The sequence below is a fragment of the Xyrauchen texanus genome, chromosome 8, assembly GCF_025860055.1.
Source record: "Xyrauchen texanus isolate HMW12.3.18 chromosome 8, RBS_HiC_50CHRs, whole genome shotgun sequence".
Lineage (NCBI taxonomy): Eukaryota > Metazoa > Chordata > Actinopteri > Cypriniformes > Catostomidae > Xyrauchen > Xyrauchen texanus.
This window is the reverse complement of record NC_068283.1, coordinates 38,463,232-38,565,820: the sequence shown is the minus strand read 5'-3', so window position 1 is coordinate 38,565,820 and position 102,589 is coordinate 38,463,232. Positions and strand designations below refer to the sequence as shown.

At 37.5% G+C, this 102,589-nt stretch overlaps 6 protein-coding genes, 1 long non-coding RNA gene and 1 pseudogene across 10 annotated transcripts; 2 read left to right on the top strand and 6 right to left on the bottom strand.

Annotated features, from left to right (window-relative positions):
• Positions 1 to 5,287: 5,287 nt before the first annotated feature.
• On the bottom strand, positions 5,288 to 12,041 carry LOC127647303 (GTPase IMAP family member 6-like). The gene is made up of 4 exons (XM_052131471.1): positions 11,914 to 12,041; positions 11,455 to 11,557; positions 8,600 to 8,760; positions 5,288 to 6,607 (listed from the first exon to the last, which is right to left on the bottom strand). Exons 2-4 carry the CDS (start codon positions 11,546 to 11,548, stop codon positions 5,816 to 5,818), a joined length of 1,047 nt encoding a protein of 348 aa, XP_051987431.1. The 5' UTR covers positions 11,549 to 11,557; positions 11,914 to 12,041; the 3' UTR covers positions 5,288 to 5,815.
• A 1,187-nt stretch (positions 12,042 to 13,228) lies between these two features.
• LOC127647298 (HMG domain-containing protein 4-like) lies at positions 13,229 to 30,961 on the bottom strand. 4 transcript variants are annotated; one of them, XM_052131461.1, is made up of 14 exons: positions 30,912 to 30,961; positions 25,900 to 26,180; positions 24,165 to 24,245; positions 23,931 to 24,070; positions 22,562 to 22,640; positions 20,056 to 20,694; positions 18,889 to 19,122; positions 18,581 to 18,756; positions 17,366 to 17,447; positions 17,174 to 17,238; positions 16,897 to 16,996; positions 16,600 to 16,775; positions 15,479 to 15,601; positions 13,229 to 15,190 (listed from the first exon to the last, which is right to left on the bottom strand). In XM_052131461.1, exons 3-14 carry the CDS (start codon positions 24,199 to 24,201, stop codon positions 15,146 to 15,148), a joined length of 1,896 nt encoding a protein of 631 aa, XP_051987421.1. In that variant the 5' UTR covers positions 24,202 to 24,245; positions 25,900 to 26,180; positions 30,912 to 30,961; the 3' UTR covers positions 13,229 to 15,145. The 4 variants fall into 4 exon arrangements, with proteins under 4 accessions (XP_051987421.1, XP_051987425.1, XP_051987422.1 ...); XM_052131465.1 differs by having other exon boundaries at positions 23,961 to 24,070; XM_052131462.1 differs by lacking the exon at positions 30,912 to 30,961 and adding an exon at positions 30,631 to 30,643.
• A 220-nt stretch (positions 30,962 to 31,181) lies between these two features.
• On the bottom strand, positions 31,182 to 39,364 carry LOC127647307 (ankyrin repeat domain-containing protein 54). Its single transcript, XM_052131474.1, has 8 exons — positions 38,686 to 39,364; positions 38,437 to 38,484; positions 38,260 to 38,358; positions 35,916 to 35,987; positions 34,928 to 34,975; positions 34,670 to 34,794; positions 32,675 to 32,782; positions 31,182 to 31,587 (listed from the first exon to the last, which is right to left on the bottom strand). Exons 1-8 carry the CDS (start codon positions 39,050 to 39,052, stop codon positions 31,513 to 31,515), a joined length of 942 nt encoding a protein of 313 aa, XP_051987434.1. The 5' UTR covers positions 39,053 to 39,364; the 3' UTR covers positions 31,182 to 31,512.
• Positions 39,365 to 40,796: 1,432 nt separating this feature from the next.
• On the bottom strand, positions 40,797 to 50,508 carry LOC127647297 (FAD-dependent oxidoreductase domain-containing protein 2). The gene is made up of 10 exons (XM_052131460.1): positions 50,380 to 50,508; positions 49,820 to 50,030; positions 47,694 to 47,999; positions 47,356 to 47,607; positions 45,869 to 46,201; positions 45,593 to 45,759; positions 45,337 to 45,502; positions 41,864 to 42,090; positions 41,467 to 41,637; positions 40,797 to 41,369 (listed from the first exon to the last, which is right to left on the bottom strand). The coding sequence occupies exons 2-10, from the start codon at positions 50,023 to 50,025 to the stop codon at positions 41,143 to 41,145; spliced, it is 2,055 nt and encodes a 684-aa protein (XP_051987420.1). The 5' UTR covers positions 50,026 to 50,030; positions 50,380 to 50,508; the 3' UTR covers positions 40,797 to 41,142.
• A 1,788-nt stretch (positions 50,509 to 52,296) lies between these two features.
• LOC127647308 (heme oxygenase-like) lies at positions 52,297 to 58,668 on the top strand. The gene is made up of 7 exons (XM_052131475.1): positions 52,297 to 52,421; positions 52,497 to 52,539; positions 53,419 to 53,530; positions 55,461 to 55,676; positions 56,685 to 56,957; positions 58,151 to 58,199; positions 58,282 to 58,668. Exons 2-7 carry the CDS (start codon positions 52,499 to 52,501, stop codon positions 58,404 to 58,406), a joined length of 816 nt encoding a protein of 271 aa, XP_051987435.1. The 5' UTR covers positions 52,297 to 52,421; positions 52,497 to 52,498; the 3' UTR covers positions 58,407 to 58,668.
• A 42-nt stretch (positions 58,669 to 58,710) lies between these two features.
• Positions 58,711 to 70,108, bottom strand: LOC127647295 (DNA replication licensing factor mcm5). Its single transcript, XM_052131459.1, has 16 exons — positions 69,663 to 70,108; positions 68,782 to 68,908; positions 68,478 to 68,606; positions 68,105 to 68,277; positions 65,767 to 65,922; positions 65,516 to 65,685; positions 65,265 to 65,436; positions 65,047 to 65,158; positions 62,653 to 62,796; positions 62,446 to 62,511; positions 62,126 to 62,302; positions 61,336 to 61,448; positions 60,640 to 60,768; positions 59,683 to 59,825; positions 59,441 to 59,568; positions 58,711 to 59,250 (listed from the first exon to the last, which is right to left on the bottom strand). Exons 1-16 carry the CDS (start codon positions 69,830 to 69,832, stop codon positions 59,149 to 59,151), a joined length of 2,211 nt encoding a protein of 736 aa, XP_051987419.1. The 5' UTR covers positions 69,833 to 70,108; the 3' UTR covers positions 58,711 to 59,148.
• Positions 70,109 to 70,681: 573 nt separating this feature from the next.
• Positions 70,682 to 77,447, bottom strand: LOC127647313 (2-amino-3-ketobutyrate coenzyme A ligase, mitochondrial-like; annotated as a pseudogene).
• Positions 77,448 to 80,238: 2,791 nt separating this feature from the next.
• Positions 80,239 to 85,135, top strand: LOC127647316 (uncharacterized). The gene is made up of 4 exons (XR_007971042.1): positions 80,239 to 80,418; positions 83,090 to 83,179; positions 83,256 to 83,364; positions 83,531 to 85,135. It is a non-coding gene; the product is annotated as an uncharacterized LOC127647316 (long non-coding RNA).
• The last annotated feature ends 17,454 nt before the right edge of the window (positions 85,136 to 102,589 follow it).

Below are 102,589 nucleotides of genomic sequence, written 5' to 3'. Positions count from 1 at the left end.
ATATATATATATATATATATATATATATATGATTTTTTTTAAGATCAATTCTTAAACATAAATAAAATATTCCAATCAGTAAGCGTGTGTCTCTAATGGGTAAAGATTAGATGATTCCAGATATCAGCTAGCATCCCCACATTAATTTATTCAAGGTTTTTAATTTCTCTTTTTATTTGTATTTATTAGACTTTTGTTTTCCTGGCTTTTTCATAAGTCATAAGTCTAACCTGAAGTTTCTTATTTGAGACTGATGTCACTACTGAATGTAGACTGTCAAATTTAGGGTTATTATTCTAAATAACCCCTCACCTGTTAGCACCACAAGACTGTCCTGTTTAATATATATATATATAAATCATCTGAAAATGAATGCCTTAGCATTAATAATGTAGTGTAATTTGCAATTTATGTTTTTGTTTGACTTCGTAAAATACTTTTTATTTAAAAAAAAAATAAAGTCTCTTTTTAAACAGATTCAAATTTTTAAATAGATTTAAATTTTTAAATAGAGTTCCATTCCACTGTGCTTTGCCCCAGTCCTTTGCATATATTCAGGGGTGTTGATTCCAGGGGGGATGGGGGGAATTAACCCCCCAATAATCAAAACAAGCACCCCCCCACCAAAGTTATACCATGATCAATGGAAACATGTAACCCCCCCCCTTTGATTTTGTGAAGTGTGTGCGAAGGCAAAATGCTGTGCATGCTTTGGGGAAAGAGTTGGTCATCCTGTTTATTTCCCGTTGGTTTTCTGTGTTTCTCAGCCCACAGGCAGCGATGATAACAGAGAAATTTTGAGGCATCAGCAGTTTTCTTCTGCTCTTCATTGAGTGTTCCACAAGGCCCTTAAAACAACATCTCCACTGAGGGCCAAACCGGCATAACTCATCGTTTCTGTATTAATGATGGGCCACTTGTGGCTCTGCGAGACTTTGGCCAGTGTTACAAATCATCTTCGTGTCGGTTCTCAAGGGCATTAGGTCCTTTGAGATCAAACCATTTCGCCACAACATTCTTGAAAGTTGTGGATGTGTGTTAAGCAGCTTTTGTGTTTAATGTGTGTTTGTTCATCTATAGGCACTTTTGGACCGGTGGACTCCCTTAAAAGGTATTTTTTACTTTATTTAATGTGTCTAATAATAATGGATATGAATGCATCATTGGAAAATTCAAGTACAGTAACTGAAATGGTTTATGTTTATTTCTTTGTACAGACGATCAGTTTTAAAAATGTAATACTATGTGATTTTATATATTTTAAGATTGAGAGTCTGGGTCTGGAACAAGGGTAAAAAAGTAAAACCTTTACTGTAAATAAAGGCATTTAAAAAGTAGTAAAAATAAATGATGAAGGCTTGGTAAAAAGTTTCCAAAACAGTTCTACTGTGACCTTAATATCCCAAAAGAAAAAGATGAAATATGTTAGTTTTAGTAAAAATCAACCCCTGGGACATAAACCAAAAAGTTCCAGTAGAAACACTCCAATGCGTGTTTGATACGGTGAGAGACCCGTTGCTGTTTTTTTGTTATTTTGACTTTTTCTTCCATACTTCTGGTGGGTTTTTTTTGCAGATTAATCCATAGTCTCCTCATAATTCTTTCCATTGCTCCTTTAGCACTTCTCCAACATTTCTTCCTTATATTCTCATCCCTCTCTCTCTCTCTCTCTCTCTCTCTCTCTCTGTCCTCTTCCAGACACATGTCCAATAGGACAGAATAATATTTGGACAGGTGTTCCTTTTTAAACACGTTATCCGCAAGTCCTAGTACGCAGGGGGCCGAACTACATCATTCCTGCACCGTTTCTTAAGAAGATGGATCAGAGGTTAAAATATACAGTCCTGGTTGAGTCATACATACTGTAATCTATACGGCACTACATCCGTAATCCCTGACAATAAAAATCTGTTTAGCACCAATTTTCCTTTATTTTTTAAACTTTCTTTTTTCCTGTTTCAAACAACTGCGAAAGCCACATCTGGAAGACAGATGTATGTCCTACAGCAAGCGCTTTCCCCCTCACTCCACGTTCTCATTCTTTGCTTTCTCTCTCTCTCTCTCTCTCTCTCTCTCTCTCTCTCTCTCTCTCTCTCTCTCTGTCCTTAGAAACATGAGAGCAGTCTCTCTCTCTCTCTCTCTCTCTCTCTCTCTCTCTCTCTCCCTGGGCGGACCACCCACATTAGGAAACGCCTTGGTGTACTGAAGGCAGAAATACAGGGATGGGTTTTTTGATGGATGGCTTTAGCAGACTATCACTTATGTCAATGTCAAAACCATAAACCTGCTCTTGCAAAAGAGAATGAGAGAGAGACATCTCTGCATCTGTCTGTCTGCTGTCTTTCTGCAGTGGCATAAAAGCGTTTTTAAAAATGTGGATTTGCACACTGCTGATGTCTCCTGCCGCTGTTTAAAGACTTTATGCTTAGGTTCTTTGTAGAGCTTTGTTTTTTAACTGATTAATAACTCATGCTTTCTATTTAAACTGATGTATATATATATATATCCTATACAGAAATCTGATATATACAGGGATATATGCCAGAAATACATATAAAATACATATAGAGACATACAGTATATAATGGCGCATACATTTCCAATAACTTTTTTTTTGTCAACATCAAGATTTTAACTATAAATTAGTGTCTATTTGACTTCAGGCACTTTCATGTCACAGATTTAAAAAAAAAATAAAATCATGTTTTTTTATGAGTCTCATTAAAACCGAATGGGAAACTTTATAACAGCCCTCCATTATTTATTTTTGGTACTTTTTCAATTGACTATATTTATATATATAAATATCTATTTTGATTTGACTATATTAGCTTTGTCCCAAACTTTCCATATTAAACTATGAAAATCCATTATAAAAATACAAATGATTACATTTTTTAAATCTATGCTCCTCTAAACAAGGCATGAAATAAACAGGAACCATTTCAATATATTGTGTGAAAATTATTTATTTAAAATTTCTAAAAAATTACGACTGTCCAACAGTTGTGGCACTTTATTTTCAAAAGTTAGTATACTAGTTTACCAAGTCAACAAAAGTGTAATTGAAGAGCATGCTTCAGATGAAATATGACAAAAGTGATGTTTGAAGAAAATATAAGAATCAAGATGTAATTTTGAAAACTTATGCCAAATTATTATTTTTAAAAGTACCAATAATCCATGAATTATCTCAATTAATACGAGGCCATAAAACCACATGCATAATAATTACAGAATACTTAACACAATACTGTACTAGTTTCAGATTGAGTGCATCATGTGACTGGACATCCCAACTACTCATATATTAAAATCACATGTTTGTGTATATATGCCAGATTTCAAAATAATACAAATATGACTATTTTATGTCTCAAACAAATATTGCTGTTTAATTTATGCACATTCTGTATATTTTCATGTGTTTATGAGAATTCATATTTAATTCATTCTTTCTTATTTAACTTTCATTACACAAAACATCGTAAAGCACTGCATGCCAGTTACTCACACCATCAGCGATTATTTCCAGTAAAATGATTTATTGTCATGCTCCAATTTCACACAGCAGCGGAAACATTTGAACAGCAGGCCGGTTAACTGACAAAGGTGCACATGTTGAAGAAAACAGAGTACATCAGAGTTATTAGTAACGTATGATCACTTTAAATGATGTGCTTCAGAATGTGCAGCGTGCATTTGTCCACAGCAATGACCTCATTATAATGCACTTACACGTTGAATAGTTTAGACAGTGTAAACAAAAACTAATTTTACAGAGTTCATTTTTAGAGCAGAAACCACTTCAAAGAAAAATAGGTGCTTCACTATTAGTATTGATCCTGATTTTAGTAGTGATTTATCTTGCGTAAGAAATAAGCACTTTTATGACAGTGTTAAGATGGTAATCTTCAATCAATGCCTTTAAAGTGCTCTGGAAACACATAATTAAATAAAACATACTTTTGAAGACAAAAAAAACCTCTAGTCTGAAAAACTAGAGGTGCACACAGACTAAGAAATTAAACTAAGATAATTAATCTCAAAGACACGTCTAACCTCTTTTCTGTGCTCACATTCCAAAAATTGTCTTTTGGTGTTAAGCTTTAAAACTCCTTAAGCACTTTGTGAATTTCTGGTAACACTTTATACACTTTTTCGTGAATAACATTAACAAACATTGCATATATTATGCTTAACAGATCATTTGTCATATAAATAGTTAGAAATCTCCTAAAACTTTGGTACATACATTAGGGTCCAAAAGTCTGAGACCATTAGTGAAAATGCTTCTTGTACTCAATTGTCACAAACATTGTAATTACAAATTATATTATGAGCACAATAAATGGTAAAAGCTAAGTTGAAAAATTAACATGAATTTCAGAATGTCTTAGTATTTGGAATAGGGCTGCACGATTACATGCAGATTATTTCCCTTGTTATTGAAATCACAATTTATTTAAATTACCATGAATTTATTTTATGAATGCAACACCTACAAAAACAAGCTTAGAACTTTGTGACTTAATAATCGCTGTTGTTTCGATATATTATAATGTGAGTGTTCTAGTTTTGTTGCACTATTACTGATAGGCTTATGTATGGAAGCCCTGAACTGCAAGCTGAAAAAAATTAAATAAAAACTGTGATCAGTTCCTTCCTGAGCCTAAGTCTTACATTTTTTTTCTCTCTTCAAAATGTATTTTTTCCTCTCTTAAAAAAACAATATTATTAGAATTATATTTCACCATGAAAGTCTGCACATGACATAAAGCAACAGAGAACGCATTAGAGCATATGATTAGGTGTTTACTGATAGTGGCACCTAGTGGCCAAGGTTGGTACTGCATTCCTTTTTTTTTTAAGAGTGAAAAAAAAACATTTGAAGAGAGAAAAAAAATTAAGACTTAGGCACAGGAAGGAACTGAGACACATTTTATTATTTTATTTTTGTCCAAAAAAAATGTTGCACGTTGCGGTTCAGGGCTTCTGTACTAATGTACTCATCGAACATGTCTGCGATTGGTTGCAATGCTCAACCACTGAAAACATTTTAAATACAACATTTTAATTGAACGGGAGTAGATCTAAATGGAACGATATAATTGACCCTTTTCAAGATTAGTTCATTGCAGCAGCCGTAATTATAACCTCGATGAATTGTGCAGACCTCATTTGAAATTTGTAATGATAAATGAGTTTGTTTCAATGTAAACAAGGATGTTTGACGGGTTAATTTGCTTACATTTTATTTCTGACCAATGTAAAATATTAAGGGGGGTTCAGGAAAAAAATGCCACTGAAAGTGACAAAAATGCAGCCAAAATTCAAAATGCAGGGGTAAAATATGTCCCCCGTAATATGTTCCTCTATTTTTATTTGTTACATCTAATAGTGTAAGCTTAAACATTATCGCATAGACTGTAATTTGATATGATTAGATTTTTTGGGTATTGGGGTAATACATTCTCACTCTAATTATTAAAATTGAAAACTTCTGTGAGTGAATTCTGTCAAGGATCCGTAGAGAAAAAATACCCTCATCAACATAAATAACACCCCTGAAAATCAAGCCCAAAGGAAATAATCGCCTCTTGAGGTCATTTCTGACTCTGTCTGTGACCTAGAAATAGTGCAGAATCTTAAATATCTCTCCTCATCCTAAAGGTTTCTGTTTATTACCAGGTTCAAATGAATAAAATCTAAGATTTTCAATGTGGACTTTTTGACCCCACCATATTTTTTCCACATATCTGATTGTACAAGAACTGTCTGATCTGTTAAGCATGGCATAATGATTGTTAATAACTTATTTTGTTTTTTGTTTCCGTCTACCCATTTCCGTCGCCACAGATCCCACTGTTGCTCCCATGGCGCCTCCTAAAGGCCCCCCGACAAACAACCCGACAAAGGACCCCAGTAAAGCACTGCCCCGAATCATATTCGGGAACCAAAGGAGCCACCCGACCACACTGTCCCACAGCCAGCGTAAGATCGAAGGGTTCGGAATGGAGAGACAAAGATCAGCGATCCCCTCCACCACCAGATCGTCCACGCTCCTCTCCGCTTCCTCCCTTATTCTCTCCACATCTGTCACATCCGAATCACTCTCTCCTCCTCCTCTTCTGCTCCTCAAGATCTCCTGCTCTTTCTCTCCCACTCTCCTCTCTGCCTCCTGTAACAGAGGACATGTGTAGAATCCTGTCCCGCTTTCTTTCAACATCTGCTCCACCTTTTCCAACAGCTCCTCCATGTTTGCTTCCGGCCACAGGGGGTGATGTCTGCCCCCACACTTGAGTACGAGCTCTAGTAGGTCTGCTCGATGTGTATTGAGATACTCGTCCAACGACACGTCCTCAGGCAGCCGCTCCATGTGTGTGAAGAGCACCATTGCATGTCTACTAACAGCTTCAGGGCCAAACACCTTCTCCAAGGTCTCCAGAATTTGGAGCTCCAGGTTACTGGGGCGGTGGACCGGGACACAGAGCAGGAAAGCATGGGGCCCTGGGGCCGATAAAGCCGCGCAGAGAGAGAACTGACGGCGGACTTCCTCAGAGGGGCGCTCTACACAAAGGCAGTCAGGTGTGTCTACGACAGCCACCTGTAGACAAGGAGAAAGAAGAGTTTTAGGAAAGGGCCCTTGCAATTAAATGGACCTTTTCAATTCACTATTAATTAAGAGGGGATTAATAGTGAATTAATGAATAATTATTAAAATGTGCAATGAATCAATAAGCAATGAGAGACTGTGTTTCAGTGTTGGGTACATGGAATTGGTGACAATGCGAAGTGGAGTAATGTCATTTTTTTGGCTGAACTGGAGGTGATATTGTAAACATACAGTGGCCCCAAATGATTTGAACACTTAAGCTACACTTAAAAAAACAACTTCATATTAAATCAAGATGCTTTTTTTAAAGCGGACAAACTCTGAAAATCACCATGGGTTCAGTTTTGGACCAAGTAATTATAAAAATGACTCTGAGAAGTCAATTTTGCTTTAAGAAAAGGTCAGACAATTTTAAGTGCACGAAAAAGGTAACCATAATGTGGTCAGTTCTAAATGAACTGTATGATTCAAGTCAAAAACATTACTTAATATCACCGAATCAACCTGAATATATTAAGTTACACCAACAAAACTCATTTTTGGTGATATAACAGGTGGAAATAGGTCCTTAAGTGTGTGGCTTAAGTGTCCAAATGCTTTCTGGGAAAACTTCACATTAACCCTTTAATGCATACCTCGGGTCCTTATTGACCCGGGTCCTCATTCCACCCTCAGTACCTCATCCATTGTTTTGTAGTTATGCCCACACCTCTTTAGTATTCCTCAACAGTTCTCTTCTAAATAGCATTACAAAAAATATATATATTTTTTTTTTATAAAAAAATTTCATTTATCATTAATGCATTTGGCAGACGCTTTTATCCAAAGCGACTTACAGTGCACTTATTACAGGGACAATCCCCCCCGGAGCAACCTGGAGTTAAGTGCCTTGCTCAAGGACACAATAGTGGTGGCTGTGGGGATCGAACCAGCGACCTTCTGCTTACCAGTTCTGCGCTTTAGCCCACTACACCACCACCACTCTATAACTACTTAATTATCAAAAATATACAGGGTCATTAAAGACCTGAGATATGTAATAGTGTCACTTTTTTGTGCTTCCATACATCATATTTGTATGATTATTTCATTTCTATATAAGTGTACTATCACAGGATATCTATATCTTTGTTCCTGTGACACAATGGTGAATCATCAATGTCCCTAATGCGTGTACACATACATGCTATTTCTTACTCAAGGTGGTACTGATGTTTCAGTGGTTGAATTGGTTTACATTTGACATTGCTATTCGACAAAGAAGCAACGTGGAAGTAAACTATAGCAAGTGTAACACATGAACGGTATTTGGCTATTGTTATTTGGGTGTACTGCTGAAATTATGTCAGTTGTGCGTCTATTTAGACTCAAAAGTGCATGAGAAAATACATATGTGTAGCTTATGTGTAGTTTATGTGTTATGTGTATAATATAACTCAATATGTGTTTGACGGACAGTTGCGTCTTGTGAAATTTCAGTAATTAAGTAATTAATCCTGTTCTTTATTTGTTGCATCTTCTCTTTGATATATGAAAAATAAAACATCAAAATATGTCAGAACATATTCTATTCTGTTATTTATAATCGTCTAGAAAATGTTTTGAAAAGTGGACACTATCTGGGCATTTGTGACAGATATACTGTAAGTGCCGGGTCGCTAAATAGGCGAGGTATGTTATAATGTTTGTCGAAAACACCCATGCATTCATCCATTTAGATTTCAGAGTCTGGACTCTCCGTTTTATAATTTCACTAAACTTTGGCATGCAAGAACAGTGAGTTTAAGATACATTCAAGTGCACGCAGCTTGTGGTTATGGCTTATGACATGCTGTGTCTATAAATGTGACACATTTGATCTGAAATGCTTTTAATATGTCATTGACAATTTTATAAATATAACAAATGAGTATCAATACTGAATGACCAGACGTGCACAAAAACTTCATCGTTTTCAGAGTTGTAAGCGAGATGTGAACTGACCTGTCGTCCTGCCACATTCACACGTCTCTTCTGACAGTCAGCAGCGGCGGGTGTCTCAGGGCCTGAGCTGCAGTCAGATTCAGATTTCGGGCCGCCCAGGATGGCATCAACCGCAGTGCTTTTCGCAGAACCCGCTGAGCCGAGCAGCACCAATCTCAAGTCTAGAACCACACACAGAAGCTAATTAAACACAGACATGAGCTACAAAGAAACCACTTTTTTTTTTTTGTCGTTTCTCCAAATAACTCATGATAATATTATAATTGGTTTCAGTTATTTAGAGTTTCACCTTAGTATTGAAAAAAATGAACATCACTGTGATCCACTGTTTTAATGTAAATCTTACCGCAGCAATCAGCATATCAGAATATTAAAACCTGGGATTTATCTGCACTGCAAATTTAGAAATGGCTTGAACACATCTCATTATTTAATATTTGAATATTATCCTCAAGTATACCTTGTTCACTTACAGTGCACATAGTTCAACATTATTACTAGCCAATAATACAAGCTGCTATGTTGTGACTTTGCTGTAATTAAGATTTCCCAGTTTTAAAACAAACAGTGCAGGCAAATGAACAATGTAATAATATCTAAAATGTAAAACATTTTTTAACTTAATGTGCCTTTAATTTTCCACACACACACACACACACACACAAAGAAGACAATCATGCCTGTTTATGTCCGTATTGTTTTATGGATCTGCAACAGATTCATACAAAATTTATTTTAAAGCAAGAATTGTTTCCTCATATTTAGAAATAAAAAGCCCTGTTTTACATGTTATATAGATTAAATGATTGTCTCTTGGTTTCCACACAACTAATGCAGCATGCAATACTATGCATGGATTATACTTCTTAAATACCACGATAAATAAACCGGTTCCAGGTTATGAGACCAAACTGAAGCAATGCAACTAACACAAAGGAAAGGTTACAACTATGATAAGAATGTATAACAAAGCAGAACTTGCACATTTTAAGAATGTAATTATCAGACCAAAATATTGCATGCAACCTTATTTTTTATGCACTTTTGTAAACATGCACAACAAGTTAAAGGAAATGCAGTTTTCTCACATGAGCCTGAACACAACAGAATCAAAACAGTTTGTAAATAACGTCCTTTAAATTGTAATATCTATAATGGACACAGAAGGGGAAAGGTGCTTTTACTCTGCTTTCAACTATAATGTCTTACACAAATGGATTAGCTGGATTTAAAAGTGAAAGGTTAAGTTTTGCATCATACAATCTTGAAGCAATATCGCCACCTTCAGTATAAGCAATATCGCCACTTTCATGATGTGTGACTTATTACCACTAATTTAACTGACAAATACATTTAATCAAAACATTTTAAATGGGTTTTGCTAAAAGTTTTAATCAAAAACTTTTTCAGTCTTTAATATTAAACATGAGTGAAAACTACATTTATTTTTATTTACATTTTTGGATGGAGCTACATCATTTGTGTGAAAAGAAATAATAACAGAAGATTATTTTGATTAAAAATAAAAGTAATGAGGGAGACTTTTACCCCACACTTGAGGGATATTTGGGGTAAAACATTTTTCTTTAAAACCCTGTAGTATAATGTATAAAGTAACAAATTAGCATATTGTTTATTCAAAATGGTTTTAATTTCAAGCATAACATGGAAATATTCCAATCCATTAAAAAAGATACAGAAAATATTTAAAGGAACAGTACACCAAAAAACTATAATCCTCTCATCATTTTCTCACCCTGATGTTGTCTCAATCTCATGACTTTCTGTCTTCTGTGGAGCACATACGAAGATACTCTTATGGAGAGATGATGTCTATTTTACCACATAATAAAAGTGAATGGTGACCGAAATGTCAAGCTTCAAAAAGCACATAAAGGCAGCATAAAAGTAATCCATACAACTCCAGTGGTTTAATCCATGTCTTTATAAGCGAACCTATCAGTTTTGGGTGAGAACAGACCAAATGTTACTCCTTTTTTACTATAAAAGTTTGACATCAGCAGTCTACTAGGCGATCATCAAGCTTGATTACACTTCCTACATTTACATTTACGCATTTATGCATTTGGCAGATGCTTTTATCCAAAGCAACTTACAGAGCCCTTATTACAGGGACAATCTCCCTGGAGCAACCTGGAGTTAAGTGCCTTGCTCAAGGACACAATAGTGGTGGTTGTGGGGATTGAACCAGCAACCTTCTGCTTACCATTTCAGTGCTTAAGCCCACTACGCCACCACCACTAGTGCCATCTAGCACTCTGCGCATGCAAGGAAGTGTAATCAAGCTTGAAATCATGATCGTGCTTAGAGACTGCAATGGAAAGTTGATCAGTGAAAAAACATTGTATTTTGGTCTGTTTTCACGCAAAGCAGATTCGATTGTCAGAAGACACGGATAATTAATATGCTGCCTTTATGTGCTTTTTGGAGCTTGGTCACCATTCACTTGCATTGAATGGACCAATAGACCTCATATATCCAATTAAACATCCTTGTGTTCTGCAGAAGATAGTCATACATGTCTGAGATGACATAAGGGTGAGTAAATGATGAAAGAGTCATCATATTTGGGTGAACTATTTCTTTAAGATAGTTATATAATCTAATAATCTTTTTATGATTATTATTTAAGGCACATTAGCTGTAAATAACCTTCTTGTTATTATATTAGAAATATGGAAATGTACTGTTCAAGAAACATGTTCTTTGACACAAAGCTTTTGTCTTCCCGTTGTATTTTCATGGTCCTAAACACAGTCTTGTTAGCTTAAATGTGATAAAACCATAATTTTTGAAGGTAAATGAAAACTTTTTAACTGAAAGTAAATTTAAACCTCTTTCTTTTGGGTCTGTCTGTTCTCCTTCACTGCTTCCTGCTCTTTCTTTCTCTTCCTGGTGAATTTCATTCTGTGTCGTACATCCCTCCATAGTTTTCACCTAAAGGAACAACAGAATAGAACTGTCACTTTTGGGTGAACTGTTCCTTTAAAATGAGCGTGCTGCAGTTCTGATTTAAAGGGACAATGATTGTTAGAGGAGCAATGGAGGACACCATTCCTTTCAGATGACTCAGCAGAGAGGCACTAGTATATAAACCCACACTGTGCATACTTCAGCTACAGTAAACCCTTTCCAAACTCCCTCATTGTCAGTTTAGAAAACAGCCTAAAACACAAGCAGCACCTGCTTCGCCCAGCAGTGCAGCACTATATAACAGCTGGCATACCAAACAATTGTTGTCTGCTTTTGTTTTTGTGGAAGCTAATAAAAAACACAGGCTTTCGAAAGCTTACCTTAGACTGAGAGACTGATCTCTCTTGTGTAACATGTGCTTGTGAGCTGGCCTGCCCTGTGTTCCTCTGCACTTCCTGTTTCTGCTTCTTGTCTGTTCTGTGGTTCCACTAAAACACTGCCGGCAATGTGGCCCTGCCCAAACATGTGATGCTGCTGGGTCACCCTCCTCCTCTTTCTCTGAAACACCTCATTTAGAGAGGTTTCTTTTAAGGTTGTGCTCTGCAAATATTTTCTTTGATGAAAGGGTGGAGAAAGGGGTATTGTAACAGTGTTGTTAACATTATTGGGGGGGGGGGGGGTGAACCACATATAGGAAGTTTAGCACTCTCCCATGGTCAAACTCAACCAGTTAACCAATACTTCAAATATTTGCATCAGATTTAAAAAAGCTTTAGCTTTTGTTGTGGCATTTCACAAGGTAGTTAAAGGGACAGTTCACCCAAAAATGAAAATTCTCTCATCATTTACTCACCCTCATGCCATCCCAGATGTGTATGACTTTCTTTCTTATCTAGAACACAAACGAAGATCTTTAGAAGATTGGATCGCTTCAGAAGACATTGATTTAACCACTGGAGTCTTATCGTTTACTGTTAAGCTACATTTATGTGCTTTGTGGAGCTTCAAAATTCTGGTCACCATTCACTTACATTGTATAGAGTTATTAATAGAGCTGAGATATTCTTCTAAAAATCTTCATTTGGGTTCTGGTGAAGAAAGAAAGTCATACACATCTGGGATGCCATGAGGGGGGAGTTCATGATGGGAAATGGCTTTACATTAGTTTAACCCAGCATAGGTGAGCACAATGCACGAAAAGGAAAATATAAAACTCAAGACCTAAACAATATCCTATCTGTATAATATTAGTATGTGCAACACATATGCATAAATACAATAATAAAATCCTTACGGGTTATTTCATGTCAAATCAACCAAATTTCAGAAACCTCTCCAGCTGAATTTGTTTTATTTTGTTAATTTTTTGGAAGAAAGATCAACATAAATGATGATGAAATCCAAATATTAAATGCCGTGGATCCATATTTACATACTAATCCACTATTTTGTATGGTGTGGGGGTCAGAGGTTTTACCAGTATGATACTAGAGCAAAACTAAAGGTCAAATATATATATATATTTTATAAAAACCCTAATATTTTAAAAACCCTTTATATATATATATATATATATATATATATATATATATATATATATATATATATATATATATATATATAAGGGGTTTTTAATCATTTTTAACCTTGTTTATCATAGGCAAAAAATTTCATTTTGACCCCTCTACAAATTACTGGATTAAAAATCATCAGCATTTAATATTTCAGTTTTCATCCTCATTTGTTTATTTTTTTACCAATATAAAAATCATCAAATACAACATTTGGAGCCAGGGACCAGAATTGACACAGAATGGCCATGTTTTCATTGTAATAAACTGTCAAATAACTAAGAACTGTTCATGCAAACTAACAGAATAAAAGTAAAATGGCCATTTGCTTTAAATACAGAAAGTATTTGGACATGTAAGCCGAACATAATATTACATAAATGTCATTGCATTAGATAGAAAATATCAAAACAAAGAGCAAGAAAAGAGCACAAGCCAACTTTTCAAGCAAAACATTGAACAAAAAGAAGCATGCAATTTTGTATTTATAAAACAAATATACTGTTAGAAATGAAGTCAAATTATTGGTACACTTAATAGTTGTCAAATGTCCTCTGCTAGGTCACGTGTGTGAACTTGATGGGAACTCATTTCATGCATCCACTAAAATGATTTGGTTAAAAAAATCACTGTAAAAAATTACTAAAAAAGTGATGTTTGTTCAGAGAAAATGTCTAGCATCATTTGTTTGCAGATGCCACTTGGTTTAATATTTTGTTATCAAATGCAATGACATCTTTAAAGGAATATTCCGGGTTCAATACAAGTTGTTCAATCGACAGCATTTGTGCTATAGTTTTGATTACCACAAGAAAACAAAATCAGACTCGTCCCTCGTTTAAAAAAAAACCCAGCAAAAATCAGTTACAGTAAGGCACCTGCACTGGAAGTGAATCGGGCCAGTTCATAACCGTTAAAATACAGTAAAAAATAAATAAAATTAACTAATATTAGTCAAAAACAAACTCAACATCATTTGCTAAAATGACTGTATAAAACAAACCCATTTAACAAGATATTTGTGATTTAATGAAAATACTTTTTTCCCCAAAGTCAATGCAAAACATGTATCAATGCAAATATACTGTACATTTTATCCCCTAAAACTACTTACAATCACTTGTCTAAAATGGTCACACATTTGTGCCATAAGATATTTGTTTATAAGTTTGGCTGGCTGATTTTGACAGCCAGAATAAGAATAATAATGACACATTTGCATGGAAGAAGCTCCATGGAAAAGCAATCGTTTTCAGTAATCAATTCTACTGAAGAAGTACCCTATTCACCAAAAGTGCTTGAATAATAGGAGCTTCCCAAGATACAGTGAGGAGTATTCAGCAGGTCATGTGATCTCAATATGACAGGGGAGACTCATAGAGTCTGATCTGAAAATAAATAATGTTTTAAACATTTGGGTAAAGTACCGGTAATCATTTCTTTAGGTGTAAAACTCTTTAAGAGGAGAACATTACTTAAATTAAAATTAGTTTATACATGCTTTTCCTGTAAGATTGCTAAAACATTAAAACTACAATATTACAACATTTACATAAAAAATACAATATGTGAAATGATGAGTGCAGATGAACTGCTGTTGGTGTAAATTAACTCAACATTAAATTAGGGAAGAAAAAAAAACATTTGGCCCCTAAATGAAACAGCACACATTTGTATAAAACATAAAATGCTATTGACATTTTGTTCACAAATTTGTAAACAAACACACACATACACATACACAAACACACATTCACACACACTTTTTATGATAGACGGTAACACTGAAACTTTGAGACCATAAACACAAACAAAATAGTTGTGTCAAACATGTTCTCTAAAATAGGGTATTTTTTGAACAATAAAAAATGACTTTAAATAGTATTTCTTTAAATACAAATACAAATCACAGACTGAGAATGTCCACTGTTTTGTACAACACATGATCAAGAAAGATACAAAAGAATATCTGGTCCTCGTTTTGGGGCCTCAGTACATTTGTAATCCGTATGTAATCCAGTCTATTGTAGGTAACAGAGATTCAGAGTCCAGGCATAATATAGGCGACGTTGTCCAAAGTATTTGACTGCAAAAAAAACAGGGGTAGGGCGAAGAGTTAAAAATCATTATATAAACAACAGTGTTTGAAATATGAAAAAAAACAACAACAAAAAAAACAATCTATCATTTTAATTTATAATAATTTATACTAATGTCATAAAATATTTTTATATTTAATACAGTTTTAATATATTTAATTTATATATCATATTTTATATTGCAATATATTAACAATAAAATTAAAACATCCTAGTGTGATTGAGGATACTGCTATTTAAAACCCCTTGAATAAAAAAACAGCAGTGTGCCTCACCAGGACGCTGCGTGGACAGCCGTTGAGCTGGGGGACTTGAGCTGTCAAACAGGTCAATGGACCAAGAGCACATAAAATAGAGTCCAAGAGAACAGATAGACTGCCAGAAACTGCAACCATACCCTACAGAGACAAGAAAGACAATTGCTGAGATAAACACCTGCTGTGGTTTGTACGATGCTTAGTTTTAACCCCGATGGCTTATATATTTTTTAAATAGAACAATCTGAGTTCTATACAGTTCCCCAAAAATACAAATTCTCTCATCATCATTTACTCCCCCTCATGCCATCCCAGATGTGTATGACTTTCTTTCTGTCAAACACAAATGAAGATTTTTAGCAGAATATCTCAGCTCTGTTGGTCCATGCAATGCAAGTGAATGATGATCAGAACTTTGAAGCTCCAAAAAGCACATAAAGGCAGCATAAAAGTAATCCATATCAATCCAGTGGTTAAATCCATGTCTTCTGAAGTGATCCAATCGGTTTTGGGTGAGAACAGACCAAAATATAACTCCTTTTTCACTGTAAATCTTGCCATTACAGTCTCTTGGCAATCATGATTTCAAGCTTGATTACACTTCCTAGTGCTTGATTCCTGCGCAGAGCGCTAGATGCCATTAGGAAGTGTAATCGAGCTTGAAATCATGATCACCAAGAGACTGTAATGGCAAGATTTACAGTGAGAAAGGACTTATGTTTTGGTCTGTTTTCATCTAAAACCTATTAGATCGCTTCAGAAGACAACAAGAGGCTTATGGATTACTTTTATGCTGCCTTTATGTGCTTTTTGAAATTCAAAGTTCTGGCCAACATTTACTTGCATTGTATGGACCTACAGAGCTCGAATATTCTTCAAAAATCTTTGTTTCTGTTTTGCAGAATGAAGTCTTACACATCTGGGATGGCATGATGGTAAGTAAATGATGAGAGAATTTCCATTTTTGGGTGAACTATTCTTTAAAGTAATATTTCTGAAGTAATATGATGATTATATATAATATATAGGTCATTTTGTCATTATGGAATGTCTTTTATTAACTGTATCTTTTTGAGGGACAACTGAGCCCCTATTTGGATGGAATAGTCCCTAAAAAGGGACATTTTTATGACACAAACCTCTGTCTCCTGAAGTCGATGTCCAATCAGAGACAGGGATTCACCGAGCAGCTGCAAATGAGCAGCTGCATCAATGGGGTCAATGTCAGGTACCCGTGCCGGAGACAACGACATACCCAGAGCCGAGCGACCCTGAGGAGTCAATCCGGCCCCTAAACCAACAGCTTTACTGGAGCCTGAGACACGGGGATACACAGGAATATCGAAGCACAGAAGCGATAAAAGACAAGAAAGCAGTAAACTGCAAATAACTACATCACAGAAAACACAAGAACATTAAACAAGCATTGGTCTTACCTTTGATTTTGCTCTCTGATGTTGTTGGCTTTCGTTTGACTGTCATAGCTTCAGCTTTATTCTGTTTGTGCAGGAAATATTGAGCTTTCTGTCTCCAAACCTTCAGTGCAAGAACAACCAGAAGGATATGCAAATCCGTCACACATGTGACTGAAATCAAAAAACGTTGCCATCACGTTCAAGCTTGTAATGCGTGCTGCTCCAGGGTGGCCGGGCACATTTAATAACCAAATCATTTTTTTTAAGTACAATTAAAGTACAAATGAGAGATGCTGACCAGTTTGTCTTTTTCAGGCAGCTGTTTCCACATCTCTCCGAGTTTCTTACTCAGCTCCCCAAAGACTGTACAAGAAAAATGACAAGATTTCAAACTATGTTGAATAAAATTGGCCAACAATTGCAATCCAACCAATCACAGAACAGATGATTGACACGGTGTTTGTGTGGGTGACACAGATTGAAAACTCACCTAACCCAGGCTGCTCTGCGTTGATGTTGACCCTGTACTCTTTACAAAACACATGATATGCTGTCATGTTCTTCTTCTTCGGCTGATAGCGTGCAATAGAAAACACTCAAATGAATGCTATTAAAAAACTCACACATCAGGTCTGCTGTTTGTGATTTATACTCATGGCTCAAATACATGAAAGGTTCATTGGCAAACAGATATTGTAAAATGGTTCGTTCCGAGTCTAAATTCAGTTTGGATGAGCCGCATTCGAAGCCATTGTAAAATCCAGATAAACGTACATTAATATTAAAGGTATATTCTGGGTTCAATATAAGTTAAGCTCGATCGACAGCATTTGGAGCACTACAGGAAATTAATTCGACTTGTCCCTCATTTTCTTTAAAAAAAGCAAAAATCGAGGTTACAGTGAGGCACTTACAATGGAAGTGAATGGGGCCAATTTTTGGAGGGTTTAAAAGGCAGAAATGTGAAGCTTATAATTGTATAAAATTCACTTCCACTGTAAGTGTCTCACTGTAACCTCGATTTGAGATTTTTTAGAAAATGAGGGACGGGTGGTCTGGGTAGCTCAGCGAGTAAAGACGCTGACTACCACACCTGGAGTCGCAAGTTCGAATCCAGGGCATGCTGAGTGACTCCAGTCAGGCTTCCGATGCAACCAGTTGGCCCGGTTGCTAGGGAGGGTAGAGTCACATGGGGTAACCTCCTCGTAGGTTCTCGCTCTCGGTGGGGCGCATGGTGAGTTGTGTGTGGATGCCGTGGAGAATAGCGTAAAGCCTCCACACATGCTATGTCTCCACGGTAACGCGCTCAACAAGCCACGTGATAAGATGCGCGGATTGACGGTCTCAGACACGGAGGAAACTGAGATTCGTCCTCCGCCACCCGGATTGAGTCGAGTCACTAAGCCACCACGAGGACCTAGAGTGCACTGGGAATTGCGCATTGCAAATTGGGGAGACAAAATCCATTCAAAAAAAGAAAAGGAGGGACGAGGTGAATTTATTTTGGTGGTAATCAGCATTATGCCACAAATGCTGTCGATTGAGCTTAATTTATATTGAACCCAGAATATTCCTTTAAGGCACCATATTAAGATGATACGTTGCTAGGCAACCATAAAAGGACTGCAGTTAGGCACTGAAGTTTTTACCTCTCAAAAAATAAAACACAAAATTAGTCCTAAAGGAAATCCTATGGGAAACTTACCTTGTCCTTGTCATTTTTCTCTCTATCCTTTTCTTCTTTCTTTTTCTTCTTTTCACTCATCAGTTCAACGTTTTGATGGTGATGGGAAGAGGTGGGTGGAGTCATAACGTACATCCCACTAGAGTTACTATGATTGGATGAGCTGTGAGTATGGGTGTGGCTTCTAGACGGATCCCCTGGTTAACAGACATAGATTCAATTTGCAGCCCAACTGAAATATGACGAATTAAAGGGATAGCGCACCCACAAATGAAAATTCTGTCATCATTTGCTCATCTTCACCCATATAGTATTTCTTGCTCTCTCACCTGGACTGCTTTTCTTCCCACTGCTTCCACTTTTACTGTGTTTCTTCTCTCTTGATCCTTTCTCTCGGTCTCTCTCTCTGTCTTTATCTTTTTTCTTTTTACTCTTCTTGCTCTTTTTCTTCTTTTTTGAGAGGTGAGTGTAGGAGTCATCAATCACCAGCTCACCGGCCTCTAGTTCTCCACCTGACGATGAGCTGTCTGCTCCCATGCCTCCAAAACTGGCACCGTAATGACCTGACACATGCAAACACGCATTTAATGTCACAATAGAGAGCTGTTCAAAACAACTCACATGTACAATATTCGTGCACCAGAAATATTCAGCGAGTACGTTTGCATTGGCAGTTATAATTGAACTACTGTGGGTTTTAGCATTGTCAAGCTACAGTCTTTATCGCTCTGTCCAAGTATACACGACACCATACGCAAACGAGTAGCTGAAGTGTATTGAAGTGTACACATGCTAGACGGAACCGATCTACAGCCGCATTATCTAGGTCTGTTAGTTCAATTTTGCAAAAAACGGACTGATTTCAGTCGGATTAGCACGTTAACATGACATCTTACAAGACAAATCATTGCTTTAGTCCGACTGCAATCAGACTTATAAAGTGCATGCAAATGCACTTATTGAGTCTCATATTCAGGGCTGGACTGGTAATCTGGCAAACCGGGCATTTTCCCGGTGGGCCGACGCACTTAGGGGCGGACTGGCCATCGGGCCACAAAACGTGCCGAATGGGCCACGTTAAGCTAAAATGAGCCGCCGTGGTATGCAGGACGGACCACAAAATGGCGCCGCGATATGCAGAAAAGGACAGCAAACCAGTTTGGGGCCAGTTGCCATGTAAAATCCCCGGTTGATTTCTCTTCCCATTCCAGCCCTGTTCACAGAGTTCTCTGAAAACAGTTCCTACAATTATTAAAGTATTTAATATGGTGTGCAGTGGAAATAGCAAACAAAACAAGCAAATTAGAGCACCGTTTTGCACATTATTGTTCGTTTGTTTGGTTACACTGGTTCATTTTTAATTTCTTTGATTTTACAAACTGTATGGACAAATAGTTCAAGGTAGAAATGTTGAAATATTTACACAAATCAGGTCTGGTTCTGGCATCATACAGATATCAATCACACAGAGCATAATAGTAAAAGTTCTCACTCACCCACAACCTCCACTTCCTTCCCGACTACAGGCAACGGCTCTCGGCTGTGCTGCTTTTTCTTTGGTGGCTTAGACATTGTTTTGTCTTTCTCTTTTTCAATCTTCATTTCTCCTTTCATCGAGCTGGACGATGAATGATGATGCCCCACAACACCCGAGGAAGAAGAAGAATGGAGAGGAAAAGAAAATCCCTCATTCCTCTCAACGCCTTCGTTCTTCTCTTTTGAAGACAGAACGAGCTTCATCTTCAATCCTTCAGCATCACAGAGTGTCAGCGGCTCCCCTTTCCCTGCTCCTCCGTGGAACAGTAGCGACTTTGAGGAAGAGGTATGTTTCTTAGATGAAGAAGAACCGGGTGGGCGTGAGTGAGATAAGGAATGGCTGTTCTTGGATCCACCCTCCCGCTTGAGGTCTTTGGAGGAGGAGTGTGAGGAGGGGTGGGGAGGGTAGGAGGGTTTTTTGTGGAGGTGAGGCCCAGGGTCGCAGCCCGTGGCCAGCGGGGAGGTGATAGCCTCCAGGAGGCCCATGGCCGTGTCGGTGGGGTGGGACGCATGAGATGAGCATGAGGAGGACAGGGAGGCCGAGCGATCTGAAGATTTGTGCTTCTTCTTGTGGGGCGGCTGACCAGAGCTGTGATGATCTGTCAGAGAATGAGAGTTAGAAACTACTGTAAATACAAAGTAAACTCTGAATCAGTAAAGCTGGTCTTTTTAAGTTTTCAGAGTGGATAAAGGGGCATTTTTAGACACAAAAGTTCTGATCCAAAGTTCAAGCGCACCAGGGTCAGTACTAGTATTATGAGCTTCTTTTGACCTTTATGGTGGGTAATAGTTTCACTCTTTGTCTGACCGAGGGAGTCCACCTTGGTCGTTTAACTGTCTGTCTAGGGGGGATGCAAGGAAAATCTAGGGGGGCAACAGCCCCCCCAGCCCCCGCCATAAGACCTGATCGTGCTTCCCACCCTTTTAGACCAAAGAATGTCCAAGACTTTTCCAGCCATTTATGCTTATTGGATCATTTTGATTCAGACCGATTTGCAAATGAATCATTTAATTTATTGAAAAGAAATTACTCAAAAGAACAAATCGCTGACAAATAGACACATTAAGAGCAATATCTAGCTTGTGAATAGTTTAGAGCAGAGCATTTATATATATATATATATATATATATATATATATATATATACTAGACATTTACATTCAATTTTCAAGACTTCTGAGATTTTTCATTTACCATGACTTTCGGGTATGTAAAACTCATTTTTAAAATACACTTAATATTTCCAGATTTTCCATGACCGAGGGAACCTTGTAGTGAACTTTCCACCTTTTTTGCAACAATTTTAGGCCTCTAAAGTATGTCCGATGCAAAGATTGTTCCAAACACAAGGTAACAAAATTATGACCCCTAAAAAATTGAGTATTTTTCCCAATACTTGTGTTTGCAAATATTGGGTGAGTATCGAGTTGTTAACTTAGCAACAAGCTAACGTATAGCAATTAAAATGTGAGTCTCTCATGTGGTTGTCTTGAAGAGCTCTGTTTGTGTGGCACACATAAGTGAACGCTAATGGAGTTGCTGCCCATGAAGAATTTTTCAATTCAAGTCACATCCATACAAATACATTTTTGGTTTTCCGTTTCCAAATGTGTGATAATGGAGAGCGTCTAAATTCTCAATTTTCAGTGGACTAAAAGTTGGAAAATACAGATAACCAATTAATCATCTGATAGTTTTAAAAGTCCATTTTTAAAATGTAAAATAAAGGTATTTCCTTACAGGGACAGATATAGAAGCTAAAAGAGCTAAGCTCTTTATAGAAGTACAAAATTAAGCTTGTCATGACCTATATATTTCACTAGATGAGCTTTAATGAGGAATAACATTTATTATTATTCACAAGATATGAAGTTGGAGATACAGTGTTTGTGCTGGTGTTTCCATCTAGTCGTATCTAGTTTCCTCGCTTTAATTTAGAACACTTGATTAATACATCAAAATAACAAAATATGCATTGAAGTGAGGATAAAAATATGGATAAATGTCAATAATGAAATATTTAGACACAACAAATCCCCACATGATTGTTTTTATTTCACCTCTATTGGCCGCTGTTTTACTGTAGATCTGAGCCGTTCTAACTATATAATCCTCCGTTTTTCCTCTTTTTTTTTTGCTGATCACCTAGTTTCAAAAAGTAACTATCGGCGCCAATTAATCTGTAAAACCGATATATCGGTCTTCTTCTAAATGTTGCATCAACGCCGTTGATTTTGCTACGTTTAGAATGATGCTCTCTATTACCTCCTCTGAAAATGCTCTCTATTACCACATACTTTGGAAAACACTGACATCAGAGAAACTGATACTAGAGTTTTAAACGAAAATGGATAAGTGTGGATGTGGCCTCGGTCACCTATTATATTAATATTCCTTAAGGCAGCTTCACTTCGTTTGGAACAGCGATACCGCTACCTCTAAAACAAGGCAAAACTCTTCCTCACCTCTGTGGTAGTAGTCATCACTCAAATACTTCTTTTTTTTCTTGTGAGAATCTTCCCCTAACAGGAAAAGGTCAGAGTCCTACAAACGACAACAGTGCACAATGAAACAGGTGTAATATTTCCCTCAAAGATAACGTCAGTGAGCCATCAATCCACATACGTCTACTGAACTAAAACTACATTAGCAAGAGCTAATGACCTCTGGACTGAAGTAAAGATAAAGGTTCAAATCCTTCTCAGACCAGATGTCATATCTACCTAGGTAACAAAACATCAAGTTGCATGTGTTTTATTATCATTAATGTGTAATAACAGATATTAGGGTTATTGCCGTTAATGAATAACAGCTATTTTGGAAGCAGATATTTTATCAGGACTCAATAGCATTGGTGACTTCAGAAGTGTGGGTAACACTTCAATATTTGAATATTAAAAAAGTCTTTGGCGACTCACATTCTCTGTGAATGTCGCCACCTACTGGGCGGGGAGGAGAACTTATATTTATATATAAAAGACTTAACTATTGATCTGTTTCTAGCCACTGTTTACTTGCTTTGTATGGACCTACAGAGCCAAGATATTCTTCCAAAAATCTTTATTGTTGATTAACAGAAAGTCACAAATCTGGGATGGCATGAGGGTGAGTAAATTGTGAGGGAAGTTTCATTTTTAGGTGAACTATCCCTTTAAATTCTATGTTTAAATTGTTTACAACAGTTTAAATGCTGTGTGGAGGAACGACCCGCCCCTCCTTCTTGTCATCGTCGCCCCATCTCTGAGGGTCATCCTTCAGCCAGACTCAAACGATGGGAGTGGGCAAGAGAGAGAAGAGGCACATAGTTAATAAGCCTCGTTTTGGCAGCGGGGTGGAACGAGCCACACCTGATGTGTGTTTGGCCTCGTCACTGCTGCCAAATAAACGTAGAGTGCACCTTATCTCGGGGAGCCGGCTTCTATTTCCTTCTGTGCACACACTGGCATCCTCGCAGATCCAGGAGCAGAGTGGGGAGGTCTGGTCGAGTTAGATGTGATGCCAGGGGATTGGAGCACATGTAGTGCGGACAGGCATGGATGCTGGACCACCAAACGCGTCCGCTACCCCTCGCATCACGGACCATGGAGGCTAGCGCGTGTGGCTGCCGGACCCCACCCACGTCCTGGATCCTCCTCTGGACACTCCCTATCCTACATGACACCCCTTTTCACCATGCCAGACTCCCTATTTATTCCCTCTTCTGGACTTTTTTGTTTATTATTATTTTTAATAAATGCCTCTCTGAGGTTTGATGCCACGCGCACGGTGTCTGTCTCTTGCTCACCCTGCCACATATGCAACTTGATGTTTCCGTATCTACCTCCCTGCTGTTACCTTGTGTTGTTTCTTGGAGGTTTTGCGCACCTGCGCTGCGATTTCTTCTTCCTCTCTTAACAGATCTTTATACGAGCGCCTCTTCTCTCTCTGGCTGCGACCCGCAACAAGCCCAACCTCTCCATCCATTCCTGACATCTCTATGAGGACAGAACACCATCCTTCAGACTAGTATGTTATCAATGGACATGTCTGTTTAAATTAAATAATGTGCTTTTATGTGACAATCATTACCCATCATTGCTTTCTTCTTTATCTCCTCAAATGCCATGATCAGCCCTGGTTTATCAGGTGGGATTGGTCAGTCTGGTTATCCTAGTATGCAAGAACAGATTCAAGAAGACATCAGTGAGTTCAGTCAAACACCATCGATCTTGAATAAAATACCAAAACAAATGATCTGCAATGACCATTCCTGCTCAAATAACCAACATCCCTCTTTCTGCACAACCTGCACTTCAGTGTGTACTAGTTATCTGTGTGACTTTATTGCAACCAAGATGACAGATTACAGATTTTTTTGCATGGAATACGATTTCTTATATAGTATCTAGAGTTTGTTTGCTTTTGTTGTTGCCACTTCAGTTTACTTGCTTTGTGCTTATGTAACATTTGTGGTCACCATATCATTTTCATATTTCCATTTGCGCTATTTCATAGTTTTGATGACTTTGCTATTATTCTAAAACATAAAACATTGCAATAATAAAGAATGACAATGGTGTCCAAACTGGCCACCTTTGTTTGTATATATTTGTTTCCATGCCACTGTCGTCTTTGGGGATAAGGCACTATTATCTGTAAAGCTTGGGTAGCTCAGAGAGTAAAGACGCTGACTACACCCCTGGAGTCGCAAGTTTGAATCCAGGGTGTGCCGAGTGACTCCAGCCAGGTCTCCTAAGCTACCACATAGGCCCGGTTGCTAGGGAGGATCGAGTCACATGGGGTAACCTCCTCGTGGTCGCTATAATGTGGTTAGCTCTCGGTGGGGTACGTAGTGAGTTGTGCATGGATGATGCGGAGGCAGCTGAGATTCGTCCTCTGCCACCCGGACTGAGGCGAGTCACTACAGCACCACGAGGACTTAGAGCGCATTGGGAATTGGGTATTCCAAATTGGGGAGAAAAATCACTATATATATATATATATATATATATATATATATATATCTATATATCTATATATATATATATATAATGAATGTATGTATGTATATATAATATGTATATGGGTCAATGACATGACAGAAGTTTTTTGGTGTCCATATGGTTTAGTTAAATTTAAAAGGGTTAAAATTGTATTACATTTGAAATACATTTCTTTTATTGAGGACCTAGTTTAAAAGTTAATAATATTTGGGGGATGATGGCAAAAATGTAAATGTGGTGTAACCGTAAAACTTATAATTAAACTTGCTTAAAATAGATGAAATTCTCAATAAAACAGTTTATCAACTGTTTAACAATCAACTAGTTTGGCATAATCTTACATTAGAAATAGTTGATAGTAAATAAAAGCAATGGAACACCATTGAATAGCAAGTTTACTTCAAATAATGTAATTATTTTGATGAGTGCACTTACATACACTCTAGGTGGATAAAATGTGCAATATTTCTCATTCTTTTGTGGTTACGTAACTTGACATTTCCAGGCGCATTCAGTGTTACATTTGTCAAATTACATGAAACCAACACAAATACAAAATGTACGTTTGAACAAACCTTATGCATGCTTTTAAAAGATTTTTGAATTGCTCATCTTACCAACCCTTATTTGTAATTAACCCGATATATATATATATATATATATATATATATATATATATATATATATATAAAATATACAAATTACATTTTAATTAAATTTTATTTCAATATAATCAGAATCTTAAAGGAATATTTCACCCAAAAATGAAAATGCATCATCATTTACTCACTCTTATGCCACCCCAGATGTGTATGACTTACTTTCTTCTGCAGAACCAAAATAATTTTAGAAGAATATCTCAGCTCTGTAGGTCCACAAAATGCAAGTGAACGGTGGCCAGAACTTTGAAGCTCCAAAAGGCACAAAGGCAGCATAAAAGTAATCCATAAAAATCCAGAGATTTAAACCATGTCTTCAGAAGCGATATGGTAGATGTGAGTGAGAAACAGACAATTTCAGGTCCGTTTTTACTGTAAATGTCCACTTTCACGTTCTTCTTCTTTTGTTTTTGGCGATTCCCATTCTTCGTGCATACCACCACCTAATGGGTAGGGAGGAGAATTTGTATTAAAAAAGGACATAAATATTGATCTTTCTCAGCCACACCTAAAATGTTGCTTCTGAAGACATGGATTTAACCACTGGAGTCATATGGGTAATTTTACGCTGCCTTTAAGTGCTTTTTGGAGCATTCACTTGCATTTTATGGACCTACAGAGCTGAGATATTCTTCTAAAATCTTAGTTTGTGTTCTGCAGAAGAAGGCAAGTCATACACATCTGGGATGCATGAGGGTGAGTAAATGAAGAGAGAATTTTTATTTTTAGGTGAACTATTCCTTAAACATGCAAAAGGTACAAAACAAATGGAACCAAAATTATTAGAAAATGTCTCATTTGGCATTTTTTTTGCGATTATTAATGCACTATTATTTTTAAAGCTGTTTTTCAAACACAGTGTATTGTGAAAATGCTATACAAATAAAATAGAATTTTATTTTATTGCGGTATAATCAGAATCTTAATATGTAAAAGGTACAACCAACAAAACCAAAATTATTAGATAATGCACATGTCTATCTGTTTTATCAATCCAACGGACTACTTGCACAGCTGCTTCCACATATCTACATAGTGTGGCTCAGGCAGTGTTCACCGCGCATGCGTACGTGCATAGATTAATTCATGGAAAAGGAAAATTATTTATTTTCTTTTTTTACGTCTGTCAGTTGATTAAAACAATAAATTATATTTTTGATTTAACACGATGTCTCAGATTTATAATTTGCTGAAATTTGCAGCAAAACATATTTTTTTTCTTTCCAAATATAGCTACATTCAGCTCCAGAATAATCCATCAAACATGTATAACCTGCAGCAGTCTAGCAGTCTCGTTCACGCATGTTTAATTCGTTGATGATATTTCATACATGTTGAGCTTCAACGTTAAATTCCACCATTCAATGATTGCAAATTACTTTACTCTTGTTAAATGTCCCAGATGGTTTGAATTATATATAAATCAGCCCTTCACTTACTCTGCAGGCTTTAAAAATGACTAATAACAGAATGAAGCAGTTTTATTATCTAATTAATTAAAAGAAATGTGCTAAAATATATATACGGCACTATAGTGGATATTTAATTATTTTAAATGATATCATATTTGGCAGCACTTCTACTTATGCACTTACATTTCAACATACATGCACTGTATATCGCTAAATATGAAGGTAAAATAGTGCCTAAATGATTTTCATGTGCTGTGTAAGATTTGTAAAAATGTAAATGAAGTTATAAGCATGACAGAAAACTGTGCATGCGCAAAGTAAGATTTGTGAAAGCGTAAATCAAACTGAAAGTGTAAAAGTAAAACATGCATGTTTTATGCATGCAAATAGAACATTTTTTAAAGGTGTAAATCAAGTTGCAAGCGTAAGACAAAATGATTAGCAATACTTGAATGCTTTGCATAAGTGTAATTCATGTGAACATACACGCTCTTTTAGTGTGAGAGTAAAGTTGAGCTGACACCATTTATTGATATAAATATGATTCACTATGTGGCGTTCAAATGTTTCTTATTGTTGCTGTATCATAGAACTCGTGGTTGAAAACTATATAATAAATTAACCATTTAAAACGAAATCTCTGAACAGATCACTCATATCATTTTCATTTATAGAATGAGTTCTATGATAACAGCAAGTTCCATCCATCCATCCATCCACCTGTTTGCCATGCCAAGGATAATTGAAAGTAATTAAAATATAATTAAAATAATGAACAGCAACAATAAGGAACATTCGAACACCATATTGAGAATCATACATCAATAAATGGTGTCTGCTCAACTTTACTCTCACAATAAAATAACGTGTTCTTTCGGACAAAACACGATTCACCAGTTAATTTACGCCATTGCGTAATGAATGATGTCGATATGCATAATGGTAATACGTTGGTGTCATTGAATACACACACAAACACATTCAATAAAGCCATATGTAAGTACAACTTCAGATATAATCTGCATTCACAATACTCAATAGTAAAATTCGTTTACATCTCTTGATTGAAACGTTTCGCTCTCCTTAGTTCAGTGTACTGGTGACTTGCAAACTGCTGTGATCAAATCAATGTACTGTTGAAGCGAGAGCTTCTGTCGCAGGATCAGTGTACTGTTGACTCAAAAACTGCTGCGATCGACACAATGTACTGTTGACGTGAGAGCTTCTGCCCCAGGATCAGTGTACTGTTGACTCGAGAGCTGTTGTCCCATGGACCGTGTACTGCTGACTCGAGAGCTGTTGTCCCAGGATCAGTGTACTGTTGACTCGAGAGCTGCTGTCGCGGGATCAGTGTACTGTTGACTCGAGAGCTTCTGCCCCAGGATCAGTGTACTGTTGACACGAGAGCTGCTGTGATCGACTCAATATACTGTTGACTCGAGAGCTGCTGTCGTGGGATCAGTGTACTGTTGACTCCAGATCTGCTGTGATCGACTCAATATACTGTTGACTTGAGAGCTGCAGTCATCGGATCAGTGTACTGTTGACTCCAGATCTGCTGTGATCGACTCAATATACTGTTGACTCGAGAGCTGCTGTCTCGGGATCAGTGTACTGTTGACCCAAGAACTGCTGTGATCGACTCAATATACTGTTGACACGAGAGCTTCTGCCCCGTGACCGGTGTACTGTTGACTCGAGAGCTGCTGTCGCGGGATCAGTGTACTGTTGACTCGAGAGCTTCTGCCCCAGGATCAGTGTACTGTTGACTCGAGAGCTTCTGCCCCAGGATCAGTGTACTGTTGACACGAGAGCTGCTGTCGCGGGATCAGTGTACTGTTGACTCGAGAGCTGCTGTCACGGGATCAATGTACTGTTGACTCGAGAACTGCTATGAACGACTCATTGTACTGTTGACGCGAGAGCTGCTGTCCTCGGATCAGTGTACTGTTGAATCAAGAGCTTCTGTCCCGGGATCAGTGTACTGTTGACATGAGAACTGCCGAAAACGACACAATGTACTGTTGACACGAGAGCTGCTGTCCCGAGATCAGTGTACTGTTGACTCAAGAGCTGCAGTCCCGGGATCAGCGTACTGTTGACTTGACAGCTGCAGTCCCGGGATCAGTGTACTGTTCATTCGAGAACTACTGTCCCGGGATCAATGTACTGTAGGTCACTGGTTCGATCCCCACAGCCACCACCATTGTGTCCTTGAGCAAGGCACTTAACTCCAGATTGCTCTGGGGGGGATTGTCCCTGTAATTAGTGAGTCACTTTGGATAAAAGTGTCTACCAAATGCATAAATGTAAATTGTAACTCTGAAAAAATTAAAGACTCAATGTACTGTTGACTCATGAGCTGCAGTCCCCAGATGAGTGTGTGTACTGTTGACACGAGAGCTGTTGCGACCGGATCATCATCATACATTGATAAAATGGTAATACAAAAAGTCATAAGCATATATCCATTGTTTTATTTGTTACAGTTTCTGCTGTTCAGCAAAATACACCTGAAACATACATTTCGCCATTAATAACACACATGCTCAATGACAGCAGCTCACCGGTTCTCAGTTCAGTGTACTGTTGACTCAATAACTGTTGCACCTCTAGCCTTCAGTCCAATTTGTGAACTAGTTGGAGAGGTTCAGTTCAAAGAAGAGTTGGCAAAAGCAGATTTCACCAGTTTTAGGATCATATTTCTCCCGATTATCGGCTAATTTCTATTCGGTGTGTCTGGCACATCTGTGAGACAGATTAAGATAGAGTAACTTCAGTGTTGACTCGAGAATCAAACGATTCAGTCCAATTTGGTGAACTGATTCAACTCGTTCACTAAAAAGAACCGGTTCAAAGGAACGATTCGTTCACGAGCTGAACATCACTACTTGCCAGTGAGAAATTCGTGCCAAAAGTGTGAGCGCAACTTATTATATAACTTATTATTATAACTTAAATGATTTCTGGAAAACATTTATGCCACAAATACAAGTCATTTAAATGTTTGCGGTAGTTTATTTTACACATAAAGACTAATATTACGCGGTCAATCCGTTTTGCTGTTCATTACACCTTTTATTTGCTTGCATATCGCTGTTTTTGGCTATGTTAAGCGCATAAACAGTGCCAAAAGTGTAATCGCAGAAAAAAAAAAGCAAGTCAGAAGAATACACACCAAATTAACTTTGTGTTAATATGAAATTGCTGATTCGCAATACAGATTACACTTATACAAAGCATTGCTGATATTTTTTTCCTACTCTTGCAACTTAGAGATATGCATGCATCTGGATACACACACACATTAGTGACAGATCAATAGGGTAGAAGCTGTAGAAAGACATTGCAACTTTATCCACGACTCCAATTGCTGCCTGACATTTCCTGGAATCTCAACACAATTAATGAGGAGATCTGCCCAAAACTCATTATCGCCCATTTACCGCCTACTTTCGAAAAGATGCACACACTCACACACCCCCTTCTCTTCGCTTCATCTGGATCCAGCGCTCTTCCTTGTTTGAACTAGAGTGGGATTCGAGGAGCTGCGGACGTTCCGCGCGCCATTAGCGGATAGCCGAGCGCGCGCAGACCCGCGGCTTCTGTGCAAACAGGCCGGTATAGGGTTACATCTCAATAAACACTGCATTCCTACCGTGCAATTTTCTAGATTTCTACAGTACTGCAGGATTGGCACGAAATGCATGTATAGTATGTGCAGATAATGCTAGCGATATGCTAAAATCAGTTCAATATTACCTTGAGTTGTATGTGGGTTTAGTTGGCAAGCGACGCCATCTTTATTCGGAGTCAACAAAAGCAGCCAGAGAAGGGGAGGAGCGAATTTGAATCCAGAGTGCATCACAGTGAAAGACCCAATTTCTGCTCCCCAAAAATGACTATTAAAGTACACATAATTGATATTTACCCTATATAAGTGGTATGCAAATGCACAATTTATATTTAGTGTTTAGTTTTATCAGCAATGTTGCAAAAGTGCAGCACAAATAAACAAGGGGGGGCCTCATACAATCTTGGCATTATGTAATTTATTTGGTCATCTTTTATTCAATTCCAAAAATGAACTTACAGTAAAACATTGACATAGTAGGCTACAATAAAGGCATAAAAATGAATAAGCATTGTTTCAGGAACAAAAATAAAATGTGAAGGCAATTAATTTTTTTGTCAGTGGCAAAAATGGATTTAACCAAAATTATATCACAGAATGTGTACTTATGCAAGCATTATGTTTATATATATATATTTATAATTTATATAATTTTTCCTGTTTTCCAAACAAAACCCTCATCTTCCTAAAAGTTCTCCCAGAATGGCACGTCTTTGCTTCCATTTGTCTCTACCGGTCTCCCATATTCTGCATCTGAATACTAAGCGATGTGAAACTGGCCAGTAAGTCTGTCACCTCATCCACCTGCAAAACACATGAATGGCAAAGTGTTTCAAAGCCACAGTGACAATAAAGTTTTAGAACCATACTTATAAAATGTAGACTATGGATCAATGGATTTCCCAACCAAGATTTATAAAACAACAAAAAGTGCATTAGCTCTGTAGACTGAGCCTTACATGCGTTACGTCCAAGGCCATTTTTAGGTGAACTTCATTAACTGGTGGCTCATTGTTTGAGCATAAACCTGACAAGACATACTCAAAATAAAATTTACTTTTTTTTAATAGTCTCTTAGGAGATACTGTACAAAATTCTTAAAATTATAGACAAAGAAATTATTTAGAAAATCTTAAATTGATTGTAAATACCCAATATGTCCTTGCCACCAAGTAAATAATCTCAAATTAAGGCTTACCATGTTCAAGTTCTGATCTGGGAGCTCTACTTTGTGCATTATAGATCATTTTCTTAAATAATGTCAAGTGAATTTATAAAAGCTACTTCAAACGCCAGCTAACAACATCATTAAATTAATTACTTTACATAATACACACATTTGCTTTGTCTTAATCACAATATGCTGAAAACTGCTCCGTTAATGTTTTCACATTCACAATTATGAATGACAGACGAATCACGTAACTGTACAACATGACATATTAAATTAAAAATGGCAAATTTCGCCAAATGGTGAACCGTTTGCACCCTTGGAAATTAATGTCAGTCAGCACAACATTTAAATCATAAAACAGTGTTCAAATATTGCACATTTAGTTGGATACATCTCACATGACAAACACTCTTAACCTGAACTGCTTGATGATGCGCGGCACTGGAATAATCCATGAGATTCCCGCTTAGCATCTTAAACTTGAGTCCCGCCATCATTGATTTGATCTCAAATGACATTGACAAGCGGTGTTAGACTACGGAATACGTGATGGTTTTTTTTAACCCTTTATATTATTCCTGCAACAACTTTATGACAATTAGACAGCGGTGCATAATGAACTGCAGCAGAACAGCAACAAGGATATACAATCTGGCCATATCTGAATTTATATTGTGGTTACCTCTACTGTCGGTTTTGGAAACATGTGTGTTTTACCTGTTCTCTGGTGCGGGTGTTCTGTAGTTGGGTTGAGATGTGCTCCAGTTTCTCTCTCTCTTCACTCTGTCCCATTATATTCAGATATTCCCGCAGCATCTGAATAATCTACAAACATATCCATAGGTTGTCATATCAACATAGTGTGTTTATTTTAGGCTACACCTGAAGGTGAAGTGTGTAGTTTTTTTCCATATAAAAATTTAGGGCTGGGAATTGATAATAATTTTCCTGATTTGATTGATAAACAAGCTCTCGATTCGAATTGATTCAGTTTCGATTTTGGTTATATTTTATAAAATCTTCCATTTAAAATTCTTCCATTTTGCTTCCATTTGAAATTCTCTCTCAGCTAATGCTGTTAATTATACAGGGGGTCTTCTAACTTGGTACATTATGAAAATCTAAATAAAAAAAAATGTATTAATTTCTTATTCATTACATTATAATCATTTTGTTCACATTTTAGCTTTTTAAAAATGTACAAATTCTTTGTATCCATCAAATGAAAAACTGCAAACATATTTGTTATATGGTTATTGTTTATGTGCATAATTTGTACTAAAAAGTATTAACATTGGTTTTTAGAACAAGTGCTAAAACGGTACTGTATCTTAAGAAAAGCGGCAGTTCAGTGTGCATCACAAATTAATGAGAGTTGAATGGCTTCTTTACTGCATACAATAAAATATGTACTTTTTGTTGATTTTGATACACAAATAATTGTAAAAAACTGAACGTATATAAAAAGGCATTACTCAATGATAATTGGGTGGCGTGGATCTTGTCTTTGAACACAAGTTAAAGGGAATGAGTCAAACTCGCTCTAGTTGGTTGGGTAAAAATGTATCTTGGGATTTAAGAATCAATATCATTGTTCAAATGAAGATTGTGATTTATCGGAAAATCTATATTTTTCTCCTATACCACAGACATCTTGCAGTGGGACATTTGTTGGTTGATTCCCTTGAAAATGTAAAAAATGTGGCTCAAAATATTGCTCTGATTGGGCAGTCTGACATGTCAACTTCAAGCTCAAACATTGGTGTGAGTTTGGGGCAGGACTAACTGTTCAGTAGACTTGTTTGAAAACAATAATTTTTGCAATTCCATTAAGCGGTGCCAAAATTACACATTTTACCTTTAAAGACACACAGTTCAAATACTAATATATATATATATATATATATATATATATATATATATATATATTTTTTTTCCAAGGCACTATATATACTATAGTGCATGCTATATATATATATATATATATATATATATATATGACTATGAACATGTTGAAATGTAAAGGTTCAACCAAAATAGAAAATCCTCTCATTACGCACACACAAAAAGATTTTTATAAGAATATCTCAGTTCTGTAGGTCCATACAATGCAAGTCAACAAGGTCCAAAACTTTGAAGCTCAAAAAAAAAAAAAACACACATAAAGGCAGCAAAAGTAATCCATATAACTTAGTTGTTCAATCCTTGTCATCAGAAGCAGTATGAAAAGTGAGAAACAGATCAATATTTAAATCCTTTTTTACTATAAATTCTCCTCCCTGCCCAGTAGGTGGCGATATGCACAAAGAATGCCATTCATCAAGAACAAAAGAAGAATGATCAAGTGGAGATTTATAGTAAAATAAAGGACATATTTAAATATTGATCTGTTTCTCACCCGCACCTATCATATCACTTCTGAAGACATGAATTTAAATACTGGAGTCGAATGGATTACTTTTATGCTGCATTTATGTTCTTTTTTTTCCAAAGTTCTGGCCACCATTCACTTGCATGGATCTACAGAGCTGAAACTTTCTTCTAAAAATCTTTGTGTTCTGCTAAAGAAAGAAATTCATACACATCTAGGATGGCTTGAGGGTGAGTAAATTAGAGAATTTTTGGGTGCACTATTCCTTTGTGTATGCATAAGTGTTGAGGCCAACTGGGCAAACTCTACCCCTTCAGCACATTAAGGCATTTGATAATCACCTGTGTGACCTCTCCTCTGAGGGTTTCCAGGCTACGCGAGTCTCCCTCTTGTAAAATGTTGAGCTTTGAGCGGGCAAGGTGCAGAGCGGTTCTACCCGCACGGTCCAATGCATCAACTCGAGCACCTAACAGGACGACATACAACATTTGAAATGAATAAAGGGGTAGACAGAGATCCAAATTTCAAAAGGAAAACAAAAATCACATAACCATAATTCAGTTATGGTTTTAAAATCTATTCATATTTTTTTATCTTACCTCCTCGCAGTAAGGTTGTGATGACAGGCACATGGTTGGTGCAGGCAGCTGCAGAACATAAGTTAGTTAGTAGTCATTTAGCACTGTACTTTGTACTGTAGGATACTATTTAATCTGGATGTGTATGACTTTTTCCTTCTTCTGAACACACATTTTTAGAAGAATATTTCAGCTCTATAGGTCCATAATAGGATGCAAGACAACAGGGTCCAAAACTTTGAAGCTCAAATGCACATAAAGGCAGCATAAAAGTAATCCATTTACATTTGGCAGATGCTTTTATCCAAAGTGACTTACAGTGCACTTATTACAGGGACAATCCCCCTCGGAGCAACCTGGAGTTAAGTGCCTTGCTCAAGGACACAATGGTGGTGACTGTGGGGATCGAACCAGCAACCTTCTGATTAACAGCCCTGTGCTTTAGCCACTACGCCACCACCACTCTCACTCTCAATCCATCAGTCTCCAGTTGTTAAATTCATGTCTTTAGAAGTGATATGATAGGTGTGGGAGAAAATCCTTTCAAATGGCTGTCCGAAGCGCTCTTCTCTCCTAAGAGTTCATCTTTTGTTTTTGGAGATTTACATTCTTCGTGCATATCGCCACCTACTGGGCAGGGTGTAGATTTATAGTAAAAAAAAGGACTTAAATATTGATCTGTTTCACACCCACACCCATCATATCACTTCTGAAGACATGGATGTAACCACTGGAGTCATATTGATTACTTTTATGCTGCCTTGGTGTTTTTTGGAGCTTCAAAAGTTCTGATCACCATTTACTTGCATTGTATTTACCTACATGAGGGTGAGTAAATGATAAGAGAATTTTTGGGAACTTATCCCCATTCCTTTACTATCCATTTAAGGATGATAACATTCCTATAATCAGTTCATATGGATGACTGATTATTCAAAACCTCTTGGCTCAGCATGACATGGATTGTTCAACATGACATGTGGCAAATTTGATAAATGCACATTTTTACCCAGATGCAGTGGCGTGTTTCCAAGGCTGTCTCTCTGGTTTGGGTCAGCACCATAACTCAGCAACAACTGAACTATATTGTTAAAAGTTCAGAGAGGAGAAACACAAATTGATTGTTTAAACAAATAATCCACTAAAACATTTGAATGAGTTACACTTTTTACATTTTATGCATTTGGCAGACGCTTTCATCCAAAGTGACTTACAGTGCACTTATTACAGGGACAATCCCCCCGGAGCAACCTGGAGTTAAGTGTCTTGCTCAAGGACACAATGGTGGTGGCTGTGGGGATCGAACCAGTGACCTTCTGATTAACAGTTATGTGCTTTAGCCCACTACGCCACCACCACTCCACTAGTGAGTTAAACTACAATGGAAAGATTGCTGCAGCAATATAAGCTATATGACATGAAACAGTACTCACAACCCTAATTGGTTAAGTAATGTGATATAAATCTGAGCGAAGTGGCATTTTTAACATGAAAAAAATGTGGGGCAAAAAAAATGTGATACTGGAATTGTTTGGATTGTGAAAAGGCGAGGGGTTAAAATGAGAGGGATTCGTGATGTCAGCCGAAAAGCTAAGTCATTTCAGAGGCGGAGCAAGTAATTACATTTTGCTGAAATATACCAAGACAAACATTATTTTTCTTTGGAATAACGTGCAATGATGAATCAACCTGGAACCAGGACCAGGAGCAGGTACAGTTAAAGTCAGAAGTTTACATACACCATAGCCAAATACATTTAAACTCAGTTTTTCACAATTCCTGACATTTAGTCATAGAAATCATGAGCTTTAAAGTAATGTCCTATGATTATTAATAATTAACATATACTGTAGGTGCACGACAGTGCAGCCAGACAGCTCCTGTCTGTACCTATAACTCAACTGGTTTTGCTTCAGGACAGATACACTGGAAATCGAGTGACGAACCGCCATTGTAAAAACGTAACGTATGTATTTAATGTATCCTGGGTCATGTTTCCTTTTTATGTTGCATAGTTTTGTTCATGGTTTTCAAGTACAAGGACATGCATCAAGTGACATATTTTTGTTGTTGATATCAACATCAAAACAACAGGAAGTTTTCTCTCCCCCTTTTAACATTTGAAGAGCATATTTACTTATATGAGCCCATTATTATCCTGTTTATTTCCTAATTACAAACAGAACACACATATTACACAGAGGAAAGGCTCCTCGTTACGATGGTTAGGTCAGTGTGCTAGTCTTAAATGATAGTAATCATAATAAAAAATTATAGTATTTATGAAAAATAAATACTAGCTGAAACGCATCTCGAAACTTTAAATACAAATGCCGCTGTTGATATAAAATGAGGGCTAATAGATTCTACCTTTAGATTATTTCATATGAAACTACCATTGTCAAAATATAACAGTTACTTTTACTCATGTAAAATCCTGAAACAATTTTGTAAAGGTGATGATGTATAATGAAAAAATAAATTGCTCTTTTCCTCCTCAATTCTGTCTGTATCACATGGCTTTTTTATGGAGGTTTTGGAGCAGTGGCTTCTTCCTTGCTGAGCAGCCTTTCAGGTTATGTTGATATAGGACTTGTTTTGCTGTGGATATAGATACTTGTCTGCCTGTTTCCTCCAGCATCTTTACAAGGTCCTTTGCTGTTGCTCTGGGATTGATTTGCACTTTTCGCACCAAACCACGTTCATCTCTTGGAGACGGATTGTGTCTCCTTCCTGAGCGGTATGATGGCTGTGTGGTCACATGGTGTTCATACTTGTGTACTATTGTTTGTGCAGATAAACGTGGTACCTTCAGGCATTTGGAAATTGCTCCCAATGATGAACCAGACTTGTGGAGATCCATAAATTGTTTTCTGTGGTCTTTGCGGATTTCTTTTGATGTTCCCATGATGTCAAAGCAAAGAGGCACTGCGTTTGAAGGTAGGCCTTAAACCACATCCACAGATAAACCTCCAATTCAGTACACCTCATATCAGAAGCTAATTGGCTAAAGGCTTCACATCATTTTGGGGAATTTTAGAAGCTGCTTAAAGGCACCGTTAACTTAGTGTATGTAAACTTCTGGCCCACTGGAATTGTGATATAGTCAATTCAAATTAAAAGTGACAATTGTCGGAACAACTACTCGTGTTGTGCACAAAGTAGATGTCCTAAACGACTTGAAAAAAATGATAGTTTGCTAATATAAATCTATGGACCGGTTAAAAATGTGTTTTAATGACTTCAACTTAAGTGTATATAAACTTCTGACTTAAACTGTAATAAAGTATAGAGTGTGCATTGAATTTCATGTTGACTTTAAATGTTAAATGATTGCATTTGTCCCAGCTTACCAATGCTGTTATTGCCATTGCATGAAGAGAAGTGTAAGGCCGTCCTGCCCTTGTCATCAGCAGCACAAGGATCGGTATCATCTTCCAGTAACCTACGAACTAGAAGGAAAATAGTGAACATATTATAACTTCACTGTAGATCAGACTGCATCCCATTTGAATAGTGATCATTCTCACCAGTGTCAATATCATTGCAGTTTGCTGCTTCTCTGAGCCTCTTCACAGCTTATAATAGAAAGAAGAAAAAACACAATTGGTTAACAGGGCAATTATTGTAATATCTTTTTATTATTATTATTCTAATTTAATTATTTTAATAAATAGTTAAACCATTATTTAATTAAGTAACTCCTTTGGCTAGATTTAGTTTACATGTTGCATTAAAATGTGAGATTTTAAAATATTTATGGCATTGCATGAACCCACCATACAGGTCTTTTCCAATGGGCCCCATGTTCCTCCGGGCTCTTCCCAGCCGCCTCACCTTGCTCGCTGTGATCTTGCCCGGCGAGCTGCGTCCCGCCTGCAGCAGCTCACCGGGCTGCCATAACAAGTGCAGGTACCGGAGATCCGTATCCGCTGTCGGTCGGTTTCGGTTCAGTCTCAGTGTGCTCAACGTATCAAGACGAGAGATACTGAACCCGACCGCACCTGCAGCAGCCTCCATCGGCGTCTCATCCTCCCGTTTCTCGGTGTCTCCCACAGGCCCGCTCGTCACCGTGTACTCGCTCTCCGAACTGGACGGCTCGCCTTCCGAAGCAGCTGCTGCAACAAGCGTGCTCGACCCATCCATGTGTATAAGGCGTTAACGGATAAATGTCAGCATGTAAATGTCAGTTTCACCCGCAGGGTTACGATGTAAAATGTAAATATCCTAACGCAGCATTTCCACACAAGTCAAGACTGCATTTTTGGCCACGGTTTGACATAAATAAACGGAGTTCCTTTGTCGTCCATTGCGATTTGATATTATACTGTTAATGATTCGTTCCGTATTCTAATAAGCCGTGAACTTTGCTCCTATTTGAGCCACAATGTCGCTGTTTCCATGTTTTGCGCTTGTTTTCAGTAAAACAAGTCAGCATTTATCAGGCGGAATACAGGGTGGCCATGGCAGCCAATCAAAATCGATGTTGTTGAAGCTCATCCGTCCAATCAGAGGACGTATATGTACGTATGTGTGTATGTAGTATGATGCGTTATTCCCCACCCGTATTCCGGCAACTCCTACTGTTTGGGATGTCAAATGATTGGACGAACGTTGTAGAACGTCACCAGCTTGACGACGTCTTCTGATTGGCTGATTATCGATTACTTCTGACGCTTTATCGTTCCGACAGAAGAAAAACTGGCTGAATAAATGTACTGGAAATATAAAATGTCAAGGTAACCACGATTTCCCATGAGAGAATATGTATTTTTGTAATTAACTATTTCAGACTTTCTGAGAATGCTGTGGAAAAGAAATACATTATTGGGTAGCGATGGAATGTGAAAAAATTCAGTTTTGGATATAAAGAAGACCGAGTTTGAAAATGTATATAAATCTTCCGGTCTTTAATATAAAAAAATAAAATATATTTTTTCTATAGAAATATAAAGGTGATTTTTTATTTTTTTTGTAGCTAAAAATATATATTTTATTATTATTATTTTGTGAAAATACGTTTTAAAAGTTTTTATTATTTTATTAATTATGTTTTATATTTATTTTAGAAATGAACAATCTTGAATTTGCTGTCAACCTCTTTATTTTTGTAAGCTAAATTTTACTAGTAAAAATGGTCCACTTTCCTTTTAGAGTTATTATTTCATTGTATTGTATTATTTAATTAAATGTTTTGAAAATAATGAATGGTCTTGAATTTGTTGTCAAACTCAAGCAAGAATTATAAGCAAGAATTCCCCACTTTTGTTCATAGAGTTTGAAAACTTTTATCAATCTTCAGTCTTTAATATATATATAACAAAAAACTAATTTCTTTCTCTATAGAAAAAGGTTTCTCTATAGGAATTAAGGTTTAATATGTATGTTTTTTTATTGAAAGGTATTTTAAAGGTCCAGCAATTGTTTGTGAATTTATTGTTAACCTCTTTATTTTATGAGCAAACTTTATTAGCAAAAATTTCCTAGTTTCCTTTACAGTTTGAAAACTTTATTATATTTATTTCATGAAAGAATGGTCTTGTATTTGCGGTCAACCTCTTTTATACATTTTAAATAAAAATAGTCATTTATCAATCTTTCTGTTTATATAACATAAAATACAATATTTTTCAAGGTACTACAATAATATGTTTACAAATCCCCCATTCACTCGAACATATAATGCAGTTTATTTAATTCTGTACAAGAATGCACTATTCATGTTCTTTTGGGAAATATTTATAAATAAAAGGAAAAGGTGATTTAATATAAAATACCTTTGTTTATTGTTTAAAAATAAATAATAATAATAATAATAATAATATATTAGGAAAATATTAAATTATTAGAAACAAAAACTATCTGAAATTAATTATTCAGAAATTGGACATCTTTATTGTAGTTATAAATGAAAATACATGCATATCACCCCATTAAAATACATATCTGATAAACCTAAACAGTATAAAAAATAAGTTATGCATTGTATTGCACACCAAACCCAACACCATACAACAATATACCAATTTATACTTTGGCTAATAAAATACAGAATGGTAATACTCTTATTATCTTTATTAATTTAACCTGGTATGGTACAATCATAATCTCAACATGCAGAATGTAAGAAATGCTCTTTATAAAAGGCTCCATGAGAACTGGGAGGTAGACCACACAATTTCACAAGCACATCTGATTCAGTCTTTGATTTAGTTCGTGTTGATGCCCCTCAAAGGTCAAAAGTTAATTGCTGAGACGACAGCAGCGCCAGCATGTGTCAGGTATTCGGGGACTGATGTGTCATCGCTAGGGGCAACATCTCCCTGGTAATCTGGCATTAGCCCTGCCTCACGGGCATGTTGCCATAGGTGACTGTTGCCTACAATACCCTGTTTTCTCAAGTAACCTTGGCGACAGAAGAGGGGTGGGTTACGACTGGTGAGGGACATAAGGAAACAGGTTTCTGTGAAAAAAGGACACAGAAAGACACATAATTAATTATTAAGCCATAGCAATGCAGTCATTACTCAAAGTGACTAACGCGAGTTGAATATACGGACCAGCATAAAAGGCCCTGAGGTCAGTTTGAAGGCAGTGCTCGAGGAAGCGTCTGAGAGGTTGGCTGTGTGATATGGGCTGATCCCACTCTGTCAGAAAGTCCTCCACCATGTGATGCACCGCCTCAGGTCGTGGGAGGGGCCAGCCAACTGGACGCTGTCTCATATCTTTCTCTATAAAAACCATATAGGTTACAGTGTGATTCTGACATGAGAAGTCATGCATCGAGATCTCTCCTTCGTTTATGGACTCTCTCTGTGCTTACCTATCAATGGTTATACTGACAATCTATAATCCACAAAACAACTTAAGATTGTGTGAAAACATACGTACATACTTAGCAAATTGATCATGACTTGTACCCAACGTAATGGCTTTAAAAACAGCAGATATGTTCACCTGTAGGTAGTGTTTTGTAGTAGTACAGGACTGGATGGAGGAAGTTTGACCTCCAGGCTTTGGTCCATTCTGATTCGGCCCGACCTGCCCCTAGTGTATCAGTGTGGTTCAGTCCATACTGCATGACCAACACCAGAAGACCACGTTCTGAGACATGCCGTCCCGACAGAGCTGGCAGCTGAGGTAGGGCCTGCAGAGGAAACTCCTCCAGATATTCACAGTGAGACCTGTGGAAAGACAGAGAATCATGTAAACAATCAGATCATATTTGTTTTTAATGTATTATGTCTGTATGAGTCACACACACTTCTGATTGACCGGGCAGTTCTTGAGTTAGGGTTAGATGCTTCACACACAAACACCCACTTGTCCTGCCTGTTTACCTAATCAGGCTGTCAGACAGATCACACCAAGAAACCTTGAAATTCTGGTGCGGTGTTTTTTTAAAAATACCAAAAGAAAATCTGCCCAAAAGATAAGAGCAAACGAGACGAATGGATTGAACATTCCTTCATCTGCTAAATATGAAATCTAAGAAACTAGATAGGTCAAATTTGTCAAGACAAAATTTGATGTTTGCTTGAAAGAGCCAGGACTGAAATTTGGCAGGATGTATGCCAAAAAACTTTTAAATGGAAAGATAGAGAGAGAGAGAGAGAGAGAGAGAGACTTATTTAACTTCAATTAAAAGAATATTCCAGGTTCAACACAAGTCAAGCTCAATCTACAACAATTGTGGCATAATGTTGATTACCACAAAAATACATTTTTTACTTGTTTCTCATTTTCTTTAAAAAAAGCAAAAATCTTGGTTCCAGTGAGGCACATACGATGGAAGTCCATGGGGCCTTTTTTTGAACATTGAAATACTTTATCAAACATATGGCCACAAGATATAAAGATCATAAATGTTAACATGATTTTAGTGTGATAAAATCACTTACTAACCTTTTCATTTATCAACATTGTTGCCATGATGACGTAACGCCATAAACCCTAAAATGATTGTTAAAAACTAAATTTTATACAACTTTAAAGCTAAAATAATACACGTTTAAACAGAAGAATTAATGCAAGTGCTTTTATAAAATTATAAGCTTCACATTTCTGCCTTTAAACCCTCCAGAAATTGGCCCCATTCACTTCCACTGTAAGTGCTTCACTATAATTTTTTTTTGGTTATCAACATTATTCCACAAATGCTGTTGATTGAGCTTAACCAGAGATTATTTAGCAGAGACAGGCTGCTTCTATTAAAAGTAATGGGAGAAATTGGAATGCTCCAGGGCCGTATCAAGACAGTGTGGTGCCCCTGGGCTATACCTCAAAAGCCCCCCAATCAGACAAGACATAATCAAGGTGATTTCTCAAATGTAATTTCCTAACTTGTCCAACTACATACATGTAGGCATATGAGCAGTGAGCACTATATTCAAATGTCTCAATTTATTAATACTACCATTAAAACACATTTGATTTTTAATCAATGTAGAATGTGTAACTTAAAAATAAACAGATTTGTGTGTGTGTGTTTTGTTGGGTGACAGTTGTAGGTTACAGTTTGACAAGAGTTTAGAGTGTGACAAAAGCACTTTGTTGTGTTTTATTGCAAGTGTACACGAATATAAGTAAACACTTTGCAGTTTGAATGATGTCCTGTATGAACAAAATGACGGAGTATGTTTATGTTTGATCGCGCCCACGGCTCTCTCTCTCTCTCACACACGCACACACACAGTTCGATCGCGCCCGCGCCTCTCTCTCTCGCTCTCTCTCTCCACTGATCTATATAATGACATTCTATAATAGATCAGTGTCTCTCTCACACACACACACAGTTCGATCGCGCGCGCGCACACACACACACACACACACACACACACACACACACACACACACACACACACACTCCAGCATTGCAATCTTGATCAGACTGTTCATTTTGCGAAATAGAGCGATATGCATCGCTATTTAGTTTTATTTATTTTTATACCGTGTATTCTCCGTGTAAATTCGTGCACCGAGACGTGACGCCCGTACCGTTTCGGTTCAATGTGAATGACTTACATGTACCGTCCCACCCCTAATATTTACCTTCATTAATGTCCTCTTCCTCGCTCCTGTCTCCCCCAAGGACAAGGAGAATATCCTCATTCGCCTGGCGGTCATCGCCGACGCCCTGACTAACATTAGCAGCTGCTGCATCTCCCCCGCTAGCAGAGCCGGCGGTGTCAGACTTAGCGCTGCTGGTGTCTGCAATTCCAGTGTTCTCCCAAAAAACTAGTGATCTAACAAAAAACTTGTCGATCCCTGGAACATTTTTTATTGTAGCTAAACGTCTAGCATCCTTCTCTTTCTTTAATCTTCTTTTTGCGAAACCACTCAATTGCCCTCTGTCCATTTTGAATTTTGAAAAAAATGACACATTTGCGCGTACTTGTTGTGGACCAACTCAACTCTGACAGATTGGGGAGGGGGAGAGTGATATTGGTCATGTAATCTTCATTTATTTATAATTTATTATTATTATTATTGTTAAATTAGTGTTCATAAACAAGTTATGTATGGTCTTTCAAGAATTTCAAGTTAATAATATAACAATTTACGAGCTTGTGTCATGTGGTGCCCCCCTAGTGGTTGTGAATGGTTGGTGCCCCTGGGCACTGGCCCAAGTGCCCTTATGGATAATCCGGCTCTGGAATGCTCAACCGAGCTCCGAGCACCCAACGGTCAACGGATGTAAAACAATTCCCGCCTTACAGGTAAAAGAGCCAATCACCTTTTAGATACAGACATCACCTGTCAATCAACTCATTGACGTGCATGCATTAGATATACAAGCCAGGTAAATTGCACGTTTTAATGTAATATGAGGTAAAGAAGCACAATTTATGATACAAATATAATAAAATGTTATTGCTGATTTGAAATCTATTCTTTGATCGTAATCTTTACCAACCTTTTTTAAGATTTCAGCATTCAAGTAGATAGGAGCTGCACTGGCATGACTGGAAATAGCCTTCCGAGAGTTCCAAAGATGGCCACTAAACCCAAAATACTCCTTTAAAAGGCCTTGTGCAAGATTGTTTACTTTTGAATTTTTTTTAACAGTTGGGAGTTTGAATAGTCTTGGTCCGTTTGAACATTCCTTCAAAGTAAGTCTATGAGATTTTCAGGATATTTGATTACCTGCTATGGGAAAACTTTTCAGTTAGAAAAGACAAAACACACCAAGTCAGAACAGTCTGAAGGTCTGTGCCAAGTCTGGTGGATGTGTCTTGAAAGCTGTCGTATGAGTCACATTTAAGTATTTTGGTCTTTTATTTAGGGATTTTAGAAAAACCCTAACAAGCCTAAAGCATAGAACAGTATGTTGGCTTTTTCAGGCCAATATAATAATAAAGCCCAAATTTAGGATAGTTGGTGAGTTAAAAAAACCCTGAAGGAAACAAACGGACACATGCATTTCTTACCCTTGGAGAAGAATAATGTCTCCAAGAACTCCAAACATTTGGTAGGGTCCAGAGGCTTCATTCACCCTCCTGAGAATCCAGGACTGCAGTTGAATGAGGGGTAATTTCGTTGCAGGCCAAGCAATGTTATGGTAACGCTGCTCCAGGATTTTATGAACAGAACGCACTAAAGTAGCAAGACAAAAGTACTTTAATATGACCTATTATGTTCTCAAGAAAAAACATTACAATCTTTCAAGTGAGATGTCGTGCTCACCCGTGTAGCGGAACCCATGAACAAACCCACCAGCAGACATGCGATAGTCTCTGGAGTGGGCTGCCGTACCCAGAACAAACAGGTTGGGTGTTCCTCTACCTTCATACCAGGCTGTTACCCCTGGCAACCGGCCCCGGGCACCACTGCTTTGTGGCGGCCGTGCAGATCTGAATAAATAATACAAATATTATATCAATGCAATAAGTTACAGGGCATCTCGAAATTCTGTGGGGCCTTTTTTGTGTTAATATTCATTATTCTAACTTTTAATTTTACCCATCAAAGATGGAGAAGTTGAAACGGAAGCCCAGGCAACGGATCACTCGGTCATATGGCTGCCTGAGTGAGAAGTTATCAGTGTGGTAACCAGGCAGATTTTGGGCCGTGACCATTGACGTTTTGTTGCCATTCCGATCATCAAGAAGTACAGACAGAGTTAAATACAGCTGATCTTTTCCCTCCACCGATCTTCCACTTCTTTTCTTTTGAGTTTTCTTTTTTCCTCCATCTCTTCCTCGACGAACAATGGCAATTTCCTCCAGTCTGCCCTCTACTAGGCCATCCAGAGATTTCAGCTGGTACGTGTCCAATAACTCATTATTGACCGCCCTACAAACAGAGAAAATGAGTTCTACTTTAAATCGAAACAGTGAATTTAAATATTTATAAATGGAATGTTCTGATTCAGGCAGGTTCTATGGCAAGATTCTAAAGGTCATTAGAAAAATGAATAATTCTGATCCTGGATGCTGATTGGCCAATACAGCATTCCAGTCATGAATATTCTCTTGAAATCAAGGTAGTGCTAATGCGATTTACACACATAGGACATGTGCCTAGATATAAAAATGTTGTTGGCCCTTGAACAATATTCTAATCAAACATTAAATGCTCTCTGATTTCAAGGGTTGGGTTACTTAAATGGCTGTGATTGGTTGATAGGAATAATGATAAAGGAACATCTACTTGGGTAAATCACATTGACCCTGCTTACACCTGGTATTAATTATCGTCTCGGGCGATCCGATCACATATGGTCAGGTGAGACATATCGCTGTTTACACCTGGTCACTTGTTCGGATTTCAAGTGGAGAGTCCAGTTTCATGACGACATACATCAATCACTCTGTCAGTGTGCTACTGCATGATAATAAACTGCACAAAAGTCATAAAAGAATAAGAATGCGCAAATAAAAATGGCTTGCTGTTTCTCCCAGTTGCAGCTGAAATTCACAACATTTCGAGTAGAATGATCCGTTGTTTTAGAGGAGTACCTCCACTTTCACTTTCAGTTCTGGCCACCATTCACTTGCATTGTGTGGACCTACAGAGCTACCAAAAATATTTATTTGTGTTTAGCAGAAAAAAGAAAGTCATACACATCTGCGATGGCATGAGGGTGAGTAAATGATGAGAGAATTTTCATTTTTGGGTGAACTATCCCTTTAAACTCTTGTTTTAGGGTTGCAGAGGTTGATTGACAGGTGAGGGTTGGCACTTTGCTGCTGTCTGGGATGCATCAGGACAAATTAGCACATACACCTCAAATACGATGTGATCACATGCGTTTTTGACTACCTCTTATGTGGTTCCTGTGATCCGATCACAGAACGTTTTAGACACAGTTTACACCAGTATTTAACACTGGCCACTTGTGATCGGATAACCTGAAACACATCTTCATACTAGGTGTAAAGGGGGTCATTATGGTTGCAGCTATAACAAGATTAAGAAACCTTAATTCTATGTTTTGTCTCTAATACCTGAGGTCCCCAACGTAGTGTGTCTGCCATGCTAGTCGTACTGGGCTGGGACTGTACAGGTGAATCCGACTCGCTCTACCCAAAATACTCTGTGCCGTCTCAAAGGCGGCGTTTCCTTTGCCAAGGATTAACACAGCCTGGTCTGTGAACTCCTCAGGATCAGTGGGAATCGACTCATAACCTTCCATCAGGTCAGAGCCAAGAAAATCTACCTTCTGAGGAACCCAAAGGCCAGTGGACACCAACAGGACACTACAGAGAGGGATGGAAGCATGGGGAATAATAGTGAAGCAGCAGCTGAAAATGTAAATAAATAAAACTGAAACTTGTCACCATACCTGCACTGATAATTGACACCTTTCTGATCGGTCAGGATGTAGCCTTGGTTTCCATTCAAATCTACTGCTTTAATGCTCCCGATATCAACTCCATATTTAACTTTCAGTCCAAGCTCCTGTTCAAACATTGAGAGATAACGAGGGAAGTCATCTGCACTGGGGTAAAGCTCTCGGCTGATTCGCTGAAACAGGAGGTCGGGCCTGTCACTCAACAAGGAGTTCCAATCATGACGCAAGTTGAATTCTTTGTTCCGCCTTCCAGTGTATATTTTGTTTATGCTAATGAGTTTTCTGTGGCGAGGATATCTGAAAAGAAAACAGTAACTAAATAAAGACACTTCCTATTGCCATATAAATTATCCTTTATTGTTCAGTCCTTATACTTCTGCTCTAGCTTTGCACTATTCAGAGTTCCCCTTGAAATTTAGTAATGCAGCGTGGATAATATTGTTCAATTAATCCGATTTGTTCATTGCTTTGGATAAAAACGCCTGCTACATGAATACATTTAAATATAGATAGCGTCTTTAGCCATGTCTTTACATTTTACATTTAACTTTTAAATCTAAACTATGTAACTTTTGGCCCTCTAGCGGTTTAAGCATAGAACTGCAAGTTACATGCAGAGGAACATAGTTTGGTAATTATGTCTGGCTTCGGCTCTGGTCATCCTGCTCAGATGAATCTGATGGTTTGAGAGTACCAGTGTAACCATGGATACAGATGATCATCTTATCAGAGCGAATGTCACTAACAACAATAAATCTCGCCTCAAAAAATTTAATAAATAAATAACGAAAGGAAGAAAAAGACGGATAGTCAAAAAACATGTCTTATTAGCAGGAAAGTAGCGGATATTCCTCTGTTGTTTTGACTCACTGAAAACAACTGTTTCAAAATAAATAACTGTACAGAAGTTAGACATAACGATCACTTGTCTTATATTAGATAAAGTCAAATGGTGGAAACTAGTATAACTTAGCTAGCAGGCAAATAGTCCAATGCAGTAACTGGTTTAGAGATTGGCATTGTTACCAGCATTAAGTTTGTCCTTCCTCAAATTAAATCAAGCACTGCAGTGTTACAATACATAATAAAATGCCACATTAGAGTGGCTAACACTATATAACTAACTACCACTCTGAGAGAGGTACCTGGCTAACTATCGGTCCAATAAAATGTCTCACCTGTCGAGCAAGACAGACGCCATCTCTGAGTCAGTTTTTAATGCTTTCAGATAGCTACCTCTGAAAAGCCAAGCCGATGTTTTATTATGGGCTCGGTCACTTTCCCTTTTTGCTTGGTTCAAAGTTTCTTTATTTTGCATACGGGTGATTGCCCATAGGGTTGCCTTTTGGAATAATCTATGGTTAATGTGGCTTATTTGATGTGGCTACAAGCTGTCGGGTTCAAACTGCCACCACCTATCACCGCACATATACACACGCTGTAGTAGCCGGACCTTCTTTTCTTTGTTTACGGACATGACGTAAACACACACCGACGACTGACTGAAGTATGCCATTTCCTGCCAAATCTGTCCCGACAGCTCTAAAATAGAAATCACCATTATAGGCTTAACATAGCGAATCGGGGTAAGACAAAAACATGGTTTGGAAGACTAACTGTTGGTGTACTTGATCATTAATTACATTTTGTTAATTTCTAACAACAAATCTTACATAGTGTCGCTTTAAATAGTGATAGATTAATATATCTGGCCGGTCAATTAATCAGGCATATTCAGCTATTTTCAGATATTTTCAGTCGTGTCTGCTTGGATGGTTTTTAGTAAATATTGTGTAAAATTAGAGTTCATTTAATTTTGGAAATTGTGTGTGCATAATACATTGTATTATTTTGTATATAAAATGTATAACTTGTATGCCGTTTGTCACCCAGCTGTCTATTGCGGCAAAGAATATTTAGCACTGAAATACAAAGACAACCTAAACAATCTAATCAGTTTCTGTAATGTCTTTGTTATTTTTAGTTATTTCTAACAAGCATTGCTGCATGAAGTCAAGTTACATTGATTTGATGATGCTCTGTTGCCCTTTCTATTTCAGAGCAACAGTTTAGGTTCAGTTTGAGTAAACCTCCTCTATCATTAAGCGATCACACACTTGTTGAAGAAGCTCCCTGGTCCTGCGTTTCGCTCTAGAATGACGTAATCTCTCTGACTTCTGGAGAGGAAAAAGCCCATCTGGAGCCCTGCAGGTCCAGCTCCCAGCACACAGTACTCATGCCTCAGAGTGTTATTAGGACCAGAACCGGCCAAGACCAGGACCAGGACAGACAGGAGCCAGAAGAGAGGCTGAAGGAGACCCATGAGGCCTAGGGTTAGAATTAAACAGAATATTTGAGCATTATTATTAGAAAACAAATTGATTGTAGAAAGTATATACATTTTTGAAACCAAAACAACTATTTATAAAGATGTTCACATTAAGGAAAGCAACCTTTTAAACTAAGAAATATTTCTTTAAATTCCCAATTAAGCATAAAGGTATGAATCACGTGCATTTTCTAATATATATACCAAATACAAACGTAATAAACATTAGATTATTTGGTTTAAACTGATACAGACAAGTATGGCTCCAAGAGATGCGGCAACATCCAACACCTACACATTGCGAAAAACACTGTAACGTGTCAATATTTTGGCATTAAATAGATATACCGTCGACTACAGCTGCTCCAAAGATACTTCAATAGCTGAAAACGGGGAGATAAATCTGAGGATTTTTGAACACAACATCTTTGCAACGACGCGGCTTTCGTAACATCGTCCACGGAGAAGAGCTTAGCGTAGCTTTGACGTCATGAATGGATGGACGTCGTATCGAGCCAATGAGAGACGAGTGGGCGTGCCCAAGAAGAGCACAGTTCACGCCCACTTGACTGGCTCTCGTGACTTGACACTCAAATGATTCCAGGAAACAGTTATGAAAGAAAATCTGTAGATTAGATTTATTTAAATATGCTTAACTTCTTTTCTTTTTTTTATAAGGCATAAATGTCTTTATAGAATAGTTTCTTTGCCCTTTACCAAAGTGTATATTTTTAAAACTAAATTTATTGGAATGAAATGCTTCCTGTTTAATCTGATAATGATTAAACAGGAACAGAAATGTGTAAATCTTATATATATATATTATATATATTAGTGTGTTTATATGTACTTTTTATGGTTAGGGCCTGTAATACCTTATATTAATTTGCAGTATTAACAAATAAAATATCTTAATTAGGATTTATGGCATATTGATGCACATAATTAATTCAAATCTTTCAGTGGTTGTTTGTCTTGCATATTTAATAATGATTTGGTAAGTTCTATTCGTTAACATTAGTAAATGCTTACCATGAAATAACAATGAACAATATATATATATATATATATTACAGCATTTAGTACTTTTTATAAATGTCAATGAATACTTTGTATTTACTTTAAATCTCCAAAAAGCACAGCAGCATAAAAGTAATCCAACAAACTCCAGTGGTTTAATCCATGTCTTATGAAGCGATCCAATTGATTTTGGGTGAGAACAGACCAAAAATGTCACTCCTTTTTCCACTATAAACCTCGACATCAGAGGTCTACTTGGCAATCATGATTTCAAGCTTGACTGCACATCCTGTAGCGTCATTGAGCTTGAAATCACAATCGTGCCTAGAAACTGCAATTTCAAGATATTCAGTGAAAATTGAGTTATATTTTGGTCTGTTCTCACCCAAAACCGTTTGAATCGCTTCAGAAGACACATTTTAAACCACTGGATTCATATGGATTACTTTTATGCTGCCTTTATGTGCTTTTTGTAGCTTCAAAGTTTTGGTCAACATTCATTTGCATTGTATGAACTGACAAAGCAGAAATATTCTTCTATAAATCTTCATTTGTGTTCAGTCGAAGAATGAAAGTCATACACATTTGGGATGGCATGAGGGTGAATAAATGATCCGAAAAGTTACATTTTTGGGTGAACTGTTCCTTTAAACTCTTGTTAATCAACTACACCTTTAACCAAGAAGATTAAGAAGTGTTGTAGTCATTGTTTTTTCATGTTACCTAATGTGGTTAACTAGTGAATATAACATACAACCTTATTGTAAAGTGCTACCATTATTTATGTATCTTTTTTAAGTAAAAGGTGTATTTTAATCACCTGAAAAAAAGTATTTGTCTGTAGTAATGGATCTGAAAAACCTTGCTTTATTAAATCAGCAAATAAGTATATGCATTAAACGTCGCAGTCATAGTTTTGAGGTTTACCCCACTCTCTGCTGTGTCATGTTTAGAAAGAGAGCCATGGAGAAACAGCATAGTCATGAAATCAGACTGAAAACAAGAGCAAAACAGCAACATTTTAAACTCTGTTACTTCATTCAATTTAAAGTGTAATATACTGTAGCTTAAAATGTTACCCTTATTGGATCAAATACTTCAATGCACAAATTTTTGTGCTGTTCTCATATGTCTCTCATTACTGAGTCATGAAAAACTATTGCATATTTCTCTGTACAAAAACATGTCCAGTCATGGTTAGCATGTGCATGCAGGATCTACATCAACATTTTCACTTCCCATTTCACCAAATCTACCCTCTCAGTTGGGAAGGAGGGTGTATAAAAAGAAGTGAGCTGTCAGGGAGACCACATCATCGCAAAGCCCTGGACGGTATCTTCTGCAAGGAAGCACAAGGACATACTCTACAAGTAAGAAAAGATCAAATCTTCATTTAACTCTCTTACATAGACACAGTATGTGATAACAAATATCTATTGTTTTAGGGATGGACTCAATGAAAACTAAACCAAGGGACGGCACTGACAGGTAAAAATGGCTTTTTATGTTCTTTCAGTCACACTGCAAAAAATATATTTTTGTCTCGTCTGGTTTTCCAGTAAAATATCTAAACATTCTTAAAACAACATCAATTTACGTGACAAAGGAACAGGATATTTTGTCTTCTTTTCTGAGAAATCTAACTAGTGACGTTTATGCTCTTAACAAGAACAACGATTTGCCAACAGGGCAAGAAAGATAAACTTATTTCAAAGGGAAAACAAGTTTATATTCTTACACCAATGGCCATTTTACCCCCTTCTTTTTCATGTTTTAAGCATAACGTTTGCATAATTTTGTCAGATTTCTCTGAAAACAATCATTCATATCTTAGGCCATTTTGCTTGTCATGTAAATATATATTGTTTTAAAAAATACTTATTAAGAAAATTATTTATTTGCAATGCAAATAGGGCCTACAACTGCAAAATTTAGGTCTGAACAGGGACGGATTATGGCTTGCAAAAGCCTGTGGCCAATTATTCTAAGGGTCCCACTCCAAAAGTTGTTGATTTGGGGGTTGTTGCCCTGATGTTGTTGAGCGGGGGTTGTTCATTTTCATTGTTGAAGGGTTTTTGAGCAGGGGATCAAGCAACCTTGAAGCCCAGGGCACCCCCGGCAGTCAAGGGCCCCTGGTAGTCAAGGGCCCGGTCGGTAATCCATCTGTGGGTCTGAAGTATAAAAAATAACACAACAATTGTCAGTGTAGTGAGATACTGTCACATTGTTTAAGATCAATCAAGATGAGTCGAGTCAATGATTCTTATAAGCAGTGCTGACAAATTGCTGATAGGTAAACAGTTAAAAAAACAATGATTGTTTAAAAAAAAAATGCTACTGACTCATTGTCCTGTATTTTCTCCATAGTGACTTGTCTGAACAGATAAAAGCAGCCACCAAAGACAGTCACATCAGAGCTGAAAACACACAACTGATGCTCAACTACCAGAAAGGACAGATCACACAAACACAGTACAAGGTACAACTACAAAACGACAATCAGGATAAGAACAGATAATTGTTACAGTAACATGCAAAACAATTAGATTAAGACAATAGAGGGGGATAAATATGTTGATGAGCAATGGCATTTTAAAACAAAGTTACGTATAAAGAGGAACCAAAAATGACCATGGTTGTCCAAGGTTTTTGAACATGTAACATGGCAATATTAAGTATTTATGTACATTTGGAGTACGTGTAAATATCATGGCACATGAATATGACAGTCATTCAACACAACGATACATGTCATCTCGTTATTAGCCTTCATTTAACCAAGAAGTCCCTTGAGATTAAATCTCTTTTTGGAGGGAGACCTGGCCAAGAAAGCTCACCATACAAGGTCAAAAAGATATAAGTTTAACACAACAAAAACAGACATAAGACAAAAACAAGACACATTAATGAAAACAATAGACTACAATTACAGAATCCAGCTTATGGATAGCAATTGCAATCTTCAGTCATACAATTTTGATCAAAGATCTGAATTCACACAAGGTCACAAAGTGATTATTAAGGTGTAATGGGTTCTGGAGGGAAGGCACAAAATCAGAAAAGCTGTGTAACCAAGATCAGAACAAATCCTGGGTACCTTGTAGAGTAGAGGAGCGAGAATCATAACCGCTATTGATGAGTGACAGAAGATTGCACAAATAAGGAGGAAGTTTTCCCTGTATGGCTTTATAAATAAAGAAAATACCAGTGATGCTGTCTCCTTAAGCTTAATGAAGGCCAAGAGACCAAATTATAAATGCACAATGATGTATACTAGACAATGAATTGCTAATAAAATGAAGAGAGTCTAGACAGCAAAGTATAGAGGAAGCAGCATGCATGTATTTAATATCTCCATAATCTAGTACACTCAAGAATGAAGCCTGTACAAGCTTTTTCCGAGCTGCTAATTTACGGCAGGCCCCATTTCGATAATAAAAACCCAGCTTAACCTTCAGCTTCTTCACTAGGTGTTCAATTTGCACTCTGAAAGAGAGTCTATCATCCACCCAGATAACAAAGTACTTATAAGTTGATACTTTTTCAACTGAGTCCCCTCCTGAAGTATAAATGCCAACCATACACTCTTAAAAATAAAGGTTCCAATTAGAACCAATCAGGGTTTTTCAGAGCGATGCCATAGGAGAACCCTTTTAAGATCTACAAAGAACCCTTTGTTGTCAAGTTCTTTAGAGAACCATCTATATACTGGTGCTTTAAAGAACCCAGAAATGGTTCTTCACAGTGGTGCCACAAGGAACCCCTTTTCAGTTCCACAAAGAACCCTTTTAAGTTCCACAAGGAACCATGATATTGCAAGTTCTCTAAAGAACCCTTAGTCCTATGGTGCTTTAAGGAACCATAGTAAGGTTCTTAAGAGTGATGCCATAGGAGAACCTTTTCCAGTTCCACAAAGAACCTAATATACATTAGATCTCTGAAGAACCAAGGGTTTTATACAGCACTGTTAAGATACTTAACAAAAGGATGTGATCAATTAAAATAAATAAAAATCCAAAGCCTTTGAAAATTATAACATTTTATTAAAAATTAACCATCCATAGCTTTTACATTTTATTTTTTTGCAAGTACTGAGGTCTGGGCTCTAGAAAAGATCATGCATTTGGGTTTCTTAGCATTAAGTACCATCTTAAGATCGTACAATGAGACTGATAAGGGATGCAACTAACAACTGTTTTGATAATTTATTAATTTGTTGAGTTTTTCTTTGGTTAATCGGATAAAACACTCTAAATTGTATTTTCTGTATGCCGTTCCAAGTCTTGTCCAGTGCTCTCCTTCGAACAATGTGCAGATAGAGGGCAATAAAACACGTTTATAACATAACATTTCTTTCAACTGTACTTACACTCTCAACCACATGTGCAATTATATCCATGTTTTTCCAGGTTCTACTGTGTTCCCTGTATGAGATCTATCAAGCCCTTGAGGACGAGCTGGACAGGAACTGTGATCACCCTGCAGTTCAGCCCATCTACTTCCCTCAAGAGCTGGCAAGACTGGAGTCTCTGGAGCAGGACCTCGAGCACTTCTTCGGACGTCACTGGAGGAAGAGAGTAACAGTGCCTGCGGCCACGCACAGATACACCCAGAGACTGAGAGAGGTGAGTCTATACGGATGAGCATTATACTGTAACTCAATTGGTCAAGTACCACTATAATGCTTACCTAATAATTTTATCCAAAGTGTCCACAGATTGGCAAGATCAAAAAGGTACAAACAAAAAAGTACCATAAAAGTAGTCCATATGACTTGTGTGCTATATTCAAACTCTGAAGTCAAACAAATGCTTTGTGTGAAGAACGGACCGAAAATTAAGTTGTTATTGCCTGAAAATGCCCCCCCTTGATGCAGCTTATACTCAAAATGAACAACAAGCATGTTTACTTGCATGATCTTACACTGGTTATACTTGATAAGCCAAAAGGTCATAGACAGTTTAAGCAAAAACCGATCGGGACACATAGATGTTTGTCGAATGGCTTCAGAAGTCTTGGAATATAGCAAAAGATTCATACAGACTTCTTTTATGAAGTGGCGTAGCCAAAAATTAGACACAGGCCCACCCAGAATATTAGAGATTATTCTTTGACTTCAAATACATTTGTATAAAACATGCATATATTCTCATTTCTGAATGGCATGCTTCTCTGTTGTTAAGAATAATTTGGTTAAACAAATTTGGGCAAAACCTTGGCTCATCCATTTTTAATGAGGTCCACCCAAAATGTAATTTCCTGGCTATGTCCTTGCTTTTATGCTGCCTTTTTGGGGCTTGACAGACCCTGGTTACTTTATGCATTTGTAACCGGTCCTGCTCGACCCGCTCCGGGCGAATTCGAACCAGCATGGGAGGCAGGCACACTGTCGAGGAGGCTAAAGGCTACAGCCCCCTACCATCAGTTGCTAGTGCACCTCTTAAGGCCAGGAGAGTGAGGTTTACACATCCCGCACAGCTATAAACTTCTCCTTTCGTGTTCCACGGAGGAAAGAAAGTCATATGGGTTTAGAACAACATGAGAATTGGTTAAAAGCCCTGAGGTGTCTCTGAAATTTTAAAACATAAAGTTTTGACCATCTCATCATAACTCAGCCCCCTTTTCCCCCTTAGATTGGTAAGAACAGCCCGAATCTTCTTGTGGCACATGCTTATACTCGCTATCTTGGTGACCTATCAGGAGGGCAGGTATTGGGCAAAATTACTCAGAAATCTTTGGGATTGAGTGGCAACAAGGGAACTGCGTTTTTCTTGTTTCCTGGAGTGACGAGCCCCAACAGATTCAAGCAGCTGTACCGAAGCAGAATGAACAGCATTGAGTTAACGGAGACAGAAAGACAGGACGTGCTGGAGGAGGCCACCAAAGCTTTTGAGTTCAACATTGAGGTGAGGACTGAGAATATGAGGCGGAAAGTTGTAGAGTAAGACCGTGAGTGTGTGGTGCGATGTGTCCTAGAAGTTATAATTTAGAGCTTTTTCTTCTGACTCAGGACAAAAAAATCAAATCTCAATTTTTTATTTAGTCTTACACATGAATTGTCATTACTATAATGTATTAGGATGTTCAACTTAAAGGTGCACTCAGTTAACACTGACACCTAGTGGTGCGGATGCAGCATTCTTCAAAATCAATAGTTTTCAGTTAAACATGGTAGAAAACAGAAATTCACTATTTAGTCAGACATGAATATTTCAATCCATGAGTGAAATGTGCCCTTCAAGTGGAGTCGGAAAGTCGAAATTCTAGATGATACTCGAGATGGGACGTTAGAAGGGGTGTGTCGGCATGAATGACGATGGGAAGCAATTTTGATTTCAGTGCTTTATTTTAATATTAGTAATATGTGCCAGTCAACTAATGACCTCACGGTTTGTTTTAAGAAAATCTATAATTTGTTAGATAACATGCATTAATACATCATATAGGTTGTCCAAAAGTGATTCTTATCCACTGGTACAACAGAAAAAGTGCTTTTGTTGTCGTTGTGTATTTACTTTAGCCTGGTGGTTTGTTTCTGACTAAAATGTGCGATGTACAAGCTTCCCAGGTGCACTTGAAGGCAGTAAATAACGTCCAATAACAGGGCGGTTACTGAGGTTCAGTGAGTAGTGTTCGGCTGGTCATGTGATCCAAACATGGCAGCCCCCATGAGGGGACCCTCTCCATGTAGAATAAAACAGCTTTTATAAGATTACTTATGTGAGTCTTGTTCACATTTGAGCGCTCATGATTTTTTTTCTATTACACATTTTGAAAATTTCAGGTAATTTCTTGAGTTCAACTTTTATTAATGAACCTTAAGGTTCAATGTAATTCTCTTAAGGTTGATGTTGATGCAGATACTCAAATACAGTAATAAAGCATTTAAAATCTCGGTGTCCAGATGTTTATGAACATACTTTTGAGTGCTAATTTAAAAAAGTGTATAAATAAAAACACAGTACAACAGCTACTATCACGGTGTATACTTTACAATTTATATATTCTCTCATTTAATGCATATATTAGCATTTCAGAAATGAGAATTAGATTTTATGAGATTGACCCTAATGCTTGTATTCGTGTTCTTTCCAAACAGGTTTTTGATGACCTGCAGAAAATGCTGAGCATTACAGAAGAAGCTTTTAGTGAGTATGGAATACATATAGCAAGAAAATACTGGACATAGTGGTAACCATATGGTGAACGTTAATGGCGCTCTTTGTTTAGGTGAGAAAGGAAAAGACGTAGCATCCAGCACTCACTCAAACTTCTCCAGGTCTCCAGTGCTTCAGTTTGCATTAGGTGTCGGCATTGCTTTGGGAACTGTTGGAATGGGAGTTTATGTTTCTTGATCATTTTTAACTTAATGAACACTCCAATACCATAATAAATTAAAAGCTTAAGGTTAAATCTACAGACTGATCCTCAGTAAACACTAGTCATTGCGGCTAAAAATATGCACACCGTTTTAAATCAAGCAGATTGATTTTTTTCCCCGTTTTACAACATACTTTACTTATAGATCATGTTTAAAATGTCCTTAAATATGTGATTGTTTTCCATGTATTCTTGTGAAATGTAATAAATATATTGAGCACTTAAAATCCAAAACAAGACTTGTGCCTTTTAATCTAGAAGAGGAAGACAGACATGAGAATTTCCTAAATGCTTTTATTATGTTTCCATATAAAATATGCCAATATCTTTAATTTGAGAATTAATTGACATTTATTTCATAGATTTTCAGTTCCATTCAAAGTTCATTTTTACTCGTTTTTTTTTTTTATGTGTTTAAGGAATTGAAAACCTACATTTGACAAGAGCAAAATTCAGTAATGAATTATGGCAGTGATAACATACGCTACAGGAAGTAGAGTCATACTTGACCAAAGACTTCATAAGAATGATAAACAGGACATATAAAGAAAAACAAAACAAAAAAAGAAGTCCAGCAAACTATGTACAATAAATCTGAAATGTATATTAATTATACATTGTTGACCATCAAGATCAGCCTTCATGTCTGCATTTAGTTGTTCATCAGATCTCACGTTCCTTTTTTAACAGTGCGAGTTAAAAACACACACAACCCCTTTACTTGATTCTGTAAAGCACCTTCCTCTGCATGCGGTGCTGCAGTTCACCCCGTCTCATCATCAGATGAAGAACCTTATGAATGGCATGTTCTGGGTACTTCTGCTCAGAGAGAGAAAAGAAGAGACGTTTTAATTCAAAGGGATGATACATGCCAGAAAAACCCCCCAGTGTGGATGTTTAAACTCCGCTTCCAGTACATATCGCTAAATAGCTCAATTGAAAAGGTGGGGAAGCTTGTGAAGTTCAAGATTGGTAATTGTGATTCAGCTGCTGAAAATCGGTGACGCACCTGTTTGGTGAAGTCCTGTATGATACTGTGCTCAGACACCTGGGAGCCAATAGCAAATCGTCTCTTCAACTGTTTCTCTATGCGAGAGATCATCTCTTGATCTTCCTGAGATGTGAATCCTTCAACACCTACAAACACACAGCATTACTACATTAAGATTATCCACAGGTTTAGTTTTAAATGTCAAACGATAAAGGGATCTTTTATGGTTTTGCACTATTGCACATATTTCTTCCGAGTACCTGAAAGACTGCCGGAGAGGGCTGCATCTAGTGTGGACACCTGGAAGAGTCTCAGGGCTTCGTCCACCTCTTCCTCTCCAGCGACTGGCTGCAGCTTCATCTTAGCGAGTGACTCCGAAATGCGCACAACGGCCTCAAGCTGCCTGTGGAGGACAAAATAAAAATCATTAAATGTCTATCCATTAGACCTAGGCCAATATATCGGTATTACCGATTAAACGGTGCCGATAGTTGCATTTTGGAACATTTGTTATCTGCAAAAATGTTGCCAATAATTTATTTTTAAATAAAAAAAAAAAAATATTAAACATGAATCTTTATTCTAGACCGATGTATCAGTTTTACCGATTAATCTGTGCCGATAGACACTTTTTGGAACCATCGGTTATCGTCAAATCTATGCAGAGTTTATTTCTTAAATAAAAATGGTTAAACATCAATCTATCTATTTGTGGTAGACTGATATATTGATTTTACAGATTAATCAGTGCAGATAGTTGCTTTTTGGATCCATCGATTATGGTTCACTATGTCGAAAGTGTATTTTTTCACCAAATGTTTCTTATTCCTCATCAGTAAACCTCATGTGGTGAAATACATCCATATAAACTGGTTTATATAGCCTATAAAAGCTTAATAGGTTAAATACTTGGATATAGAGCATCGTAAAGCTGCTCAGTCTGTCATTTACAGAGTCCCTGGATTAATTCTGAATTGTTTATAGTTGAAAGTCCCGGGTAATGCACATAAACTGCTTTTGGGATTTTTTGAAATTGTAGCCTCAATGTCTTCCCGTCATAGTGAGGAATGACTAAAATATTTTTGAATCATATAAAAACAACTATCGGCTGTTTAATTGGTTATCCACCACCTTTCTTATGGTATCGGCAAAATCCACTATCGGTCAACCTCTACATCAAATAACAATCTATAAAATTCTATGAAGTCAGTGGTTACCGGACAGTGATGGGGATGGACGCACGTCTTTCACTCTCTCGCTCATGCTCCTTCGCTCCGCTCCTCATAAGCACGTATCTGTTCTTCAGTTTCTCTGCAGCAGCCGCAGACAGACGGGGCCCACATTTCCTGTTTGTATTAAACTTGATGTCACTTGATGCATTTAATTTTGATTGTCAACACTGACAAATAACAAACTATTATTTTGTGGATTTTCTCCCTTTCCTCTCCCAATTTGGAATGCCCAATTCCCACTGTGCTTTCAAAGTCCTCGTGGTCGTGTAGTGATTTGCCTCAATCCGGGTGGCGAAGGATGAATTCCAGCTGCCTCCGCGTCAGAGACAGTCAACCCATGCATCTTATCACGTGGCTTGTTGAGCGTGTTGCCACGGAGATAAGATGTGCGTGTGGAGTCTTCACGCCATCCACCGCGGCATCCGCGCTCAACTCACCACGTGACCCACCGAGTACTAACCACATTATAGCGACCAAGAGGAGGTTACCCCGTGTGACTCTACCCTCCCTAGCAACCGGGCCAATTTGGTTGCATAGGAGACCTGGTTGTAGTCACTAGCATGCCCTGGGATTCGAACTAGCGAAATCCAGGGGTGGTAGCAAGCGTCTTTACCGCTGAGCTACCCAAGCCTCCAATGACAGATTTTTTTTAATGGTTTATCAAGTGAGTTCCAGACTTACACTCTGGCATAGGCAACATATTTCTTCAGCATGGCCAGAGGAATCTCTCCCTCTACACCCTCCGTCTGGGTATGGGCACTGAGGTGAACGTTCATAACGTGTCGAGCCAACGTCTAAAAAAAAAACAAACAAAAAAAAACACGGGAATTAGCTCATATAATGCAACTTTCAAACTATTTGCATTCAAGAAATTCGCAACATAAGGAATAATGAAAGAAAGGTTAGAAGTAAATTTCCCATTTTTTAAAATATTGCAGTCACGGCTCATTAGCCAGATTTGTAGTAGCTAACCTAGCAGATTGGTTTATAGTGGTAATATTGACAATTTCAAACATCATTCAATAGTGTGACATGCTACAACACAGATAATTTTAAACATTTACTGATTCTTTAATTGTTAAAAATGTGGTTTTATGACCCGTTTTAACGTAAGAGGCTACATGGAATATTTGTACTTTTAAAAATACATTTTTCAAACTATAGGACCATTTGAATTGAACTAGAGGGCAAAAAAGGGGACTGTCCTGGGCCACTAGACTGTGTCGATGACGGAATTTGCATCACGCATACTGTGCGCGGTCCAATCAGCAACGCGAACAACTGAAGCACGCTTTGGCCTTCAGAAATTTTATTTCCCTCATTCATACATGTAAACTTTATCTTTAAATCTTCATATTGAATAAAAAGTTGACATGGACAGATTATATACATCAACAACCCCTTTACAATAAGTTCTTCCTAAGTTCAGTTTTACAGAAATCTAAGAGCTGTGATGGTCTCATTCACCCACCATGTCTCGCTGTTGGTCGTGCTGGTCTTTGATAATGAAGATCATGTCGAATCGAGACAGGATAGTGGGCATGAAGTCAATGTTATCCTCTCCCTTTGTGTCATCCCAACGTCCAAACACAGAGTTGGCGGCAGCCAGCACAGAGCAGCGAGAGTTCAAGGTGGTGGTGATGCCAGCCTTCGAGAAAACACAATGAAGTTTGTTACTAAAAACCATAAACACTGAAACCATAAGGACAAGAAACAATTATGTAAATGTAAGATTAGTTGGCAAACTTCTATTGATCGGCGCAACAATTAGATGAAACATTTTATTGGTACCTTTGCAATAGAGATGGTCTGCTGCTCCATGGCCTCATGGATGGCGACTCGGTCATCCTCTCTCATCTTTCGAAGAAAAATATATTCATTAAAATACTTCACAGAACAAAGTGTAAAGCATTTCTGACTCACCAACCACATTACTGGAAGGAGTCGATTTCATGTACAGTACATAACTAAACTCTGGAAGACTCTCTGAAGCCCAACCTTGTCAAACTCATCGATGCACACCACTCCACCATCAGCAAGCACCATGGCACCTCCCTCCATAATGAAACCACGAGTGTGGGGGTCTCGCAGCACTGAGGCTGTCAAACCGGCAGCACTGCTGCCTTTACCAGAGGTGTACACCTAACAGAGAGAACAAGAGATGTTAATTGTAATGCAGATTCTCCATTATAGGAAACACAGCAACGAATACATCAACATGCCGGCGCGTCCTGCTGGATATTTTCGTAATTACAGCAGAAACACCTTAAAATACTCCGTCATTTTTGGGGATACAGATAAGTGTAAGACATCATTAGAGACTATAAAGGGTCTACTTTTATTTGTGTACACTCACAATAACAACAAAATCTTGTGCTTTTGTAAAATAAAGAAAATAAAAAGGGTGAGCTTTCAGCCGTCTCTGTGTTCACGAGCATATTTCAGAAACACGTCACTAAAATGAACTAACTCCACGAATACTTTTCACACAAACATGAAACACATGTCTAAAGAAGGCTTAAAATGTCTCCTTTTAAATAAAACAATTCAAATTTAAAACAAATATTCTCCTGCAAAGCAATCTGTTTGAAACAAAGCAATGTACAGTTTTTACTAGGCTATCTAATTATCTGTAATGTGATCCCTCCCACTAGCAGAGCGCGCCAAGGGAAATGCCTCTGACGGTGAGGTTTGATGTAAACACAACACAACTTTTCTGCGTGTTTGTAATGATACACAGGCGATCAAACTCCAGGATATCAAGGAAGAGTTAACATTTTCCTCAGAAGAAGAGCGGGACTCTGATGAACGTTTGTATTTTGAAGAGAGACTTGATCCAGCCGAGGATACAATTTCGGATGATTAAGTCATTTAGTTTTCATTAGTTGACATGCTATTTTATATAAACATGTACATATTTTACTGGTGGGACTGTTTCCAGACTTGCCAGCCAGGATTCAGAGTATTGACATTTGAAATATGACTCCTAAAAAGCAAGTTTTTGTTACATATAAATGCTGTTTCGGCTAAAGCAGGTATTTAAATTTTATGCCGTATGATATAAATATGATATGTAATATGATATAAAAATAATATGAATATTTTATCTAGTGTTTATGCTGCCTCATTATCAACAACAAAGCTTGTGCTTGCAAATATGTGTTCAGGTGTAAATGAGTAAAACGCACTTTAAATAAGCCAATATTAGAAAATCAGCAGCTTATAATGATTTCTGAAGGATCATGTGACACTGAAGACTGCAGTAATGATGCTGAAAATTCAGCTTTGATCATAAATTGCATTTTACAATATATTTAAATAGAAAACTGTTCTTTTAAATTGTAAAAAGAGTTCAGAATATCAATGTTGTTTCTGTATTTTGGATCAAATAAATCCAGTCATGGTGAGCAGAAGAGACTTTTAACGGTAGTGTAGGTCTAAAATTAAGTAAAGTCTTTATGTAAAGAATATATATAGTCAGATTTCTTCTTTTAACTTAAAACTTGATTTTGATCATTAAGTCTCCTCACATTCATTCTCTATCCCTCATTGATGGGCCCACGGGAGGGGTCTTTTTTATCCTCTGGTGTGAATCACATAAATATTCGTGATAGTTCACGCCTCCTCGCATATGACCTTTCAACACTAAAATTGTCTTACAAAAGTTAAATTACTATATTGTTTTGTATGAATGAGTGATCAGGAGGGTTTTCACATAATATTGCAGCAAAAACTCTAGGCTACAAGATCCAGTTCTCAAAAGTCTTGAGGACAAATGTTTAGTATGTGTTATATGACCTTATTTAAGTGACTTACTTTTTTCAAAAACCATGCAGAAACGTTATTTTCTCAAAAATACAAACCTGTACACGCATGTTGCTCACATATTATTGTAGCCCAGTTTGTGCTGAATACAGTGTTATCAGACTTTAGCCATTAATATGTTTTTAAGCAACTGAAAAAAGCACAAATGTCAAGGCATGTCAAAACTTCTCCAGGGCCCAAAATACCATCAGACCCCAGAGGGTTAACCTTCGTGGTCACTATAATGGGGGCACGTGACGATTTGTGCCTGGATACTGCAGAAAAAAATTGTGTGAAGCCTCCACACGCACTACGTCTCTGCGGTAACACGCTCAAGCCACGTGAAAAGTTGCGTGGATTGACGGTCTCAGACTGAAATTTCAGAGGCAACTGAAATTTGTCCTCCGCCACATGGATTGAGGTGAGTCACTACGCCACCACAGAATTGGGCATTCCAAATTGAGAAGAAAAATCAAAACTCTAGGGCACAAGTTTAAATCTACAGTACAACACCACCTGCATTACAACATTAGTAGCGAATGTTGCAATTACATATTAACAAAGACGTTTTAATTTGGAGATCCTTACTCCGATTGGAGAACATCTCTCCACAAACTTCAGCAGCTGAGACTTGGCTGTTCCTGGATCTCCGAGCATCAGCAAATTAATATCTCCTCTGCGTGTCAGTCCATCAGGCAGCCTATCATGGGTCATATGAACAAAATGGCAAAGGAAATGGAAACAACAGTGAGCTAAACATCAATGTCTTGTTTCAGTCCAAAGTGGTCATTTCAATCAGTTCTCACCTCTTCCTGGAGCCTCCAAACAGAAGGCATGTAATGGCCTTCTTCAGATCATCACTTCCATAGATGGATGGGGCGAGAGAGCGAGCAAGTGAGTCGTAGACAGAGGGGGAGGAAGCCAGAGCCCTCAACTCCTCTTCTTCTTGAGGGGTAACTGAACTCGAGGCTCCACGACCTGAAGACGCCAAAAGAGTGAGGCATTTCTCAACCTAAGACTTCATATAATAATTCCGTAATACTCCACTCATGTTCACCTGCTCCTTCAGTATCCACTTCAATGCCGACGACACGCAGATATGCTGCTCGGATGCCTACACCCGCCCCTTTATCACGGCCTTTGGACTTGGTCTGCGCCACCTTCTTGATGGAGTAGATCCCCATGACGGTTACTCTGTTTCCAGGTACCACACGGTCACACAAGTATCTGGGAATGACAAAAGACAAGCATGAAATAAATATAGGTAAAACGCATCAAGTGTTGACTAGTTAATTTGTGTATATGTACCGGTCACAGTAGAGCTGCATGTGTCGTGGCATCTCTCCATGAGGAACGGCATCAGGAGCTTCCTGCAGACGCTGAGTTTGGAAATCCACGCACACGCACCGGTCTGGAATGATGAAATACGGATCCATAGGACACTTAACACGACCCGCCTGTTCGCTGTGGGAAAGTAAAGAAATCATAAAATATAAATCAACATTCATTCAAATTTTATGCCTTATAATTAGGAGTGTGTAGAAATAGATTTTCCGATGCATCGTGATCTTCATTTGAATGATCTCGATAATGATTCTTAAAATCCAAGATCAATCTTTTACTCTGTGCGCAATGCTCCACTACAATGAGAAGAAAATCACTCACATTAACAACTAAATCTTTCACTGTACGACTAAAAACACACTTGCCAGTGGCTGGTAAATGTTCAGATTTCACTCCCCAGTTGTCCTTTCAGTGCAGGTTGAGAGTAAACGTTTGATTCTGTGTAATGCATGTCCAAAGACGAGATTCACTCAACCCATTTGTCATTGAATAAAACACTTTGTTCTCTACAGTCATTGTTTGGTTGATCAAAAACAACAAAAAATAACTATTTAATTCGAATCACATGGCACAGATGAAATAAAGCCTTTCGAGTCTCTAGTTAACATGCACTCATTTACATATCTGTGTTTTATTATTCAACTATTAACTCTTGTTAATAGTACAAATTGCACTTGTTAATAGCCGACCGATGCAGATTTTAGAGGGGGAAAATTCACAGATTACCGATACGATGGTCGATATAGTTCATTTTTGAGCTGGAATGAACCAGACCTCAGAGGCTGCTTTCTTAAACAAATATTTTTGTCAAAGAATAAAAATACAATAAATAGCTTAAAAAAAAAAAAAACCATCAGTACTGTATGTTTAGTATCAGTAAATTGCTGAGCATTTAAAAGAATAAATTAAAATTATAGCTAAATAAAAATCAATACTGTATGTTTAGTATCAGTAAATGGCTGACCATTTAAATGAATAAATAAAAATAAAATAAATAGCTAAATAAACATCAGTACAATTTGATGAATACATGTTTACAAAGTAGGTTGCACTCAGCTGACAAGCAATGAAAGTAGCTACGTGATTAGCTAGTTAGCTATAAGCTCGTTGCCATGGTGAGTAAAAGATGGACCAGCGTTGCGTCTCACCAACTAGGTAACAACACAGCATTACAACACTTAACAGACACAGTCCACCACCACACCGTTGTCTGCAGAGCTGCAAAAGAAAGCTCTGATGTTTACCTTTCAATCTGCTACATTACTGAATGCACTGACAAACTATAGCTGGCTAACAGCAAACAGACATGAGTGACATGGTTGTTAGGGACAGGGTTAACATTATATTAGTTATATTAAAAAGGAAACAAGATGGGGTCATTGTATTTAACTTTCCAATATGTATTTCTCAAACTAGTTAGCAGCTTACCGAGAAGACACCGCTTAACTCTGCCCTGTCTGCAGAGCCACTGTCAGTTCAGCTCAGTAAACAATAGAGTCGGAGCACGCTCTGCTGGACAAACTACGTAATGACACCAATTCTAAAGCATCGTTTTCTGCATTATATTTTGAATTTTATTTTATATTTGAAAAAAGTTTTCATATCTGCCCATATCGGTAAACATATACGGCAATACATAGGTGAAAGGCTAATATCGGCTGACCGATATATCGGTCAGGCACTAGTACAAATTATGCATTTAAATACTAAACATGTAGAGAAAAATTTTATATGCAAACTAAAATTATTTATTGATTGAATTACATGGATGTTCGTTTTGCATTTTTTGCCCCCATATTTTTTAATTACGAGACATTTTTGGTGGCATATTTGCCCAAAGCGCAACTTAATTTCATTTTTAGACCTAATGAAACTCTTTAGGCAATGTTTGCAGGTGTGTTAAGAATCTTGTAATTTTTATCCCCTTTTCTCCAAATTTGGAATGCTCAATTCCCACTACTTCCCAGTAGGTTCACATGGTGGCACGGTTACTCACCTCAATCTGCGTGAAGTCTCAGTTACCTCCGCTTCTGAGATAGTCAATCCACGCATTTTATCACACGGCTCGTTGTGCATGACACAGTGTAGATTTACAGCATGTGGAGGCTCATGCAATTGCCCCATTGAGAGCGAGAACCACTAATTGTGACCACGATGAGTTTACCCCATGTGACTCTACCCTCCCTAGCAACCAGTCCAATTTGGTGACTCTAGGCGTGGTAGTATGAGTCTTTACTCAAGGAGCTACACAGGCCCCTGGTATGTTATGAATCTTAAGGAATATATTTGGTGAAATACTCACGTGTTACACTTGCGGGGCAAAGCGTAGCCCTGCAGACCCGGTGGCAGAGGAATGTTACTGATAACTGCCCTGCAGCCACGGCACTGAAGACAAACTCTGGTGGCCTTGGCCCTCACTGCTGTAGAAGATATGATTATACCGGGAATCTTGACGAGACGCGACACCTGCTCCGACTGCAAAAGAATGATATAGAAACAAACAAAGGTCATCAGAACAATCAGAAACTAGAGGAACACATATGCTACTTGTACCTTTCATCACAAGGGAATAAAAGTAGCTTTTAAAGGCGAAGCACACTACTTTGTCAAGTATCTTCTGAATTTGCTTTACATCTATCTTTGCAATACATGGATGAACAGTTCAGTTTGCTCACCTTCAGATTGCGGATTGAGGCCGGGTGGGCGTCGCTCTTCAGCATGACCTGTATGTCCTGTACAGTCTCTTCTCCGACTGGCCGTGGGCGTGTGACCTCATCAGCCACTTCCTGAGCTGCCTCCTCCAACTGCCAATCACAAAGCAACATCAGTGATCTCAAGTCTAATAAACAAATGATGCTCAAACATTAGGTTTCAGAAAACTACATTTAAAAAGCACCACAAAACATAAGTTGGCTTCTATATTTCTCATATTTTGGACAGAGGTTTATTTCGTTTTATCAAGTTTAGGCATGTCCTCACCAAAGGAAGGTTCTCTGTGGGCAGTTTGTACAGACAGTCTGACAAATCTTCATCAAAACTGGCCAAGTCCTCCATTTCCACCTCAATCCAGTACTCTCCCAGTGTGTAGTGCCTTTTGAGTTCATCTCTGTGGGGGGAAAAGAAGTTATACCAATTAACAGTTTTGCAAGGCTCATTTTCATTGATCCATTTGTTCCATTTCATTAGTGAAAATCTCAAAACTTGATGCGAGCACGTCAAAGCAGCGCTGGGGAGTGCGATTTGAATGTTCGTTCGAACAGTTCGATTCACTGAACCGAGCAAATGATGAAGCGATTCGTTTTCGTTATCATTGAGGTGTTCTTCTCAGAAATTGAGCCAGAACAGAAGCCTTTTATCGTAAGCTTAATTTAAGTTAAAATATTTGGTCAAATGACGCTTTATGTTATCAGATTTAGATTGTGGGACTTTATCAATTTAAATTTGTGTTTGCATTTAATACCATTACTTCGGAGACACCTCCCATATTATTTTCTGAATGCTAGATAAATTAAAAGCAGATGCGTTAAATATCTAACTGTTTATAGTTCAACCAACTTACTTATGAAGTGGAATGAATAACGAACGGTTCGTTCGAACAGGTTCAACTGAATCATTTAAAAGAACCGGCTCATAATAACGATTCGCTCTTAAATCACACATCCTTCAAAAGTCTACAACAAAGTTATGTATTGAAGCGAAAAGTTAACTTCAGTTGAATTTAACTGACATTTACAAAAAAAAAAAAAAAAACGTAATAATAATAATATATATCTTTCAAATAACGACAATTCATTGCGCAAAATACTTCGCCGAGTTGTGATAATGAATCACCTAGATGGTTACAACTATGGTTACAGTACCTGTATTTGTAGGTGAATCCAGTGCGATCGGTGCCGACTCTAAACTGCCTCAAAAATTCACGAAATTTCTTTTTGATCTGGCTGCGTTTCAGGACACCCTCATCACCGATGGCTTCGCCTCCACCGAAACTATCACTGTAATAAACTCCTGGGTCATCAAATCCGGACATTCTTCAAATATTCTGTAGCAAACCTCTTGTAATAAAACTAGAGTCGAATAAATACGCGTTGTATTTGGTAAATAATTGTTATTCTTTTGAGTCCGGATCAACAATGTGTTCTGCCCCACCAGACCATGCACTGACTTTCGCGGGAAAACGTTTAGCCCTGCCTGCTGCTAAAGTCAGACTCCGCCCACACTCGCTTCTCCGTGCCGCGTATTGGCTGGGAATACGTTACGTCTGCAGACGTCACTAAAAAGGAGGTTCTTAAGTGGCGTTGTGGCGGGAAACAAACGAAGCGGACTGCAGCGACCCGGAACTTGCTGTTCTTATTTGGCGCGGAATTTCAGCATTGTTGAAAATGGAGTAGTCACTTTTCCGTTTAATCAATAAATAAATACACCCTTATTTATGTGAAAACCACATTGAGTAAATGTTTATAATAGTAAATAACATAACACCGATGCTGAGAGGGTTTATATGTATAATTGTTTCCAATAATTTTCCAAAACTCTTTAATAATGGTGAAAATAACACTGAAAGAGTATTGTTGTTGTTCCGCGGATAAAATGTTCACAGAACATCAATATTTTTAAGACAAATTTGTTACTATATGGGAAAGTGTACTGTATACATGTTCAGTAACTTGTCACCATTTTTGCCTTCACTAGTTCATTCTTAATGGCCCTGATGTGTTACAAATACATTTTTAAAAGTGCATAATACTATTATACTGTATATCTGCATTCATAATAAATACACAAAATTGTCTTTAAAATAATTTTAGATGGAGTATAGCACGTCACAGGACGTCAACTACCCAAAAGTGAATCATCAATGAAGACATTACAACACATTATCTTTTTAATTTTAATTATGGACAGTTTGCATGATCTATACAAAGCATGTCTCAACTGAAATAAAGTCTATATGCTTTGGTGTATAGCTGCTTTAAAAGACACTGGCTATTAAAAAAACAGACAAGTGACTATGAATCATAACAAAAGCATTTATTTTGTTAATGCTTAAAATATATAAATACCCTTTGACTTTCATTTTTCTCAGGAGCAATATAAGCATTTTTTAATTTATAATTGTTTTGCTGTGATTTGTAACTTAAACCTCACTCTAACAACTTATTCCATAAACTACTCCTTTGTCATTTGCTCACAGTTCACCCTGTTCTCTCTCTGACATTAGGAAATGACACCATGCTTTCTGCCGGTCTGTATGAAGGCATCTACGGTACGATCAATGTCATCATCAGTGTGAGCTGCAGAGATCTGGACGCGAATGCGGGCTTTTCCTTTGGGAACAACTGGGTAAGAGAATCCGATTACATACACTCCTGGGCACAGAAAGAGAAAGACATAATCAGGCTGCTGGGTATGAGCACTTAATTTTATATATGATGTCCACCCAAAACGGACAAAATTGTCATCATTTACTCACAATCACGTTGTTCCAACTTGTATGACTTTCTCTTCCGTAGAACACAAAAGGTAATACATTTTTTTAAGAATCTGTTAGTTGATCTTTTCCATATAATAAAAGTGGACTGGGGCTGTCAAGCTCCAAAATTAATCTAAACGTCCTAGCTCAAATATGTGTAAATTCTGTGACACACCAAGCCGACGGTTGGCCATTGGCCAGTGTCGGGCTGTTGTTGAGCATCTGTCGGGCGAGTTTTTGCAGTGTGTTCCGCACCGTTGGCACTAGTTGGACCCCCGTCGGCGGCTTTTCGGCCGATAGAGCATGTTGAATCGGAGCCCATCGTTGAGACAGATCAGTCTGATTGGCTGTTCAGCTCAGCGAACCAGTGCACGAGAAAAAATGGAAGTGACGAAAGCATGCAAATGATGAAATCAAGAGGGTACACACAGAAGGCTCTTCTCATTTTTCATCTCATCTGAGCATTCATCTGTGGTGAGCAAGATTAGTGTGAAAATGGTAAGCAAGCACTGTTTTGTTTACAGTTTGTATATTTGCAGTCCTAGCTCTTCCGGTTTCCCTTTTTGAATGACGAATAGAGACTACTGCTACCTGCTGGTATGGAGAGTTATTTCCTCTCAGTAAGGCGCAGAACATAAATGCTAGTTGGCCGTTGGGTGTAGTCTTTGCGGTGTGTTCAAGAGCAACTTTTTGGCCCAGACGCAGGTGACACCACAGTCGGCTTTTGTCACCGCTATTTCTTTGATGTCGGTTTGGTGTGTCCGGCCTTTAAAGTGGCATTTTTGTCTTGAAAGCTAAAGTGGATGGCAATATTTTCAGTGAATAATGACTTAAATTTCGAAGACCTGAAATATAGCACATTGTAATGTAATTGTATAGAAAAGAGTTACCAGGTTATTCTTCAAAAGTTCACCTTTTGTTTTCCACGGAAGTTATAGTCACACAGGTTTGAATGACTGACAGAATTGTCATTTTTGGGTGAACTATTCTTAAGTATCAGTTACAAACAGCTATTTGTTTCACAAAGGTGATGTAAAATATAATGTGGTAACTAGTATGAATGAAAGTTATTCACAGTATAATGATGAATCCTTATGCCTCACCCAGTTTTAGCATGTCATCAGCCATAACAGAAGCCAGACGAGCATCTCCCAGCATCACAGGACAGATTGGATGAGCTGTGCCAGAGATGGTAAACCCTGCCTGGGTCATGTTGTTTCTGAACCTTTGGGACAGAAGACCAACAATAGACCATTGTTAGTATTTCTGTCGAGGTGAACAATTTTCTATAGAACTTATATCACCAGCACAATGAACTCTACAAAATGTTATTCTCAACGGCATCCATATCCATACAGGAACACTGAACCAGCGAAATTCAGATGAAATTTTGATCAGCTGCTGCTTTGCAAAGCCAAAGCCTGCTTATCTATTGCACACAAAAGATAAATGCAGAAACACAAGCCGAAGGGTGTAACTGAGTTCACAAATACCAGAAAACTGCCTTCCTGTCCTACCTCATGGTTTTGGCTGCCATACTCTGAGCAATTTCATTGGATGCCAGTAACAGTTCCACAGCACGGGTGGCACAGCCCACCACAGGAGGGGGGAGGGAGTTAGAGAAGAGGTACGGACGAGACCGCTGCCTCAGAAGGTCAATTAAAGCCTTAGGTCCAACTGTGTAACCACCTGACAGAATATAAGAAAAGTTGAAAAGCTTATTTATATACATATGCATTTCTTTGTCCAAGATGTCTTCAATGTCTATTATTGGTCTCCTAAAGAATATACAGTATTTCAGAGTTCAGAAGTACACACCAGCAGCTCCTCCTAGTGCTTTTCCCAGTGTGGAATTCACAATGTGCACTCGGTTCATTACCCCCAGCAGCTCATCAGTTCCTCTGTGGAAATATTATATATATATAAAATTGTAAAAATTAACAGTTAGGCAAGAAACATACTTTTGCAAGTATGCGAACGCAAATGCAAGCGCTTGCACAACGCATTGTCAAGGCACGGTCTGGTTGAACATACATAGTTTTACGTGCCACATTCTACATTTCGATGCAGTTTCCAATCAGAAGTACAACAGTTGATCATGACTTGACATTATAAAACACTTATTTTCCACACTATTCTAACTTGCATCTAAGAGTCATCTTAAAAAAATCTGATTACGACACCATTTCACTTGCTTTTGGTGCCCCCACTGGACATTTCCTTGAGAAACTGCAGCAAAACGTGTAACGAAGCACGTAATTTCGTTCCGCAAAAATGTTGCCACAATCATGTACATTTTAAGAGATCTGGTTGTACATAATGTACAAACCTCGGTACTCAAGGGGGCGTTAGATTTACCTTCAAAAGTCTGTGCTATAAAACATGTTGTGTAATTACACAGATGCTAAAAATATATTGACTTTAACTAGCTTGCTCAGCAAGATTCTGTTTAAACTGTTGCTTTGGCATAACAGTAGTAGACTTGAAAGAGAAACTCATTGTTGAAGCGGAGAGTTCACGCTAAAACTTGCTATAGCACCTCTTGTGGCAATGTTGAGAATGTTGTCGTAATCTACCAGGTACAACCAAGTATTTGATTGCTGTTTTTGTTTGCTCACCGCCACGAGGACCCATGAAGCCTGTGGCATGACACTCATCAATGAAGACCAATGCTCCATATTGCTCAGCTAAATCACAGATTCCCTGTAGAGGAGCCACATACGCCATCCATGGAGAACACCCCATCAGTGACCACCAATCTCAGACGAGACGACTGTCAGTTTAAAAAAAAGACCAGTGGCAAAGTGAATTTAAAATTATATTAAAGATGATCTGTTTTTAATCAAACAAATTTTACCACATGTCATTGACTGCAACTTACCTGAGATTCTTTCAGCCTTTCCTCCAGGTCATTCAGGTCCATGTGCTTGTAGCGGAACCTCTTGGCACGACACAATCGAATGCCATCGATAATGGAGGCGTGGTTTAGTTCATCAGACAACACGGCATCGTCAGGACCCAACAGGACCTAAAGCAAAGTGTACAAGAGTACGTACTGTTTTGATGCATTAGGTGGAGGAACAATTTGCTTCTACACATTATATGAATGTGGGTGATCATCACCTCAAACAGACCAGCATTGGCATCAAAGCAGCTAGCGTACAGAATACAGTCTTCTCTTTCATGGAACTGGGCGAGTTTCTCCTCCAAGTTCTTATGCAGGCTCTAGAGAAGAGAGAGGTATAAAATAATAACTCAATGGGGTTTCAATTCGCATTGCTGGCTGTGTATTGATATACAGTATTTTTCCTCACCTGGGTGCCACAGATGAAACGAACTGAACTGAGGCCCGCTCCGTACTTCTTCAGGGCATCTATACCCGCTTGTACCACCTCCGGATGACTGGATAAACCCAAGTAGTTATTGGCACAAAAATTCAATATATCTATAACAAAAACAGAGACATATGAGCCATTAGAAGATAAAACAAAAGCAAATGTTGATCTCACATTGCAGCGAAGCTTAACTGCATAGAGACAGATTTAGGAGGACAATTACCACCATGACATTGTCTTACAGTGGAAAAAGACAATAATAAGCAGATGTGTACTTTCTGACAGAAGGGAAAGAGAATATATGGGTGTTGGGTCACAACAATACAGATGAAGAGCTTTTTAAACTATTCTTCATGTTAGCCACAAAATGAAAACCGCACAAAACTGGATCCTGCATTGAATCCAGGAAGAAATCGCGGTCGCATAATCAATGTCAAGCGCGATTCCAAGGTGCCATTTTTCTCCTCTAACATTACATTTTTACCCCACTGATGGTAAGGTTTAGCTTTGGGGGTACAGGTTATAAAATATGCATTCCTCTTCACTGTCAACAACTCACTTCACAACTCACTTTTGGTGCCCCCAGTGGATTTTTCACCTGAATAACACTTATTGCTCTAGCCAATGGGGGCATTGTTTTGAATTTCGGTAAGCACGGACTGATCTTAGCGAAAGAATAGTCAACCTACTGTGTCTGATTTCACTGCGAGAAGGGACATTTTGGTGAATATTTTGGTGCTGTTTTCACCTTTATAAATCACCTTTTTTCCTCACTAGGGTCCTGCAACAACTGAATGTAGTAAATTGCATGTAATTCATGCAGTGTCTCCATTTACAAGAGATCATACAGCAGCAACACGTCTAGTCATTATACAAGAAAAATGAGCGAATTGCTGTTTAAAATTTTTTAGGTGAAATACGTCACAATCAGTGTTGGGTAAGTTACTCTAAAAAAGTAATGAATTACTAACTACTAATTACATCTTCTATAGTGTAATTAGATTACTGTACTAGTTACTCTGTCTGAAAAATAATTGCATTACTTATTACTTTCTAAAACCCTGATCAACCTCGACCAGATGAAAAATACAAGGATAGACACGAAAATATTATTTTAATGATTTCATTGAGAGCATCCTGAGCAGCTGCATCACTGCCTGGTTTGGGACTTGCACCGTTTCGGACCGCAAAGCCCTGCAGAGGATAGTGAGGACAGCTGAGAAGATCATCGGGGTCTCTCTTCCCTCCATCAAAGACATTTACAAAAAACACTGCATCCGCAAAGCAACCAGCATTGTGGACGACCCCACACACCCCTCACACAAACTCTTTACCCTCCTGCCGTTTGGCAAGAGCTACCGAAGCATTCGGGCCCACACGGCCAGACTGTGTAACAGCTTCTTCCCCCAAGCCATCAGACTACTCAATACTCAGAGACTGGACTGACACACACACACACACACACGTCTTGAGTTGCACTTTAATTATTGTCACTTTATAACTGTCTGCTACCTCAATAACTGCTATGTGCATAGAACATTATCTCATTGTATGTCATCTTTTTGCACTACTGAGTACTGGTCGGCGCTGCACTGTGTCTATTGTCCTGTTAGACATTTCTTGTACTGTCCTGTACTTTTTGCACATGTTTGCATGTGCACTTTATATAGGTATATAGGTGTATATATATATATATATATATATATATATATATATATATATATATATATATATATAGGTATGTTATTTAGTCTGTGTAGTCTCATGTGGTTCTGTGTTTGTCCTATGGTGTTTTATGTAGCACCATGGTCCTGGAGGAACGTTGTCTCGTTTTGCTGTGTACTGTACTAACTGTATATGGTTGAACGACAATAAAAACCACTTGACTTGACTTGACTTCAGATAAATCATCTAAAAAAATAAATTACTTGCGAACTGGCCAAAAAATGTAAGGGCGCAGCGTTAAATTAGAAAACATACATTTTAACATTAGACGTTAAATTTTGATTTTAAATGTACTATTTTTAATATGGAATTTGTCTATAATCTACATAGTATTTAACACAATTACATAAGTAAGTAATCCCTTACTTTAATTTTCTCAATGAAAACGTAATTAAATGACAGCAATTAATTACTTAGCAATGGTCACAATGCAAGACACGTCAACTTCCCAAAAGTACTTGATGCCAATATCCCAAACACTTTTCCAAAAACAATTAATTGTATGTCTCCCTTGCAATGCTTTTGACTTTTAAGACAGTGAGACTTTTTGTAATTGAAATCGACACTCTCTCTGATGAAAATAAATAAATAAATACAAATCTCATCCAGAACAACTAAGATATTAATAATATATGAAAAGGACACAATGGCTCAACTCGTATCACTTATTAGAGCATTAAATTGGCTTTGCAAGCTGCTGGGATACTTCTTTATTTCAGGTCACAAGTGCATCCTAGAATGTTTAACACCCTGTTTTATCAGACATTTGTTGGTGTATGTTTTAATACATTTGATCTGCCTGGTCCCTCTGGATTAACAGATTGTTGCTCACCGCCTTTGCTGCCGTCCACGTTGATACGAGGACCCTGTTTGGACGTGATCACTCTCTCCCCTTCCATGTGCCCGCAGCACGGATACTGTCCAGCTCGTTTTCCAGAACAGACAGCGCTTGGCTCACAGCGACATTATGTCTTTTTGTATTTATAGTACAGGACTGTAAAACACTACTAAACGGAGTACTGAGTCGATAAACAGCGGTACGGAGTGACATTTCTCCTCCACTATCAAATAAAATACTACTACAATAGAAGTATGGATTGGCAGCGAGCGACGTTGACAGCGGATATATGTAGTTGTGAACGCTTAGTAAAATCAACCAATCAAATGTTCGAGTAGGCGGGAGTTGCGGTTTTTATCCAATGGCAGAGCAGCTGAGGTTATTTGCATTTAAAGAAACAGACTGCTGGATTTTACGAGCGACAGCTTGTGTAAAAAAAGCGTAATACAAGCTGTAAATATCAATATACATTCAGATTAAAAAATGGGTTGCTCCTTAATTCAATTTAAAAAGGGTTGCCAAAGTGTTTTTGACCCCCTATGTGAGTAAAAGTGCCATCTAGCGCAGAGTGCGAATTACCCCACCATAATTGGGGGGTACTGCTCCTTCCAGCCAGGTTTCTTAAGCAACCAAATTGGTCCGGTTGCTAGGGAGGGTACAGCCACATGGGGTAATCTCCTCGTGGTCACGATTAGTGGTTCTCACTCTTTTGGGGCGAGTGGTAAATTGTGCATGGATCGCGGAGAATAGCATGAGCCTCCACATGCTGTGAGTCTCCGTGGTGTCATGTGCCTCACGGATTGAGGTGAGTAGCCTCGCCACCACGAGGACCTACTAAGTAGTGGGAACTGGGTATTCCAAATTGGTAGAAAAAGGGATAAAAAAAAAAGTTATATAATAGGTGTGGGTGAGAGACAGATCAACATTTAAGTCCTTTTTTTACTATAAATCTCCACTTTCACTTTTTTCTTCTTTTGTTTTTGGCGATTCAAATTCTTCATGCATAACGCCACCTACTGGCCAGGGAGGATATTTATAGTAAAAAGCAACTGCAATATTGATCTGTTTCTCACGTACACCTTTCATATCGTATGGATTACTATTATGCTACCTTTTTTGCTTTATTGAGCTTCAACTTTTTGGCACCGATTCATTTGCATTGTATGGACCTACAGAGCTGTGCATGTACATGACTTTCTTCTGTTGAGCTCAAATGAAGATTTTCCTTCAAAGTGAGTGAGTAAATGATGTGAGAATTGTAATTTTTGGGTGAACTATTCCTTTAAGCACATTTATATTTGCTCAGTCAACACATGGAGGTTATTCTTTACATGTTCTGTTTTAATATGGACAATGACCGAGGGTCTTATTCACGGTAACATTGTTATGAGTTTACCTCAATATGCCAGCCCTTACATTCCAACTGTTTTGTTATGTGCGCTTTGAGCATAAAAAAGGTCAAGAGAATTTTTTTTGAGTGGAAACATACCTGAAGAGAGAAAACCACAACATAGTTCTCCACAATCAGATGATGCAAGCAGAAATATGGGCGATGACTCGTTTTGTTGTTGGGTGAGCAAAGTAAACTGTTGTTGTTTCCAGTAAGATGTGTCACTAAAGGTTAAAAGCAGGGCATGTCAACAAGGCCGACGTGTAACCATATGTAGTCAATATATTTTATAGTGGTTTATAGTGAAACCGGTAATCGTCCCATCCCTACAGGTAAGTAGCCGGTAATTCAATGTATGAAGACGTGACATGAGCTATGAAAGAACAAAACACGTTAATAAATGAAGGTTGTAAAATCAACAAGCTAGACGTCAGCTAGCAACTTATAATTATCCATGCACGTCAGCAGCAAACCGTTCTCTATCTCCATTGCTTCTAGCCGCCACGGTGGTTAAAAATGGTACGGTCCACTATAGGGGTGTCTGAAATCGCTTTACATTAAAATGTTCCTACAGTGAAAATAGGAGTTGACTTATATTGTAACCGTAAATATATTTTTTCACAATATCAGAAAAATTATCTGACCCCCCCCAAAACTGATATTTCTGTCCCTTTGGGGGGTACTGGGTCTTCATTGGGGGGTATAGTACCCCCCAGTACCCCCTGTAATTCGAACTATGACTAGCGACTAGCGACAATTTTAGCGACTTTTCACGGCCGCTAACAACATCCTCCACAGTTTTAGCAAAACATTAGTTAATATGTGTTATTAATAAAAAAAAAAAAGTGTATACCGTTAGAACTTTCCTGACCCCCTGACTTGTAAAAAATACATCTTTTATATGTTAAAAATATTTGTATTTGTATCTGTTTGATTATTTGTCTCTTTATTTTATTTATGTACACATTTTGGTTGGTTTATACATGTTTTTTTATTTTTATTCCTTCAAATGTATTTGTCCTTATGACTCTTTTTTTTAAACTCCATTTATATCAATGTTAAATTAGCGATCTGGAACGATTTCTCTGTGACGGCCATCTAAACCAGCCTAAATACGGGACAAATCGCGTTTGGTTTATTTTGCAAGGATCATTTTGGAATTTGACATTGTTCAATTAGATTAATTACAAAACAAAATAAATAAATATAGATAGATAGATAGAAATACCCCAGTCTGAATGTTTGACAAGTTCTATTAGTGATAGATAAATGATTAGTAGTTAAATACTTATGGTTCTACACTTTTAAAGAATCGCTCTTTACGCCATTAATTTACATATGTAAATTTGACGTCTTACGTGAAAATGACGTCACCACGTGATAGCGCTACTTTTAGCAATATTTCAGCGATCCTTCGGCGATTTCCCATGAGAAAAAGTTTGCAACACTGAACTTGAGTTGCAATTTCCTCTTTCTTGACCTTGCAGACCTAACGTTTCATTTCAACTTCCCTTGAATGCTGTATTTGTACACATTATATTAATAAACTTTGACTTGATTTGACCTAACCAGCACACAGAGATGTCACGCCGTTTGGACCCATTACCACATGAGTCCTACCCACCGGAAGAAGACAAATTTTTTTTAGAAGACAAAATAAATGCGGGAACTTGGCAGTGTGATAACAGCGCTCAACAGGAGGACAAAATTGAGCTTTAATCCACATTATGGAAATGTTGGTAAAAAATGCATCAACAGTTTTAGAACTGATTATATTTGGACCCCGTTCAATTACAGAACGTCTTGCAATAGTTTGTTGAATGGAAGTGAAGTGAGTGGAGGGAGATTTGAAAAGGTAAGCAGCTCTTATGAAAGTTTTATATAAAGTTATCTATAAAGCATGTAGCCCAGATGAGCAAATGTTAATGAGTAAATGCATCTTGCCAATTGCTGAAGCTTAGGTTATTGTTTATAATTTTAGATGAACTAAAAATATTCTGTTTTAAAGTAATGTGCATCTTTTCTTAGTTTTATAATTGTATGTGACTTGCTGTTTCGTGAATATTTCGTTGTGTTTGGGACGTTGTGGAGCTGGACTAATAACGAGAAAGCTCAAAGTTTATTTTTCTTTTCTTTGCTGCACAAATCAGCTCAAACAAAGCACAGTCGGTGTATTTTTATATTAATTTTTTTGTCACGCTTTCATTGAACGAAGTGATAGCAAAATCAAGGTATCAAAAGTTGGCTAAACCATATTATAACAACCTCTGAGTTTTTACCAAAGTGTCTCTAGCAAGTCAGTCCACTGTCGGACATCTTTGGAACGCTCTCGGTAGGCTATTTCCAGTCATAGCAGTGCAGCTCCTATCTACGTCAATGGAGAAAGACCACATTTTCAAAAACGGTTGGTCAAGATTACGATCAAAGAATATATTTCAAGTCGGCAATAAAATTGTATAATATTGGAATCATAAATTACCTCGTATTACGCTAAAACATGCAATTTTCCCGGCTTGTATAGCTAATGCGCGTGCGTATTAGCGAGTTGATTGACAGGGGATGTCTGTATCTAAAAGGTGATTGGCTTATTTAATTGTAAGGCTGGACTTCCTTTCTACATCCGTTGACATTTGGGCGCTCAGAGCTCCTTGTTTTTTTTAATTTATTTATTTTTATTTATTGCTTTAATCAATATTACATGACAGTCAAAACAACTGAAAGCACAAAGAAATAAAAAAATAAATTAATTTAAAAAAATAACAAGAAAACTAACAAAAAGGTACATCGACAATATACAAAATTCAAAAGGCTATATGCGTTCCAATTTCTTCCATTCATTTTAATAGAAGTGGCCCGTCTCTGCTAAATACCAAAGGACAGAGCTTAGGGTCTGGCAGCAGACTTGCACGCTCACTCACATGCATGTCATTTTTGGTTAGTAATATTGTGGTTTTGGCTAATTACTTTATACATAAATCTAGATTTTTAAGAATCCTCCCATCCTCATGCATTTACAGAAGGTTTTTCAAATCCTTAAAATGTATTCATAATAAAAAAGCCCTTAAATTGTGTCAATTTTTGGAGACATACTTTGATAATTAACCCCCTTGTACAATATTCTTTTGGTCTTAGTTATTATAATTTTTTTCCTGTTAACCCTTTGTCATTCACCTCTGTTTATTATGTATATATTTTGTTTGTGCTGCTATTTAGCTTTGACGGAATGTATTAAGTTTTATGTTTACTGTGGCTTCTTTTATTTTCATTCAAGCAATAAAAAAAAACCTCACATGGATGTCCTCTGCTAATGACGTCACTTGTAGTCTCCGCTATCTGTGACGTCACTACGCAAAGAAAGGTTCCTCAGTTCGCGTTTTCTACAAATACTCAGACCGCAATTTATTTTTAAAAGATTTTGGTTGCTGCTTTTTGTTTACCGCAAAACAAAACTGTAATATTTGATCCCAGTGCCATTTAAAGCATAAAATCATGAATTCTATGATATTATGCTTTCATTCTAGAGCCCTGGCTTCAAAATAAAAAAATATTATGTTTTCTACCAAATGGTGCCATTTTTCTCATGTTTAGCCTATGGAGCAAATACACGCTTTTTCTGTTTGCTGTAGTATATGCAGACCAACTGAATAAATGAAGCAGCTAAGTGTGTGTGTGTGTGTGTGTGTGTGTGTGTGTGTGTGATAAAAACAACAGTGGCATTATGTAAACAAACTGGTATTTAAAGGGTTAAAATCATGAAAATGAATGAATATTTGGTAGTTATGATCTGGGCAGATGTTGGTTAAAAATGTTACCTAATTGAAAATAATATTAATATATAATATTATTATGAAAGTTTTTTGACGTGTGCAATTTTGTCCTCCAAGGACCTCTGAGTAACTTTTTTTTAATTTACGCACGAGGGTTAAAAAACGGCTTCTTGTCATAGAATGTCTGTGGTACCGCCGCGTTATGCATTTTGTTGTTAAGCATGTAGTAATTGGTAGAAAGGCTCTGGCTAAACGTCACATCCTGTATTCTATTTTCCGCCTTCTCCACCCGCGGCAAATCCAAAACTAAAAATCGCAACAGTAGAATAGCGAAACTAAATCTAAACACGGAGCTTTTGACACCAAAGACGAATAGCTAAAATGGAAATCAACTGTACAGGTGAGATGTTTTAACTGCACTTCAGCATAGTTGTCACACACTTCTCAATACAGTTTATATATGTTGTGTTTTTCAACAGGTGCGTAGTTTCTAATAGTCACGTCATTATAGCTTTCAGTGTCATTTACAGGATTTTACTGCACTGTTCAAAGATTATATGCCGATATTAAATGTGTGCATGGAGAATAAATTGTGTGTATATAGTAGCATTTACATTTGAAAACAAATTGAGCGATTGATATGACAATAAACTATGTTTTAAAGAGATTAAATATAGTCCAGTATAACAATTAAAGTTCAGATGTATCTCAAGAGGTGTTTTATGACATAATTGTGTTTTTATATCCCTCTCACCACAGATAGCAGCATCGATTGCCTCTGGCTGTCTCTGAGAACAGCATGGAGAACAGCATGGAGATTATTGTGTTGCTGTGGACATGATAATTCTGGTGTGTAACTAGTTATAAACACCATACATACAAATACTCTGCCCTAAAATAATGTGATTGCATAATGTGTAAGCAGAGATGAAGCTCTCAGTTGAAGAAACGGTGCCATCTAGTGGCTGGAGCACTGTACGTCCATGGTTTACCAATCACAGTGAAGATGGAAGATATTCATCACATCAGTTTAGGTGAGACTCTGTCTTTCATTCTCAAACTGGCCTGCTGTGAAAGATGATAAAGTGGTGGCATCACATTCAAGGGTTGTACTTTTACAATGCACTAAATCTACAAGTATATTCATTGTAGTTCCAAATGTCCTTTGGGTCCTAATGGTCCACCCCTTTTTCCAAACAGAATACATGGACCATGTTGAAGAAAGAAAGCCTCGTTTACAACACAGAGGAAGGATCCCTGTGATCATATGTCCGTCCCAGAGTCAGGGACACCACAGGAGTGGGTGTCAAGAAGAGGAGCACAGTTACTGCGTTTTGCCAACAGTGTGTAATGCTCCTAATTGAAGCTTGCAGTGGTTTGTCAAAGTGCAGTAGCATGCTCCTCCTCGGGAGACCGCTCTCTCCCCCTATTTTTCACAAGGAGTCAAGATCCTAAACCGGATGCGTCTCTCTACATGTGAACATGGCCAGCTCCAGAATTTGTTCTAGTGCATAAAACAGACCCACGTTAGCTTGCATCCATGCAAGGCTGCATTAGAGTATTAGCTGAAGTGTAATTTCTACACCACTGAACAGGAATGCAAAAATAGGTACGTTTTGAAGAAAAAATTAAATTGTGGATTATTCTTATTTTTGTACATTAGGTGGATTTCCATCCAACTATTTATGCACATTTTGAAATTGCGCATATGAAATCCTGAATGGGAACACTTGATATGCGAATAAACTTTCTAAATTCACTTAAAAATGAGTTTCGCATTAGTTAAAATGTGCATTTAAGGTGATTGAAACCAAACGATAATGTATTTTGACCATTTGTGCACGTGTTATGTGCGATATTTTGATGTGACTAGGCTACCAAAAGGTCCGACCTTGGCGCACAATTCTTTCAACATAGCGCTTGTCATTCGGAAGTGTTTAGCCCACAGCTGGACGATAACGTGGGTCCTCACAATCCACCAGAACAGTTTTGAGAGCGGGCGCTCCCAGGTATGCGTAGACTGGCGGTGTGGGGGCAGGTAGAGGTCATTCAGCTGCTTCATCACGACGAGGCGGCTCCATAATGATAATGTGCATTACATAGTGGATTGAAATGTGCAACAATTCGTATTTTCTTACGTTTCATTTTAAAAATTGCTAAACATTTTGGATGGAAACCCTGCAAATGTAGTAACGAATAAAGAACGTCCCGCTAACAATGTATGAATAACATTTTCAGAACGTTTATCAATGAGAGAAAAAGAACATAATATTAAAATGTTATATTGTTATTTTAATAATTAATATTACTTTTTATTCTTCTTACACACACACACAGTGATTTAGCATAGCTTTTCCCCTTTAGTTGGATATTACAGTTGTTGACACATGTTATAACATTTTCCTGTAATTTGTTGTTGTTGCTCTTTTCATAAAAACGACACTTCTCTAGAGTAATCTCTCAGGACTCAAAGAAAATTGTTGAAGCCATAATACAATTTACCTTTGTTTGTTGATGGATGTATTTTATTGATCATTGAAGGGAAATTCCAAATGTCCTACTGGCACAATAAAAATTCCAATGAGATCATGGAAGTTTATCACTTCCCAAAATTACTTGTGCACAAAGCCTTATTTTTCTATATTATTGCCTGATTAATAAACTGGCCTATCAATATTAGTTTCAATGGCGGACAGTCAAGTTACGGCAAATCCACTATATACTGTAATAATCCATTACGTGCATTAACAAATGTAACACTGCATGTAGAATATGCAAATGAGCTTCATTCATGTTTTCTGTCAAGCATACCACAAGAGAATGTGTCATTAAGTATGATGATGCATTACTGAAAAATAAAGTATGCACATGAGTAAGCTTTTCAGTGTCTTTAGTGACGTTACTACAGCAGAGAACTTCTGCAATGTGTTTTAGCAGCTACACTGTACCATTCGTCAAATAACCCATTTTCAATACAAAAAAGATATCTTGCTTTCTCACTTGACATTTACATATCTTTACTCATTTAAAGAACAGTTCTTGAAAAACCACATCCTCTTTCGTTCTAACCAAAGTTATCTTTTTGAAGTGTGCACTGACTGTGGCAATATCAAAAAAACAATAGAAATAGAAAACAGTGTTCCTCAACCAGTACAGTAATACTGTGGAAAATCTGAACTATTGAGATTAAACTGATTGATATAGAAATTAAGCCAAGAGATTCGATTTATTTATTTATTTATTTATTTTAATGGCAGTTTCATGACAATTCAGGAAATTACAATCACATACAATTTTGATTTACACTGTATGGACATGACGATTTGAATGGTGCAATATTAATGTTAGAAAGGCTTTATGCGCTGAGCTCTTTTTTGCTTATGCCTTGCCATCCCTTTTCCACGCAATGTACATAAACCTTAAAAACAGAAACAACTTTACCAAAATCAGAGGAAGTCAAGGCCCTAGAAGTGGATTCAGCTTTCTCCTAATATCTAACAGCCTCAGTATGATTTATTTTTAAAATGAGCTATGGATAAAACGCTGTGGGATGTGCAGTTTTCTGTTTGTCTAAATGTGGCATAATGACAGAAAAGCTTTGGACAATCCACATAAGCATTTTAGTGTAGAAAATAACAACTGAAACAAACTATCAAAAGTAATGCTACACAATGTGAGTCATTAGTTGGGTGAAACGAGCGGAAATGGAAAGGATGTTTGTGCAGTTCATTCACAGAAAGAGTTTGTGGTTTGTGTAGTAATTCCGAAACTAAGTATATTCATTCACACGGATCCTCTGATATAATACATCCAGCCAACCCTGTGTACATGTTAAGTTGAAAAAGAACAACTTAACACACAGATTGAAACACCAAAGACGATTGAGAGATGGAAACCAGCAGCAGAGGTAAGATTTGTGTTGTTTAATTTGCAGGCAGCATTCTTAAAGTTGGCATAATGACACTCGGGACATGTTTCCTATTACTGCATATAAGTCATGTTATTATACTGTAAATTAAACATTTGCATTTTACAGGAGTACATGAATGTAAAAAAAACCAATGTAATGTATAGTAGCCTGGTGTTTATGGTAGTTGTTTCAAACCACTTCAAATACCAAATTATATTGGAATGGTTGAACGGTTGACAAATGTTCCAACCTGCCCAGCTATGAAAGACAATTCCAGAAGGTGCATGGGTGAAAGTTGCCCACACCTAAAATATGGTCATAACATAATGTGAATATAGGTCATTTAAATGGTTGAGTACCAGGATATATACATACCCATGGTGATTATAAATGTTATCAAACATTATCTTTGAAGTCAAAAAGTTTTAGGACCTCTGCTCTATGGTAAAGCTTACTCATTTGGCCCACGGTCCACTAAAGACCCTAAAAAATGGACTCTACACGATTGCTTGAGTAAACTCGTTCTGTCAAATTAATTGAATAATGGCATCTCCAAAATGTGTGTAATTAAGTTCACTTAACTATGTAAGTTAATGTAACTAGATGCAAGTAGACTTAACTCAGATTTGTTATTTAAACATAGTTTCAATGCAACATTTAATTAAATGTACTCAAATTTAGGTCATACAATAACACAGCATAAGAATAAACTTAAATAAACATATTTCTCCACAAACGCATATATGCCTGTACTTCAGATGCACATGCATTTATCACAAAAAAAATGTCAAATGGGGACCAAGTGTTAAAAGGGTCCAACTTGACCAAAGGGGACACAATTAAATAATTCAACTGCAAGGCATTGTGGGTATTCCCCAGAGCCTCACTTTTGTACTCAACTGTTTGAGTTACTAACACTTTAAATCTTAAGTCTATGGACTTTTAAGAAATATAAGTTCAATAAACTTAGATATTTGAGTTCTGAGCACAAAACTTGACATTTCAAGTAATGCTCAGTTAAGACAACCAATATGTCCCTGGCATGGGAATTTTAGCGATGATTTGAAAGCACCAATTTAAAATGATGTAATGTTTTGAAAGTAATTGTACTGAAAGCACTTTTATAATCTAATGCAAGTATTATGAAAACTAAAATATTTAAAATGGACGCTTCACGGGCAGCATGAGGAAAACTTGTTCAAACCGCTATCATCATTGTTTGTTTTGAGGCCCACTACTGTGGTAACATCGACATTTGATGTGGTCTCTCGTTGCATGGGTTAGCATGGTTGAAAGGCCTGACCACACAGCCATGCTGTATTTAGAAATTGTTGTGTGGAAAGTGTTAATGGACATACAGTTGGTATCATTGTCATGTCCCCGGGCAGGCAACCACCACTTTTGCTTTGGTCAGAAGTTTCAGTTGGAGATTTTATGTGGTTACCATTATGGTATAGTCTTTAGCTTGTAATTAGGCTGAGGATGGGCTAATTTAGTTGATGTTCTGTTTGTGTCTTAACTAAAAAATAATACAGAAATTAAGCCTTTCTCCTTCATTTTTGTGGTCTTGTTGCATGTCAGAAGTATTGTCTAGTTACTAGTACATGTATTTTAAAGGGGCATTCAGTAGTTCTCTAGCTAGCATTATCATTGCTCTTCTTCGTGTATTTTAAGTACCGATTTGACAGTGGTGTTAGACGCTGTACTGCCATCTATCCACGTGGATAAACACGATTGTCTCTTCTGCCCCTGGCAGCTTTGAATACCATTTGCATCTGGAAAATGTCGGAATTTGAGGTAATTTCTAAAGTTATTTATTACTACTATAATATAATTGCTTTGCCTAAAAACAAACATCAGAAATCATGTGAACATGCTTCTACTCTTAAGGACAGATTATTATTGTCCCACATATCAATAATCTTTGGAGACTGTCTACGTTTCATGTTATTTCTTGACAAAGTAATTACCTTTTTTTTTAAATTATTATTATTATTATTTTATTCCCTTTTCTCCCAATTTGGAATGCCCAATTTCCACTACTTAGTAGGTCCTAGTGGTGGCCTGGTTACTCGCCTCAATCCGGGTGGTGGAGGACAAGTATCAGTTGCCTCCACTTCTGAGACAGTAAATCGCGCATCTTATCGTGTGGCTCGTTGTGCATGACACCGTGGAGACTCACAGCATGTGGAGGCTCATGCTACTCTCAGCGATCCATGCACAACTTACTACGTGCCCCATTGACTAATCACGACCATGAGGAGGTTCCCCCATGTGACTCTACCCTCCCTAGCAACCGGGCCAATTTGGTTGCTTAGGAGACCTGGCTGGAGTCACTCAGCACGCCCTGGATTCAAACTCGTGACTCCAGGGGTGGTAGTAGTAATTACCTTTATTAGAGCACTGCTTAGCGTAAAACCTCATTATCTAGCGATACACAATATCAAGGTGAAGGAAAGATTAGAATTGTTTTAGATGATCAAATTTAGCATGTCCATGAATACTGTATTTGAAGAACTCGTTTTGTTTCCTAGCAAACCAACATCATGGTTTACTCAAAATTTACCACAGCAATCGCAAAAGCTACTTTGCACTACACTTATCTATTTAATTTTATTTATTTATATTTCCATTTACTTGTTTACACATAATCCATAGCAATCACTGTGCCAAACTACTTTGCACTAAACGAATGAAGACATAGATGCCGTACTAATGTCTACTCTAGTTTTTTCATCTTTCTATCTTCTTGCTTTAGACCTTTCATGCATCTTCGGCAGTACAGCTACTGAATCTCCTGTTGTCTCCGCTTCTAAACACGATATATACTTCTAAAGTATGTTCCATTGTGTTCTTTTCGCTCCTTGCGTCACCAAACAAAACTGCGCTAAGCATAGCTAAGCGTATCTACAGAGGCGGCAGCCAATGAGCGTGAGGATCATCTTCTTCTGCGTTTAGTGAAACACCACAGGTCATGTGATTTCAACACTGAACCTGCACCATGTATAATAGAAACACTTTTTATAGAAAACTATTATGAGTGCAGTCTATATCTCATACACCATTCAGATCACTCTTCACAAAAACACAATATATTTGATAATGTGTAAAACAAGCTCCAACTACTGAATGCACCTTTAAGTAGGTCTATTAAGTATTTTTAAATATACCTGTTGCTAGTAGTTAATTGCAAGAAATATTTAAAAAAATTTAAATACTCTTATTTTGATTGGGTTTTTGATTTGAGCTGTTTCCACTACACGATGTATGAGGAGGGTTTACAATTTAGTTTAATTTTGAACGGATAGTCCATCCAAACATTACATTTCTTTCGTCACTCACTCACCCTCCCATCCCAGATGTGTTCGACTTTCTTTCTTCTGCAAAACACAAATGAAGATTTTTAAAAAGAATATTATGCTCGGTTGGTCCTTACAATGCAAGTGAATGGTGACCAGAACTTTGAAGGTCCAAAAGGCTGTTTAAAAGTAATTCTTAAGACTCCAGTGGTTAAATTAATGTCTTCTGAAGCGATATGGTAGGTGTGTGTGGCAGACAAGCCTCTCGTTCTTCGGGACAGGACGAAGCAGGAACCAGCAGGAACCAGATTAACAATCAAATAGACTTTAATTCAATCTAAAACACTGAATCGCATTCACAAAACACTGCTGTGTGCGTTTCTCTTTCTGGCATCTCCGGCTCCTCTTCATATCTCTCTCCCTCTAATTGGGCAACTCAACTCGTTACATACCCCCCACCGCCTGATTCAGGCCAGGGAAACTTCCGGTCTGACTTACTCCTCCCCTTCCTGGAGGGGTTGCTCCTTTGACCATTCCATTGCCGGATGGTCTTCTCCAACTCTTAGGTAGAATGAGGGGAGAGAGAAATAGGGAGAGAGAGATATACCTCCACAAACTCTCAAACCTCATGCCACAGTTTTCCAGTTTGGCAGAAACCGATCAGATGCTACTGTTACTGGGGAGGACCATCATGCATCAGTTGCAGCTAAATTAATTTTTGAGTTGCACACCCTCAGAAACCAATTACTGCCTTAATGTACTTCATTCACAGTACTTTTATTCTCTTATGTTCATAATGTCCTGTTAAATGCATATTCCGGGTTCAATACATGTTAAGCTCAATTGACATCATTTGTGGCATAATGTTGATTACCACAAAAAATTATTGAGACGTTTCCCACCTTTTCTTTACAAGGCAAAACTCTTAGTTACACTGAGGCACTTACAATGGAAGCGAATGGGGTCCAATACGTAAACATTTAAATACGGTTGTAGCCACAAAACGCAAACAATTTGCAAGTTAACATGATTTTAGTGTGACTTCCCTTTTATGGATGGGATTTTGTCCAATTTTAAAACTCCGTTGCCACGACAACATAATGCCGTAAACCTTAAATGATGGTTTAAACAAATTTACAGCTCAATTTTTCACAGAAGTACTAATGTAAATGCTTTTATAAAACCATAACTTCACATTCCTGCATTTAAACCCTCCAAAAATGGGCACCTTTCACTTCCATTGTAAGTGCCTCACTCAAATTTCCCTTCATTTATTTTTTAAAAGGAGGCTCAAATCAAAATTATTTTGTGGTTATCATTTTGTCACACATGCTGGCGACTGAGCTTAATTTATATTGCATTTGGAATATTCCTTTAACATGAACACCATGCAACTATCAAATGAGCAAACAAACTATCATCCAGACATAAAGGTTTCTTACTTGCAGACATACAGCTACTCTCAGGGTGATGTTCAGATATGCAAATGATTTCTCTGCTGTTGCTAATTTCTAAAGAATTAAACTGATAGTGTTACAACAACCATCCCCAGAAAACAAATGCAAGCTAAATATGAAATATTTCGCAATGAAGGCTGATGCAAAGCATTTCACAGCATGCAAGTAATGCTGCATTGTTATGCTTTAAATGAATATAAGTTGGTATTGTTTGACCAGTGCATGAGAAACGAATATTGCACACGATGGTGGCGCTATTCTCAGCAAACGCTTCGTAGTTCCTACCAAAGAAGAACCACAAACAAAAGCGCGGGTAAACTTTACAGACCGCCGCGTTCTAAAGCGACCAGCAGCACATGTGGTGCCGCGCTTCGTAGGACACATTAAACAATATGGAATACCAGTAACCAGTTTAATGGGAATGTTGGAGAGAAAAATACAAGAGAAGCGAAGATGCCGCTCAACTACATTTCATTGTATTGGAACAGACCATATTTAAAGAAGAAAGTAAGTTTAGCAACTTTATGGGAAGTCGTAGAAGAAAACGTTCAAAGGTAAGCAATCCTCCAATATAGTTGAATGCTATTTATAAAAATGTACTTTGCGCATGCGTGTTAAATATATATATTTTTACCATTGTAGATATATAGGTTATTAATTCCTTGCGGTATTACGTTGAATTAAAGTGTCATTTTAATTACGAACGTCCCTTATAATGTTTCATAACTATGCTCGGTAGTTTAGTGAATGCTTCGTCGTTATTTCCACGTTTATTGATGGCTAGAAAGGGCTTAATCAAATGTATTATTGGGCTCTTAATGTCGCAAACATTGATGGACGTTCCCGGAGAGTGACGTGCGCTGAAGCTCCTCCCACTGTATATAAACTCAAAACCTCTCCACTTCACACCCATTATCACAGTGTTTTGCGACTGGTAGCGGGAAATCTGAACAGTCAATGTTTACAAGGTTTAAAAAATAATAACTTGATACGCAGATAGCAAAACCAAAGACAAGTGCCGGTCATGGGAGGCAGAATCAGAGGTGAAGGATGTGGTTTTATTTGCTGTGGTGTTTTTAAATTGGTTACAGGTGAACAGCGGTTGTCATTTTGTGTGCTGCGTTATTATCACGTCAACTTAAACTTCTTGGCTAGCCCGGAGTTGGTGGCGAGATTTCACACGAACAAATGACCGAACCGAAATAATTGTCAAATGAAAGTTTGAAGATATGAGTAATTAAACTTCTTGAGATACCTGGCAGCGTCACTAAAAGTCTCCGTCAGTGGACGACATTTTGATGGTTTTGGTTAGAGACCGGCAGAAGTGATTATAACCGAGTTATGTTACTAGTTTGATCCGTTTTCGGATGTGTTCGTAACAAAAAGGTGTTGTTTACAATGACCATATAACTACCTTAACTTAAGTTTACTTATTCTTACTGCAGATGCCATACGTGAATGTCTATGGAGGCCTCTAAGAAGATTTCTGTCCTGCTGTGGAGCTGAAAACTCTGGTTTGTAAAAATATATATATTGTTTTTCATCAATATAAGCAATTGGCTGACACTTAAACATTTCAATAAAATAGCATGATTTAATAATATATTAAATAAACATTTTGATAAAAGTTGAATGCAATTTCTAACCATTAGAAGCTAACTCCTTAATTTAATGATTTTTTGAGTGTTAAATAATGTTATAACATTGAAAGCTGTAATAATTGTCATAATGAAAATGCCAATAGAGGTCAACTAATATGGGTTTTTCGGTGAGTGATAAGGCTGGGCGATATGTAAAAATTATTTAATCGATAATTGCCTGAAAAAATATTGCTGTGAATTCGATTATATCGTCAACACAAACATAAACAAAAGTCCTTTCTAAATTCAAATTGCACTTTTAAATTAAATGGAAAAAAGCAATTATAAGAATGAACTGATCAAAAAATCTTGTTTAACCACATCTCCAAACCACATCTCCATTTGCCACCACACAAGCATCCGTCAAGGACACCCAGTGGAAAATGATTAATTGCCTACAGATTAAAAACTAAAGACAATCATAAATGGAGACAATAATAATCATTATAAATAAGACTAATAATTTCCCTTGTTTTCCCAAAATAATGTTGCCAAATGTGTGTCCTTATCGAATTTGTGTTTGTATAAAATTTTGGTAATACAGTTAATGCTGCCTAAATAAAATAAAACTCAATTCAAGATGAACTTTGTATTTTTTAATTTCCCCCCTTTTTCTCCCAATTTGTAAAGCCCAATTCCCAATGTGCTTTTAAGTCCTCGTGGACACGTAGTGACACCTCAATCTGGGTGGCGGAGGACGAATCTCAGTTGCCTCAGAGACGTCAACCCGCGCATCTTGTCACATGGCTTATTGAGCACGTTACTACCGAGATATAGCGCGTGTGGAGGCTTCACGCTATTCTTTGCGAGTTTGAAGGTAGGCCTTAAAATACATGCACAAACAAACCTTCAATTCAGTACACCTCCTATCAGAAGCTACTTCCCTAAAGGCTTGAAATCATTTTCTGGAATTTTCCAAGCTGCTTAAAGGCACATTTAATTTAGTGCATGTAAACACCTTACCCATTGCAATTGTGATTTAGTCAATTAAATGTGAAACAATCTGCCTGTAAACAATTGTTGCTACAGTTTGCTAATATGAAATCTGTGGAGTGGTTAAAAAAATAGTTTTAATGAATTCAACCTAATGTGAAACTTGTAACTTTTGTAATCCTCTGACTTCAACAGAACCTGCAGAGTTACGTTCACAATGCATGCCAATCGTGTGAAAATAAAGTGAACAAAACTCACAGCACCTCCTGAGATGATCCGAGATAATTAGCAATATTCTCATATATGACATTATTCTTGCAAACAGGTTTCAGATGAATGAAACTTAAAAGAGAGAGCTCTTTATATGCGCTTGTTCCATGAGACAGGCTTGTGCTGAACACCTCTGAACTAGCAGTGAATCAGACACAAGCATTGACGTTGTGTCTTTGTGACTAAAAGCATTTCTTGCCATGTGTCATTCCGAGACATCTTACAGATCACCTGCCTCTTGCGGGTAGATGAGCAAAATTAAGCGCATGAAATACGAGTAGTTGAGACGCTAGAATACTGGATTCAACTTCGTCACATTTTGCGAGTAGCAGGTGCTAGTTTCACACCCTGGGCTACTGTTTAATATATTTAGCGACATTCCATATCCATGGTTTTGCCATTTCCTGGGTCTGTAAATAAGTGTCGCAATTGACATCGGGATCTTTTGTAAGACATTGTTTATCCGATAACATCGTCCTACACGGTCAGAATTTTTCTTTTTAAATTTGTACTTTTAGGGGTACAATGGCTTGTCACTGGGGCAGTACCCTCAAAGGTACATTTGTGTACAATTTTAGAGGCAAATATGTACCCTTAGTGACCAACTTGGACCTCAGTGATGTTGTACTGTAATGTACACTTGGAAAAGGTGCAAATTTGGCCTTTTAAGGGTACTGCCCCAGTGACAAGCCCTTTGTACTTTATGAATGGCAAATTTGTACTCTAAGCATTAGGGCTGTAACGATACGTGAACCGAACTCGTGATACAAACATCCACGATTTTGTGTCACGGTTCCTGAAGACCGAACCGCGACACACAACCCTCTCCCACCCCAGAAGCCTGCCAACATTTACAGATGCAGCCCCTTGAGCTCTTTACACACACTACAACAAAATAAATGTTCTCATTTCACAGTAAACATTACATGTAAATCATGAAATTATTATGGAGGTGGCAGTGAGAGAAGCTGGGTTGTCTCCTCATATTAAGGGTTTTGCACACATTGAATCTTGCTTCGCAAGCAGGATTGCATGTTCCCTGTGTTAGTTTCTTGCTTTGTCATGTGAGAAGTTGTGGCTTTCTTTCAACGCAGTGCCACAGCAACAGCCGTGCTCGTGGTAAAGTACAAGATGCTTGAGATCGCATCACATAATCTTATCATGGATGTTGTTACACGATGGAACGGCTCAATGCTGGATGAAATCCTGGAATGCTATCTCGAGCAACAAGCGGCTATAACGTCAGCCCTCTTGAGCAGAGAGGTGCGCAAAAATGCCAGAAAATACTCTGGATAGCGCCGACATCAGTGATGCCGAAGAAATAGTAAACCTTCTTAAACCGCTAAAAAGTCACCACCGTCCTGTCTAATGAAAAGAGCGCCACCCTGTCACTCATTGTGCCCTTGAAATCCATGATCGAACAGAGCATGACGAGAAATACTCTACAACTATAGCTAACATGAAAACAGCCATCCTGCAAAACAGAATTATCTGTTAGAGAGTACTGCCTTGGACCCCAGATTTTGATCATTGCGCCACTTACTCCCTGAACAACGTTAAGAGGTTTTCCTCCGGTTGAAGAACAAATCGAACCAGTTACAGCAGGTATGTCTGTATTACTAATTGTGTGAGAATCTGTGTATTTGCATTTGTTTGCATGTTTGTCACTCCATTAGCATGTTGGTGTACTGTAACTGTAAGTAACCTAAACAAACCCACAAGCTGTTTGTGTTGAGTTGAACAATATTTGTTTTAATGTTTTGTTTTTTATTTTATGCACTTTTACTGCTTTAAGAATTTCTCTCTTGTGTTTCAGCCATATTAATTCTAATTTCATGTTCAAATTCAGTTTTATTGTTCAGTGACGCCTAGTTAATTGTTAATTTACATATAGAAGGTTAAAATACAACAAAGTTATTGAAAATTGTTAATGCCTTGGAAAAAAAAATCTGTTGTTTGAATTTTTATTTTGTTCAAAATATCGTGAACAGTACTGTGATGCGTATCGAATCGTGAGCTGAGTGTATCGTTACACCCCCACTAAGCATATTAAAAACTGCCAACTTTAATCACATTTATTTAATACCACGAAACATTCAATTTCAAATTTTTGTTCACAATGTCACTGAATTAACACTTAAAACATCTCAGAATCACAATTGTCATCTCTTTTATTTTTTAGCCATTTTGCATTTATAAATATTATTACCCATTATTAATTTGAACGTAAGCAGCCTTTAATACTCCAATCCATTTTAGGAACACGTAAAAGGAGAGGTTTTCAACTCAATGGCAGTTGACAGTACCTCACTTTAAAGCTTAAAAAAACACATGAACACACAAACCACTTCGAAAAGCTTCTTTCATTTCAGGTTGTTTCTCACAACAACAAAAAAATAAAATTAAGAAAGTGAGTATATTTTTCATATCGCCCAGCCCTATCGAGTGATGCCAATTGGCTGATCACAGGTGTTGCTTATCATTCCTTTCAAAACAACATTGTTAACACTGGGTAAAAATGATCTTTATGTGTGTTACCAGACATAAAACTTTCAGTGGAAGAAACATCACCATGCATTGACCTGAGCTCTGTTCACCCATGGTTCGAGAATTACCGTGAAGATGAAGCTGCTTTCTTTCTGAATGATTTAGGTGAGATACAAATATACTTCATATTGTCGATAACTGTGATCGGACATCTTGGCCTGTCTGTGGTGTGAATTTATCAGTTTTCAATTCAGGGCTACAGATGGTGGCACCAGCATCTGATTTGGTAGCACCAGTTTCTGTCCTTTTAATTTGAGATGAATTAATAAACAAGAAGAACAAAAACAAATAATAGTGATATTGTTGAATTGCACAAATAATTGCAGTTACCAATATTACATATTTTGTCACTAAATTGTAAATGCATATTTGACAATAAAACATTTCTTCAGGGGTTACTACTTCATTTCTAACTTTTTATAATCTAAAAATCATTAAAAAAATATATATATATATATTTTGTATTCCCAAAATGACATGTGAATGTTCTTTATGAATTGCATTTAGGAACATTCTTATGAACTTGTATCCTAAAACTTGTTAATGAATATTTTTTTTCTTTTAGAAGATTTTTGTGAATCTGCCCCATTGATTTTGAGCTGAAAAACAGATGTTTACTTTCTGATTTTAAGAAAAGTAATATCTGTAAAATGTCAATTATATGCACCTAATTCATTTTGGGCTAATTTAAAGTATTCTGACAGTGTGAATGAGGTCTTCAGCTGATTAAGTTCAGGTATTTCTGAAGGCAAACCAAGTCAGTTACTTTTTCCTGCAATAAAAGATCATTCGATTTTAGACAAAAGAAAAGTTTTATCGTATTCTATTATGAAAATGTAACAGTTTAAATTTACTCTGCAAATACTTTTAGGGATAGTTGACCCAAAAAAGTAAATTCTCTCATGATTTACTCTTGGCATCCCAGATGTGTGTGACTTTCTTCTACAGAACGTACTGGGATGGCATGAAGGTGTGTAAATTATGACCGAATTTACATTTTTGGTTTTATGGTGAAAACTTAAGAGGGTGAGTAAATTATTTGTATAATATATGTTATATATTAACATTACTCCTGCAGCAGTTTCACTTATTTTATTTTTGGATGTTTTACAAGTGTATATAGGCATAATTAAAATAATATGACACAAAGTAAACAATTCTTAAAAAATTACAGAACGATGCAGGGCTCTCGCGGATCCTTAAGAAGTCTTAAAATGTCTTAAATTTAGTTTTCCCAATTTTCGTGCCATAAAAAGTCTTAAATATCGTAAATGATACAACAAATGTCTTAATTATCATTTAAAGAGGTCTTAAATTTGAACACATTTTTATGAAAATAAGTTGTATAAAATGTATTAATTATATTAATAAATATAAAAAGAACGGCCATAGTTGTAACAATAACCAATTATATTCCATCACTTCCCTAATTGTTATTTTAATACAATATAATATGAATGTATCACTTCAGTCAAAATACCATGGTACAGTACCGTTATTGTTACCATTACAGTAGTAAATCAGTGGTAAAGATGCTGATAATTGATCTGGGTAGCAAGCGGATATCGCTGTTTCGTTACACTTTGGGGCCTTTTGTCGATCTATATTTCTCAAAACAGCAGCACATATTCAAAGAAAGTTGGCCAACTTTGTAGTTGCACCAGTGCAACCTCTCACAAAATTTAGCCTCCATGGCAGGAATAACGATCGCTAAATACGACCATTCAGTTGCAGACTGGTGCCCTGCAGTTGGTTGAGATTGATGACAGTGTTGAAGACATGCACTATACAACCTGTCAAACCAGAATACAAAACTTTATAGTTTTTAAACTAGCTAAGGTACATGTGCTTATGTTTTGGTGTTCTCTTTTGCTTATGGCCTCTCCATCTCTTCCTGCAGAACACATGGACCTAGTTGAAGAACCAAGTTTGTTACACTTGGATGGATCAGCCTTACCTCCAGTCACCATCGTCCCAGTCTTCCCATGTCCATCCCAGAACCAACGGGGGTGTATGTGAAGAGGAACAGTTACTAAAGACTGTTTACACCTGGCATTTACATCCATTTTGGGTGATTTGTTGGAAATTGAATTGGTCAAAATATTTACAGAAATTGTAAATGGGGACGAAAACATTTAAGATTCGTCTATTTCAACTGCATTCAAAGGTGGTCGAAACACTTGACAATGCTGTAGTATAAACAAGTAATGCATCTGATCTGAAAATTATAAAAGAAATGCTTACATGTACATAGGGTTGCAACGGTATGAGATTTTTACGGTATGATAACAGTCTCAGAAAATATCACGTTATACGGAATTACACAATTAGTATTATCAGTGAAAACTGGTTGATTTATTTTTGAGCAAACACTTTATTATGCTTGAAACTTGAAACCATTTATTTTATTAATGTATGTGTAAAAAAAAAAAAAAAGTCTCCCTTTTGAAAAGGAAATAAATAGAAAAAATATGAAAACAGAATTATAATAATACACCGAATTATAAACATGATAAAAATAGCATGTAACTATAACAAGTTAGTTTATATGTTAAATGAACTACTAAATGAATAAGCTGTGTGAGCTTTTAAAGTAATGTCCGATGATATATATATATATCCGTGTCCGATAGTTAATATGTACTGTAGGTGCGCAACAGTGAGGCCGGACGGCTCCTGTCTGTACCTTTAACTCAGTGCTTCTCTATTGGTTTTGCTCAGGACAGATTTTATATTGGAAATCAAGTGTCGACCTGCCATAGATTAAACATAAACTGTATTTAATGTATCCTGTGTCGCATTTCCTTTTATGTTGCATAGTTTTATTCAAGGTTTTCCAGTACAAGGACATGCATCAAGTGACTATTTTTGATATTATATTATTTATATAAATCTACAGGGACTTTTCTCTTCCCCCCTTTAAAAAATTAAACATATTTACTTGTATGAGCCCATTTTAAGAGCTTGTGATAATGACAACGCATTCTCTTGGCGAAATTGTTAAAATTAGTATGATTAACTAAATTTGGCTAATTCATATGATATCGTCTGCACTCGTTTGAATTCTTACGACTTGCACTACTGTGTTACGACCCAACCCTAATGTCCAGCGACAATGACTTCGCTGGACATAGTTTCCATCTAATGCGCGACAATTACAGAAATACCCAGCCCGTCTGGCACCAACAATCATCCTTGCGATTATCAGCCAATCATGTCGCAGCAGTGTGATGCATAAAATCATGCATACGGGTCAGGAGCTTCAGTTCATGTTCACATCAACCATTTAAACCAGCGTTTCTCAACGGGGGCGTTTGGACAGTGTTGGGGGGCGGTGTGAACGAGGCAGCATAGAGGGGGGCGCTCAGGCACAAATGGGGGGCGTTACTCAGAGGTACTCAACAGGCGGCCTGCGCAAAAATCTTCTCAGCTCTTCTCCTTAGCCTATGTCTTCGTTTTGCTCGGATTACTGCTGCCAATTCACCAGGAGGATATGCCAGGAGAGCCGCTTCCTAAATTACACATGCTTTTAAGAGGCGGAGAATTTTCAGCGCAAAATAGAGGCGCGCTTTCACCGGCTTTTTCTGTACATAACGCGGAATACATAATTAGGCGCATAATTAGTGCTCAGGGCTCACACTAATGACCGTAATTAATTTAAAAAAAGTGGCTGTTTTTGACGTCGTTTTTTCTTCGGTTCAGTTCAGGTGGCCGAGCTGTTGTCGTCTTTGTTCGTCATTTGAAATCAAATGACCGTTTGTAAGCTATTCAAATTTGAAGCCTAGTATATATTGCCTAATTGAGTGCTTGAATGACCGCTGCTTTTTCATTGGCCATTTAGGTTAGTTACGTTATTGTTCACGTGATTGGTTCATCTTAAAAAATGTGTGTGTGAGCCTGAATTTGTTTGAATTTCTAAATACATTTGAAATACCTTTCAAACAATCCATGTGTTTTTGCATTTTTTCCAAACACAATATTACTCAACTTGAGGCTTTTACATGTAGTTTAAATACAATAAGAAACTTCTGTTTCAGTTTTTTTTTTTTTTTACCAAAAACTCGGGTATCAGTGTTGCAATTGTTTGGCAGTAATAGTATTTCTGAAGTGTTGTGTGTTTTTTTTTTTTTTTTTTTTTTTTAGGGGGCGTTAAGAGGATCATGAAGGGGTCAGGGGGCGTTTGTTCAAAAAGGTTGAGAACCACTGATTTAAACTCACCTGCTTTGGTTGCTTGAATAAATTGTGGTGAGAAGAATGTCATCTCGCTGTTTTGGCGACACAAGAGGGACCTACGCAATATTAGACGGGTGGATTTATTGTTGTGGCATGTAAATGCACTTCTATTTAATAACTGTACATACCCCTACCTTGCATATACATTACCACTTGCACATGTACATATGCTATTCTTTATTTTATGTCCTATTATTTGTCTATTTATACTCTTTGTTTTATATTCTGTCTCACTGTAATGCTCTTTGTGTGTGCTTGTTTCTCCTCTCCAAAAAAATAAAACTCCTGTGAAAACACTTGAAAAGCTCATTCTGATTCTATTAAATTTACCAAACAGAAAAAATATTATGTTTTGTGCTCATAACATGTTGAGAGGAAATTAATAGGCTTTATTATAACCATTATTTACTGTGTTTACATTGAGTTGATAAAGTGAGTTCATAATGTGATACATATCCCATCAAATAACCAATTATTATATTATGCTCTCTGAATTTCATTTCGTTTTGAGAATTATTACACAATGAACCTTTTTTTTTTACATTTAACTGATTACATGTTTCGTTCAGCTTTATTACATTATGAATTGCTTCACATGCAGAACACAGTGGTGATTTCTAGTGTGTGAACAACCGGAAACCCACTTTGAGTTTGTCTTTCCACCGGTTTCTCTTGTGGTTACTTCAAGGCCAACTCCCACATGTTCATACTGACTCGCTCTACCACAAGACAATGTAAAGTGAATAAAACTTGGCTTCAAATCTGCTTAAAACACACAGAGCAATTTAGTAGTTTCTCAATTGGTGACGTTCCCTGGACCCTAGCCTGAAAATCCTTGGGGGAGGCAATGTCATCAAATTAAATCTTTCCTGAAAAGAAAATCAGATTTGTAAATTAATAGATGTCTGGATGGATATGCAGTACATTATTGTATATTGTATGGAGTGGTGCTGATGTAGTGGGCTAAAGTACAACTGGTAATCAGAAGGTTGCTGGTTCAATCCCCACAGCCAACACAGTTGTGTGCTTGATCAAGGCACTTAACTCCATGTTGCTCTGGGGGGATTGTCCCTGTAATAAGTGCACGTTGCTTTGGATAAAATGCATAAATGTTAATGTATTGACTTCATTAAATGCCACGTACTTTAAGGTACTTTCAAGTGGGATTTCCCAACATCCTACTTCAAATAGAGCTAAATTTGGAATATTGGAAATCACATGCCAAAATGTTGCAATAGTTGGTTTCTAAAAATAGGTCTACAGTTAAAAAAACCACAGCATTCTGATTTCACCACCTCCAAGAGTTTTTGTAAGAGTGACTGGAAATATACTGTATAGTTCATCTATTCAGCTGACAGTCCATATAGATTGCCCCACATACACAGTAAAACACATAGGACACTTCTGTTTTGGTCTTAAAGAAATGGTAATTGCACAAGTTATATGCAAGGTGAACCTCTCCCTCAGTGTCAGTAAGACCAAGGAGCTTGTGGTGGACCTCAGGAGGAAAGACACAGCCCCATCACCATCAATGGAGCACCGGTAGAGAGAGTCAGCAGTTTCAAGTTCCTCTGTGTCCACATTACTGAGGAACTCACATGGTCCTTCCTCTGAGACAGCTGAGGAAGTTTGGACTGAACCACCACATCCTCACACGGTTCTACACCAGTACTGTAGAGAGCATCCTGACTGGCTGCATCACCGCATGGTGCGTCAATAGCACCGCACACAACCGCAAAGGGGAGCAAGGGGTGGTGCAAACTGCCAGACATGCTGTGAGCTCTCCTCCCTCCAGGACATCTATAACAGGTGGTGTGTGACAAAAGCTTGGAGGATCATCAGAGACTCCAGCCACCCGAGTCATGGTCTGTTCTCACTGCTACCATCAGGCAGGTGGTATCGCAGCATCAGGACCCGCACCAGCCGACTCCATGACAGCTTCTTCCCCCAAGCAATCTGACTGTTGAACA

Bases quoted from the DNA above. Each gene is read 5' to 3' on its own strand.
- LOC127647297 (XM_052131460.1), bottom strand. From the start codon at position 50,025: ATGGGTCTCCTTCAGCCTCTCTTCTGGCTCCTGTCTGTCCTGGTCCTG. The intron at 47,608-47,693 runs GTATGGTGACAA...CCCTCTCTGTAG, and splicing joins GGTGTCAATTATCAGTGCAG to TGTCCTGTTGGTGTCCACTG. The intron at 41,638-41,863 runs GTGAACATATCT...TGGTTTTTATAG, and splicing joins CTACAAAACACTACCTACAG to AGAAAGATATGAGACAGCGT.
- LOC127647303 (XM_052131471.1), bottom strand. From the start codon at position 11,548: ATGGAGGGATGTACGACACAGAATGAAATTCACCAGGAAGAGAAAGAA. The intron at 8,761-11,454 runs GTTTAAATTTAC...GTGTGGTTCTAG, and splicing joins GACAGACCCAAAAGAAAGAG to ACTTGAGATTGGTGCTGCTC. The intron at 6,608-8,599 runs GTCAGTTCACAT...CCTTGTCTACAG, and splicing joins TGAATGTGGCAGGACGACAG to GTGGCTGTCGTAGACACACC.
- LOC127647307 (XM_052131474.1), bottom strand. From the start codon at position 39,052: ATGGATGGGTCGAGCACGCTTGTTGCAGCAGCTGCTTCGGAAGGCGAG. The intron at 35,988-38,259 runs GTAAGCTGGGAC...TTAACAATATAG, and splicing joins CAATGGCAATAACAGCATTG to TTCAGTTGTTGCTGAGTTAT. The intron at 34,795-34,927 runs GTAAGATAAAAA...TCGTCCTGTTAG, and splicing joins CACAACCTTACTGCGAGGAG to GTGCTCGAGTTGATGCATTG.
- LOC127647298 (XM_052131461.1), bottom strand. From the start codon at position 24,201: ATGGCATTTGAGGAGATAAAGAAGAAAGCAATGATGG. The intron at 17,448-18,580 runs GTAAGTTTCCCA...GCACGCTATCAG, and splicing joins AGAAAAATGACAAGGACAAG to CCGAAGAAGAAGAACATGAC. The intron at 15,602-16,599 runs GTTTGTGTCATA...TTGTCTCTGTAG, and splicing joins ATCGACTTCAGGAGACAGAG to GGTATGGTTGCAGTTTCTGG.
- LOC127647308 (XM_052131475.1), top strand. From the start codon at position 52,499: ATGGACTCAATGAAAACTAAACCAAGGGACGGCACTGACAG. The intron at 52,540-53,418 runs GTAAAAATGGCT...TTTTCTCCATAG, and splicing joins CCAAGGGACGGCACTGACAG to TGACTTGTCTGAACAGATAA. The intron at 53,531-55,460 runs GTACAACTACAA...ATGTTTTTCCAG, and splicing joins TCACACAAACACAGTACAAG to GTTCTACTGTGTTCCCTGTA.
- LOC127647295 (XM_052131459.1), bottom strand. From the start codon at position 69,832: ATGTCCGGATTTGATGACCCAGGAGTTTATTACAGTGATAGTTTCGGT. The intron at 68,909-69,662 runs GTACTGTAACCA...TTCCCCCCACAG, and splicing joins GGATTCACCTACAAATACAG to AGATGAACTCAAAAGGCACT. The intron at 65,686-65,766 runs GTACATATACAC...TGTCATTCCCAG, and splicing joins ATGCAGCTCTACTGTGACCG to ATACTTGTGTGACCGTGTGG.